This window comes from Homo sapiens, chromosome 10 (genome assembly GCF_000001405.40).
Source record: "Homo sapiens chromosome 10, GRCh38.p14 Primary Assembly".
Taxonomy (NCBI): domain Eukaryota; kingdom Metazoa; phylum Chordata; class Mammalia; order Primates; family Hominidae; genus Homo; species Homo sapiens.
The window spans coordinates 42,210,062-42,328,272 of NC_000010.11; the positions used below are offsets into that span (position 1 = coordinate 42,210,062).

Sequence of the window (118,211 nt, forward strand, 5' to 3'; positions counted from 1 at the left end):
ATCACTATAGGCTGTGGGCACAGTTTCTGTAGGCCCTGCCTCTGCCTTTGCTGGGAAGAAGCACACACTCCTGCCCTGCATGCAGGGAGCTGTCACAGCAGGAAGATTTCAACCAATATTCTTCTGAAGAATCTAGTGTCCATTGTCAGAAAAGCCAGTCTCTGGCAATTCCTGAGCTCTAATGAACAAATGTGCGGGATCCACAGGGAGACAAAGATGTTCTGTGATGTGGGCAAGAGCCTGCTCTGTTTTTTGTGTTCTAACTCTCAGGAACACTGGGGCACAGAAACACTGGCCCACTGAAGGGGCAGCTAAGGAACACTGTGTAAGTGATGACTCAGAGCACTTTGAAAGCTGGAGGGCATCACAGGTAAAGAGATTAGGAGGAAGATGAAGAGCATGAGGATTAATCTATTCTTTACCGAGTGTCATGTACTGCCTAGGCATCAGTGATATAACTGTTATCCTGCTATCAAATCTACTGATAAGTGGCTCATTTAACTTATATGCACTCATCACAATGCAAGAAATCCTCTGACTGCTCCTACCATCATGGCCTCTAGCCATGATATGACTTGTCTCCACAGTAGCAGAAACTAATCGAGTCCCTATATTAGGGATAAGTGGCATTTATATATATATACAATTTTTATATATAATTTTTATATGATATATAAAATACAAATAAATTGTTATACAATATTTATTATATACATATATATATACATATATATATATCACAATGCCAAAAATGTTTTGTCTTCGAAATAATCACAGTGCATTTGGATAGACAAATGCATCTACAACCAGGTGACAACACTGAAAATAAAATTGTAGCAGTTTGAATAGGGGATTAAATGAGTTATTTTTTTCCTGGGGTTCAAAAAAAGAAACAGCAACAAAAAGTGGTACTTAAGACTGAAAGTTGGCCAGGTGCAGCTGCTTATGCCTGTAATCTCAACACTTTGGGAGGCCAAGGTGGGCAGACAACCTGAGGTCAGGATTTTGAGACCAGCCTGGCCAACATGGCAAAACAAAGTTATTACTAAAAATACAAAAATTAGCTGGGCATGGTGGCAGGTGCCTGTAATCCCAGCTACTCAGGAGGCTGAGGCAGGAGAATCACTTGAACCCAGGAGGCAGAGGCTGCAGTGAGCCAAGATCATGCCATTGTACTGCAGCCTGGGTGACAAAAGCAAAACTCCATCTCAAAAAAAAAAAAAAGTTCTGGGTTATGACACAGAACATATGCAACATGAATATGTCATGGTTATGAACATGTAGACTACTCAAGATTGTGTATTTTTAAAATAATAGAATACGAGGTTAAAAAATTAGCATCACAGAATGAAAAATAAGCCACAAACTAGCAGAAGATAATTGTAACACATAAAAACAAAGACTTAAATACAATGGTAATATAATGATAGCTATTCTTACAAAGTTGTTTCTATGTCGCAGGTACTATTCTGAACAACATACGTGCATCTTGAATTCGTGAAGAATTCCTATATAAGAAAAGCACAAACAACAACATTTAAAATGAGCAAAAAACCCGAATAGGAATTTCACAGAAGAGAAAACATAAATGGCCCATAAACATAATAAAAGATGCTCAACTACAATTCTAATCAGGGAAATAAACATTAAAACCCCAAAGAGATACCACTTCATACTCTAGGAAAAACCTAAAAGGCTGTGAATATCTAGTTTCATTGAGGAAGAACAATGGGAAGACTATTCACTGCTGGTGAGGGTGTAGATTGGTACAACTGCTTTGGAGAACAGTTTGATGCCACTCAATAGAGCTGAACACACACATGCCCAAAGACCAAGCAATTCCACTCCAGGTACATACTGTAAAAATACTCCTGCACATGTAGAATAGGAGACACTGCATAACAAAGTTAACTAGAACATGAGGCTGAGGTGGGAAGATGGCTTGAGACCAGGAGTTCGAGGCTGCACCAGTAGCTGGGACTATAGGCATGTGCCACCGTGCCTGGCTAATTTTTTGCTGTTGTGGTTGTTGTTAAAGATGAGGTCTTCCTTTATTGAACAAGCTGGTCTCCAACTCCTGGCTTCAAGTGATCTTCCCACTTCTGCCTCCCAAAGTGCTGGGATTACAGGTGTGAGCCACCATGCCCGGCCAAGTTCTGCTTCTTAACTTGAGGTAGATACTTTGATGTTTCATTTTCCTTTATTGTACAGATATACTTTATATTCTCATATGTGACACAAGTCAAAATTTAAAAAAACAATTTAACGTTTATTCCCTTTAGATGAATGATGGGCAAATTTACATAATGAATTCATTACTGAAACAATGTATAGATTTCAGACTAGGAAAGTAACTATTTATAAAAGAAAAGCTTAAAACCTGAAACAGAAACAAAATCCTGAAACTGTAAAATTGAGTCAAACTAAAATTTAAAAAACAAAGCAATGATATAAAGTATCATTTGTCCAAATGTGTTCTACAAAACGCTTTTTTCTTAAATATGTCTGAGGAAAAACAGGTTCTAGGAGTAAAATATGTTTGAAAAATGCTGGGTTAAACAACTGAACCTATGAAGGAAGGAATAGAACTTCTCAAGCTCTTGACTCTGGAATCTTTTTTACACGGCAATTAACACCATGCTTCTTCTTGGATTTGTATTTCAGATAAACACAATCTGGGAAACATTTTATAATACAGAGGGCCACACCAGATTGAATATTGCCCCCAGGAATGAAATGAAAACAGGAATGGATTCTCCAGTAAGAGGTACCCAGATATCCTAATCTTCAGTAGCTGACCTAAACCCTGGACAAGTGGGATCAAACCCCATTACCAAATACAACTTTTTAGGAACTAAGTGGATAATCACTCTGTGTTGTATGAACATGTGGGCAGTGTGTTTCCTACACAGCTTAAAAGTGCAACAAAAAAAGATCTAGGTGTCATGTAAAGAATTTCTACCACTGTTAGGGTAATGGTGGACTGACAGGCAGAGGGTCTTAGATGTCACTTAAGTAAAGTTCAATAGAAGCTTCCAGCACAGATATTCATGTTTCGAATTGGACCGCTCAGTTAAAAAGTTTTTCCATTAGACTTCCCCTAATCAAATTAGAAATTATCTAATTTTCTAATAAAGTTTTCCCCAGGCTCAAGAAATCTGTGAACTGGACCTAAGAAATTCTTCATAATGTGCTTTTATTACCATAAAAGATGCACATTTATTTTAAAAACTTCTCTACACCACTATCATAAACCTTTGAACACACTTATTTCTTTTGGAAGCTAACTTCTGAGTGGTAACGAAATGTATTCTTAAGAAAAAAGTCTGACACAATGCCTTTGTGTCTTAAAATATGTTAAAATATTATTTGAAAAGAGTCAAACATCTGTCTGTTCAGGGTATCACAGGGCGTCAAACTGGAAAATGTGGCACTGCCAGGAGTTTCTACCTGGTGAAGGTTGGCAGACTTTTCTCTTCAGAGGGCTCTTGACAGGGTAGCATCCATTATCTTGCCAATTTACCAAAACCTAGGCCCAATCCTCAGTCTTATAGGTTCAGAATTTTATTTTTATCATCATCAATAGCGTAGCTACATTGCTTAGAAGAAAACAAAAATAACCATGTTTCAATAGAAATCAGGATATAGATGTATTAATACAGAATGACAAATATAACTGTGACAGAAATAGGAATGCCTGTTTATGGTCATATACGGCCAATACTTTCATTACAGCCAAACTCATACATGCAGCCAAATAAGAGGCCCCTGGATACACAGGGAATCAGAATAAAAAAAGAAGAACTGAACATTTAATAGTCTTCTTTCATTCAATCAATAATTTTTTTAATTAAGCAACTACTATGTCCAGGTAACCTTCTAGGTCCTGGGGATACAGAGGTCTCTGCTTACAGAAGTCATATGTAAGTAGCAGGTGAAGAGTATGTGTTTCACAGAAGTTTATTACAATATATTAACAAGAGCAAAAAATTTTGGAAGCAATCTAAATGTTCAATAATAGAGTTCCAATTAAATAACAATAAATCCAAATAATGAAAAATAATGCAGCCCTTTAAGAATAAGCACTTGCAAGCCGTAATTCATGACATGGGAAAATTATCATGATGGAAAAAGAAGCAAGCTATGTATAGTGCACGATCCTATACACACACATACATACATAAATATTTCCTATCCCTTTATATGCATAAGAAAACAAGCGGGAGGAAAGTCATATCTTTAGTCAAATGTTGTTTACTAACGTACTATTAATGATTATCTTTTCTTTTTCTTTATACCTTTTTGCATTTTTCAATTTCCTAAAATAGCCTTACATACCTTTTATCACCAGGAGAAAAATTACTTCTAAAGTAATTTCAGTCAACATGCATACTAAGAACTCTTCAGATTTATCTGTTAGAAGCTGTGCATGAATGCCAGTCCTTGCACCTGTCTTGGAACTCACAGAGAGCTCTTTTCCCATGGCTTTAAGCAATACTCAAAAAGACTAGCATACCTGAATTTCCTAGTCCTATGTTTTTTTCATCCAACAGCCAGTCTTGTATTTCTAGCTGTTTTCTAAACATTTCAACCAAAACATTTTACAGATAACTCATACAGTCATCCTTTGATATGCATGGGGAATTGGTTCCAGGATCCCCCTTGTATACCAAAATCCATGGATGCTCAAGTTACTGGTATAAAGTAGTGTAGTATTTGCATATAACCTACACACATCCTCCTATATACTTTACATTATCTCTAGATTACTTAATAACACTTATTACGATGTAAATGCTATGTAAATAGTTGGTACACCACGTTGTTTTTTATTTGTATCATTTTTTATCATTGTATTGTTTTTTCTGACAATTTTGTTCCACAGTTGTTTGCATCAGTGGATGCAGAACCCATGAATATGGAGAGTCAATTGCATTTCATTATGCCCAAAGGTAAATGCATAACTTTTTCCGCACAGCTAATCTTCTAGCAACCCCATTGTTGTCCATGGCAAGCAGGCGTAGTTAATCTCGCCCTTTCCCGTTTCAGGTTCATTAAAAAACTCTTGTCAAAGTCTCTTTCATCCCACCTTATTCTTCATTCTCACTTCCATCAGCATATCAGTCCAGGCCCTAGTAACATTAATGTTACTAATGGCATTGTTAGTAACATTACTTACCAGCATTCAAGTGGGTCTTCCTGATGCCATTCTCTCTCAGCCTGAAATCACTGCTGTTTATATAGAACTTGTATGATGTCATTCATTGGCTCAAAAACTTTTAAAGCCTTCCTTTTTCTACCACCCCAATCTAAATTTCTATGCCTGGCTTTTATTAAAACCCGTAATTTGGCACCACCCTAGCTATTTAACTTTATTTTCCACTATTCGCCAGTCTCCTCCCTCATCAATGAGAAGACATACCATAATCAACCTCACCACTAACCCTTGGAATATCTAAAGTTAAAAATGGTCCTTCCTTTCCCCTTTACTTGTATTTAAAGAACCTGACGAATTATTCCTCCTCTGCTAAACTTTTCACAATTTCTTCAACCTCATTTATGTTTCACATTTTCAGAACATATCTTGCCATTTATTAGGAATCTCACAATTAGGCACTCTCATGTAGATAGATTTACAATCATGTATGTTGTCATCTTCTATTAAATTCCATACTCCTTGAAGGCAGGAGCCATGCCTTATTCTGTCCTCCAGAGTACTCAGAATGATGCAGAGCACACAGAAAGTACTCAAATCTTGTTGACTGATCCAGTGAGAAATGACCAACTTCAGTTCCAGCCTCTCTTTAACATGTACATAGCAATTTGGGCAAGTCAAGCTCCATCCTGAAGGACATAATAGGGGACTCTTTAAGCACATTATTATGAAGGCCCTTCAGGGATAACACCGGAGTGATGAGGTGCCCTATACCAGGGATAATGGAGACAGAGTTCTTGGGATTCATCACTGGGGTCCTCAAAGCATCTTCCAAGGGCATAATAAGGAAGGACTCAAACACCTTTGAATCTTCGTGAGACCAGGCATGAGGTCTTTTGAAAGAGTTCTTTAACTGGAGTGAATGTCAAAGAGAAGTATAATAAAATAAAAGACCTGAGTAGGGTCCCCCTTGTTCATAAAATGACACTACCTAACTCACCAAATCTCACTGAGCCTTGGTTTAACTCAAGAGGTTCCATGCCACTATAAGAGGTGGTAACTGCCAACTGATAGGAAATATTTTCATATGCATAGTCATAGTGCCCCATATTTATGAACTTCTTAAGAGTCTTCAAAAAGCTTTCTATATACATTATCCTTTACTTTCTAACTTTTCTAAATACAAGGTGAGAGAGACACAAGTGTTCTATCAAAACAGAATCTTTGCCGGGCACAGTGACTCACACCTGTAATTCCAGCACTTTGGGAGGCAGAAGCGGGTGGCTCACTTGAGGTCAGGAGTTCGAGACCAACATGGCCAACATGGCAAAACTCCATCTCTACTAAAAATACAAAAAATTAGCCAGGTATGGTGGCAGGTGCCTGTAATTCCAGCTACTCGGGAGGCTGAGGTAGGAGAATTGCTTGAACCCAGGAGGCAGAGGTTGCAGTGAACAGAGATCACACCACTGCACTCCAGTCTGGGCAACAAGAGCAAAACTTCACCTCAAAATAAAAAAATAAAAATAAAGACTTTGGCAAGGACCATGTCCCACCCAGAATGGTGCCTGCCTTTTTACAGTTTTTCAGGAAGAGGAAACATTTTCTGCTTCTCTTGCTGAGGTTTTTTTTAACCACCCATTAGGAACGTATAGATTTCAGGATCGAACACTGGGATTCCCTCAGCACTAAAGGAGTAAAATTGCAAACAGAGCTGAAAGTGCAATGTGGAAAGGTCAGGCTGAGGAAGGTTCTTAGCCAGTAGACCAAGGGCAGAAAGGACACTGCCTCCTCAGTCTCCCACTAGGGAACTTGTGATTCTCGTCCCCTGACCTCAGAATTCCTTGTCATGTTTGTTTTGTCTCCAAGGGAAGGTTTTGAATTACAGAATTTAAGGCTAGAGTGGGCCTCCTGCAGTTAACATTAACCCTCTCTCTCCTTCACTGGCCGAGGTGAAGTCCGGGACCATGTAGTTCTGACGTCCACTCTCTCGGGGGATCACCAGTTCACCCACCTCACCTGGCAAGCTGGGCCCTAGTTTGGCAACAGGCATCTTCCACCCACCTGGGAGGCAGGGTTCAACACTCTGCCTCTGACCTTTTTTCCTTCCTCTGCCACCTGCTTAGGCAGCCAGAAGGGGTTGTCCAGCCAGCACCTGGGCTTTGGTGCTCCTCAAGCAGGTGGAGGAAGTTTCAGGCACCTGGCTCCTCAGGTGTCTGCCATCCAGCTGCTCTTCAGGCCTGCCCAGCAGAGCTCTCTTGATCCAGCTAGAACTGGCCAGAACTGACTCACTCAGGAATGTGTAGACTTTGGCATCAGGGGCAGCTTTAATTTGCACAATTTCCAAATACCACTTTTTTCTTCTTTTTCTGATGAGTCATCTCCCTAGACTTGCATTTTAAAGAGATAGATAGTTATCAGGTTCCAGAGAAGACATGGTAGAACATTTATATCTCAAAGACACAGAGCTGAGACTTCAGGTTTAGATACAATAATTTACCTAAACCAAAAAGGAAGGTGTAGGTAAAGTTCTAGTCGAGACAGGATGGCCAGGAAAAACACCTTAAACCAAGGGATGGCTTGCTTTGCTGATTTAAGCCAATGGCTTCTTTATCATAAGACTTCCCAGTGATTTAGTCCTCCCTCTCTTCCAGTGCACAGACGCATGACCCTCCTTACAAATAAAAATGTTCTTTATAGATGTAAATTTATTTTACAAAAATGTTTCAAAATAACTAGATGAAAATCATCCTTATGCCAGAAAGACTTGTTTTTTTTTTTTCATTACTAGAAATGAAACAGTAAGTATTTGTTGTATTGACATACTAAGGCTAAGACCTATGTTTAACAAGAAAGCCTAATAATAGCACTGTGGTTAGACTGTAGCCTATTTTTCCAAACCATCATTTTATTATTAAGGAAAGAAAGGATCAAATACCTTTCATTCATCTGATATGATCCTTTAAAACACATTCCACTAATAAGTCCCATTTGGAACAGCTGAAAATCTTTTAATAAAACTTTTTAAAGATGAGCTCATGGCTTAGTGTAAATTTCACAAGCTTAATTAGGTCAAATGGAAGGAACTCAGATGAGTAGTTGCCCAATCAGAGCCCATTATTTGTAAATCATCAGCCCCCTTCATGACCTTAAAAACTCCACTCTGACCTAATTATTGCAAACCTATATACAACAAAGTGAAAGGATTAATTTTCATTCATCAACCTCTCAATCCCAGATTTTCAAAGAAAAAACCTATGTAAGGAATACTTACCAAAACCAGACAGGAAAATTAGAGCCTTCATACTTAAGAGTCAAATTTGTTTCACTACAGCCAGGTCACATACAATTACATCATTTGGTTCTTCATACACTCTGGAACTGACCAGGACAGAGTTTAGCATAGAAAAACTGTAAGAAATAGGTTCCAAGACATAGAAATTGCAAAGTCCAAAATGCTATGAAAAAAACTAATGTAAATGAGAGACTCCCCTCCCTTTGTTTTAAAGAAATAGACCCATCAGGGAAATGCAAATCAAAACCACAATGAGATACCATCTCACACCAGTTAGAATGGTGATCATTAAAAAGTCAGGAAACAACAGATGCTGGAGAGGATGTGGAGAAATAGGAACACTTTCACACTGCTGGTGGGACTGTAAACTAGTTCAACCATTGTGGAAGTCAGTGTGGCCATTCCTCAGGGATCTAGAACTAGAAATACCATTTGACCCAGCCATCCCACTACTGGGTATATACCCAAAGGATTAAAAATCATGCTGCTATAAAGACACATGCACACGTATGTTTATTGCAGCACTATTCACAATAGCAAAGACTTGGAACCAACCCAAATGTCCAAAAATGATAGACTGGATTAAGAAAATGTGGCACATATACACCATGGAATACTATGCATCCATAAAAAATGATGAGTTCATGTCCTTTGTAGGGACATGGATGAAGCTGGAAACCATCATTCTCAGCAAACTATCGCAAGGACAAAAAACCAAACACCACATGTTCTCACTCATAGGTGGGAATTGAACAATGAGAACACTTGGACACAGGAAGGGGAACATCACACACCAGGGCCTGTTGTGGGGTGGGGGGAGGGATAGCATTAGGAGATATGCCTAATATAAATGATGAGTTAATGGGTGCAGCACACCAACATGGCACATGTATACATATGCAACAAACCTGCACATTGTGCATGTGTACCCTAGAATTTAAAGTATAAAAAAAATAGAAAAATAAAAAAAGAAAGAAATAGATGTTCTGAAAAAATATACACAATTTTTACAGACAAATACATTTATAAGTTGTTTTTATCTTAAAAATTGGGGATATTTCATATTTATAACTAATTATTGAGCCTTAAGTTTTCTTGGCCATTTCTAGGCTAATAAACTAAGAATCATGTAAACTAAGCCAAAATAGAATAGACATAAAAGTCCTGAACACTTCAACTTCCTATCCTTCACGAAGTATACCTCGCAAAGCTCATTTGAGAGAGGAAAAGCTTTCCTCCACCCTCTGTTTTACAGCGCTGAGGCTTCTCATCACATTTCTATGACTTGTAGCTTAAATCCATGTTACATGGTCACTGGCATTGTTAGGACTTCTCTTTTAACACTGTAGGAATTAATCAATTTGGTGGCATATTTAATTAATTCTATCACTAGAGGATTGTAAAATTACATATATGAATACCTCACTTTAGAGGCCACTTAATTTTTTTCCAAGGGGATATTTGACTATATTTCACTTGTGTCTTATTTAATGATTTTATAATTTAAACCCTAAATTATAAGTCTAGAATTTAGAAAGTATATTTCCCCACTGGATTACATTTTTGGAAATATTATTTTATATGTGCACAAATATTACAAAATCACTGTAGACACCTGCAAACTATATTATCTTTCAAAGGCAATATTTATATTAAACTGGTATAACAAAATTGTTTGGTGCATTTTTTCCAGTACATTTTGTGTATATTACATGTTTAACCTTTTTTTATCCAGCAAATAATTTTTGAGTATCTACTAAGTGCTAGGTTCTGCATTACTAACTGAATTTAAAGAGTGAAATAACAGACATGGTCTCAGACAATAAAATTAACATTAGGTCACCTATTTATATATTTTAAAATGGTAATTATGAAAACTTTCTGAGATTTTTAACTAGATAACATTATAATAACACACTTGACGTTGTTAATATTTGCCAGTGAGCAAAAAAGAAAATAAAAAGATGGTTTTATTCAATATACACTTTAAAATTGCAGAAAATAGTCAAGTTTCTCTGCTTTGCAGTTGAATGTCTATGTGTTTTTCTCTGCAACTTGGCTTTTGTGGAGTGAAACAATTATTCTTCCAGCCCAATGAAGGCAGAAGAGTAACAATAAATCTAATATTTTAAATGCTTATCAAAAGAAAGTAAACACATTATTTCAGAATACTGAGTTCAATAAGTTGACCTACAAAAAAAGTCAAACTGACAGTATTACTGAATAAGGAAAGGCCCAAAGAGACAAAATACTTTTTAATTTGTAACCTCAGTATGACACAACTTACCCTAACTATAAAGACCCTAAATTACCAAGATGGGTGCTTATAATATGGAGAGTAAAAAAAGTCATTTCACTTTTAGCTTTTTTATTTCTCTCAGAATAAAAAGTGTATAAGGAGTTGATAAAGAAGTTGATACTATAAGTTGGTACTACAATGACAGCACTTTCCAAGAAAAGACTTTTTTCTCTCTTACAAATATCATGTTAGCAGTATTTGTTTTCTCCAGAAATAATGAGGAAATAAAAACATAAGTATGTGGGTAATTACTGTAGTTTCTTAAAGAAATGAGTTAGGCAACAGGCTAATAATGTATACTTCGCTGGCTTTTGAATGCCAACAATCATATTCTTTATAAGGCACAGAGAAGATTTTTCTGAAGAATAAGTATGTGAACCTGAAAAGTAATCACCACTTGGTAGTGACAATATGGATAGGGTGAAGGGCGTCACCAAGAAGCAATGAAAAGATACATTTGCAGTTAAATTTGAAAACCATGATGTTTAATACATATAGTAATAAAGAATACTTTCTCCTATTTCAAAATTATTTTAGAATTTAAGATAGAAGCTAAAATACCTAGGGATAATGATATGACTATCAAAAATTAAAAATTAAAGGACATTTTGAGTATTATAAGTTAAGAATGAGAACTTATTACCCAATGAACAGGGGATAAATCATTATGCTCCCTATCCATTGAATTAAAAGACAGGCCCATTACCTGGATAATTTGAAAGTTTAATTTTATTTAAAAGTCTTGTTTCATTCATCAAGCTAAAGGATTAGCTCCCAGAAATATTCTAGGATTGCATATCCCCAACTCTGTAGGAAGTATAGAAAGAATATTATAAGGGCCACCATCTAAATATTATTATGTAAATAATTTAGTACCATTCCATTTGCTTTTGTAGATTTAAAAATGTAAATGGCTTTCTCATATTAGGAAACATCATTTTTCAAAACCCAGATAAACATAGTATATTGCAAGAGAGTAATTATTTTCTTTATTAAAAAAGAAATACTGGATGCTAAGTCCAAAAGACATAAATTATTTTATACTAATAACTACTAAAATTTTATTCATTAAAATAAAAAATCAAAGATTTTAAAATGATCTTCAAATGATTAATAACATGTTGAACTTTTTCTTCTTTCTGTAAACCTTTTTGAGTCTTAAAAATACTAAACTATACAAGCAATATTAAATAGTATATAAACTTGGATTAAAATATTCAAATTTACTAGAATGTGGACATTGGAAAGAATGAAAATAAACAGAAGCATAAAGCAGCAGATATAAAATTAAGAAAGCAACTAAGAGTGCTTAAAGTACATATTCATCTGTAGTCTAATTTCTACCATAAACAATGACTCTTCTCAGTAAAACACAAATTGTTCATGAAGGGAAAAAGCATGTTGTATTAGAGAATATTCAACATAACTTTTTTAGTACTAACTTGTGCCTGAAGTATTATTGGTTTTTCTATTATGAACTTATGCACTTGATAATTTTTTTCATAAAGACTGTATGTACAACTCCATTCAAAAGCAGTTGTTGGTGGGTTTTTTTTTTTTTTTGAGACAGAGTTTTGCTCTTTTCACCCAGGCTGGAGTGCAATGGTGCGAACTTGGCTCATAGCAACCTAGCAACATTTGCCTCCCAGGTTCAGGTGATTCTCTTGCCTCAGCCTCCCGAGTGGTTAGGACTACAAGCATGTACCACCATGCCTGGCTAATTTTGTGTTTTTAGTAGAGACATGGTTTTTCCATGTTGACTAGACTGGTCTTGAACTACTGACCTGAGGTAACCCGCCCACCTTGGCCTCCCAAAGTGCTGGGTATGTGCAAGAGCCACCATACCCGGCCTCAAAAGCAGTTTTTAAAAGCAAACACAATATAACACCAAAGTTGAAAAATTCATGCTCACCCAAGGATGCCAGGTTTAATAAATTATTTATAGAATACTGCATCAAAAATAAGACAATAACCCAAAATATACCATTAAAGATGTATCCACTCCTACAACTAGAGATAATTAATCTATCTGGTAGCAAATGATACTTCAGTCAGTTTCAGCATGTCTGAAATCTTTAAGGACAAAAGTGATAAAACATGACTTCATTCTTCATTAGACTCTTAGAACACTTGAAGGAAAATGATTTCTGAAGCACAAAGAGGTAAAGAAGTGTAATCTTTCAAAAAGATATTCAGTGTTCAAAATCCAAGAGTGCAATATCAGGCAGGGTGCGGTGGCTTATGCCTGTAATCACAGCACTTTGGGAGGCCATGGTGGGTGGATCACCTGAGGTCAGGAGTTCAATACCAGCCTGGACAACAGGGTGAAACTCTGACTGTACTAAAAATACAAAAGTTAGCCAAGCATGGTGGTGTGCACCCGTAGTCCTAGCTACCTGGGGGGCTGAGACAGGAGAATCGCTTGAACCTGGGAGCTGGAGGTTGCAGTGAACCCAGATCATGCCACCCCACTCCAGCATCAGTAACAGAATGAGATTCCATCTCAAAAAAATAAAATAAAGAGTGTAATATCATATCGGTATACATAGATAATATACTGAATGAAACAAATAGAATAATTTGAAGAGGTATCTTGACGAACAAGGAGTCATTAGAAAGGTTGTATTCATGTCTCTGAAGGAAATTGCAGTGTGAGAAATTAATACTTTGACTACTATACTAAAAGTTTATTGCTAACATGTATTGAGTTATTAACATGTGTTAGGCAGAGTACCATATAATTTACAAGTGTTATCTTATTTATTGTAGGTAAAATGTAATTTTGAACTCTGGGAGTATAAATGAATTAGATAGAATAAAATTCTATTTAAATGGCCATCAGTAAATCGGTATCTAGGAACAGGGTGATACAGTGCCCAAGTTTTCTATTCTTACTAAATGTTGTGTTTCATTTTCAATGTTTTCTTGGATATTGCTCTTTTTTGGTGACTGATTTTTTTTTATTTTAGAAAACTAATAAACTGACTCTTCTTGGTACTGACTCTTGGGTTTTATAGAAGAAAAAGTAATCAAATTCTGTACATTTACCTTTACCTCATTTTTTCTCTTTTAAATTTAATTGACATATAATAAATGTACATGTTATGGGATACAGAGTGATATTTTGATATATTTATGCAATGCGTAAAGTTCAAGTCAGAGTCATTATCATATCCATTACCTAAATCATGTATTATTTATTTGCAGTGAGAATATTCAAAATCTTTTATTTATTTGAAAACACACAATAAATTCCCGTTAACTACAGTCACCCAACAGTGCTGTAGAGAACTAGAACTTCTTCCTTCTCTCCAGCTGTAATTTCGTATGTATTAACCACATTTTTCTTATACTCTTCTTTCTCCTACTCTTTCCAGGATATGGTAACCAAAACTCTACTATCTACTTCTACGAGATTAAAAATTTTAGCTTCCATACATAAGTGAGAACACGTAGTTATGTGGTGTTTATGTTTCTATGCAAGGCTTATTTCACCTAACATAATGCCCTCCACTTGCATTCTTGTTGCCACAAATAACAGGATTTTGTTCTTTATTATGACTAAATAATATTCCATTATATATGTATGTCATATTTCTTTATCCATTCATCTGTTGATGGACACTTTTGTTGATTCCATATCTTGGCTATTGTGAATAGTGTTGTAATAAACATGCGGGTGCAGGTAACTCTTTGATATACTGATTTTCTTTCCTTTGAATATATACTGAAAACCATATGATTAAATTAATAAACACAATAAAAGCGTTTGGCAAAATTAAATATTCTTACATGACACAAAACCTCTCGACAATTTAGTATAGAAAATATATGCCTTAACACAGAAGGACATAAAGGACAAATCTACAGCTAAGATCATACTGAGTGTGGAAAAGGTGAAAGATTTTACTGTGAACAAGAAAAAGATTTTACTGGAGCAAGAAAAAGATGCCTATTTTCACCAATCATATTTCACATAGTGAAAGTCTTAGCCAGGACAATTAGGTGAGAGAAAGAAATAAAGGACATCTGAATTGGAAACGAGACAGTCAAATTGTCCCTGTTTAAAGACAATGTGATCTTATACACGAAAAAAAAAAAAAATAAGACGCTACCAAAAGCTTCCTAGGGTGATACATAAAATTAATAAAGTTGCAGGATATAAATCAACATACAAAAATCAGTAGCATTTCTATATATTGATAGTAAACTAGCTGAAACAAGAAATTAAGAAAGCAATTCCTTTTACAATAGCTACAAAAATGTACTTAGAGATAAGTTTAACCAAGGAAGTAAAAGATTTCTACAACAAAAATGACAAATATTAATGAAAGGAATGAAGGAAAACACAAAAAAGGAAAGACATCCACGTTTATAGATTGAAATAACTAATATTCTTAAAATGACCCACTATCCCATGTGATTTACAAATTTAGTACAATCACTAGCTTGTATTTTTAAAAGCACCTTTGCTGCATATTCTTAAGATATTCAGTGACAATGCCTGGATTAAGTTTGAGGTATTATTATATCTATTTTATATTGGGCACAATATAATATTATCAGAGGTAATGGTTTTGATTGGTCCTAGGTCATACAGTAATATATACATTGTGATTTATAGACATGCTATCTTTTAATACTCAGGCATTTAGAAAGTTCATTTAGACAAAGTTATAAAAACTTGCCTTCCTTTCTGCCTATATCACCTAAAAATCCTAATTTAAGAGGTAATAACATTTTTTATTTGATATACAATTTATCAACAAAATAAAAATCTAACAATTATCATGTGCAGAGTGTGAAAATCTCATCAGATTAAGGAACACAAAGACATCTTTTTCATATTTCGAATGTAAAACTCTTTTGGAAACTGTTATTTTTAGAAACAGTTAAAAACATTTTTTCATTAGTTTTTCATGTAAAATTGTGACAACCAGCATGAAATAACTGTCATCACAGAAGCATGGTATATTCAATTCCAAAACATATTCTTAGTAAGTTTTAATATATTTATGTATTATTTATGCTTAGATTGTAACCCATAATGTAGATATTATTTTTCCTTCAACTCTTAAGAATATTCTTAAATAATAAAATTAAAATGAATTATAATTTTTGTTGGTTGGGAAAAAGAATAGACACACACGTGACAGTGCATCACTTCACCTCATCATTTCATCTCATTTCATCATTTCATCTCATTTCATCTCATTTTATCTCATCTCATCATATCATCTCATCATTTCATCTCATCATTTCATCAAATCTCATCTCATTTCCATTATTTCATTTCATCATTTCATTTCACTATTTCATTTCATTTCATCTAATTTCATTTATTTCATTATGTCACTTCATATCATCTCATTTCATTTCATCTCATCATTTTTCATACCATTATTCATCTCATCATTTCATCTCCTCATCTCATTTCCTCCTTTCAACATTTCATCTCATCATTTCTTCTCATCTCATTTCAATTTCATTTCATTATTTCATTTCATCTCATTTCATTATTTCACCTAATTTCATTATTTCATCTCATCTCATCTCAATTCATCTCATCTCATCTCATCGTTTCATATCATCATTTTTCATCTCATCATTTTTCATCTCATCATTTAATCTCATTTCATTTTGTCTCATCATTTCAGCTCATCATTTCATCTCACCACATCTCTTCATTTCATCATTTCATTTCAACATTTCATCATTTCATCTCATCATTTCATCTCATCTCATCTTCCAATTTCATTTCAATATCATTTCATTTCATCATTTCATCTCATTTCATTATTTCATTATTTCATCTCACTTCATCTCATCATTTCATCTCATCATTTTTCATCTCGTCATTTCATCTCATCATCTCATGTTATCATTTCATCTCATTTCTTCTCATCATTTCATCTCATCATTTTATTTCATCTCACCTCATTTCAGTTTCATTATTTCATTTCCTTTCACTTTATTTCATTTCATCTCATCTCATCATTTCATCTCATCTTACCTCATTTCATCTCATCATTTCTTCTTATCTCATCTCATCATTTCATCATTTCATCTCATTTCATCTCATCTCACCTCATCGCATCATTTCATCTCATCCTTTCATTTCATCTCATCATTTCATCTCCTTTCATCTCATCTCACCTCAGCATTTCATCATTTCATCTCATCATTTCTTATTTCATCTCATTTTATCTCATCATTTCATCTCATCTCATCTCAATTCAATTTCCTTTCATTATTTCATTTCATCTCATTCATTTCATCTCATTTCATTACATCTCATTTCCTCTCATCATTACATCTCATCTCATCTCATCATTTCATCTCATCATTGCATCTCATCATTTCATCTCATTTCATCTCATCATTCATCTCATTTCATCTCATTTCCATTTCATTTCCATTTCATCATTTCATCATTTAATTTCATCATCTCATTTAATTTCACCTCATTTCATTTTTTCTTTTCATTATGTCATTTCATTTCATCTCATTACATGGCATCTAATTTCATTTCATCTCATTTCATCTCATCTTTTCATCTCATCATTTCATATCATCTCATCAACTCATTTCATCTTATCTCATCATTTCATCATTTCATCTCATCATTTCATCTCGTATCTTCTCATCTCATTTCAATTTCATTTCATTACTTCATTTCATTATTTCATGTCATGTCATCTCATCATTTCATCTCATCACATCTCATCATTTCATCATTTTATTTCATCATTTCATCTCATCTCAATTTTATTTCAATTTCATTTCATTTCATTATTTCATTTCATTTCATCTCATGAGTTCATTATTTCATTGCATTTCATTTCATCTCATCATTTCATCTCATCATTCATCTCATCATTTCATATCATCATTTATTCTCACCATTTCATTTCATCTCATCTCATCATTTCATCTCATTTCATCTCATCTCATTTCATCATTACATCTTATTTCATCTCATTTTATGTCATTTCATGTCATCATTTCATCACATCTCGTCTCATCTCATCTTTTCATCTCATCATTTCATCTCATCATTTCAACTCATTGCATCTCATCTCATCATTTCCATTTCATTATTCCATTTCATCATTTCATTTCATTATGTCATTTCATCTCATCACATTTCATCTCATCTCATTTCATCTCATCTCATCATTTCATCTCATTTCATCTCATTATTTCATCTGATTTCATGTCATCATATCATGTCATCAATTCATCTCATTTCATCACATCTCATCATTTCATCTCATCATTTAATCTCATTTCATCTCATCTCATCATTTCATCTCATCATTTCATCTCATCTCATCATTGCCATTTCATTATTTCATCATTTCATTATTTCATTTCATCTCATTTCATTATTGCATTTCATTATGTCATTTCATTTCATCTCATTTCATTACATCTCATTTCATCTCATTTCATTTCATCTCATCATTTCATCTCATTTCATCTCATCTCATCTCATTTCATCTCATCATTTCATCTCATTTCATCTCATCTCATTTCATCATTTCATCTCATCATTCCATCTCATCTCATTTCAATTTCATCATTACATTTCATAATTTCCTTTCATTATTTCATTTCATTTCATCTCATTTCATTATTTCATCTCATTTTTCATCTCATCATTTTTCATCTCATTTCATCTCATCATTTCATCTTATCATCTCATCTCATTTCATCATTTCATCGTATTGTTCATCTCATTTCATCTCATCATTTTATCTCATTATATCATCTCATCTCATCTCAATTTCATTATTTCATATCATTTCATTTCATTATTTCATTTCATCTCATCATTTCTTCTCATCATTTCATCTCATCATTTTATCCATCATCTCATCTCATCTCATCTCCTTTCAATTTCTTTTCAATTTTGTCATTTTGTCTCATCATTTCATCTCATCATTTCTACTCACCATTTCATCTCATCATTTCATCCCATCATTTCATCATTTCATCTCATCTCAAGTCATCTTATCATTTCATCTAAGTGAAATGATGTAATGGAATCATGAAATGAAATGGATAGGATGCCCTCAGTGATGTTAAATTTAAAAATTGTTTTCATGTATTCATTTTTATATTTATATGTATTTATATTTCTATTTACTTATATTTCTTTTTACTTATTTTAAATTATATTTTTACTTATTTATTTATAGACAAGGTCCTGTTCTGTGGCCTAGGCAGGAATGCAGTGGTGCATTCAAAGTTCACTGCAACCTCGAGCAAACCTCCCACCTTAGCCTCCCAGGTAGCTGGGACCCCAGGTGCGTACCACCACACCTGGTTAATATTTTATTATTTGTAGAGATGGAGTCTTGCTATGCTGCCCAGGCTGGTCTCAAACTCCTGGGCTCAAGCAATCCTCCTGCCTTGGCAACCCAAAATGCTGGGATTACAGATATGAGCCACAGTGCCAAACCTATTTATTTGTTTATTTATTTAATAAAGAAAAGGTCTCACTATGTTGCCCAGGCTGGTCAACTCCTGCACTCAAATGATTCTTCAAACTTGGCCTCTCAAAATGTTGGGATTACAGGTATAAGCCACCATGCCTGGCCTAAAAATAGTATTATATTTTTGCATTATATAATTTTCAATTAGGTAATATGAATATTCTGTACAGGAAATATGCCCTTAATTACATAGGAATAAACATTTGTTATACTGAGAATAATCTAATAGAGCTAAAAATAAAAATTAATTTGGAGAGGTCATTAGATACACATACATTCTTATGTTTATACATTCTTTCATATATTCATATATTCTTTTAACAGTATCAATGGTTTGGAGTTACGTGTACAAAACCATGACCTATATGTAATACAACTAATAACAAGCACTTACAATTCAAGGCATATTATATACAAAGTTTTAACTTCTCATCATCAGATTTCGTTTTTTTTCTTTCTGTTTTGGCAGATACTATGAACACAACATTCAACTCACAGACACTATGGAGCCCTTACTAAGCATAAAGTACTGTGAAAGGCTAGGGCTAGGACAGAACTGAGACAGGGCCAGGGATAGGACAGAACTGGGGCAGGGTCATGGCCAGAGAAAAACCAGGGGCAGGGTCACAGCCAGGGACATGAGAGGACCAAGGCCAGGGCCAGATGTAGGGCAGAACCAGGGCCAGGGCAGGGACATGGCAGGGCCAGGGCCATGGCAGGATCAGGGCCATCAGAAGGCCAGGGCAGGGCTAGGGTAGCACAGGGCCAAGGCAGGGCAGGGTCAGTGTAGAGCAAGGAACGGGCCAGGGTATGGCAGGGCAGGGACAGGGAGGTCCAGGGCCAGAGTCAGGTCCAGGACATGGACAGGGCAGGGCCAGAAATATGGCAGGACCAGAAAGGGGACAGGGAAGGGGCAAGGCCAAGGCCAGAGAAGGACCACGGTAAAAACATGGCCAGGGAGGGTCCAGGACAAGGGCAAGGCCAGGGCAGAACCAGAGCCAGGGCAGGCAAAGGCAGGGCCAGGGCAGGGCAGGGCCAGGGCAGGTCAACGCCAGGGTAGGGTAGGGCCAGTGTAGGGTGAGGGTAGGGCCAGGGCAAGTTCAGGGCCAGGGCAGGACTAAGATAGCACAGGGCCAAGGCCAAGGCCCTGTACTAAGATAGCACAGGGCCAGGGCAGGGCCAAAGGAGGGGCCAGGGCCAAGCATGGCCAGTGTGGGGCCTGGGGATTGTCAGGGCCAGGGCCAGGGTGAAGGCTGAGCCAGAGACAGGGCCAGAGCAATGGCAGGGCCAGGGAGAAGGCAGAACCAGAGAGGATCCAGAGAAACAGCAGGGCCAGGGCAGAACAAGGACCAGGATAAGGCAAAGCCAAGGCCAGGGCAGGGCAACGACAGGGCAGGGCAAGACCAGGGAAGGGCAAGGCCAGGGTAGAAAAGGCCAGTGTACAGCCAGGCCAGGGTAGGAAAAGGCCATGGTAGGGCCAAGGCCAAGGTGGGGCAGGGCTAGGGTAGCACAGGGCATGGCCAAAAACAGGGCAGGGCCATAGCAGTGGCAGGACTAGCAACAGGGCCAGGGTAAGTGCTGGACCAGAGCATGGTGGGGACAATACAGGGCCAGGACAGATGATGGCAAGGCAGGTCCAAGGTCATTTCATGGACTCGGTAGGCCTGGGGTCAGGCCAGGGCAGGGAAAGGGCAAGGCCAGGGAGAAGGCTGGGCCGGGGCCAAGGCACTGCCAGGACAGGGCAGGACCAGTGCAGGGTGAGGGCAAGGCCAGGGCATGGATGGGCAGGGCAGGACCAACGAAGGGCCAGGAGAGGGCCACGGCAGGGTCAAGGCCAGAACAAGGGTATGGCTGGGGTCAGGAATATGGTAGGGCAAGGGCTGGGCCCAGACTGGGACACACAGGGCAGAGCATGGCCTGTACAAGGCAGGGCCAGAGCCAGGCCATAGAGATGGGAGGGCAACACCAAGGCAGAGTCAGGGTAGATCCAGGGCTGAGCAGAGTCAGGGCGGGTCCATAGTCGAGGCAGAGCTAGGGCCCAAGCAGGGCCATGGCAGCACCAGGGCAGAGGAGGGCAGGGCAATGCAGGACTGGGCCATGGCAGTGCCTGGTCAACTTCGGGGCAGGGCCAGAAGCAGGACAGGGCCAGGGCCAATGCTCAGGCCAGGGACAGGGCATGACAGCAAGTGCCAGAGCAGGGCTGGGCCAAAGTTGGGGCAGGGCAAATCAGACCAGGACACCTCCAAGTCCAGCTCTGGCCCTGCCTTGGCCCTGGCCCCTTCCTGACCTGACCTTGTCCCTGGCCCTGTCCTATCCATGCCCTGTGTGTTTGACCAGTGTTTTATAACCAGAATCCTACAAGAAACTTAAATCAGCTCTTTTTGTGCATTTTTAGTAGAGATGGGGTTTCACAATGTTGCCCAGGCTGGTTCCAAACTCCTGAGCTCAAGCCATCTGCCTGCCTTGGCCTCCCAAAGTGCTGGGATTACAGGAGTAATCTGGCCAAGTATTTAACTTCTTTATGCCTGTTTCCTACATTTGGAAAATGGGGATGCTTTAAGTACCTAGCACATAGAATTATTGTGAGAATCAATGCCTCACATATTTACATATTGATAAAATTATACTCATAGAACAGTACTGGAAGCAGAGATAGTATTAGTTAAAATTTAGTGATTATTTACTGTAAATATTATTACTATTACAAACAACATAGTATAGACATTATTACCACTACTATAGTTATCTTAAAAATCTAAAATAAAAATTTTACATAATAGCCTAATGTAATCTCCCCTGCTCTGCCCCGGCTCAGCCCTAGTGCCGGCTCTGCCCCTAGTCCTACCACATCCCTGGCCCTGACCCTTCCCTGGTCCTGCCGCTGCCCTGGCCCTTCCCATCTTCAGGCCTTACCATGGCCCTACCCTGGTCCTGACCCTGGCCCTACCCCAGAGAAGGGGTATGGCAGAGCCAGGGAAGGGCTGGGGCAAATAAGGGACAGGACACATCCAAATCCAGGAAAGGGCCAGGGCCATGACAGAGCCAGGGCGAGTCCTTGGCAGGGCCAGGTTCCAGGCCAGGGCCAGGAAAGGGTCATGGCAGGGTCACTGTATGGCCAAGGTCCAGGCCAAAGCCAAGGCAGGGGCAGGGTCAGGCCTGCATAAGGGCAGGACCAGAGCCAGTGATACGGCAGGGCCAGGGCCAGGGAGGGCCAGGGCTGTGTCAGGACAGAACAAGAGCAGAGCAGGGCAGGACCAGAGCCAGGCCATAGAGAGAGTAGGGCAAATGCCAAGGCAAGGCCAGGGTAGTGCCAGGGCTGAGGCAAGGTCAGGGAAGGTCCAGGGCTGAGTCAAGGCTGGAACAAAGACAGGGGCAAAGGCCGGGGCAGATCTAGGGCACAAGCAGGGCAGGCTAGGGCAGGGCAATGGCAAGACCAGGCCATGGCAGGGCCAGCCCAGGATAGAACAGGGCACAGGCAGGACAGGGCCAGGGCCATGGCTGGGGCAGGACAAGGACCAGGACCAGGGTCCAGGCCAGGGCAAGGGTATCACCAGGGCAGAAGTAGGGCCAGAACCAGGGTCTGGGCAGGACCAAGGAGAGTCCATTGCAGGGCCAGGGTTCAGACCAGGGCCAGAGCAGGGCTGGGACAGGGCCAGGGCCAGGACCAGGAAAGGGCAATGTCAGGATAAGAGCCATGGCAGGACCAGCAACCAGGCTAGGGCCAGGACAGGGACAGGGACAGGGTCAGGGCTAGGGCCAGAATAGCATGCCAGGGTAGAGCCAGGCCAAATTAGGGCCAGGACAGGGTCAGGACCAGGGCTGGGCCAGGGTATGGCCTTAAGTAGTGAAGGGCCAGGGCCAGGGTCCATGCCAGTGCCAGCGCTGGTCCAGGGCAGAGGCAGGGCCATGGCCAGGTCAAGGACAAGGCTGGCAGGGCCAAGGTCTGGGTCAGGGTCAGCACAAGACCAGGACAGAGCCAGGGGAGGGACAGGGCCATGGTAGGGCCAGGTTAAATCAGGGACAAGACACCTGCAAATCCACTTCAGGGCCAGGGTCAGGGCAGGGCCAGTTCAGGGCCAGGGCCAAGACAGGGCCAGGGCCAGGGCTGTCAGGGTCATTGGCAGGCCCAGGGCCATGGCAGGACCAGGGTCAGGAGCAAGGGTCAATGCCAGGCCAACGCCACAGATACGACCAGGTCTGTGCTAGGGCCAGTGTGAGGGCCAAGGTGGGGTCAGGGCAGGGCCAAAGGGAGGGCAAGGCAAGGGCAGGGTGGAACAGGCCCAGAGTAGCACATGGTTAAGATAGGGCACGACCAACCAGGGCAGGTCTATGGCTGGGGCCGGGGCATGGAAAGGGCCGGGGCAGGGCCAGAGCCAGGGCAGGGCAAAGACAGTGGCAGCTCCAGGGCAGGCCCAGGGTTAGGACCACGGACATGTCCAAGGCCAGTGCCAGGGCAAGGACAAGGGCAGGGGCAGGGCCAGGGTCATCTAAGAACCAGGGACAAAGCCAGGCCCAGAGCAGGGCCAGGACAGGTACCTGGAAGGGCTAGGGTCTGGGACAGGGCCATGGCAGGGCCAGGGCCACAACCAGGTCTGTGCTATGGCCAGGTCCAACACAGTGCCCAGGTAAGGCTAGGGTGAAGGCCAAGGTAGGGCCAGGGCGGGGTCAAAGCCAGGCGAGGGCCAAGGCAGGACCAGGGCTGGAAAGGCAGGGACAGGAAAGCATAGGGCCAAGGCAGGGCAGGGCCAGGCCAGTGCCAAGACCTGGGCAGGGCCAGGGAACAGCCAGGGCAGGGCCAGGGCCAGGGCCAGGGCCAGGGCCAGGGCCTGGGCAGGACCAGGTTTGGGGCAGGAGCAAAACAAGGGCAAGGACAGTGCAGGATCTTGGCACAGCCAGGGCCCAGGACAGTGTCAGGGCAGGGCCAAGGCAGGGTCAGGGCCATGGTAAGACCAGCAACAGGGCTGGGGCTAGGCCAGTGACAGGACCAGAGTCAGGGCAAGGGCCAGAGCAGTGCAAGGCCAGGGTAGGGCCAGGCATTTCAGGGTCAGGGCCAGGGGAGAACCAGGGCAAGGTCTCAAGCAGGGAAGGGCCAGGGCCAGAACAGGTCCAGGGCAGGGCCATGACAGGGCCAGGGGCTGTGTTAGGGCAAAGGCAGGGCCAGAGCAAGGTAAGGGTCAGGGCCAAGGCCAGGGTAGGGACAGGGCAAGAAATATGGCATGACCAGGGGCAATTCCAAGGCCAAGGCTGGGCCAGGGCTGAGTCAGGGCAGGGCAGGGCAGGGCATGGCATGGCCAGTGCAGGACAGGACAAGAGCCGGTCCACAGAGAGAGCAGGGCTGATGCCAAGAAAGAGCCAGGCTAGTGCCAAGGCTGAGGCAGTGTCAGAGCATGTCTGGGGCAGGGCCGGGGCCAGGGCCAGAACTGAGCCAGGGCACAGCCAAGGCAGGGTAGGGCAGGGAAACAGCATGGCCGGGTCAGTACTGGGACAGGGCAGAGCAGGGCAAGGCAATGGTAGGGGCAGGGCAGGGACAGGCCAATGCAGAGCCACGTTATGCCGGGGCCAGGACACCTCCAAGTCCACTTCAGGGCCAGGGCTATGGCAGGACCAAGACCAGGGCCAGGGTCAGGGCCAGGTCTGTGCTAGGGCCAGCTCCAGAGCAGGGCCTAGCAAAGACTAGGGTGAGGGTCAAGGTAAGGCCAGGGCAGGGTCAAAGGCAGAGTAGGGCCAGGGCAGGGTGATGACACATCCAGAGCACAGCAGGGCAGGGTGATGGCAAGACCAGGGGCAGACCACTGCCAGCTCAGGGCCAGGGAAAGGCCAGTGCAGAGCCAGGAAAGGGTCAGGGCCAGGAACAAGGCAGAGCAGGGCCAGGGCCATGGCAGAGTCAGGGCAAGTCCTTGACAGGACCAGGTTCCAGGCCAGGGCCAGGGCAGCAGCAGGGGCAGGGCCTGGATAAGGGCAGGGCCAGGGATATGGCAGGACCAGGGCTAGGGCCAGGGCCAGGCCATAGTGAGGGCAGGGCAAAAGTCGAGGCAGGGTCTGGGCAGGTCCAGGGAGCGGCCAGCACCAAGCAGGGCCAAGGCACAACCAGCACAGCGTAAGGCAGGGCAATGGCACCACTGGGCCATGACAGGGAAGGTCAGTGCCAGGAGAGGGCAGAACAGGCAGGCCCATGGTGGGGCCAGGGCAGGGATGGGCCAAAGCAGGACCAGGACATGTCCAAGGCCAGGTCAGGGCCAGAACAGGATTAGGACCATGACCACTGGCAGGGCCAGTGCCATGACATGACCAGGGTCAGGACAAGGGGCAGGGCCAGAGCCAGGGCCAGAGCCAAGGTCAGGCCAGTGCAGGTTCAGGGCAGGGCCAGTGCCAGGGCAAGACCAGGGCAGGGACAGGGTAGCACAGGGCCAAGACAGGGTCAGGATGGGACCAGAGCTGGACAGGGCCGAGACAGTCCAGGTAACAGTAGGGCAGGTACAGGGCAAGGCAGGGCAAAACCAGGCCCATTGCCAATGCACCAGCCCTCCCTACAAGGCTCCTACAACCTGGCCACTGCTGCAGCCCGTCCATCGCTGTAAGCCTGACCCCAACCCTGGCTGCAGCCGCCTGCCCTCCTAGCGCGGCCGCTCTCCTACCGCTCTGGCGCACTGCAGTCTCCATTGCTGCCACCCACCCGCAGCGAGGCAAGTCATGGTGTCACAGGCTCTAGGTGTCTCCTTCTCCTCCTGGCACGGAGCAGCTGGGCGGGCAAAGCCAGAAAAGCCTAGAGGAAGATGTAAGGGGTGGAAGGGTTAGAGCCTCAACTTGTCGTGCTGGCCACTGGGTGGCAGGGGCCAGTTTCAGCAAAGGCCCTCACACCCACCCTCCAAAGTCCAGCCTCTCCTTTTGGCCCAAGCTGGCTGGGAACTGGGGTCTGGGGTGGGTGCTGGAGACACCACAGCACCCAGCTCCCCACTCCACAGGAACCATTGGGCCCACCAGGGCTGCACTCCTTGGGGAACAGGAGAAGCAGAAAAATTCAGACCCAGCCAGCCCTCTGCACCCAGGTGCCAATTCCTGTTCCGGACGCCTCCACACACAGGGCCCTGTCCCCCGTGGTGTCCCCAGGGGTGCCTGGCAGCCTCTGAGGCACAGACCCAGAGTGCACAGGCCTAGGAACCACGGTAGGTGTGGGGGCTCTGCCATGCTCAGGATTCCCACACAAACGCTGCGTGCCTGCCGCACTCCAGTAGGACCAAGAGTGGGTCGCCCTCTGGAGTGTGGAGTCAGGGAGAGGAGAACCACTCCTTCCTTGGATGCCAACTCTGCTGACCGCCGCCAGCAGTGCAGCCCCTGATAGCACCGAACTTGCCCGCCCTCCACAGCTAGTCCTGCCCTCAATAGCGCCCCCCACCTCCATCCCCCAATGCCTCCAGTAGCGTATACCCGATAGTGCCCTAACCTGTCCTCCTCCATGGGCATTGCAGCCCCAGAAAGTGCCCATAACCCACCCTCCCTGCCATGGGCAGTGCAGCCCTGTACAGTGCTACCAACCAGTAGCCCTAATGCAGGCAATGACAACCTGGATAGCGCCCCCAACCCACCCCACACTGTGAAAGGTGCAGCCCTGGATACCCCCTGTCATACCACTCTGGTCGTGCTGCAGTCTCTGTCACCACCACCACCAATCACAGTGAGGCAAGCCAGTGGGCCACAGGCTCTAGCACCCAGCAGCCAGGCACGGAGCAGCTCTCGCCGATGGCTGGCTCCTACCACTCTGACCACGCTGCTGTCTCTGTGGCCATCTTCTTTGACTACAAAAGAATAAAACTAGGTATCAATAAGAAGAGTAATTTTGGAAACAATACAATCACATGGAAGTTAAACACTACCCTCCTGAATAAATGACTAGCGGGTAAATGAAGATACTAAGACAGAAATTCAAAAATTTCATGAAACAAAGGGTAACGAAAACACAGTATACCAAAACTTGTTACGCAGAAAGCAGTACAGAGGCAGAGATTTACAGCTATAAGTGCCTACCATCCAAACAAAAGAAAAACTTCAAATAAACAATACATCTTAAAGAACTAGTAAAGTAAGAACAAACTAAACCGAAAATAAGAAAATAAACAAGATCGTAGCAGAAATAAAATTGAAAGAAAAAACACACAAGATTAAATGAAAAGTTGGTTTTCTGGAAAGCAAAACAAAATTGACAAACTTTTAACCAGGCTAACTAAGAAAAAAGAGACAAGATTCAAATAAATAAAATCAACAGATTAAAAAAAGGAGACATTACAACTAATACTTCAGAAATTCAAAGGATCATAACTGGCTATTATATGCCAATAAATTGGAAAGCCTAGTAGAAATTGGCAAATTCCTAGATGCATACAACCTACTTAGGTTGAACAATGAAAACATCCAAGACCAGAACAGATCGGTAAAAAGTAATGAGATTGAAGCCATCAGAAAAAGTCTCCCAGTAAAGAAAAGCCCAGGAACTGATGTCTTCACTGCTGATGGCTTCACACCAAACAATTTAAAGACCTAGTACAAATCCTACTCAAACTATTTTGAAAAACAGGAGGGGATACTTCCAAACTTATTCTATGAGACCATTATTACTGTGATACCAAAATCAGACAAAGGCATCAAAGAAGGAAACTACAGGCCAGTATCTCTAATATTGATGCAAAAATCCTCAACAAAATACAAGTGAATCAAATTCAGTAATACATTAAAAAGATAATTCATCATGATCAAGTGGGATGTATCCCTGGGATGCAAGGGTCACTCAACATACAATGTGATACATCATATAAACCGAATAAATGTCAACTGAAACTGAAAAAGCATTTGATGAAATTCAACATCCCTTCATGCTATTAATCCTCAAAGAAACGGGTACAGAAGAAACATACTGCAACATAGTAAAAACTACAGGAAAGACACCCACAGCTAGAATCATATGGAGAGAGGTCCAGGCTGCAGTGAGCTGTGATCCCACCACTGCACTCCAGCCTGGGCAACAGAATGAAACCCTGTCTCAAAAAAAAAAAAAAAAACAAAAAACGTAAAAAGAGGTATGAGCCTCTTTTATAGGTACAGTGACTCACATCTGTAATCCCAACACTTTCTGGGAGGCTGAGGTGAGAGGATCTCTTGAGGCCAGGAGTTCAAGATCAGCCTGGGCAATATAACAAGACCCTTTATCTACAAAAAATTTTTAAATATTTGCCAGGTGTGGCGGCACGTGCCTGTAGTCTTAAACAATTATATGACCCAGATAGTGTATTCCTTAGGGATATACCCAAGGGAAATGAAAATATACATCCACACTAAAATTTGTACACAAATGTTCACAGCAGCATTGTGCATAATAGCCAAAAATTGGAAAAAAAACTCAAGTGCCTATCAACAGAGGAACTGATAAAATATGGTATATCCATTCAAAAGATTACTCAGCATTAAAAAAGAATGAAGTGCTGATATATGCTACAGCATGGATAAACCTTGAAAACACTGTGCCAAGTGAAGTAAGTCAATCACAAAAGACCACATGTAGTAAGATTTCATTCTGTGAAGCCTCCAGAAGAGCTAAACTCAGAGACAGAAAGTAGGCTAGTTATTGCCAGGGACTAGGGGAAAAGGGAATAAGGATGACTGCTAATGGGTATGGGATTTCTTGTGGACTGATGAAAATGGTCTGAAAGTATCTAGATACCTGTCTTGTTTGTGCGATTCTGTGAACATATTATAAACCACAAAATTCTGCACTCAAGGGGTTGATTTCATGGTAGGTGAATTTATCTCATTTATCTTTATCTCAATAAAGCTTTTTAAAGACACTTAAAAAAGACATCTGTATAAGCTACAAATATAACACACTGAGAGACTAAAATGCTTAATTTTTCCATTTTTCTTCTTCAGCGCAATCTCAAGTCCAAAAGTCTTTCCTTCCTATATATGCATATTTTGTCCAGTGAAACAAGAAACTCTATTAACTTTTTTATTAGAAATTTAAAAAAGCCAGGTGTGCTGGCTCACAGCTGTGCTTCCAGCTACTCAGAAGGCTGAGACAGAAGGATCACTTGAGGCCAAGACTGGGAGTTCAAGACCAGCTGAGGCAACATAGCTAGATCCTGTCTTTAAAAATATTTTTCAGGCCAGGCATGGTGGCTCATGCCTGTAATCCCAGCACTTTGGGAGGCCAAGGAGGGCAGATCATTTGAGATCAGGAGTTCAAAACCAGCCTGGACAACATGGTGAAACCCCATCTCTACTAAAAATATAAAAATTAGCCAGGTGTGGTGGTGGGCACCTGTAGTCCCAGCTACTTGGGAGGCTAAGGCAGGAGAATTGCTTGAGCCGGGAGGGTGGAGGCTGCAGTGAGGCCAAGATCATGCCATTGCACTCCAGCCTGGGTGACAGAGCAAGACTCCGTCTCAGGAAAAAAAAAAAAAAAAAAAAAAAAAAAATATATATATATATATATATATATATATATATATGTAAATATTTTTAAGTTAAAACCCTACTGAAATGAAACTAATAAAATAAAATTCAAGTTAATTAAAAAATAGTTCCTGAAATATTAATTTTCAAACAATTCTATTTTAGCTTTGACTCTGAACAAAATATAAACCTCAATTTCAAAATATCACAAAGATTGGCTGGGGGCAGTGGCTCATGCCTGTAAGTCCAGCACTTTGGGAGGATGAGGCAGGTGGATCACTAGAGGCCAGGAGTTCCAGAGCAGCCTGGCCAACATAGGGAAACCCAGTCTCTACTAAAAAAATACAACAAAAATTAGCTGGGTCTATTAACCCCAGCTACTCAGGAGGCTGAGGCATTAGAATCGCTGGAATCTGGGAGGTGGAGGTTGCAGTGAGCGGAGATCATGCCACAGCACTCCAACCTGGGCGACAGACTGAGACTCTGTCTCAAAAAAATAAAAATAAGGCCAGGTGCCGTGGCTCACACCTGTAATCCCAGCACTTTGGGAGGCCAAGGTGGGCAGATCGCTTGAGGTCAAGGAGTTTGGGACCAGCCTGGGCAACACAGTGAAACCTCCTCTCTACTAAAAATACATAAATTAGCTGCGCATGGTGGCACACACTTGTAATGCCAGCTACACCAGAGGCTGAGGCAGGGGAATCGCTTGAATTCGGGAGGTGGAGGTTGTAGTGACCTGAGATTGTGCTACTGCACTCCAGCCTGGACGACAGAGTGAGACTCCATCTCAAAAAAAAAACAAAAAAAAAGAAAATTTAAATTTAAAATTTAAAAAAATCACAAAGACTACAAATACTCAGGTTTAAGCAAATTCCCACCTTTCTTGAATTAACAGTAATTCATATTTGCTTTGTCAAAAATGTAGATATTTACCTGCCCCAACGGAATGAAATCCTAAAAGCCTAGTGTTCTCAAATGATGAAGAGAAAGAAACATGAATATTTTAATTAATAATTTTGATTCAGAATTAATTTTAACCTAGCTGGAGTATACATAATCATTTATGTATTTACTTATTTAAGAGACTGGGTTTCTCTGTGTTATCCAGGCTGGAATGCAGTGGCACAACCTTGGCTCACTGCAACTTGTACTTCCTGAGCTCAAGTGATCCTCCCACCTCAGCCTCCAGAGTAGCTGAGACTGCAAGTGCATGCTACCACACCCAGCTAATTTTTGCGGAGACGAGCCTCACTATGTTTCCCACACTGGCCTTTAATTCCTTGGCTCACTACAGCCTCAAGCCCCTGGGATCAAGCAATCTGCCTCCCAAAGTGCTGAGATTACAGGAGTGAGCCACCGCACCCCGCCTATTGGATAGTATATACTAAGCAACATGTACCCTGCTTTTGCCTAGAACATACTGAAAACATGGCATTAAAAACAATCACAAAAGTTGGGAGCTGAGAAAAATCATATACTGTAAAACAAATCTGACAGATATTAATCTCAAGAAGCTCCTGAAAATGTCTCAAGAACTCCTATGCTGCACTCTCCCTAATAATTTAGACTTTCTACAGATATTTTCTGATCATCTACCGTGTGCCAGGCACCATGCCACGTACCAAGATGCCATGGTGAGGTATACACAAAACCGGCTCCTGCTTGTAGGAAGCCTACTCTCTAAAACAGTGCTTGCCAAGCTCGACTGATCCAACTTGGGAGCTTGTTTAAGTTCCAAATCGGCTTCCCTGCTTTGGTGAGCCACAATCCGTGGCATTTTTATCAGGTGCTCCCAGTGATTCCTACGCTCTAACGGGTTTGGGAGGCAAGGGTGGGGGTAAGCTGGAGAGCCCAGAGCCATCCCGTCCAGCGGGAGCCCCACCTCTAAAGTCCATGTCGCTCAGCATCCTTCCCCCTGACTAGTGGCCCAAACACAGCACGAAGCTGAGGTGGGTGGAACGCTTTCCAAAACAGCGCTCTATGATGAGCCACTGACAGACTTGCTCGCCTCCGGGAACGAAGAGCTCACTCCTCACAAACCCCCCCCCCCCCCCCCCCCCCCCGGGAAAGGTAGCACCTGAGCCTCCCGGGCTGCGCCGACACCTGGACACCTGTCTCCCCGCGGGTGCCACCTACTGCTCCAGGGGACTCCAGTCCCCAGGTTCCGCCCCACGGGGACTGGGGGGAGGGGGGAGGCGCCCCGCGCATTAGGCGCCAACTGTATACCGACCCCCCCCTCCGGAGTGCGCAGGCCAGCACCCATACACACCCTCACACACCCACACACACTCCCGTGGAAACTGAGGCAGGCAGGCGGCGGACCAGGTCCCGCCGCCTGACGGCTCGCGGCTGGGATTGAAGCCGGACCTTCCGCCTCACAGGCGCTCCTCAGCCGCTGAGGCCCGGCCCAGCTCCCACCGCCGGAGTCTCACAAACAAAGTCTCCTGGCCCGAGCCCCTCACGCACTCACCTGCGCCGACGCCGGCGGCGATTCGGGCTCCAGCCGCCTTCAGCTCCTTGCGGGGGCCCTTGGGTCGGCTCGGGCGCCGGCGGCGGCGACTGCTCCATATCCACGGGGTCCGGGCGGCGTCCGCCTCGAGTTAAAGGTCCCGCCAGCTAGGCGCGCGCGCCAGTTCCGCTCGCCATGTTCCAGCCGTGCTGCGCGCCGCCGCGGCGACCCTCACTGCCCCCCAACCGCGCGCGCACCCGCTCCCCGCGCGCCCCCCCTCCCCGCGCGCCCCGCCTCGCGCCCTCTGGAGCTGACCGCTGTTCCCAGTGTCTCGCCCACCCCCGCGGGGCCCGTCCGACTCGACGGGTGAGCCCGTGGTTCCCGGCTCCGCACCGTCGCCTGCCTCTCTGCAGACCACCCCGGACCCGACCCCTCAGCCACTTCCCCACGCTGCCCCTTTCGCTTCCCCCATGACGCGGGGCCTAGGACGAGGGTCTGGGCCAAGAGGAACTTCCCCGCAAGAAGTGCCGAGCTAAGGACGCTACTAAGGGGGCGGGATCGCCACGTGGAGGTGTGCAAGCACGTGCCTGCGTCCGGGAGACAGCCAGACTCAACGGAGAAGCTGAGTTCAAGTCCCACATCTCCACTAACCCTTGCGTGTTAGGGTCAGGGCTTCAGGACTTGTTTCTCCTAAATCTTTTTTTTTTTTTGAGACAGTCTCTGTCACCCAGGCTGGCGGCTTTTTGCCCGCCCCGGCTTTTGCCCCCCCGCCGCCGCGACTTTTTGCCCGCCGCGGCTTTTTGCCCCCCCCCTCCCCCCCGCCGAGGCTTTTTGACCCCCCGGCCGCCGCGGCTTTTTCCCCACTGCGGTTTTTTGCCCCGCGCCGCCGCGACTTTTTGCCCGCCGCGGCTTTTTGCACCCCCACTGCCGCGGCTTTTTGCCCCCCGACGTTGCGGCTTTTTGCCGGTCGCGGCTTGTTGCCCCCCTGCCACCGCGGCTTTTTGCCCCCCATCGCCGCGGCTTTTTGTCCCCCGCCGCCGCGGCTTTTTGCCGGTCGCGGCTTGTTGCCCCCCTGCCACCGCGGCTTTTTGCCGTGCGCCGCCGCGGCTTTTTGACGCCGCGGCTTTTTGCCCCCACCCCCCGGTGCCGCGGTTATTTGCCTGCCGCGGCTTTTTGCCCCCGACTGCCGCGGCTTTTTGCCCCTCGCTGCCACGGCTTTTTGCCCCCCCGCCCCCGCTGCCGCGACTTTTTGCCCGCCGCGGCTTTTTGCCCCCCCGCCGCCGCGGCTTTTTGCCCCCCCGCCGCCGCGGCTTTTTGCCCCCCCGCCGCCGCGGCTTTTTGCCTCCGCGGCTTTTTACCCGCCGCGGCTTTTCGCCCCTCGCTGTCGCGACTTTTTGCACCACCCCCCCCGCCGCCGCGACTTTTTGCCCACCGCGGCTTTTTGCACCCCCGCCGCCCCGGGTTTTTGCCCCCCCCCCCCCCCGCCGCCGCTGCCATTTCTAGGCTAATAAACTAAGAATCATGTAAACTAAACCAAAATAGAATAGACATAAAAGTCCTGAACACTTCAACTTCCTATCCTTCACGAAGTATACCTCGCAAAGCTCATTTGAGAGAGGAAAAGCTTTCCTCCACCCTCTGTTTTACAGCGCTGAGGCTTCTCATCACATTTCTATGACTTGTAGCTTAAATCCATGTTACATGGTCACTGGCATTGTTAGGACTTCTCTTTTAACACTGTAGGAATTAATCAATTTGGTGGCATATTTAATTAATTCTATCACTAGAGGATTGTAAAATTACATATATGAATACCTCACTTTAGAGGCCACTTAATTTTTTTCCAAGGGGATATTTGACTATATTTCACTTGTGTCTTATTTAATGATTTTATAATTTAAACCCTAAATTATAAATCTAGAATTTAGAAAGTATATTTCCCCACTGGATTACATTTTTGGAAATATTATTTTATATGTACACAAATATTACAAAATCACTGTAGACACCTGCAAACTATATTATCTTTTAAAGGCAATATTTATATTAAACTGGTATAACAAAATTGACTCAATTTCATTCCATTCTGCCCTGATTTTGGTTATTTATTTTCTTCTGCTAGCTTTGGGTTTGTTTACTCTTGTTTTTCTATTTCCTTTAGGTATGATATTAGGTTGTTAATTTAAGATCTTTCTAACTTTTCAATATGGGCCTTTAGCACGATAAATTTTTCACTTAACACTGCTTTGCCTGTGTCTTAGAGAGCCTGGAATGTTGTATCTTTGTTTTAATTAGTTTCAAAGAATTTATTGGTTTCTGCCTTAATTTCATTGTTTACCCAAAAGTCATTCAGGCACAGGTTGCTTAATTTCCATGTAATTGTATGGTTTTGAGAGTTCTTCTTAGTGTTGACTTCTATTTTTGTTACACTGAGCAGTCCAAGAGTGTGGTTGGCATGATTTCTGGGGTTTCTTTTAATTTATTGAAAATAATTTTAGACTGATAGTGTGATCGATTTTACAATATATGCCATGTACAGATGAGAGGAAGATATATTCTGTTGTTGTTGGGTGGAGTGTTCTGTAGATGGCTGTTAGGTCCATTTAGCCAAGTGTTGACTTCAAGTCTTGAATATCTTTGTTCATTTTCTGTCTCTATGATCTGTCTAGTACCATCAGTGAGATGTTGAAGTCTCCCACTATTATTCTGTGGTTATCTAAGTCTCTCTATAGGTCTCTATGAACTTGTTTTATGAATGTGAATGCTCCAGTTTTGAGCACATTTATCTATCAGACAGTTAACTCTTCTTGTTGAATTGAACCCTTTATCATTACTTAGTGCCCTTCTTTGTGTTTTTGATTGTTGTTGGTTTAAAGTCTATTTTGTCTGAATTAGAATAACAATGCTTACCCTTTTGTGTTTTGCATTTGCTTGGTAGATTTTTTTCCATCCTTTTACTTCAAGCCAATGGGTATTGTTGTATATGAGCTGGGTCTCTTGACAACAGATACAGTTGGGCTTTGCTTCTTTATCCAACTTGCCATTCTGTGAGTTTTAAGCGGGGCATTTATACTGTTTACATTCACAGTTAATATTGGCATTTATAGCTTTGGTCCTGCCATTATGTTGTTAGCTGGTTATTATGCAGACTTGATTGTGTAGTTACTTTACACGTCAATGGTCTATGTACTTAAATGTATTTTTGTGGTGGCCATTAACAGTCTTTCACTTCCACGCTTAGCACTCCCTTAAGGACCTCTTGTAAGGCATGTCTGGTGGTAACAGATTCGGTTAGCATTTGTTTGTCTGAAAAGGATCTTACTTCTCCTTCACATATGAAGTTTAGTTTGGCTGGATATTAAGTTCTTGGTTGAATTTTTTTTTTTTTTTTTTTTTTTTTTTTTTTTGTGACAGAGTCTTGCTCTGTCCCCAGGCTGGAGTGCAGTGGTGCTATCTTGGCTCACTGCAACCTCCACCTCCTGGGTTAAGTGATTCTCTTGCCTCAGCCTCCCGAGTAGCTGGGACTACAGACACGCACCACCATGCCCAGCTAATTTTTGTATTTTTATTACAGATGAGGTTTCACCATGTTGGCCAGGATGGTCTTGATCTCTTGACCTTGTGTTCTGCCCCCCTCAGCCTCCCAAAGTGCTGGGATTACAGGCATGAGCCACCACACCTGGCCAAGTATTTTTTTTTTTAAAGAATGCTGAAGGCCGGGCGTGTTGGCTCACACCTGTAATCCCAGCACTTTGAGAGGCCAAGGTGGGCAGATCACGAGGTCAGGAATTTGAGATCACCCTGGCCAATATGGTGAAATCCTGTCTCTATTAAAATTATAAAAAATTGCCGGGTGTTGTGGTGCACACCTGTAGTCCCAGCTACTTGGGAGGCTGAGGGAGAAGAATTGCTTGAACCCGGGAAGTGGAGGTTGCAGTGAGCCAAGATATCACCAGTGCACTCCAGCCTGGGCAACAGAGTGAGACTCCATCTCGAAAAAAAAAAAGAATGTTGAATATAGGCCCCCGGTTTCTTTTGGATTGTAGAGTATCTTATAGTTCCACTGTTAGCCTGATGGGATTCTCTTTGTATGTGACCTGCCCCTTCACTTTAGCTGCCTTTCATATTTTTTTATTTCATGTTGACCTTGGAGAATCTGATGACTGTCTGTCTTGGGGATGGTCATCTTGTATAGTATCTCACAGGATTCTCTGCATTTCCTGGATTTAAATGGTGACTTCTCTAGCAAGATTTGGGAAATTTTTGTGGGCAGTATCCTCAAATATGTTTTCCAACTTGCTTGTTCTTTCTCCCTTTCTTTGAGTGATGCCCTGAGTCATATGTTTGGTCTCTTTACATAATCTCAGATTTCTCAGAGGTTTTGTTCATTCTTTTTTATTCTTTATTTTCATCTGACTGAGTTGATTCAAAGAAGTGGTCTTTGAGATCTGAGATTCTTTCCTCAGCTTGGTCCGTTCTGCTGTTAGTACTTGTTATTGTATTATGAAATTCTTGAGGTGCATTTTTCAGCTCTATCAGTTTCGTTTGGTTCTTTCTTAAAATGCCTATTTCATCTTTCAGCTCTTATGTCATCTTATTGGATTCCTTAAATTATTAGGATTGGATTTTGACTTTCTTCTGAATCTCAATGATCTTTGTTTCTATCCAGATTCTGAATTCTATGTCTGTCATTTAATCTTGCTTAACAACCATTGTTGGAGAGTTAGTATGATTGCTTGAAGACAGGAAGACATTCTGGCTTTTTACATTGCCAGAGTTCTTGCACTAGTTCTTTCACATCTGTGTGGGCTAAGGTTCCTTTAATGTTTTGAATCACTGTCCTTTGGATGGAGTTTTTTCCTTTTTTATATTCTTTAATGCCCTTGAGGGTTTGACTGTGGCACAAGGTAGTTTCAGTCAAATGGCTTCATTTCTGGAAGATTTCAGGGGGCAAAGGCTCAGCTCAGCACTCCTGAACTGCACTTTCTAACTTTGCAAGGCTGGTACCATACCTACAGATTTGTTGTCTGGCCCTTCAATGTTAAGCACTGAGGTGTTCCCAGTTCACTGGCAACAACACTCTGATGGGGTGTGCCAGCCAAAGTGCTTCATTGTAGTGATTGTAACAAGGTCCCCACTCACACATATGTGCCAGCAGCAGCAGCACACAGCAGGTATGCATGTGTTGGCAGGGGTGCAGTGCCAGCAGGAGTGGGATGGGGGTGTTCTGCATACTTGCACGTGCCAGCCGGGGCAATGGTGCTGTGGGGTGCACTCATGTGCTGCTGGAGACAGAGTGGCAGCATCTTCATGAGTTTTATGTTATCATTCTAGATCTTTAAAAATAATATTTTGGACTTCTAACAAATGTATTTGTGAACCCAGAGAAAAAAAGAGTATTATTTTGTGCATTTTTACTTAATCATACCCAAGAAAATTTTACTTTACAATTTGTTCTTTTCACTCAACAATAGTCTTGAGGTTTATCCATCTCAAGATAGATACACATGTAGTTAATTCCTTTTAATTGTATAAGATTACATTGTATGTCAACAGCAGATTTTATTTACAACGTTATAACAAAAATAACATTTTATTTGTCTCATTTTACATAAATATAAGTTTGTCTAGAATAGTTACCTGGGTTACATGCATTTTTAGTTTGATGTATACTGCCAAAATCCTTTCGGTATGGCCACTTTAATTTGCCCTAATACCAACAGCTTATGAGCCTACCTGTTGTTCTTGAAAATCCTTGCAAATCCTTGATATTATTAAATTTTATAATGTTTTCCAGTCTGATAATTGAAAAAATGGCATATTTTTGTTATTTTAATTTGCATTTCTGTGATTATTCACAAGCTTGAATATCTTTTATATATGTGTTGTCCTTCAGCTTTTCCTTATCTGTAACTAGCCTGTTCATATCCTTTGTCCATTTTTTTGTTGAGTTGGTCTTCTTTATTAATTATATCTGTTATATGCATTTGTAAATTATATGTATTGCAAATATCAGTAGATATTTAATTTTGTTTGTGATGATTTTTTTTCACTCTAAGAAGTGTATTTTGTTATTTTCAACAGACAGAATTGCCAATACACAACACTGTTCACTTGACTTTGAAAATGAAAAAGAGAAAAAGAGGAAGAAAGAGCAGAATTGCTTTTGAAGTAGTACTTTATTATAGTACTTTTGAAGTTACTTTTGAAGTGCTACTTTAATATAATTGAATGTATCAAAATCTCTTTTTATGTCTAATGCCTTTGTATGTATCATTCAAAAAGTCCTTTTTACCTCATGATCACAAATATATTATTCTACATCTTTATTTTGTTGTTCAGAGTCTTGCTGTCACCCAGGCTGTAGTGCAGTGGCATGATCTCAGCTCACTGCAACCTCCACCTCCCAGGTTCAAGTGATTCTCCTGCCTCAACCTCCCAAGTAGCTGGGACTACAGGAATGCACCACTGCACCCAGCTATTGGTTTCGCCATGTTGGCCAGGCTGGTCTCAGATTCCTGATCTGTCCACCTCAGCCTCCCAAAGTGCTGGGATTACAGGTGTGAGCCATCATGCCTAGCCCACTACATTTTCTTATTACTACTTTTCCTTTTGAGCTTTTAACATTTATTATGTGTAAGAATCTATCTATATTCCTTTCCACATAAATAGTTATCTCAACACCATTTGTGAAAGATTTCTTTCTTTCTCCCACTGATTTAAAATACCAGTTGTATGATGTAACAAATCCCATAGATTTGTTTCCACACTTTGTATTCTCTTTTCTTCCAATTTATTTTGTCTATTTATATGTCACTATTATTCAGTTTTAACTATTTTACCTTTACAAAAACAGTATCTTGTTTTCTTAAGTTTACTTGATCTTTCATTCTAAGATCTTATTCTTCCAAATGAATTTTATAATCAGCTTGTCAAGCTCAGTAAAAATCCCTGCAAAGATTTTGATTGGCGTATCTCTGATTAATTCATTTGGGGGAGAGATTACATCTTTCTATTATTGAGGCTTTGGCCGGGCGTGGTGGCTCACACCTATAATCCCAGCACTTTGGGAGGCCAAGGCAGGCATATCACTTGAGGTCAGGAGTTCAAGACCAGCCTGGCCAAAATGGTGAAACACCGTATCTACTAAAAACACGAAAACTAGCCAGGCGTGGTGTTGGGTGATGGTAAAATTGGGGCTTTTTAGTTCACACTTGTGAAATGTCTCTCTAAGTATTCAGGTATTATCTTAATTACTATATTATTAGATTCACAATTTTTATAAAAGTATAGACTGTCTTCACAGTTTTGTTCTTAGATACTTTGTTTTTTTAATTGATGTTGTGGATTAAATTCTCTTTGATCACTTATTCCTGGGGAAGCCAGCTGCCATGTCCTGAGGCAGCCCTGTGGAGAAAACCCCGTTGGAAAAAAACTGAAGCCTGCAATGGCTACATGAGTAAACTTGGAAGCAGATCTTCTCCACCCCACCCTACCTCATGGGAAATCTTAAGTCGAGGCATACAGCTAAGCCATGCCCAGATTCCTGACCCACAGAAGTCATAAGACAATAAATATTTGTTGTTTTAAGCTGCTATGTTTGGGGATGACTTGTTAAGCAAAATGAGAAAAATAATACAACAGGTGATTACAATGTGCAGCAGAGTTCAGGAACCACTAAACTAGACCAGTATGTGGTCTTAGAGAAGTCTAGTCTCTTCTTGAGCCCACAGGGAAATCTGTAGCATAAACTGCACCATAGAGTTGTACAGCCAGAAGCAAATCTCACATCAGTCCGTCATTGGCAGATCTGTCTGGAGGGAAAGTAGAGGGGTGCACAACCTCCCTAGTATTCCCAGGTAGGTGCTTGTCAGCAGGACAAGGGTTCTAGAAACCTGCAGATATTAGCAGCCAACAAGCAGCACTGGGAGATGTGTTCATTGACCTGGTAAATGGATTCTGGCAGGAGCACCAAAAGCATTTCTACACAGGATATACTTCACGCTTTATAAAGTAAATGTAGAAGAGATGAGGTGAAATTCTGGATAAGATATGCCAATAGAAGGTATTCTGAGCAGGAGCCTCCCCATTCCTCATGGGTGTCATCAACCACTCCAGAAATGTTCTCATTTGCCTTTGTAACTTAGGTGGCCACACTTGTTTTTTTTGGGCAGACAACTCTGTTCCTTCCTTCCTTACTTACTTATTTACTCAAGAGGTAGGAAATGTGTGGAAGGTAGATTTGTCTGATCATTCTTACAGTGGTAATCCAAATAATCAACTATTTGGTTTCCCCAGAGGTCTCTCCTGCTCCCAGCGTCTGTCATTTCAGGGCTTGGACCACTTTTAGAAGCACATGTATCTTTTGAGGCAATCTTATTTACACACATTTTTGTTTATGGTTTCCTTTTTTCAATCCTAAATTGTCTGTCTCTTATCTTTCTGGCATATGCTTAGTTTCTTGTCCATTGATGATTCACCTTTTGCTTTCTTGTTAGGTTATGAATTTTTCTATTAACTTTACATCTTCATTTCAAAGGATTTAGGAATAGAGGGAGAGGCTGCAACCTGTGCTCAGCCCAACATTTTAAACCACGTCTGTATAAAATTTTAGCTAGCAGTAAACAATGCATGAAAAGTTTTATCACCATTAAATTGCATTCACTCAAATTTGAAATTCTTCTAAACAATGTTTGTTACAAATTTATTATAAACTACTTGTACTTATAAAACACTACTTGATTAAAAAGATGCTTTTAAATTAATTTTCATTCTTTCTTTCAGTTTTGTTTTAGGTGCTGTCTCTCCTGTTGTTGTTGTCCTTTACACGATGGTGTTGCAAGAAAATGGATATGGTGTTGAGGAAGACATTCCAACATTACTAATGGCTGCTAGCAGTATGGATGACATTCTGGCTATCACTGGATTCAATACATGCTTGAGCATAGTCTTCTCCTCGGGTAAACAAGAAAATATAACAACCACCAGATCATTCATGACCTTTTTTGTGAGTTCTTTAAACAGGGTTTCTGGCTTTGCTTCTTCATGTATTAACCAAGACTGTTCAATTTAACATCTTTTTAATCTCCATAGAAAGCTCATTCCAGACCAAGGAAGATATTTCAGTGGCTTAAGATACAACTACTTAACACACATGATCTCACTTTAATAATCATGTGACAATTAATTTGATAAACCATATTATTACTATTTAACTGCTTCTGTTGCTTTTGAATTTTATCAGTTCTCATTGGAAAAAATTAAACAGCAATATTATTTGTACTACTAATATTTTAATAGGCATTTTTGAAATGTGCCTTTTTGGCCATCCTAATAAACAACTGGTTGCTCTATTATAAGACAACATAAACATACAGAGCTGGGACAGCCATATGCCTTTTTGGTAGTGTTAGGACAAGATCCTGCACCAGTTCTGATTCCCAAGGTGATATCTGGTCTTGAATATCACTACAGAAATTGTGAAACTAAACATTTCCACATTTAATAATGCTTTAATTATCTGCAATGTTTGAGTCTTCTGTATTATTGAAATGCTAAACTATTTTTAAGTTGAAAAGTAATATATATACTTTTATAGTTTCTCTTAAAATAAGAAAATATAAATAAATCAGAAAAAGAGGAAAAGTTAAAAATAAAATCTGCAATAGTCACATCCAGAAGAAAAGAATCATTTCCTTCTGAACCTTTTGATATAAATCCACCCATATTCCCTTCCCTTCCCTTTTTCCCTTCTTCCCTTCCCTTCCCTTCCCCTCTCCTCCCCCTTCCCTTCCCTTACCCCTCTCTCTCTGTCAAATATTCTTATAAAAATCAGTGAATATTGACCAATATGTTCTTTTATTTTTTTTTTTTTTTGAGGCGGAGTCTTGCTCTGTCACCCAGGTTGGAGTGCAGTGGCACAATCTCGGCTCACTGCATGCTCTGCCTCCCGGGTTCATGCCATTCTCCTGCCTCAACCTCCCAAGTAGTTGGGACTACAGGCGCCCGCCACCGCGCCTGGCTAATTTTTTTTTGTATTTTTAGTAGAGCCAGCGTTTCACCGTGTTAGCCAGGAAGGTCTTGATCTCCTGACCTCGTGATCCGCCTGCCTCGGCCTCCCAAAGTGCTGGGATTACAGGCGTGAGCCATCGCACCCGGCCTAATATGTTCTTATAACCTGAATTGTTTTACACTTAACTGTATATCACAAACATGTTTCTTTTCAGTAAATGTATTTGTATATCATTTTTAATAGTTGTTTAGCTTAATGAAAGAGTATTCAATGCGCTGCATCATGATTACTTATCCTGTTCAAAATTAAAGTTAACTCCAATATTTACTATTAAAATAATACTTAGTTGTGCTGCTATAAAAATATATTTTTAAATTAAAAAATTGGCCGGGCATGGTGGCTCACACCTATAATCCCAGCACTTTGGGAGGCCAAGAAGGGTGGATCACTTGAGGTCAGGAGTTCAAGACCAGCCTGGCCAACGAACATGGTGAAACCCCGTCTCCACTAAAAATACAAAACTTAGCCGGGCATGGTGGTGGGCATCTGTAATCCCAGCTACTCAGGAGGCTGAAGCAGAAGAATAACTTGAACCCAGGAGGCGGAGGCTGTAGTGAGCTATCCAGCCTGGGCAACAGAGCGAGACTCTGTCTCAAAAAAATTTTTTTAATTAAAAAAATAATACTTAGTAGAACATATAGGGAAATATTTGTACCTAATCTTCATATTTTCTTAAGCTTAAAAGTGTAATTGTTGATCTAAAAGGTATATACATTTATGAGTGTTCTGAAACATATTGCCACAATATCATGTCCTACCAGGGTACATAAACTTGTCATTTCCTCTCACCTCTCTTCAAAACTTGGTATTACTAGCCTTTTTCATCTTTGCTAATTTGATAGGTGAAGGAGGGATCTCTATAAATGAAGTACTTTGAATACTAGTGTTGTTAAATATCCATGTTTATTAGTCATTGGCATTTTGTAAATTGCTTTTCTTGAAAGTTTTTTGCCTATTTCTTTTAGGTGGGTTCACCTTTTGTTCTTTTTGATTTGTCAAGATTCTGCATTAAATTGAGAATGAAAACCTTTGTTTTATATACTTTAGTTTTTTCAATTTGTAATTTGGCTTTTAATTTTCTCACTCTTTTTACCATTCAGAAGTTAAAGTTTTTTATTGTCAATTGTGAAAATCTTTTCCTTCATGATTGGTATCTGTCATTCTTTCAAAAAATATTCTTATCAGTCATGTTTCAAAAAAATATTTCCAGGCTGGGCCCAATGGCTCACGCCTATAATCCCAACACTTTGGGAGGCCAAAGCGGGGGGATCACTTGAGGACATGAGTTCAAGACCAGCCTGGCCAACATAGCAAAGCTCCATCTCTACTAAAAATACAAAACGTTAGCTGGGTGTGGTGGCACAGGCCTGTAATCCCAGCTACTCAGGGGGCTGAGGCACAAGAATCACTTGAACCCAAGAAGCAGAGGTTGCAGTGAGCCAAGATCACACCACTGCACTCCAGCCTGGGTGACAGAGGGAGACTGTCTGAAAAAAAGAAAAAAAAAAATTCCTCTTCCTTTTGCCGGCTACTATGCCAAACACTGAGAATAAACAGTAGGCAACAACATTAGCTTTTATTGAATACTTACTTGGCTCTTGTTCTAAGTTCCATATATGTCACCACTCATTTACAGGTAAGGAAACTGAGAAAGATGTTAAGTAATTTTCTCCAGGACAGAGATCCAATAAGTAGGGGAGCCGAGATGCAAATCTGACAGTCTTTCACTCCATACCCACACATTTAACTCTTCTCTTCTCCACTGCCTCCCAACACAACAGAGAGACAAGATCAAATGGTGCATGTTCTCAAGGAGCTTGTATATTAAAGAAAAATTACAAATGGGATGAATATTACATTGTGAAGGTTAATATTCAGTAAGGTGTCAACTTGATTGGATTGAAGGATCCAAAGTATTGTTCCCGGTTGTTTCTGTGAGGGTGTTGTCAAAGGAGATTAACATTTATTTAGTGGACTGGGAAAGGCAGATCCACCCTCAATGTGGGTGGGCACCATACAATCAGCTGCCAGCATGGCTAGAATAAAGCAGGCAGAAGGAGGTTAGTAGAAGCTGACTTGCTGAGCCTTCTGCCCTCATCTTTCTCCCATGCTGGATGCTTCCTGCACTCAAATGTCAGACTCCAGGTTCTTTGGCTTTTGGACTCTTGGACTTACTCCAGTTGTTTTCCAGGGGCTCTCAGGCCTTCATCCAGAGACTCAAAGCTGGCCTGTCGGTTTCCCTACTTTTGAGGTGTTGGGACTCGGACTGAGCCAATATTAGATTCCTTGCTCCTCAACTTGCAGACGGCCTGTTGTAGGACTTCAATTGTGATGGTGTGAATCAATTCTCCTTAATAAACTCCCTTTCATATATATATATATATATATATATATATATATATATATATATATATATATATATATATATATCCTATTAGTTCTATCCCTCTAGAGAACCATGACTAATACAGATTCTGATACTGAGGTAATGGAATATTGCTATAAGATACCTGAGAATGTGGAAGTGACTTTGGAACTGTGTAATGTGCAGAGTTTGGAACAGTTGGGAGGACTCAGAAGAAGACCAGAAGATGTGGGAAAGTTTGGAACTGCCTAGAGACTTGTTGAATGGCTTTGACCAAACTGCTGATAGTGACTTGGACAGTGAAGTCCAGGCTGAGGAGGTCCGAGATGGAGATGAACAACTTGTTGGGAACTGAAATAAAGGTCACTCTTGCTATGCTTTAGCAAAGAGACTGGTGGCATTTTGCCCCTGCCCTACAGATTTATGGAACTTTGAAATTGAGAGAGATGACTGAGGACATCTGGTAGAAGAAACGTTTGTTGTTGTTGTTGTTGTTATACCTTAAGTTCTAGGGTACATATGCACAACGTGCAGGTTTGATACATAGGTATACATGTGCCATGTTGGTTTGCTGCACCCATCAACTCATCATTTACATTAGGTATTTCTCCTAATGCTCTCCCTCCCCCAGCCCTCCACCCCCCAACAAGCCCCAGTGTGTGATGTTCCCAGCCCTGTGTCCAAGTGATCTCATTGTTCAATTCCCATCTATAAGTGAGAACATGTGGTGTTTGGTTTTCTGTCCTTGTGATAGTTTTGCTGAGAATGATGGTTTCCAGCTTCATTTATCTCCCTGCAAAGGACATGAACTCATCCTTTTTTATGGCTGCATAGTATTCCATGGTGTATATGTGCCACATTTTCTTAATCCAGTCTATCATTGTTGGACATTTGGGTTGGTTCCAAGTGTTTGCTATTGTTAATAGTGCCGCAATAAACATACATGTGCATGTGTCTTTATAGTAGCATGATTTATAATCCTTTGGGTATATACCCAGTAATGGGATTGCTGGGTCAAATGGTAATTCTAGTTCTAGATCCTCGAGGAATCACCACAATGTCTTTCACAATGGTTGAACTAGTTTACACTCCCACCAACAGTGTAAAAGCGTTCCTATTTCTCCATATCCTCTCCAGCACCTGTTGTTTCCTGACTTTTTAATGAATGCCATTCTAACTGGGGTGAGATGGTATCTCATTGTGGTTTTGATTTGCATTTCTCTGATGACCAGTGATGGTGAGCTTTTTTTCTTGTGTCTGTTAGCTGCATAGATGTCTTCTTTGGAGAAGTGTCTATTCATATCTTTGCCCACTTTTTGATGGGGTTGTTTTTTTCTTGTAAATTTGTTTGAATTCTTTCTTTGTCAAATGGGTAGATTGCAATTTATCTCCCATTCTGTATGTTGCCTGGTTCACTCTGATGGCAGTTTCTTTTGCCGTGCAGAAGCTCTTTAGTTTAATTAGATCCCATTTGTCAATTTTGGCTTTCGTTGCCATTGCTTTTGGTGTTTTAGTCATGAAGTCCTTGCTCATGCCTATGGCCTGAATGGTATTGCCTAGGTTTTCTTCTAGGGTTTTTATGGTTTTAGGTCTAACATTTAAGTCTTTAATCCACCTTGAATTAATTTTTGTATAAGATGTAAGGAAGGGATCCAGTTTCAGCTTTCTACATATAGCTAGCCAGTTTTCCCAGCGTCATTTATTAAATAGGCAGTCCTTTCCCCATTTCTTGTTTTTGTCAGGTTTGTCAAAGATCAGATGGCTGTAGATGTGTGGTCTTATTTCTGAGGCCTCTGTTCTGTTCCATTGGTCTATATATCTGTTTTGGCACCAGTACCATGCTGTTTTGGTTACTGTAGCCTTGTAGTATAGTTTGAAGTCAGGTAGTGTGATGCCTCCAGATTTGTTCTTTTTGCTTAGGATTGTCTTGGCAATGCAGGCTCTTTTTTGGTTCCATATGAACTTTAAAGTAGTTTTTTCCAATTCTGTGAAGAAATTTATTAGTAGCTTGATGGGGATGGTATTGAATCTATAAATTACTTTGTGCCGTATGTCCATTTTCATGATATTGATTCTTCCTATCCATGAGCGTGGAATATTCTTCCATTTGTTTGTGTCCTCTTTTAATTCGTTGAGCAGTGGTTTGTAGTTCTCCTTGAAGAGGTCCTTCACAACCCTTGTAAGTCAGATTCCTAGGTATTTTATTCTCTTTGTAGCAATTGTGAATGGGAGTTCACTCATGATTTGGCTCTCTGTCTATTAATGGTGTATAGGAATGCTTGTGATTTTTGCACATTAATTTTGTATCCTGAGAGTTTGCTGAAGTTGCTTATCAGCTTAAGGAGATTTTGGGCTGAGATGATGGGGTTTTCTAAATATACAATCATGTCATCTGCAAACAGGGACAATTTGACTTCATCTTTTCCTAACTGAATACCATTTATTTCTTTCTCCTGCCTGATTCCACTGGTCAGAACTTCCAACACCATGTTGAATAAGAGTGGTGAGAGAGGGCATCCTTGTCTTGTGCCGGTTTTCAAAAGGAATGCTTCCAGTTTTTGCCCATTCAGTATGATATTGGCTGTGGGTTTGTCATAAATAGCTCTTATTATTTTGAGATACGTCCCATCAGTATCTAGTTTATTGAGAGTTGTTAGCATGAAGGAGTGTTGAATTTTGTCAAAGGTCTTTTCTGCATCTCTTGAGATAATCATGTGGTTTTTGTCTTTGGTTCTGTTTATGTAATGGATTACGTTTATTGATTTGCATATGTTGAACCAGCCTTGCATCCCAGGGATGAAGCCCACTTGATCGTGGTGGATAAGCTTTTTGATGTGCTGCTGGATTTGGTTTGCCAATATTTTATTGAGGATTTTTGCATCGATGTTCATCAAGGATATTGGTCTAAAATTCTCTTTTTTTGTTGTGTCTCTGCCAGGCTTTGGTACCAGGATGATGTTGGCCTCATAAAATGAGTTAGGGAGGATTCCCTATTGTTCTTTTTTTTTGGATGAAAAAAGAACTGTTTAATTTTTTTGATGTTTTCAATGTTGATATGTTTTCCAAGAATTAGAGAAATATCTCTGGATGGTTATCTAAAATTTATAATTTTTCTACAGATATGGTATGTAGGAGAGTGTCATAGTTTTTCTATTATTATACTTTAAGTTCTAGGGTACATGTGCACAATGTGCTGGTTTGTTACATATGTATACATGTGTCATGTTGGTGTGCTGCACCCATTAACTAGTCATTTACATTAGATATATCTCCTAATGCTATCCCCCCTCCCCCCACTCCATGACAGGCCCCAGTGTGTGATGTTCCCCACCCTGTGTCCAAGTGTTCTCATTGTTCAATTCCCACCTATGAGTGAGAACATGTGGTGTTTAGTTTTCTGTCCTTGTGATAGTTTTCTCAGAATGATGGTTTCTAGCTTCATCCATGTCCTTACAAAGGACATGAACTCATCCTTTTTATGGCTGCATAGTATTCCATGGTGTATATGTGCCGCATTTTCTTAATCCAGTCTATCATTGATGGACATTTAGGTTGGTTCCAAGTCTTTGCTATTGTGAATAGTGCCGCAATAAACATACGTGTGCATGTGTCTTTATAGCAGCACGATTCACAATCCTTTGGGTATATGCCCAGTAATGGGATGGCTGGGTGAAATGGTATTTCTAGTTCTAGATCTTTGAGGAATTGCCACACTGTCTTCTACAATGATTGAACTAGTTTACACTCCCACCAACAGTGTAAAAGCCTTCCTATTTCTCCATATCCTCTCCAGCACATGTTGTTTCCTGACTTTTTAATGATCGCCATTCTAATTGGTGTGAGATGGTATCTCATTGTGGTTTTGATTTGCATTTCTCTGATGGCCAGTGATGATGAGCATTTTTCCAGTGTCTGTTGGCTTCATAGATGTCTTCTTTTGAGAAGTGTCTGTTCATACCCTTTGCCCACTTTTTGATGGGGTAGTTTGATTTTTTCATATAAATTTGTTTAAGTTCTTTGTAGATTCTGGATATTAGCCCTTTGTCAGATGGGTAGATTGTAAAAATTTTCTCCCATTCTGTAGGTTGTCTGTTCACTCTGATGGTAGTTTCTTTTGCTATGCAGAAGCTCTTGAATTTAATTGGATCTCATTTGTCAATTTTGGCTTTTGTTGCCATTGCTATTGGTGTTTTAGTCATGAATTCCTTGCCCATGCCTATGTCCTGAATGGTATTGTCTAGGTATTCTTCTAGGATTTTTATGGTTTTAGGTCTAACATTTAAGTCTTTAATCCATCTTGAATTAATTTTTATATAAGTTGTAAGGAAGGGATCTAGTTTCAGCTTTCCACATATGGCTAGCCAGTTCTCCCAGCACCATTTATTAAATAGGGAATCCTTTCCCCATTTCTTGTTTATGTCAGGTTTGTCAAAGATCAGATGGTTGTAGATGTGTGGTATTATTTCTGAGGGCTCTATTCTGTTCCATTGGTCTGTATCTCTGTTTTGGCACCAGTACCATGCTGTTTTGGTTACTGTAGCCTTGTAGTGTAGTTTGAAGTCAGGTAGTGTGATGCCTCCAGATTTGTTCTTTTTGCTTAGGATTGACTTGGCAATGCAGGTTCTTTTTTGGTTCCATATGAACTTTAAAGTTGTTTTTTCCAATTCTGTGAAGAAAGTCATTTGTAGCTTGATGGGGATGGCATTGAATCTATAAATTATCTTTGGCTGTATGGCCATTTTCACGATATTGATTCTTCCTATCCATGAGCATGGAATGTTCTTCCATTTGTTTGTGTCCTCTTTTATTTTGTTGAGCAGCGATTTGTAGTTCTCCTTGAAGAGGCCCTTCACGTCCCTTGTAAGTTGGATTCCTAGGTATTTTATTCTCTTTGAAGCAATTGTGAATGGAAGTTCACTCATGATTTGGCTCTCTGTTTGTCTGTTATTGGTGTATAGGAATGCTTGTGATTTTTGCACATTGATTTTGTATCCAGAGACTTTGCTGAAGTTGCTTATCAGCTTAAGGAGATTTTGAGCTGAGATGATGGGGTTTTGTGAATATACAGTCATGTCATCTTCAGACAGGGACAATTTGACTTCCTCTTTTCCTAACTGAATACCCTTTATTTCATTCTCTTGCCTGATTTCCCTGGCCAGAACTTCCAAGACTATTTTGAATAGGAGTGGTGAGAGAGAGAATCGTTGTCTTGTGCCAGGTTTCAAAGGGAATGCTTCCAGTTATTGTCCATTCAGTATGATATTGGCTGTGTGTTTGTCATAAATAGCTCTCATTATTTTGAGATACGTCCCATCAGTACCTCGTTTATTGAGAGTTCTTAGCATGAAGGGCTGTTGAATTTTGTCAAAGGTCTTTTCTGCATCTATTAAGATAATCATGTGGTTTTTGTCTTTGGTTCTGTTTATAGGATGTATTACGTTTATTGATTTGCGTATGTTGAACCAGTCTTGCATCCTAGGGATGCCAACTTGATCATGGTGGATAAGCTTTTTGATGTGCTGCTGGATTCAGTTTGTTAGTATCTTATTGAGGATATTTGCATCAATGTTCATCAGGGATATTGGTCTAAAATTCTCTTTTTTGTTGTTGGTGTGTCTCTGTCAGGCTTTGGTATCAGGATGATGTTGGCCTCATTAAATGAATTAGGGAGGATTCTATCTTTTTCTATTGATTGGAAAAGTTTCAGAAAGACTGGTACCAGCTCCTCTTTGTACCTCTGGTAGAACTCAGCTGTGAATCCATCTGGTCCTGGACTTTTTTTTGGTTGGTAGGCTATTAATTATTGCCTCAAGTTCAGAGCCTGTTATTGGTCTATTCAGATATTCAACTTCTTCCTGGTTTAGTCTTGCAAGGGTGTATGTGTCCCAGAATTTATCCATTTCTTCTAGATGTTCAAGTTTATTTGTGTATAGGTGTTTATAGTATTCTCTGATGGTAGTTTTTACTTCCCTGGGCTCAGTGGTGATATCCCCTTTATCATTTTTATTGCATCTATTTGATTCCTCTCTCTTTCCTTCTTTATTAGTCTTGCTAGCAGTCTATCAATTTTGTTGATCTTTTCAAAAAACCAGCTCCTGGATTCATTGCTTTTTTGAAGGGATTTTGTGTCTCTGTCTCCTTCAGCTCTGCTCTGATCTTATTTTTTCCTTCTGCCAGCTTTTGAATGTGTTTGCTCTTGCTTCTCTAGTTCTTTTAATTGTCATGTTAGGGGGTCAATTTTAGATCTTTCCTGCTTTCTCTTCTGGGCATTTAGTGCTATCAATTTCCCCCTACACACTGCTTTAAATGTGTCCCAGAGATTCTGGTACATTGTGTCTTTGTTTTCATTGGTTTCAAAGAACATCTTTATTTCTGCCTTCATTTTGTTATTTACCCAGTAGTCATTCAGGAGCAAATTGTTCAGTTTCCATGTAGTTGTTCAGTTTTGAGTGAGCTTCTTAATCCTAAGTTCGAATTTGATTGCACTGTGGTCTGAGAGACAGTTTGTTGTGATTTCTGTTCTTTTACATTTGGTGAGGAGTGCTTTACTTCCAATTATGTGGTCAAATTTAGAATAAGTGATATGTGGTGCTGAGAATAATGTATACTCTGTTGATTTGAGGTGGAGATTTCTGTGGATGTCTATTGGGTCTGTTTGTTGCAGAGCTGAGTTCAGGTCCTGGATATCTTTGTTAACCTTCTGCCTTGTTGATCTTTCTAATATTGACAGTTCGGTGTTAAAGTCTCCCATTATTATTGTGTGGGAGTCTAAGTCTCTTTGTAGGTCTCTAAGGACTTGCTTTATGAATCTGGGTGCTCTTGTATTGGGTGCATATATATTTAGGATAGTTAGCTCTTCTTGTTGCATTGATCCCTTTACCATTATGTAATGGCCTTTGTCTCCATTGATCTTTGTTGGTTTAAAGTCTGTTTTATCAGAGACAAGGATTGCAACCCCTGCCTTTTTTTGTTTTCCATTTTCTTGGTAGATCTTCCTCCATCCCTTTATGTTGAACCTATGTGTGAATTTGCGCATGAGATGGGTCTCCTGAATACAGCACACTGATGGGTCTTGACTCTTTATCCAATTTGCCAGTCTGTGTCCTTTAATTGGGGCATTTAGCCCATTTATGTTTACAGTTAATATTGTAATGTGTGAATTTGATCCTGTCATTATGATATTCGCTGTTATTTGCCCGTTAATTGATGCAGTTTCTTCCTAGCATTGATGTTCTCTATAACTTGGCATGTTTTTGCACTGGCTGGTACCGGGTGTTTCTTTCCATGTTTAGTGCTTCCTTCAGGAGCTCTTGTAAGGCAGGCCTGGTGGTGACAAAATCTCTCAGCATTTGCTTGTCAGTAAAGAATTTTATTTTCTCCTTCACTTATGAAGCTTAGTTTGGCTGGATATGAAACTCTGGATTGAAAATTATTTTCTTTAAGAATGTTGAATATTGGCCCCCACTCTCTTCTGGATTGTAGGGTTTCTGCCAAGAGATCAGCTGTTAGTCTGATGGGCTTCCCTTTGTGGCTAACCTGACCTTTCTCTCTGGCTGCCCTTAACACTTTTTCCTACACTTCAACCTTGGTGAATCTGACAATTATGTGTCTTGGAATCGCTCTTCTCAGAGAGTATCTTTGTGTTGTTCTCTGTATTTCCTGAAGTTGAATGTTGGCCTGCCTTGCTAGGTTGGGGAAGTTCTCCTGGATAATATCCTGCAGACTGTTTTCCAACTTGGTTCCATTCTCCTTATCACTTTCCGGTACACCAATCAAATATAGATTTGGTCTTTTCACATGGTCCCATATTTCTTGGAGGCTTTCTTCATTTCTTTTTACTCTTGTTTCTCTAACCTTGTCTTCTCACTTTATTTCATTTATTTGATCTTCAATCACTGATACCCTTTCTTCCACTTGATTGAATCGGCTATTGAAGCTTGTGCATGTGTCACAAAGTTCTCGTGCCATGGTTTTCAGCTCCATTGGGTCACTTAAGGTCTTCTCTACACTGTTTATTCTTGTAAGCCATTCGTCTAATCTTTTTTCAAGGTTTTTAGCTTCCTTGCAATGGGTTCCAACATCCTCCTTTAGCTCGGAGAAGTTTGTTATTACCAACCTTCTGAAGCCTACTTCTGTCAACTCGTCAAAGTCATTCTACGTCCAGCTTTGTTCCATTGCTGACAAGGAGCTGTGATCCTTTGGAGGAGAAGGGGTGCTCTGATTTTTAGAATTTTCAGCTTTTCTGCTCTGGTTTATCCCCATCCTTTTGGTTTTATCTACCTTTGGTCTTTGATATTGTTGATCTACAGATGGGGTTTTGGTTAGATGATCTTTTGTTAATGTTGACACTATTCCTTTCTGTTTTTTAGTTTTCCTTCTAACAGTCAGGACCCTCAGCTGCAGATCTGTTGGAGTTTGCTGGAGTTCCACTCCAGACACTGTTTGCCTGGGTATCACCAGTGGAGGCTGCAGAACAGCAAATATTGCAGAACAGCAAATATTGCTGCCTGATCCTTCCTCTGGAAGCTTTGTCCAAGAGGGGCAGCCGCCTATATGAGGTGTCTGTCAGCCCCTACTGGGAGGTGTGTCCCAGTTAGGCTACACAGGGGTCAGGGACCCACTTGAGGAGGCAGTCTGTCCATTCTCAGAACTCAAACGCCATGCTGGGAAAACCACTGCTCTCTTCAGAGCTGTCAGACAGGGACGTTTAAGTCTGCAGAAGTTGCTGCCTTTTGTTCAGCTATCCCTGCCCACAGACGTGGAGTCTAGAGGCAATGGGCCTTGTTGAGCTGCGGTGGGCTCCACCGAGTTCAAGCTTCCCTGGCCACTTTGTTTACCTACTTAAGCCTCAGCAATGATGGACGCCCCTCCCCCAGCCAGGCTGCCACCTCACAGATGGATTTCAGACTGTTGTGCTAGCAGTGAGCAAGGCTCCATGGGTGTGGGACCCACTGAGCCAGGCACAGGAGAGAATCACCTTGTCTGCTAGTTGCTAAGACCTTGGGAAAAGTGCAGTATTTGGGCGGGAGTGCCCTGTTTTTCCAGGTAGTCTGTCACAGCTTCCCTTGGCTAGGAAAGGGAAATCCCCCAACCCCTTGTGCTTCCCGGGTGAGGCGACACCCCACCCTGCTTCAGCTCACCCTCTGTGGGCCTGCACCCACTCTCCAACCAGTCCCAATGAGATGAACCAGGTACCTCAGTTGGAAGTGCAGAAATCACCTGTCTTCTGTGTCGATCATGCTGGGAGCTGCAGACCGGAACTGTTCCTATTTTGCCATCTTGGAATCCATCCAGGACATCTGGTAGAAGAAATTTGTAAGCAGCAAAGTGTTCAATTTATGACCTGAGTGCTCTTAAAAGTGTTCAGTTTTATGTGTTCACAAAAATATGGTTTGGAATTAGAACTTATGTTTAAAAGGGAGCAGAGCATGAAAGTTTGGAAGATTTGCAGCCTGATGATGTGATAGAAAAGAAAACCCATTTTCTGGGGAGAAATTCAAGCTGACTGCAGAAATTTGCAGAAGTAACAAGGAGCCAAATGTTAATTGACAAGATAATGGGGAAATTGTCTCCAGGGCATGTCAGAGTTCTTCACGACAGCCCCTCCCATCACAGGGTTGGAGGCCTAGGAGGGAAAAAATGGTTTTGTGGGCCAGGCCCAGAACTTTGCTGCTCTGTGCAGTCTTGGGACTTGGTGCCCTGTGTCCCAGCCATGGCTAAAAGGAGCCAATGTGCAGCTCAGGCTATTGCTTCAGAGTTCAATCCCCAAGCCTTGGCAGTTTCCATGTAGTGTTGGGTTGATATGCTAGTTGGCCATTTGTATTTCTTTTTGGAAAAAATGTCTATTCAAGTCTATCTTAGTCCATTCCTGCTGCTATAACAAAATACCTTAGGCTGGTAATTTATAAACAACAGAAATTTATTTCTTGCATTCTGGAGTGTGAGAAGTCCAAGATTTAGGCTACGACAGACTCAGTGACTGGTGAGGTCACTATATTCACTATATATAGCACCTTCTCTGTGTCCTCAAATGTTCAAAAGGGAAAACAAACTCCCTTAAGCCTCTTTTATAAAGGCCCTAGTCCCATTTCTGAGAGCTATGACTTCATGAACTAATCATCTCCAAAATGCCCCACCTCTTAATATTATCACATTGAATATTAGGCTCCAGCATATGAATATTGGGAGAACATTTGGACCATAGCAAAGTCAACTGACCATTTCTCATTTAGGTTGTTTTGTTATTGAGTTGTTGTTCTGTATATATTTTAGATATTAACCCCTTATCAGGTATTTGGTTTGCTGGGAGGTTTTTGATTCCTGATTCAGTTACTAGTTATAGGTTTATTAAGATTTTTTATTTTGTGACTTAGTCTTGGTAACTTGCATGTTACAAGGAATCTGTTCATTTCTCCTAGGTTATCCAACTTGTCAGTATATAATCATTCATAGTAGACTCTTAGAATCCTTTTTATTTCTGTAATATCTGTTGCAGTGTCTTCTCTTTTGTTCCTAAAAGAAGTTGAGTCTTCTTTTTTTTTCTTAAATATTCTAGCTAATGATTTGTCAATTTTGTTGAACTTTGAAACAACTACTAGTTTCATTGGATTTTTTCTATTCTCTAGCCTTTTTTTTTTTTTTTTTTTTTTGAGATGGAGTTTTGCTCTTATTGCCCAGGCTGTAGTGCAATGGCGTGATCTCCGCTCGCTGCAACCTCCACCTCCCAGTTCAAGTGACTCTCCTGCCTCAGCCTCCAGAGTAGCTGGGATTACAGGCATGAACCACCATGCCCGGCTAATTTTGTATTTTTTAGTAGAGACACGTTTCTCCATGTTGCTGAGGCTGGTCTCGAACTCCCGACTTCAGGTGATCCACCTGCCTCGGCCTCCCAAAGTGCTGGGATTACAGTCGTGAGCCACTGCTCCCGGCCTTCTGCTCTAGACTTTATTATTTCCTTCCTGTTGCTAACATTGGGTTGAGTTCTTCTTTTTCCAGTTTCTTGAGGTGTAAAGCTAAGTTGCTGATTTTAGATCTTTCTTCTTTTTTAAGGTAGGTAGTTAGATATATAAACTGTCCTCTTCATATTCATTTTGCTGCATCCCACAAGCTTTGGAATGTTGTGTTTCCATTTTTATTTGTCTCAAGACATTTTCTAATTTTCCTTGTGACTTATTCTTTGACTATGTATTAATCAGAGTTCTCAAGAGGGTCAGATCCAATAGGAAATATAGATATAGATACAGATATGGATGATATAGATATATATATAGATAATAGATATAGATATAAATATATACACATGCATCTAAAAGAGAATATATTTACATATATATGAAATATAATTTATTAAGGAGATTTGGCTCACATAATTACAAAGGCAAAGTCCCACAATAGGCCATCTATAAGCTGGAAAATGAGAGAAGCCTACAGCATGGCTCCCAAGGAAGCCAGTGACATGGCTCAGTCCCAGTCTGAAAGTCTCAAAACCAGGGAGGCTGACAGTGCAGCCACTAGTCTGAGGACCAAGGCCTGAGAGCTCCCAAAAGGCTGCTGATGCAAGTCCCAGGGTCCAAAGGCCAAAGAACCTAGAGTTTGATGTGCAAGGGCAAGAGGAAAAAAAGGCATACTGCTCTGGAAGAGAGAGAAAGTGCATAAAAAAGAAATCCAAGCAAGCTGAATGTTCCCATTCTTCTGCCTTTTTGTTCTAGTCACACTTGCAACCAATTGCATGATGCCTACCCACAGTGAGGATGGGTTTTTCTCTCTCAGTCCACTAACTCATCCATCATTCTCCTGTGGCAGCACCCTCACAGATATACACACACACAGTGCTTCATCAGGCATCTAAGCATCCCTCAATCAAATTGTCAATTAATATTAACCACACAGGTCAATTGGTTAAGAGAGTATATTTTTGTAATTTCCACATATTTATTACTTTTCCTTTTTCCTTCTGCTATGAATTTGTAATTTCATTTAATGTGGTCAGAAAAGATATTTGGTATGAGTTCAGTTTTCTTAAATTTTTAAAAACTTGTTTGTGGACTAGCATGTCATCTATCCTGGAATCGTCTTGGTATGTACTTGAGAAGAAAGTGTATTTTGCTATTATTGGGTGAAGTGTTCTGTATATGTCAGACAGGTCCAATTGGTCTATAATGTTGTTCAAGTTCTGTGTTTTCCAGTTGATCTTCTGTCTGGTTATTGTATCCATAATTGAAAGTGGAATATTGAAGTTTTCTGTTATTATGATGTTGCTATCTATGTTACCCCTCAATTCTGTCTATGTTAGCTTCATATATTTAGATGCTGTACTGTTAGTTACATATACATTTATAATTGCTATATCTTCTTGGTCAATTGGCCCTTTTATTATTATGTAATATCCTTGTCTGTTGTGCTATTATTTGAATTAAACTCTATTTTGTCTAAGTATGGCCATCCTTGTTCTCTTTTGGTTACCAAATGCATTGAATATCTTTTTCCATCCTTTCACTTTCAACCTTTGTGTGTGTTTAGATCTAACATAAGTCTCTTGCATATAGTATATATTTACATTTTTTTAATCCATTCAGCCAATTCTCTGTCTTTTGATTGGAAAATTAGCCTATTTGCATTTAAAGTAGTTACTGATAGGGAGGGGCTTACTATTGTCATTTTGTTCATTGTTTTATACATGTCTTGCAGGTATTTTTTTCCACTTTTCCTCTCTTTCTGCCTCCCTTTATGTTTCACTGATTCCTTTTTTTGGTAGGGACGTGCTTTGGTTCCTTTCTCATTTTTATTTGTGTAACTTCTGTAGGTCTTTTCTTTGTGGTTACTGTAGAATTACATGAAAACATCTTATAGTTATAATAATCTATTTTAAATTGACAACAACTTAACTTTAATCACATACAAAAACTCTACTTCTTTACACCTCCTTCTCACTTTGTTATCAATGTCACACTATATATTTTATATTGTTTATTCACATAATTTAATACAGTAATATTATGCTTTCAACTTTTAAATTCTATGCATCAATTAAAAGTGAATTACAGGCTGGGTGTGGTGTCTCCCACCTGTAGACCCAGCACTTTGACAGGCCAAAATGGGAGGATCGCTTGAGCCTAGGAGTTTGAGACCAGCAAGGCCTTATGTCTGCTAAAAATTTAAAAATATTATCTGAGTGTGGTGGTGCATGTCTGTAGTCCCAGCCACTCGGGAGGCTGAGGTGGGAGGATTGCTTTAGCCCAGGACTACAAGGCTGCAGTGAGCCATGATCAAACCACTGCACTCCAGCCTGGGCAACAGAGCAAGACTTCGTCTCAAAAAAAAAAAAAAGTAAAGGAAAAAAAGTGTTTTGCTTACCACCATTAGAGTATTAAAAGATTCTATGTTCACTCATATATTTACCTTTACCAAAGAAGTTTATATTTTGTATGCTTTTGTATTTCTATCCAATGCCTTTTCATTTCCACTTGGAGGACTCCCTTTAACATTTTTTGTAAGGTAGGTCTAGTGGTGATCAACTCCCTCACCTTTTACTTCTCTGGGGAACTCTTCGTTTGTCCTTCATTTTTGAAGTAGAGTTTTACTGGCTATACAGTTCTTGTTGACAGTTTTTTTTTTCTTTCAGCCCTTTTAATATATCATCCCATTCTCTTCTGGTCTGTAGAGTTTTTGCTGATAATTCCATTGATAACCATATGGCATCTCCCTTGTATGTGACAAGTTGCTTTGGTCCTGTTCCTTTCAAAATTCTCTCTTTGTCTTTGACTTTTGACAGTTTGATTGTAATGTGTCTCATTGTAGGTCTTTTGCAAATTATCCAACTTGGAGTTCTTTGAGCCTCTTGGATTTGTATGTCCATTTCCTTCTTTAAGTTTGAGAAGTTTTTGGTCATTATTTTTTTAACTGGCTCTCTGCCCCTTTATTTTTCTCTCCTCCGGGCACTTTCATAATGCATACATTGGTCTGCTTGATGGCATCCTGTAAGTCTCTTAGGCTGTCTTCACTCTTCACTCCTTTTCCCTTTTGCTCTTCTGACTCCATAATTTCAAATGACTAGTCTTCCGTTTCACTGATTCTTTCTTCTGCTTGATGTTATTGAAACTGCCTTTGCAAAAATTATAACTGAAGAAATTATGACAGCAAAAGACATCAGACTTAATCAACTCCATCTTGCTTCTAGCATTTAAACTGTCCTTGTTCATTCCTGGCAGTAGGATGAACTAATTTTGGGAAGGTATTCAGTTCATGGTTTGACTCTGAAACAAAGTTGATAATAGCCATTTCCCAAAAAGATCCCCTTCTTGCCTGGAACCAGTCTGCCTTTGCAGGATAAACAAATTAGCTATAACATCAGAAATTACAGTTGAGGGGTTATGCAGCCTCTGGCTCCAAGAGTCTGAACCTCTCCAAATTGCTCCTGGGGATAACATCACTATTGTAAAACCTAAAATCAGTGCTTGAGATATTTTGCGGACCCTGCACTGGATGAATCAGCTGACACCACCCAGACTGGTAATATGGCTCAACTAGTTCTGCCACCCCACCCACAAACAGAAGACAGCAAGAAAACATCATTTCAACCCTGTATGATTTCATCTCCAACCTGATGAATAGGCAGTCCCCACTTTCCAAGCCCCTACCTGCCAAATTATCTTTAAAAGTTCTGATCCCCGAATGCTCAGGGAGACTGATTTGAGTAATAATAAAACTCTGATCTCCCGCACAGCTGGCTCTGCCTGAATTACTCTTTCTCCATTGCAGTTCCCCTGTCTTGATAAATCAGCTCTGTCTAAGCAGGGCACGAGGTGAAACCACTGGGCAGTTACACAGTCTATTGGTGATTTCCAATAGTGAATTTTTCAATTGAGCTATTGTATTCCTTAGCTCCAGAGTTTCTGTATGGTTCCTTTTTTTTTTTTTTAGTTTCTATCTCCATTAATATTTTCATTTTCTTCATGAATTATTTCCTGCTTTCACTTAGTTGTCTATTTCTGTTGTCACTGGGCTTCATTAAGAGAGTTAATTTGGATTCTTTGTCAGGTAACTCATTTATCTATTTCTTTAGGGTTGGTTTCTGTAGATTTATTTTGCTCCTTTAATTTAGTCATCAGGTTTCTCTGTTTCTTCTTATGTCTTGTTATTTTTTATTTTTTTATTTATTTTTGCCAAGATTTGGGCGTTTGAAAAAACTGCCACTTCTCCCAGTTTTTATCAGCTGGCTTCATACGGAAGACCTTCATACCTGAATCAGCATGGCTATAGGTTCCAGCAGCCTCTCAAACTTTTTCTGGGAATGCATCTTGTTTGGGTTTATACATTGCAACATCCCAAGTAGAGGTTTGCCAGTTTCTTTTTCTGGAGCTGTTGCTCCCTCTGGTATCTGTCTGTGGTACTGCAGGTTCCCTGGTGCTGCATCATCTCTGACCTCTCCTTTATTCCCAGTGGCTCCCATGAATCCAAAGTATGCCAGTTGGGCGTCAAGTTAGAGAGAGAGGGAGAGCTTCAGGTAACCTCATAAAACTATTCCGTTCCAGTCTTCTCTTTCTCTGCTAACGGAGAAGCTGCAAGTTGAGTGCTTCCCAGCCAAACCAACCTGTTCGAGCTTGGGGAAGGGGTATCATGAGTATAATGCAACAGCTTTTCTTATTTGTTCAATGCCACTATTCTTGGTTTTGCACTTGTCTGTGCTACTACAATTTCTTAATGGTTTATGGAACTCCATAAAGGCTTTTAGACCATATATTGTTTTTCAGTTGCTATCTTTATGGAGAATCAAGGTTTGGAGCCATTCCACCATCTGGCTGGCATCACTCTGTTTATATAATTTTTTATTTTTATTATATTTTATTTTCTTGAGACAGGATCTTGCTCTGTCAGCCAGGCTAGAGTGCAGCCTCGAACTCCTGAGCTCAAGGGACCTCCTCCCTCAGGCTACTGAGTACTTGGACTATAGGTACACACCACATACCGGGCTAATTTCCTATTTTCTTGTGAAGATGGGGTTTCACTCTGTTGCCCAAATTGGTCTCAAATCTTGGGCTCAAGCAATCTTTCTGCCTTGGCCTCCCAAAGTGCTAGGATTAAAGGTGTGAGCCCACCATGCGCTGCCTGTTATATTTAGTAGAAAATATATCTAAAAATATACTTACGTACTATATTGAATCCACTACCCAGAGCTTAACTGAACTATTTTTGTGACTCATTCTGGTTTTTTTTATTTTTTGCTTTTTACTTATTACAATGAACTACAAGTATGGATATATTAATATTAATTAATATAAAATATACTGGAATCTTTTGTATTTTTTTTCCTTTTTTCTTCACCAAAAGCAGAAACTTAAATATACTGAAATCTTAAATGACCCTTGAATGTTTCTAGGACTGACCCTGGAACAAAATTTTTTATGTTGTTATTACATTGTTCTTTTCATGTTAAAATCATTTGTTTCTTTTTCATATAGTACATCAAAGAAGAATTGTTAATATAGCCCTTACCAGCCATATGCTAAGTGCCACAAGTGTTTCGGTCTCTCTCCATTCTTGTACCTCACTTGGTCTTTTTTTTCTTTTCGAGGTGTAGCCTCCATCTTTCACCCAGGCTGGAGTGTGGTGGCACGATCTCAGCTCACTGCAACCTCTGCCTCCCAGGTTCAAGTGATTCTCCTCCCTCAGCCTCCTGAGTACCTGGGACCACAGTTGTGTGCCACCATGCCCACAAAATTTTTGTATTTTTAGTAGAGATGGGGCTTCATTATGTTGGCCAGGCTGGTCTTGAACTCCTGACCTCAAGTAATTCACCCTCCTCGGCCTCCCAAAGCGCTAGGATTACAGACATGAACCACTGTGCCCGGACTACCTCACTCTGTCTTTTAAATTGGCTATGTAAGGGGAGCATCTTGTGCTTAAGTCTTTGTTTTCTGGCCTATTTATATAATGGACATTTCTGAGTTGTGTGTATATATTAAATTATTTGAGAGTATATATTTAATGTACTAAATAGATCTACGTGTTTTCATACATGTCACTATAAAAAGACCATTTGCATATATTTGTTCTATAAAATGCTTACTTTTCTTCATGAACCACCTAGATTTGCTTTTCTGATGTGTAGTGTATGTGAAAATATTTCTTTGTGAATTTTTTTTTATTGTGTGCCCCTACAGGTGGTATGCTTAATAACGCCATAGCCTCTATAAGGAACATATGTATTAGTCGGCTGGCAGGAATTGTTTTGGGATTTTTTGTTCGATATTTTCCAAGTGAAGACCAGTTAAATACAAAATCTATCTTATAGAAGTATAGTATTAGACTTTTTTTTCAAAATATTAAACTTTGGTAAGATCCATGAAATTTAATACTTAACTCTATTTTTCTAAAACTAGCCTCCAATGCCTACTCTGTATTTAAAACTGAGCACAGTGGTGATTGATACAGGTCAATGGCTTTGATTAAAGTCTCTGCTTCCTGATTTGGCAAATAAGGAATGTCAAAAAATATACTTAATTCAGAGTATCCCTCTCAATTATACTTTCCCTTTCTCTACTAAATTGCCTATTGAGGTTTGATAATTTCCCCCAAATTTTCCCTTAAACATTTTAGGGGGAGATAGGTTCCCATTTATTTCTGCATATTTTCTGACTGAAATTCACTCCTGCTATCCTTTGACAAAGGCAACACTCAAACTTAGCCATTTCCTGCCTTAAAGGAAAACATGCCATTACTTTTGTATTTCTGTAATTTCCATCCAAATTTAGCTGTAACATATTGACCAAAGAGATATTCAAATATTTTTTAAGAATTCATTGGATATGTTATATGAAACTGGAGATTTTATGGGTCTCTTTTCTTCTTCACTTAAAGTAATATTTTAACTATTTTACTGATACTAGTATCAGAGATGTGGCAGAAGATGAAACGTTACTAATTGGAAATTTTGTTACTTGGTAGTAAGTCTGCTAAAATGTATGGTGAGAAAGAAAATCAAAATTTTAGACATGTAATATAACATTTAAAGACATAATATCAAAGGGTCAAACATATATAATAGATAATGTCTGTCTGGGCGACAGAGCAACACTCAATCTCAAAAAAAAAATAAATAAATAAACAAAAACAAACAAAGAAACTCAATGTAACCTTTTTCTATTTTTATTTTTATTTTCATTTTGAGACCAGGTCTCACTCTGTCACCCAAACTGGAGTGCAGTGGCATGATCACGGCTCACTGCAGCCTCAACCACCTGGGCTCAAACAATCCTCTCACATCAACCTCCTGAGTAGCTAGGATCACAGTCACCTGCCACCACACCCAACTGCTTTTTTTCAGTTTTTTTTTTTTTTTTTTGAGACAGTCTTACTCTGTTGCCCAGGCTGGAGTGCAGTGGCATGATCTCAGCTCAATGCAACCTCCACCTCCCAGGTTCAAGCGATTCTCCTGCCTCAGCCTCCTCAGTAGCTGGGATTACAGGTGCACACCACCACACCCAGCTAATTTTTGTATTTTTGGTAGATATGGGGTCTCACCATGTTGGCCAGGCTAGTCTCAAACTCCTGACCTCAAGTGATCTGCCCGCCTCAGCCTCCCAAAGTGCTGGGATTACAGGCATGAGCCACTGTGCCTGGCCTTTTCTTTCTGATTTTTTTGTAAAGAGGAGGTCTTGCTATGTTGCCCAGGCTGATCTTGAACTCCTAGGTTCAAGTGATCTTCCTGCCTCAGCCTCCTAAAGTTCTGGGATTACAGGCATAACCCACTGGGCACAGCCAACGTAACCTTTTGAAATCTCAGTTTTAAAAGCAATTATTTTGAAATCAAAAAGTATTCTTTCAATAAGTACTTTCTAAGTTTATGAAAATATGTTTTTTATTTTCCTAAAATATATAATAAGAATATATCTGAAAATTGGAGTTTTTATATTTTGCTGAATATAACAAAGCTAAATGTTATGATTTTAAAAAGTAGAGACACAGGCCAGGCATGGTGGCTCATGCCTGTAATCCTCGCACTTCGGGAGGCTGAGGCAGGCAGATCACTTGACCTCAGGAGTTCAAGACCAGCCTGGGCAACATGGTAAAACCCCTGTCTCTACAAAAAAAATACAAAAAAATTAGTCAGGTGTGGTGGCACGCACCTGTAGTCACAGCTACTTGGGGACTGAGGCAGGAGAATAGCTTGAACTCGGGAGGTTGAGGCTGCAGTGAGCTGAGGTCACGCCACTTCACTCCAGCTTGGGTGACAAAGTGAGACCCTGTCGCAAAAAAAAGTAAAGTAAAATAGAGACACATTGATTTTTTAAAAAATACTTTTCCTACCTTGCCACTCACTCCATCACACAAATGTGCATATATTTTTTTAATTACACATTTATTTGTATACTATTTGGTTAATGGCTAAATCCCTGCCCCCGCCCCCTTGATAGACTACGTAAGGACAGGGACAGTGTCTAGTCGTTGCAGTTGTTTTTCATTATTTCTCCCTGGCACTTAACACAGTGCCTGACATGCAGGAGGCAAATACGTATTGCATGCCTGCAAGGATGAATGAACGGAAAGGGAAACCTTGTAATTTTGCCCTGTTATTCAAGGAGATTCTCCTCCTACTAAAATATATTGCTACTTCTTGTTAGACTGTTTAACTTGGCAGCATAATATACCTTAATTTCCTGTGGCTCTTTTCTTAGTTGTTATTCCAAAACAGAAGCTCCTAAATTTTCATGCAAAAAACCTCTATTATCATGTTAGAAAAGCAGGCTCATAGGGCCAGACTACCTGTTTTGAATACCATGTTACTTGCCTATAACCTCAGGAAAATTATTTTCTAGTCTCTCAGTCCTTCAGTGTTCTCGTCTTGCAATGAAGTCTATGACTGTATCTGTTTCTTAGCAGTATTGTCAGGATTCAAGGAGATAATCCACGTAAAGTGCCTTAGCACTCTCTCTGGCATATGGTGGTGCTCAGTTAACAAACAATGTTGTTATTTTATCTTACCTTCAAGTAATATAAATAATAACTTTTTATTTTTAATGTCTACTGTAGGGAATAATAAATCTACAAAAGGAGTATCTGTTCTCTCTCCTTCCAACAATACTCTTGCAATTTTGTTTCATTATTTCATAATTTTCATAAAGCAGGGAAAAAAGAAAAGCAGGTATGAGGAAAGAGACCACTCACTCGAGCCCTGCAGTATTATTCTGCTTCTGCCTATTCCTGTCGGCTGGCTCCAGGCTGGCTTCTACACAAAGAATATCAAGCTGGTCCCAGGAACTGGCAAGACATAAAAAATTAATTATTTATACAAGTAGAGTCACAACAGCAATAATAGATAACAATAATGTCACAAGTAAATACGATCAACAAATATTTAAATTTCAATTTTAAATTATTTTCACCTTTATCCTCTTCCGCCATTCTCTGCTGCTAAAATAAAATTGGCTAAGGTTCAGCTTTCTCTTGTTCCTTAGTTTCGAGTTACTGATAAAAGTTAGACAGGAAAAATAGAAGCTATTAGGAGAGTAAATAAATAATTTAGTTTACAAATGTAAGATCAGCTTGGCAACTGGATTTTTTTAAAGAAATAGTATTAAATCTCAGTCACTAGGAGGAAATCATTTATCATCTAATAAAAGTCCTCACATAATAAGGTTGTCATAAGAATTAAATGAATTGATAAATGGAAAGCTTTAAGAATGATACCTGACATATGATGAATGCCATATAACTATAAAAATATTATTTCTAGTTTCACCATTATCGTCATCATCTCTTAAAAGTCAGTGGGTTTGGCTTTTGTTTTTGTTTTTTCTGTTGGCAGTTCTTTTATGTTCAAATCCTCTTCTAAACTGTGAGATTCTTTCAACGTGGTTTTCTGCATGATTATTTTTTTTCTCCCTAGCATCCTCCAGCACACTGGATCATGTTCAGTACATTAAAAGTTATGATATAAAAATAATACCATTTTAAATTATTGATTTAGGATATAGAAATTGATCTTAAATTGAGGGGTTCTCTTGCCATAATGTTCCATATCAGAGGTAATGTTTCTACTATTATGTTGTTACTTCACAACTCCATAGAAAATATGTTATATGTTGGTATTTAATTCCCCCAAATTTTAAGGCAATTTCAGGCCTAGTTATTAAACACAAGGAAAGATAGTTACAAGAAATTTGCTTTATGTTATTAAAAATAATATGGTAGAAGGTAACTAGGGAAAAATCTTGTGACCCAGTAGTCATTCTAAAAAAAAACTTCAAAGGAACTCATTCTCTGACCTGGCAGGGGATGAGGAGTGAAGGAGAAAGAAACTTACTACTATCTGAATACCTACTGTGTGCCAGGTATTCTTCACATTCTCATATTTAATTTTCACAACCGTCCAGTAAGATAAGTATTTTGTTCTTCGTTTTACACGTAAGTAAGTAGAAGTTTAGAGAGTGTGAGTCATTTGTACAAGGTCACTAGCCTGGTTGCAGCAAAAATAGAATTCAAACCCAGTTTGCTAGATTCCAAACCTGCTGTCAGTTCTGCTATAACCCAGTGCCCCCTGAATAAGGAGAACAATGAGAAGAAGGGCAACACATCCTAGAGAACCATAAGAAAACTTAATATTTTATTTGGTCTTCTTGTAGTCAAAAACTACTGGTACACGATAAAGGCAACTAAGCAAAACTGGTTTTGTTAGAACTCCTGGTGTTATGAGGGCAACACTCAAAAGAGATATTTGAATAGAGGAACACTGAGAGGACAAGAGTGCAAAATCAGCCCAAAAATGTTTGCATGCTGATTTGTCACTATTGTACTCTTCCTCCACATATATTTGCTAGGAAGAACATGGAACTGATGAGTAACTTATGATAATTACTGAGTACTTTTTTTTTTCTAATAGTCTAGTACTAGATTTTGTTTATTTTAACAGGGCCATTTACATTATATATTAACTCAGTAATATTTTTCTTTATGCCCCATTTTTATCCCTAAATGTAGGCTGTGCTAGGTCCTCTGGCTCTAGAAACAGCAAGAGTCTCCGCACCCCACTTGGAACCATATGCGAAGGATGTGATGACAGTAGCATTTTTAGCCATCTCGATCACAGCTCCAAATGGAGCTCTACTTATGGGCATTCTGGGGCCTAAAATGCTTACACACCATTATGATCCAAGCAAAATAAAACTGCAATTGTCAACATTAGAACATCATTAAAAAGTTTACCTGTCATCATCTGCCTGCTTCTTTTAATGAATTATTTCACATGACTGAAGAATTTTAAAGTAGAAATATGTAGGAACTGCACAGAAAATCCAGGATTTAGTAAACATGTGATTTCAGTACAGGGCTTTTCTTGGACTTTTTACTCCAAAGTTAATTTAATAAAAATAATATTAAATGGAATGCTCTCTTGGTATTTACATACTGTAAGAACAAATTAAATCTGTAAATACCCTAGGAAAGTTTAAGTAATCCCTCAGGCTGAATTTGATATCATAATACAAACTGAGCTTAATATAAAATTAAACAAACTTAATGGCAGAAAGAAAAACTTTGAATATTGAACTTGGTAAGATAGCCTAAGTTTCCAAATAGGAGGAGTAGAACTCCCCATGATATCCAGTAATTCCGTTAAAAAGATCACTACAAAAAAAAAAGGAGTAAAACACATCAACTTTAAATGGGTTAACTGAATAGATTTTAAATTCTGGTTTTGGTGACTACCTGAATAAATAATATGTTAAGTAATAGAACCAAGTTAGTCTTTCCTTATTTCTGCCATGCCCTTAAAATGAAAGTCTGGTTTAGCAGTTTTTAGATGAAACACTATCTATATATTTATTTATAGAAATAAAATTAAATCACAAATGGAAGTAAACTATATTTTTTTCAATTAGTGTTTTAAAATCTAGGCATAAAAGGCAGCCTCCAAAAATGAAAGATTTGGAGACTACTGTCATGTGGCAGTTTCTTCTCCTTAGTAATATAGAATTATCTTTTAATTCTGGCTGATTAAATCTGCCATGTTAATGTAGAACCCATCACAAGCAAAGTGAGTTTTAATTAACTTCAAGACTCTTTATTTTAAAGTTATAAGAGTTATATAAGCACTTCTAAAATGGCCTTATTGAAAGGCATTTTAGAAATTGTTTAGACTTCTTTGGCAAAAGCTCAATGCAAGGACTGAATATTACTTTCATTCCTCTTTTTCCTCTTCTCCACAAGCAAGATATTAAAATGCCACAGAATATGAAATTCACACACAAATTTGCCAAGTGAAGCAATTAAAATTTAAGGCAATCAAAACTATGTGTTATTCCTATTAAGACTAAGGGCTTTTATAGAATATATCACCGAAACTGCCAAAAGTTCTAAAACCATCTGGGAAATAACTCTTAGAAAATACACTCTGGGAGAATAACTCTGGGAAAAGATAAAATAGCTACTGTTTTAGTGATATTTTCTCTTTATAGTTTTACAACAAAGTACAGACTCCATTTTCAAATATTGTAATTCTAGTACTCAAATTCTAAAAATTTAAACTGTGCCAGTGTTTTGACTACTATTTAAATCATGAGGATATCTCATTGTCACTTATAAAAAAATAAAAATATAGGCAGGCTGTTGTGGCTCATGCCTGTAATCCCAGCACTTTGGGAGGCCAATGCGGGCAGAACACGAGGTCAGGAGTTCGAGACCAACCTGACTAACATAGTGAAACCCCGTCTCTACTAAAAATACAAAAATTTGTCAGGTGTGGTGGCACGCACCTGTAATCCCAGCTACTCAGAAGGCTGAGGCAGGAGAATCGCTTGAACCCAGGAGGCAGAGGTTGCAGTGAGCTGAGATCGCACCACTGCACTCCAGCCTGGGAGACAGAGCAAGACTCTGTCTCAAAAGAAAATAATAATAAAATATATATATTTACAAGATAGTAATTTACATTCACAAGAGGATTAGATTTCAAAGTAGAAAGTTTATTTTAATAAAAGAGAGATAAGAAATGATTTTCAAAATGAGGAATTGTGTTTTTGATTAGGAGGAAAATTGTTCTACCTATTCTTTTTATTCTTTATTTATAGAACTTTCTCTAAGTGTCTGTGATATATGTTTATTATACTGAAATAGTCGCCGTTTTAAGGTAGTGTGGCAGATGTTGTTATTTATTTGAAATTTTAAGTTTTTTATTTATAAAATGTTTTTATAAAAATTTATTAATATAATTTAAAAATTACAACCAGTTAACCATGTGTATGATATTAGTGTTTATAGTATTTAAACAAATAAGGCTGGGCACAGTGGCTCACACCATCCCAGCACTTTGGGAGGCCAAGGCGGGTGGATCAGGAGGTCAGGAGAAGGAGACCATCCTGGCTAACATGGTGAAACCCTGTCTCTACTAAAAATACAAAAAACTAGCCAGACATGGTGGCAGGTGCCTGTAGTCCCGGCTACTCGGGAGGCTGAGGCAGGAGAATCACTTGAACCTGGGAGGCAGAGGTTGCAGTGAGCCAAGATCATGCCACTGCACTCCAGCCTGGGTGACAGAGCGAGACTCCATCTTAAAAAAATAAAATAAAATAAAATAAAATAAAATAAAATAAAATAAAATAAAATAAAATAAAATAAATACAAGATTGTTGTTTCTTATAAACTTTTTTTGTATCTTTGCCTATTTTTTTCACTGTTTAAGGAATTTTTATTAAAGCAAAATTTTATAATCCAAATTACCTTTCCTTGCTCAGTTATCAATTCTGTTACTTAAAACAGAAGTGACATTATTAGCTATTCCACACTAATGAATTACAAAATTAAAGGAATGCTTTAAATTTTTATACTTTGCTGAAAATTATTTATCACAGAGTCTGAAAAGCATTACAGTGTTTTTATATTTTATTATTTTGGGAGGATTTTTTCTTTTCAAATCAATAAGTAATCTAGGACTATCATTGCATTTGTTAGATCTGACATTTTCTTGGTATGTAAAGTTCAAAGTTTCCTTTTTAAATTTATTTTATAGTTTACAAATTTTTTCCATAGTATTTAAGGTTTTTGATATTGAGATATTTTTCTTCAGTGATGCTCAAGTTTCTTTCTGTGGTCCCTGATCAGTTTTAAACAATTGGAACACCAGTGGCACCATTAACTGCTTTCTGGGCAGCCTCTTTAGCTTGGTGCTCTTGTAGTACAGCTATACCTTTGTCAACCTTAGTATAGAGAGGCTCTGGAGATTCAAGCATATGAAGGAGTTCTAAATTACCAATCTCCAACAACATGCCAATGATTTTACCAGCACGACTAGGGCATGGCTTGAAGAAGAGGAAACAGCCATTCACTCGTTTCCTTTTGCTTTTGAGGAGGAGCAGATGCCATCATGGAAGTCAAAGGTTCTTGACCTTCTACATGAACAGCAGGCTGCTGCATGGTAACCTGGGGCTGTGCATGAAAATATCATTGAGGATTGTGAGCTTCCATAGCATATTTATACTGTGAAATGGTACAAACAGCAGGAGTATCTGTAGTAGCAGTAGCGGCAACTGCAGGATGTGCTCCTATTGTCTGTGTCGATGTGTTACAACAGCTGTGTTGACATGACTCGTGGAAGCTGTGAAGAAGCTGGTCTCTTACTACTAAATGTAGTGAGCTAGGAGTGGCTTGGGCATATTTTTCAATGGATGAGGTCTGGCACCCTGAGCAATTTAGGGAGGATTTGATCTTAGTTGAGCAGTTTGGCTAGGAGAATACTTTGCAGCATGGCTCTCAGTCTGTGGGATAACTGCCATGAAGTCAATTGAAGAAGGTGCTGGCTGATAGGGACTGATTCCCAGGTTGAGCATAGTTTTTACACTTGCCATTCTTTGCACATAGTGTACTGGTTAATGAGCTGAGCCTGGTGCTCTTCATTGCTTTTCTTCCCATGGAGTTAACACTATATACAATGGCTCAGTGCCCACAATTCTACCATTCATTTCTGAAAGTGCTTTAGTTGCTTCCTCTGGAGAGGAGAAACATACACAAATCAAACCCTTTGTTGTGACAACCATCCTTCATAACCTTTGCATTGGTGATTGTACCAAGTGGAGAAAGTTCTTTCCAGAGACATTCATCAATACCATCATGATTTTTTGCATAAATGTTAACACTTTGTTATCTGGTGATCCTATACTGCTTGATCTTTTCAAATTTGCACACAAGTTCCATCTGCCATTCTACTTCTTTCTGAGCTTGACCAACATCAATTTGTTTTCCATTGAGCTTCTTTCTGTTCATCTCATCTGCGCATCTTTATGCCTTTCAAAGCTGACAAATCCAAAACCTTTGGGTTTTCCACTTTCATTAACCACTACTATCACACTTAAGACAGATCCCAACTTGCCAAAGAGATCTTTAAGGCACCTACCATCCATGTCTTCTCCAAAAATCTTCCTGTAAACATTGGTGAACTCTTTAACTCTGAGTTCTGCTTCTCATTGTTTACAAGACTTAATCCAACAAAGACTTTGCTATCATTTAGAAGCATCCATTTCATTTTTGAATAGATCTTTCAGCTGCTTCTGTGTCTCAAAATGTACAGTGCCATCACCCTTGAAACCGTTTTCACCACAAAGCACCTAATGTGAAAGTGATGGAGACAGGAGGCAGCCAAGGGTCCCCTGGTAAAACCCCACCTTCAAGACTAAAACAGCCTGAAGGCTGATAAACTGGACTGCAGGTCCGGGTTGAAGCCGCCCTTTCCTCACTGATTCTGAATAATGCCCACCTGCGCACTGGGATTACGGGGTGGAGCCTCGGGAAGTTTGTGCAGTGTGCAGTGGAGAGGAGTCTGGCCTGTTCCCATGTAGTGACCTAGGATTTAATCTATGAGGCGGGAAACCCGCTAGCAGGACTCTTTCTCTCTTTGCTAAGAGTTATTTTTCCTTTTTCCTTTCCATCCAATAAACTCCGTTCCCCCTCACCCTTCAAGTGTTTGCGTGCCTTTTCCTGGTGGTATGACAAGAACCTGGTTTTTTCTGCAACAAAAAGATGTTACCAAAAGCAGATGTATCATGGAATGCTTTATAATCAATAGATTTGTCCAATTTTTTTATGAACATGTTGCCCACTCCATTTTTGCGGAGTGATGGATCACACCGAGACTACTTAGTGTGTATTGGCTAGTCTTTTATAACATCAAAATTCATGGGGTCTTAAGGACATTCCACATCCTGCGTTTCCCAAGGAGCGCCGGTGATCTGGTTCCTGTAGCCCGGGATAGAGAGGACCAGCCAGCAGGCCTGGTCACGTGGGGTGCGAGGACAGGGGATGGCTGGGACGCTGGGCTCACCTCTTCACCTGTCTGCCGGTAGGGCCACAGGCTGCGACCTTTCCGTGAAAGGAGAGTAAGGGCTGGGGCGGAAGCCTGGGCCAGGGCAGAGAGACAAAATCACCTGGAATCTAAAACTACTCCACGGCCGAGGAACTGCGGCCTGCAGCGGGCTGGGACGAGGGTGGCGGTGTAGGGTCCAGCGTCCAGGCCTCGGGATCCTGTTCCTTCTTGAAGCTGCTTCGGAGCTGCGAGTGGGCGGGTGGGTCGCTCTCGGCTGCCTCACGGGTAATCTTATACAAGAAGAAAAGGAAAATGTCTCTGGCAGTGAAGACAAGGATTTTTTTGTACAGTGTTTTGCAGGGGTGATGGGTGTTAAAATAGAAACCTTTTTTTTTTTAAGTTTTTTCATGGGTTTTTTTCAGGGGAATGGGTTTTCCAAGATAATAAATATGTGCTGATCCTGGAGAACACACTCCACACTCTCGGCACTAACCGCTTGGGAGAAGGGACCCATTAATGTTTAATTGTACCTTCTCTTGTGGCCCCGTTATTTCCCTTTTAATTATGAAACATTGGAGCCTACAGAAAGGTAGAAAAAATGGGCACCCACATAACCACCACCTAAATCCAATTAATTGTTAATATTTTGTCAAGTTTTCTTTATGTAATTTTTCAATTTGAATTAAAAGTAAATTATAGGCATCATGCTAATTTGCCTGTGTATACTTGAGCCTGCATATTCAAAAACTAAAGCCATTTTCTTGCATAACCACAATTCCCTTATCCTTTCACACCAAGTTATCAGTAATTCCTTACAATTATTCAACTCCCAAATATTTTCAAATATAAACAGTCATGCCCCATGTAACACATTTCAGTCAACTAGTCGACCATCTACACTGTGGTGGTCTCATAAGATTAAACTGGAACATATATAGAAACTTGATAAACAGTTTATGGCCCTTGATATTGGCATTGCAGCTCAAGTAGAGGAAATGACTAATGCTCAGTAGTGGTGCTGGAACATTTGATTTTCCTTATAAAAAATAAATAAGTGAAAATATATAGGGCCGGATGTAGTGGTTCATGCCTGTAATCCCAGTGCTTTGGGAGGCCAAGGTGGGCAGATCATCTGAGGTCAGGAGTTTGAGACCAGCCTGGCCAACATGGTGAAACCCCGTCTCTACTGAAAATATAATTAGCCGGGCGCAGTGGCAGGTGCCTGTAATCCCAGCTACTCAGGAGGCCGAGGCATGAGAATTGCTTGAACCTGGGAGGCTGAGGTTGCAGTGAGCTGAGATCGCACCAGCACTCCAGCCTGGGTGACACAGTGAGACTCTGTCTCAAAAATATACGTATATATACCATCTAGGTTTGCATAATTACACCCTATGATTCACATTTTCTTAATTGTTTTCCAATTATAGCAATTTTTAAAAGCCATGATCCAATCGAGAACTGGACACTACATTTTGTTTTTGTCTCTTATTTTGTAATCCAGTACATTTCTCCATACTTAATCCCTTGCTAAATGGCATAGACTTTTTTTTTTTTGAGACGGAGTCTTGCTTTGTCACCGGGCTGGAGTGCAGTGGAATGATCTTGGCTCACTGCAACCTCTGCCTCCTGGGTTCAAGAGATACTCTTGCCTCACCCTCCTGAGTAGCTGGGATTACAGGCCCCTGCCACCACGGCCAGATAATTTTTTGTATTTTTACTAGAGACAGGGTTTCACCATGTTAGCCAGGATGGTCTTGATCTCCTGACCTCATGATCCACCCTCCTCAGCCTCCCAAAGTGCTGGGATTACAGGTGCGAGCCACCGTGCCCAGCCGGTATTGACATTTTAAAGGAACCATGCTAGTTGTCACGTAGAATATCTCACATTCTGGAATTGTGGGACTGTTCATGGTTTCATTTAGTTTGTTTGTCTATCCCCTCAATTTTCTGAAATTTGAAGTTAAATTTAAAGACTTGGTTACATTCAGGTTAAACTTTTTTGGCCAGAATCATTCAAAGGTGATGTTGTATACTTCCAATAGTGGCACATTACGAAGTTTATGTCTGGTTGTCCCACTGCCAGTGATGTTAATTTTCATTCCTAAATTAAGGTGGTGATTGCCAGATGTCTATATCGTTAATGGTATATTTTCCTCTTTAATTAGCCAGTGATGTCTGAGATTATACCTTGGTACTACATGAATATTTATTCTTCATCAAATTTCTCAAAATTAGTAGACTTTGTTTTTTAGAGCAATTTTAGGTTTACAGAAACCAATGAGCAGAAAGTACACAGAGTTCCCATGTAACACTACCTTCCTATCCCACTCTCCACCCAATCCCTACCTCTGTACACAATTTCCCCTATTATTAACACCATGTATTAATGTGGTATATTGGTTACAATTGATACATATTGATACATTACTATAACTGAAGTCCATAGTTTACATTAGCGTTCACTCTTTGTGTTGTAAAGTTCTGTGAATTTTGACAACTGTATAATGACAGATATCCACCAGTATCATATAGAATAGTTTCATCACCATAAAAATCCTCTGTGTTCCACCTATGTATCCCTCTCTTACTTTCTGCAAATTGCTGAAAACCACTGATGTTTCTACATTATAGTATTGCCTTTTCCAGATTGTCATACACTTAGAACCATACAATATATAGCCTTCTTATGCTGGCTTCTTTTACTTAGCAATATACATTTAAGTCTTCTCCATGTCTTTTCTTAGCTTAATATCTGATTTCTTTTTAGTGCTGTATAATATTCCCTTGTCTGGATGTACCACAGTTTGCATAGCCATTAACCTACTGAAGGATATCTTGGTTGCTTCCAAGTTTTGGCAGTTATGAATACAACTGTTATAAACAGCCGTGCACAGGTTTTTAAGGTTTTAACAAACTCTCCCTGGCAGTTTCTGTTTTTCCTCACTTTTCAAGCCCATGGACTATCTCCCAGTGCTGTTCATTTTAATATTCTGCAGAGTACTTAAGCATTACAGAATATAGAAGCTGGAAGATACTTGGCAGTCATTTAGTCCCTCATGTTCTAGATGAGAAAACTGAAGCCCAGATACCTTATTATTTGTGCAGTCCCCTAATCTGAGTGTCAAATCCACCTCTCCCAGATGTTTTCTGTTCAAATAACCCTGTGAACTTCAGTGACCCTCACTGACCACATCATCATTATTCACCAATAGTTCTCCAACAGATCCGCTCTACATTAGCTCATTTCAAATGTTCTTTTCCTTTCACGCACATACCATACAGTACTTAAAATTTTGTTGACAACAATCAATATGAATTCAAACTAATTTCTTGCCCCAAGGATGTGACTTCTACTACACAGTTCCTTTTGGCCTGAGGGCAATTCCTAGGGCATGAACTTAGTCATGTGCCCTCAACAGACAGCACTCTAAGGAAGCTGGGGAATGAGGGTCTCCATTCTGCAGGGAGGCCTGGACTACACACCACAGAAGACACTACTCTGTCCATCCCTCGTGTCATTTGGATCCATGACTTCATATAACTTCTCTCCATCTAGGAATAGCTCCTCCAGGATTTTGGTTGGTTTCTTTTGCTGGGGAAATGTGAAAGTAACATTCATGGAGGGAACAATAGCTCCTTGGCTCTTCAACTTGTCTTTTATCAGTGATAAAAGTGATCATCTGCCTTTCCTACGATACAGGTACTATCAGGTTTACATTCTTACCCTCAGCTAGCACCTCCACTGGTCTAGGTCACTTACCTGGAGATAGGAGAGGAGGGTGTAGTAGCCATGGCTACTAGACTTGTCCTTTTAAATTGAGCAATCAAAATTTAGTAAGGGACTACTTAAACATCCCTTGGCTGCCAAACACATTCCTGTCTGCTTCCGTTGTGTAACAGCATTGAATTGCAGAGATAAGAAGCAGAAATTTCCTAAGTGAATCCCTGGGGGTGACGGTAAATAGTGCTACTCTTTCTTCAATCCATGGTCCTCTTTCTATTAGCGACATGGGACCATATAATGGTTACTGATCTAGGATATATGCTTGTATCCCATCCCTGCAGCTTCAAAGGGCTACTGGAGACTGTTCCATCACTCCATCAGTTTGACAGCTTCTAGTTGTTGTGATTTCGTGATTTGTAATAGGATCACTGAATTGCATTTTCATGTGTCCACCACTGCAACTACAGTGCTACAAAGTGCATTCCCTTTATACAGTGCTATAAAGTACAATGCAAGGATGTGTAGGATTCCATACTGGAGGATTAAACATTCTGTCAACCCTTGGATAGTGGTGCTGGTTGAGGCCATGTAAGTAGGAAAGATAAATCCATACTCAGAATAAGTATCAGTTCCAGCCAAGATGAATCATTACCCTTCCTGTGATGGAAAGAATCCAGTGCATTCAGCTTGCCACCAGGTGGCAACTTGGTGTCCTTGAGGGATGATGCTATCTTGAGGCCTCAGTGTTGCTCTGTCTTGATGACAACTTTGACATTCAGAAGCAGCAGTAGCTAGATAAGACTTAGACAGTGGAGACTTCTGCTGTTTGGGCCTCTGCATAGCCTCCATCCTTGTCACTATATTTATTCACCAGTACTGAGCTGGCCAATGGAAGAGGATGGCTAACATCATCTGGCTGAGTCGCTTTTCTCCTTGGTTGTTGATAGATACCTCTTGTAGGTGTTAACATGTGAAACAAAGATCTTCATACTTTTTGTACATCCCCATAAGTCCACCCATATGCCCTTTTCTCAGATGTCTTTTTCTCCAGTCATCCAAATTTTCTCCTTCCATCCCCCTGACCTGTAGCCAAGCCATTTGACCATGAGTCAGTACATTCTTACTATGAGTCTCTTCTCTTTCCATGCAAAGTGAATGACAAGGTGCGTAGTGCAAAGTTCTGCCAACTGAAATTTTTTAATTTTTTTATTTTTTGAGACAGAGTCTTGCTCTGTCACCAGGCTGGAGTACAGTGGCGTGATCTCGGCTCACTATAAGCTCTGCCTCCTGGGTTCATGCCATTCTCCTGCCTCAGCCTCCCGAGTAGCTGGGACTACAGGTGCCCGCCACCACGCCCGGCTAATTTTTTTTGTATTTTTTTAGTAGAGACGGGGTTTCACCATGTTAGCCAGAATGGTCTCGATCTCCTGACCTCATGATCCACTGCCTTGGCCTCCCAAAGTGCTGAGATTACAGGTGTGAGCCACTGTGCCTGGCCAAGAATTTATTTTTGAGTTGAATTTTTAAATATTAAAACTTTTTAAATATACAAACAAAAATTGTATATATTTGGAGTGTACAACCTGATGTTTTGAAATATGGATACAGTGTGAAATGGCTAACTCAAGCTAATTAATACATGTGTTACCTCACATACTTATCATTTCTTTTGTGGTGAGAACACTTAAAATCTACTGTCCTAGCAATTTTCAAGTATGCAATACATTGTTATTAACTGTAGTCACCATGTTGTACAATAGGTCTCTTGAACTTGTTCTTCCTGCTTAATTTTTGTATCCTTTGACCAAAATCTCCCCAGTTCTACCCTCCTCCCCCCGCCCCTAATAACCATTATTCTATTTTCTGCTTCTATGTGTTTGACTTTTTTAGATTCCACATATAAGTGAGATTACATGGCATTTATCTCTCTCTGCCTGGCTTATTTCACTTAATATAATGTCCTCCAGTTTCATCCATGTTATTATAAAGGACAGGATTTCCTTCTTTAAGGCTGAACAATATTTCATTATGTATATATACACCACATTTTCTTTAATCATTCATCTGTTAAAGGATACTTAGGTTGATTTCATATCTTGTCTATTGTGAATAATGTTGCAATGAACATGAGGTACAGATTTTTCTTTGACATACTGAATCATTTTCTTTGGGTATATAAATAGTACTAGGATTGCTGGATCATATGGTAGTTTTATTTTTAACTTTCTGAGAAACCTCTATATTACTTTTCATAATGGCTGTACTAATTTACATTCCCACCAACAGTATACAAAGGCTCCCTTTTCTCCACATCCTCGCCAACACATGCTATCTTTTGTTTTTTTCATAGTAGCCATTCTAAAAGGGACGTCTCATTGTGGTTTTGATGTGCGTTTCCATGATGACTGGTGATGTTGGTTATTTTTTCATATTCCTGTTGGCCATTTGTATGTCTTCTTTGGAAAAATGTTTATTCAGGTACTTTGCCTCCCTTTCATTAATCAGGTTATATGTTTTCATGCTGTTGAGTTGTATGAATACTTTATATATTCTGGATATTAATCCTTTATCAGATGTATGGTTTGCAAATATTTTCTCCCTTTTTGTAGGCTATCTCTTTACTCTATTGATTGCTCCCTTTGCTTGCACAGCTTATTAGTTTGATATAATCCCTTTTGTCTATTTTTGCTTTTGTTGCCTGTGCTTTGGGGGTCATATCCAGAAAATCATTGCCCAGACCAGTCTCATGGAGCTTTTCCTGTATGTTCTCTTCTAGTAGTTTTATGGTTTCAGGTTTTATATTTAAGTCTTTAGTCCATTTGTGTTATTTTTTTGTATATGGTGTGAGATAAGGGTCTAATTTCATTTCTCTGCATGTGGAGTTCTCCCAACACCATTTATTGAAGATTGTCCTTTCCCCATTGTGTATTCTTGGCATATTTACTGAAAATCAATTGGCCATAAACGTGAATGTATTTTGAGGCTCTCTATTCTATTCCATTGGTCTACCAGTCTGTTTGTATGCCAGTATCATGTTATATTTTTGATTACTATATCATCATAGTATATTTTGAAACTGGATAATGTGATGCCTCCTACTTTGTTCTTTTGGCTCACAATTTGCTATTTGGGGTTTTTTGTGGTTTCACATGAATTTGGGGATTTTTTTCTGTTTATGTAAAAAATATCATTGGAATTTTGATAGAGATTACATTGAATCTGTAGATCACTTTTGGTACTAAGAACATTTTAACAGTATGAATTCTTCTAATCCATGAAGATGGGATATGTTTCCATTTATTTGTGTCTTCTTCAATTTCTTTCACCAATGTTTTATAGTTTTCAGTGTACAGGTCTTTCACCTCCTTGGTTAAATTAATTCCTAAGTATTTGTGTAGCCATTATAAATGAAATTGTTTTCTTGATTTCTTTTTCAGATAGTTCATTGTTAGTGTATACAGATGCTAGTCGTTTTTTTATGTTGATTTTGCATCCTGCAACTTTACTGAATTAATTTACTAGTTCCAACAGTTTTTTTTTGGTGGACTCTTTAGGGTTTTCTACATTTAAGATCATGGTGTCTGCAGAGACAATTTCACTTCTTCCTTTCTGACTTTAATGCCTTTATTTCTTCTTCTTGACTAATTGCTAGAACTTGAATAGAAGTGGTGAAAATGGGCATCCATCTTGTTTCTGATCTTAGAGAAAAAGCTTTCAACTTTTTACCATTGAGTATGATGTTAGCTGTGGGCCTATCACATATGCCTTTATTGTGTTATGTGGACATTGATACCTAATTTGTTGAAAGTTTTTATTACAGAAAGATGTTGAATTTTGTCAAATGCTTTCTCTGCATCCATGGAGATATTCATATAGTTGTCGTCCTTCATTCTGTTAATGTGTATATCACATTTATTGATTCGTATATGCTGAACCGTCCTTGGGAGGATTTAATCTACTGCTATCTTTCCATAGCTGAAGTAGGCTGCTATCATTTTTTACTTACATCCGCATGCTGAGTTGATCTTCCAATGAACAAGCTTAGCTTTTTTCCTCCTTTATCAATATTGGAACTCCCACATAGGCAGAGTTGCCAGCTGAGGGAGAGAATCTAGTGTCACAATTTGGATAATGTGGGGACCTGGATCACCTTATCATACTGCTTACTTGTGTCCTCTAGTCTTTCTCATGCCCAATCCTTGATGTGATATGGTTTGGCTCTGTGTCCCCACAAAATCTCATCTCAAATTATAATCCCCACATGTAGAGAGAGGGACCTGGTGGGAGGTGACTGGATCATGGGGGCAGTTTCCCTCATGCTGTTCTCATGATATTGAGTGAGTTCTCATGAGAGCGGATGGTTTAAAAGTGTTTGGCACATCCCCCCTTGCTCTCTGTCTCTCCTGCTGCCTTGTGAAGAAGGTGCCTGCTTCACCTTTGCCTTTAGTCATAAGTGTAAGTTTCCTGAGACCTCTCCAGCCATACGGAACTGTGAGTCAATAAACCTCTTTTGTTTATTAATTACCCAGTCTTGGGTAGTTCTTTATAGCAATGTGAAAATGGACTAATTCAATGTGCTACTTCTATTTTATTATGATTTGTTGCTGGGCCAGCCTGTCCTTATGATCTGGTAGATCTAACAAAACCAAACTCACAGTGGGAACTTTTAGCTACATGGTCACTTAATATTTGTTGTCAGATAGTCCATCTCTACCTAGGTGCAGTAGCATGCTAGGAGCTATTAAAGTACACAATTATGCTATATATTTATACAATATACAATTATTTGCAGATAGCATGACCATGCTAGTGAACCCCACAAGACTATGTGTGAATCATCTATTAGGGTTTGCTATAAACTCTACGTGGTGCTTTTTCCAACTGCATATATTTCTAATACCATAGAGCCTACTAGATTGTATGGCTCAAACAGTAGGGCTGCTTGCCCTGGATCCTGGACCTGCTGCAGAGGCCTTTTCTGCCGTAAGCTTTTGTCAAAAGTGGAAGCCTTCTGTGTCACTCAGCAAATGTGTCAGAACAGTATTCCTTAGTATGGGGGGGGAACAATGGGCCCCCTAAAATCTTCTGTGACTGATGTCACAGGTCCTTAAATCTTCAGATGATTTTCTCTCTCAGGGATGCTTGTGTCTCTCTAGGCCATCCAACATGTTATTTCTTACCCAGTCTATTTTAACTGGTAAATAAAATGGAAAAATGTAACATGCTACAGAATGTCCAGACAGCTCAGGTCTCTGGACTACATTAGGACAGAGAGTCAAAGAACTAATATACATCTTGGACAAGTCTCTAAATGCATGCTGTTGTCCTTCCCATGAATGTGAATTGCTTCTGGTAAATTTCACTGTAAGTACTGCTTCAGTTATTTTACATATATATTGATCGGTAATCTTTTCATTTTAATTCAATTTTAAGCATGTTCTAATTTTTATTATAATTTCTTCTTGCTTCCATGAATCATTTGGAAGCTATTTGTAGTTTCTAAAATTCATGGATTACTTTTGGATAAGTTTTTGTTATTGATTTCTAATAGTGCTATTACACATTTGTTATACCAATGTAAACATTTGATACTATCTTTAGGCCTAATATCTGGTCAATTTTTGTAAATACTCCAAGTGTGCTTGAAAAGAATCAAAATTCTTTAACTGTTGATTAGCCTTACTAATTTTATGTTTATTTATTCAATTACTAAAAATGAAATGTTAAAATATCTCACTGTGTAGATTTTTTTATTGCTCTTTCCAATTCTAATTTTGGCTTTATTTATTTTGAGACTACATTATTAGGTATCCACAATTTTATAAAAATTAAGAAAAAATTAGAAAAGTTTAGAAAAAAAATAGAAAAATATAGAAAAAGATGTGAAAGAAGCACACATGGGCTTTATCTGGATGATCTCTTGTCAGGTTTGTATCCTGGGGAAGGCCTTCACAGCAAGAGATGGACCAGAGGATTGAGACAAGGGGGCCACCACTCAGAAAGGGAGGAGGGCAAAGGAACTCCTGAGGGAGGAAAGGATCAGAGAGGAGGCTTTCATGTCTCAGTGATATCACTCAGCAGCATGGCATGGAGTCTGTAGTTCACAGAGTTCCAAAGAGCAGAAGCAGTTTGGGGTCTTTACAGCCTAGAGTTTATCTGTGGCAAGCAGATTTTGGATGTAGTTTCCCAGGGCATGTAAATCAGGCAGGCTCTAAATGCCTACAAATATGCATGTCTGGGCTATGTTTAACACAATTGGATGTTTAAAAATTTGAGTTTGGTGCCAGTTGGTTTTTGAGCTAATGGGTTTCAGCTTGCTGTGAAGAAATAACCTAGGCGCCAATACACAGAGGCCATCCTTGTCTCATTTACATTATATGCAGTGACTCTATCCTTTTTTGCTCATAATTGTTTTATTCATTTCTTTTAGATTTGTTTACTTTACTGAGATTATTTGGTAGGTAAGATTTCAGTTTATTGTAGTTTGCTAATTCATTATTCAAAGTGTTCTAATAAAAATTTTGCTCCATCCTTAATCCCCATTTAAACAAAGCTGCTGTGGGTAAGGTCATCAATGGCCTTCGTGTCATCAAATCCATTTTGTTAACAAAATTTTAATGTTTAAAATTTTCTTATGTGTACACGTTTAATTTATGTAATTTCAAAACGGGGTATCACACATGGAATTTGGTAGTTTTCTTTCCTTTTTTTATTCACTTACTCTGTTTCTTAATGCTTTACTGTAACCCACAGCGCAATGTCCCCAATATTTATTATGTATAACTGATATTCACATACAACATATTTCGTCATTAAGTGTTATCTTTTTCCACATAGGTGTTCCTGTCTTTAGTCTTCTATTTTCTCTCTCTCCCGCTTCTCTCCCACCCTTCCTCTCTCCATTTACGTACGTATTTAAATCATTTTAAAAATCATTTTATGTATCACTTCAAAGCCTTCAGTGTAAATTGAGGGTCCAATTTTGTTTTCTTTGAATTGTTTATTTTCATATATTAATTTTTCATCTACATGTAGATTCTCAATTTTTTACCACTCTTGCTTATTCTTAATTAATACAATTGTTTTTCTTAATTGATCAATTCCAATAGTTCTATAGTAGGTGCTGATATCTGGTGAGAAAAGTTCCTCTCAATAGTCTTTTTTTTGGTACAATTTTCTGACTATTCTTCTACATGAACTTTAAGATAATTTAATCCAATTTTAAAATGCTTTTGTGATTCTAATGTTAATTTAATTGAATTTATATATAATTTTAGGAGATTTATGCTTTTACAAGAGTTTTGTTGTTTGTTTTTTTGAGACAGGGTCTCACTGTGTCAACCAGGCAGGAGTGCAGTTGTGGGATCTCAGCTCACTGAAGCCCCAACCTCCCACCTCAGCCTCCCAAGTACCTGGTTCTATAAGCATGCGCCAAGCCCAAATAGTTTTTTGTTTTGTTTTGTTTTGTTTAGAGATAGGGTTTCACAATTTGCCAAAGCTGGTCTTGAACTCCTGGGCTCAAGCAGTCCTCCTGCCTCAGCCTCCCAAAGTGCTGGGATTACAGGTATGAGCCACTGCGCCTAGCCTCATGTGTTTCTTTTTTTTTTTTTTTTTTTTTTTTGAGACGGAGTTTCGCTCTGTCGCCCAGGCTGGAGTGCAGTGGCGCGATCTCGACTCACTGCAAGCTCCGCCTCCCGGGTTCACGCCATTCTCCTGCCTCAGCCTCCCGTGTAGCTGGGACTACAGGCGCGCGCCACCATGCCCGGCTAATTTTTGTATTTTTAGTAGAGACGGGGTTTCACCGTGTTAGCCAGGATAGTCTCGATCTCCTGACCTCGTGATCCGCCCGTCTCGGCCTCCCACAGTGCTGGGATTACAGGCGTGAGCCACCGTGCCCGGCCATGTGTTTCTTATTCAACAGCTTTTGGTAACATTTTTATAGTTTTTTTCTTATAGATCTTCTTTCTTGGTAAATTTATTTTACCTTTATTATTTTTGTTATTGTGAATATTTTTACCATTAGCATTTCAAGGTGCTTATTGCTAATATATTTTGTATTATGATCTTATTTCCAAATGCCTTACCAATATTCCTCTTTAAAATATTTGAAAGTTCTGTTTTTCCTAATCTCTATGATTTCCTAGGCATATAATCATATCCACAAAAAGCTTTCTATATATTTATACTGATTATTTCATTTAAAAATCTTGTTACATTCATGGATCCTCCAAGATAATCTTTAATAACAAATACTGACAGCAGCTATTCCTGCTGGTTCCTTGTTTTATTTGAAATGTTCCTTTATGATTTAAAATACTTGTTTTGTAGGCATTTCATAAATAGCGGTTATGTTTAGACACTTTCCTTCAATTTCTATTTTACTCAAGAATCTTCATTAGGAGTGGATGTTTAATCTTAACAATAGCCCTCTCAGCATCTACTGATATAATCACATTTTCCTCTTCTTTGATGTCAATTATGTAATTGTGTTAATATACTTAACTGATATTGAAATACCCGTGAATTCCTGAAATACAATGCTCTTTGCATACTGTATTACTCTTTTTTGTTGTTGCAATTATTGATAAAAGTGCTGGGTTTTTATTTAGAATATTCATTCATATGTATAAGTCAGATTGGTCTATAGTTTTGGTTTTTTTGTTTTTTTTTTTTTTGTTTTGAGATGGAGACTTGCTCTGTCACCCAGGCTGGAGTGCAGTGGCGTGATCTTGGCTCACTGCAACCTCTGCCTCCTGGGTTCAAGCTGGGATTACAGACATGCACCACCAAGCCGGGCTAATTTTTGTATTTTTAGTAGAGACGGGGTTTCGCCATATTGTCCAGGCTGGTCTTGAACTCCTGACCTTAAGTGATCCACGTGCCTTGGCTTCCCGAAGTGCTGGGATTACAGGTGTAAGCCATGGCATCTGGCCTATAGTTTTGTCTTATGTTTATCAGGTTTTCATATTAATGCTGCACTGCCTATGTGAAATGAATTGGTTTTTCTTTTTTAAAAATATTTGGGATACTTTAAATAACATTGGAATTATCCTTCTTGCAACCCTAGTACTTTTTTAAATTATGGATTTAAAAAATCACTTTACATTCTTTCTTTGTAACTGGTCTATTAACATTTTAAATTTCTTCTTGGATTAGTTTTGGTCATTTATATTTTTCCAGAAAATTACCCATTTTCTCTAGATTTTCCAATGTGTGGCCATATAGTTGCATGCAGCATTTCAAAGTGAATCTTTCTTTTTTCTTTTCTTTTTTTTTTTTTTTTTTTTTTGAGATGGAGTCTTGCTCTGTGGCCCGGGCTGGAATGCAATGGCATGACCTTGGCACACTGCAACCTCTGCCTCCTGGATTCAAGCAATTCTTCCACCTCAGCCTCCCGAGTAGCTGGGATTACAGACATCCGCCATCATGCCCAGTTAATTTTTGTATTTTTGTAGAGACGAGTTTTCACAATGTTGGCCAGTCCATTCCATTCCATTCCATTCATTCCATTCCATTCCAGTCCATTTCATTCCATTCCATTCCATTCCATTCCATGACAGTCCATTCCATTAGAGTCCAGTCCAATCAATTCCATTCTATTCCATTCGAGTCCATTCCATTCCATTTTATTCGATTCCATTCTATTCCATTACTTTCGAATCCATTCCATTCCATTCCATTCGAGTCCATTCCATTTCATTCCATTCCATTTCATTCCATTCGAGTCCATTCCATTTCATTCCATTCCATTCCATTCCATTTCATTCCATTCGTGTCCATTACATTACATTACATTACATTACATTACATTACATTACATTACATTCGGGTCCAATCGATTCTGTGCCATTCTTGTCCCTTCCATTCGATTAGAGTCCCCTCCATTCCTTTGCATTCCATTCGAGTCCATTTCATTGCATTCCATTTCATTCGAGTCCATTCCTTTTCACTCAATTCCACTCGAGTCAATTCCAATCCACTCCATTCCATTCGAGTACATTCCATTCCATTCGAGTCCATTCCATTCTATTCCATTCAAATCCATTCCATTCCATTCCATTCCTTTTGATTCGAGTCCATTCCATTTCATTCAAGTCCATTCTGTTCCATTCCACTCCATTCGAGTGCATTCCATTCATTTCCATTCCATTCCATTCCTTTTGGGTCCGTTAAATTCAACTGCATTCCATTCCATTCCGTTCCATTCCATTCCATTCCATTCGGGTCCATTTCATTCCATTCCATTCCATTCGTGTGCATTCCATTCCATTAGAGTCCATTCCATTCCATTAATTTTGATTCCATTCCATTAATTTTGATTCCATTCCATTCCATTCCATTCTATTCCATTAGTTTCCATTCCATTCTATTCCATTAGAGTTCATTCCATTCCATACCATTCCATTCCATTCCACTCCTTTCCATTCCATCCAATTCCATGCCTTGCCATTCCTTTCGATTCCATTCCATTTGGGTCCATTCAATTCCATTCCATTTGGGTCCATTCCATTCCATTCCACTCCATTCGGGTCCTTTCCATTCCTTTCCATTCCATTCAAGTCCCTTTCTTTCCATTCCATTCCATTCCATTCTGGTTTTTTCCATTCCATGCCATTCAAGTCCATTCCATTCCATTCCATTCAAATCCATTCCATTCTACTAGAGTCAATTCCTTTCGAGTGAATTCCATTCCATTCCATTCGAGTCCATTCCATTCCATTACATTAAATTAGTGTTTATTCCATCCCATCCCATTCGAGTTCATTCAAATCCATTCCAATCCATTCGAGTCCATTCCATTGCTTTCCAATCCATTCGAATCCATTGCATTCTATTAAATTCAAGCCCATTCCATTCTGTTCAATTCCATTCGAGTCCAGTCCATTCCATTCTGTTCCATTGCATTCCATTCTATTCGAGTCTGTTCCATTCCATTCCATTCCATTCCATTCTATTCCATTCGAGTCCATTCCACTGCATTCCATTCAGGTCCATTCCATTCCCTTCCTCTAGAGTCCATTCCATTAAATCCCATTCTATTCCATTCAAGACTCTTCCATTCCATTCCATTCCATTCGTTTCCATTCTATTCCATTTGAGTCCATTCCATTCCATTCCTTTTGAGTCCATTCCATTCAATTCCATTCTCTTTCAATCCAATCAAGTCCAGTCCATTCCATTCCATTCCTTTCCATTCCATTCGATTCCATTCCATTCGGGTCAGTTCCATTCCTTTCCCCTCCTTTCGGGACATTCCATTCCATTCTATTCCATTCGAGTCCGTTCCTTTTCATTGCATTCAATTCCCTTCAAGTCCATTCCAATGCATTCCAATCCATTCAAGTCCATTCCATTGCATTCCATTCCGTTCGAGTCCACTCCATTGCACTCAAGTCATTTCCATTCCATTACATGCCATTCGAATCTATTCCATTCCATTCCATTCCATTCGAGTCCATTCCATTGCATTCCATTCCAATCGAGTCCAATCTACTCCATTCTATTCCATTCGAGTCCATTCCATTCCATTCCATGAGATTCCATTCCATTAGAGTCCAATCCATTAAATTCCATTCTATTCCATTCGAGTAAATTCCATTCCATTCCATTCCTTTCGAGTCCATTCCATTCCATTCCATTCAAGTCCATTCCATTCCATTCCATTGCATTTGAGCCCATTCCATTCCATTCCATTCCATTCCATTCCATTTCATTCATGTCCATTCCATTCCATTTCATTCCATTCCATTCCATTCCATTCGGGTCCATTTCATTCCATGCCATTTGTGTCCCTTCCATTCCATTTGAGTCCATCCCATTCCATTCTATTCCATTTAATTTGAGGCCATTTAATTGTATTCCATTTCATTCGAGTATGTTCCATTCCACTCCATTCCACACGAGTTGATTCCATTCCACTCCATACCATTCAAGTCCATCCCAATCCATTCCAGTCCATTCCATTCGAGTCCATTCCATTTCATTGCATTCCATTCCATTCCATTGCATTCCTTTTGAATCATTTCAATTCAACTGCGTTCCATGCGATTCCATTCCATTCCATTCAATTACATTCTTTTCGGGTCTATTCCATTCGAGTCCATTCCATTCGAGTCCATTCCATTCCTTTCCATTCGACTCCATTCCATTTCATTCTTTACCATTTCAGTCCTTTGCATTCCATTCCATTTGAGTCCATTCCATTGCTTTCCATTCCTTTTGAGTCCATTTCTTTCCATTGCATTCCATTCCAGTCGTGATAATTCCATCCCATTCCATTCGAGTCTATTCCATTCCATTCCATTCAAGTCCATTCCATTCCACTCGAGTCAATTCCATTCGAGTCAATTCCATTCCATTACATTCGAGTTCATTCCATTCCATTCCATTCCATTAGAGTTTATTCCATCCCATTCCTTTCGAGTCCATTCAAATCAATTCCATTCCATTCGAGTCCATTCCATTGCATTCCATTCCATTCGAGTCCATTTCATTCTATTTCATTAGTGTCCATTCCATCCATAATATTCCATTCGTGTCCAGTCCATTCCATTGGAGTCCATTCCATTCCATTCCACTCTCGTCATTTCCATTCCATTCCATTATATTCAAGTCCATTGCATTCCTTTCCATTCCATGCCATTCCACTCAAGTGGAGTCCATTCCATTCCATTCGAGTCCATTCCATTTCATTCGTATCCATTCCGTTCTATTCCATTCCATTCGAGTCCATTTCATTTCATTGCATTCCATTCCATTCCATTCCTTTCGAATCAATTCAACTGCATTCCATGCGAGTCCATTCCATTCCATTCCATTCCATTCCATTCAGTTAGATTCCTTTCGAGTCCATTCCATTCGAGTCCATTCCATTCATTTCCATTCGACTCCATTCCATTCCATTATTTACCATTTCAGTCCTTTGCATTCCATTCCATTTGAGTCCATTCCATTGCTTTCCATTCCATTTGAGTCCATTTCTTTCCATTCTATTGCATTCCAGTCGTGATAATTCCAACCCTTTTCATTCATTTGTATTCCATTCCATTCCATTCAAGTCCATTCCATTCCACTCGAGTCAATTCCATTCAAGTCAATTCCATTCCATTACATTCGAGTTCATTCCATTCCATTCCATTAGAGTTTATTCCATCCCATTCCTTTCGAGTCCATTCCATTCCATTCCATTCCAATCCATTCGAGTCCATTCCATTGCATTCCATTCCATTCGAGTCCATTCCATTCTAATTCATTCGTGTCTATTCCATCCATTATATTCCATTCGTGTCCCGTCCATTCCATTCGAGTCCATTCCATTCCATTCCACTCGAGTCATTTCCATTCCATTCAAGTCCATTCCATTCCATTCCACTCAAGTGGATTCCATTCCATTCCATTCCATTTGAGTCCATTCCATTTCATTCGAGTCCATTCCGTTCCATTCCATTGGTGTCCATTCCATTCCATTCCATTCTAATCCATTCCATTCCTTTCGGGTACATTCAATTCGACTGCATTCCATTCAAGTCCATTCCATTCCATTTCATTCCATTCCATTCCATTCGGGTCCATTCCATTACATTCATGTCCATTCCATTCCATTCGAGTCCATTCCATTCCATTAATTTTGATTCCATTCTATTCCATTCCATTCTATTCCATTAGAGTCCATTCCATTCCATACCATTCCATTCCACTCCATACCATTCCATTGCATTCCATTCCACTCCATTCCATTCCATTCCATTCCATTCCATTCCATTCCATTAAACGCCTTGCCATTCCATTCAATTCCTTTCCTTTCGGGTCCTTTCAATTCCATTCAATTCGTGACCATTCCATTCCATTCCACTCCATTCTGGTCGATTCCTTTCCTTTCCATTTCTTTCGAGTCTATTTCTTTCCATTCCATTCCATTTCATTCGTCTTAATTCCATTCCATTCCATTCAGCTTAATTCCATTCCATTCCATTCGAGTCCATTCCATTCCATTCCATTAGAATTTATTCTATCCCATCCCATTCGAGTCCATTCAAATCCATTCCATTGCATTTGAGTCCATTCCATTTCAATCCATTCGAGTCCATTCCATTGCTTTCCATTCCATTCGAATCCATTCCATTCTATTACATTCAATCATTCCATTCCGTTCCATTCCATTCGTGTCCAGTCCATTCCATACCATTCCATTCGAGTTCATTCCTTTCCATTCCATTCCATTTGCGTATATTCGAATCCATTCCATTCGAGTCCATTCCATTCCATTCCATTCGAGTACATTCCGTTCCATTCCAGTCCATTCAAATCCATTCCATTCCATTCCATTCCATTCTTTTAGAGTCCATTCCATTAAATCCCATTCTATTCCATTCAAGTCTGTTCCGTTCCATTCCATTCGAGTCCATTCCATTCCATTCCATTCGAGTACATTCCGTTCCATTCCAGTCCATTCAAATCCATTCCATTCCATTCTTTTAGAGTCCATTCCATTAAATCCCATTCTATTCCATTCAAGTCTGTTCCGTTCCATTCCATTCGAGTCCATTCCATTCCATTCCATTCGAGTACATTCCGTTCCATTCCAGTCCATTCAAATCCATTCCATTCCATTCTTTTAGAGTCCATTCCATTAAATCCCATTCTATTCCATTCAAGTCTGTTCCATTCCATTCCATTCCATTGCATTCATGTCCATTCTTTTCCATCCCCTTACATTCTAGTCAATTCCATTCCACCTCATTACATTTCAGTCCATTCCATTCCATGCCATTCCATTTGAGTCCATTCCATTCGATTCCATTCCGTTCCATTCCATTTGTATCCATTCCATTCCATTCTTTCCCATTTCAGTCCTTTGCATTCCATTCCAGTTGAGTACATTCCATTCCTTTCCATTCCATTCGAGTCCATTTCTTTCCATTACATTCATGATAATTCCATTCCAATCCATTAGAGTCCATTCCATTCCATTCCAATCCATTAGAGTCCATTCCATTCCGCTCAAGTCAATTCCGTTCGAGTCGATTCTATTCCTTTACATTCGAGTTCATTCCATTCCATTCCATTCCATTAGAGTTTATTCCATCCCATTCCATTCAAGTCCATTCAAATCCATTCCATTCCATTCTAGTCCATTCCATTCCAAATCATTCGAGTCCATTCCATTGCATTCCATTCCATTCCAGTCCATTCCATTCTATTTCATTCGAGTCCTTTCAATTCCATTCCATTCCATTCGTGTCCAGTATATTCCATTCGATTCCATTCCATTACATTCCATTCCAGTCAATTCCATTCCATTCCATTCTAATTGAGTACATTCCATTCCACTCGAGTCCATTCCATTCAATTCCATTCGAGTCCATTCCATTCCATTCCATTCTATTCCATTCGAGTCCATTTCATTCCATTTGACTCCATTACATTCCATTTCATTTGAATCCATTCCATTCCATTCCATTCTATTCCATTAAAGTCCTTTCCATTCCACTCCATTCCATTATATTTGTGTCCATTCCATTCCATTCAAGTCCATTCCATTCCATTCTTTCCATTCGCGTCCATTCCTTTCCATTCCATTAGAGTCCATTCCATTAATGCCCAAACCAATGAATTCCATTCTATTCCATTCGAGTCCATTCAATTCCATTCCATTCCCCTCGAGTCGTTTCCATTCCATTCCATTCCACCTGAGTCGGTTCCTTTCCTTTCCATTCCATTTGAGTCCGTGCCATTTCATTCGAGTCCATTCCATTCCATTCCATTCCATTCCATTCGAGTCCCTTCCATTGCATTCCATTTTAGTTCATTCCATTCCTTTCAGGTCCATTCAATTCAACTGCATTCCATTCAGGTCCATTCAATTCCATTCCATTCCATTCCATTCCATTCCATTACGTTCCATTCCATTCCATTCATGTCGATTCCATTCCATTCGTGTTCGTTCCATTCCATTAATTTTGATTGCATTCCATTCCATTCCATTCTATTCCATTAGAGTCCATTCCATTTCATACCATTCCATTCCATGCCTTTCCATTCCATTCGATTCCATTCCATTGGGTTCCATTCAATTCCATTCCATTCGGGTCCATTCCATTCCATTTCACTCCATCCTGGTCCATTCCATTCCTTTCCATTCCATTCAAGTCCATTTCTTTTCATTCAATTCCATTCGGGTTAATTCAATTCCATTCCATTCGCGTCCATTCCATTCCATTTCACTCCATTCTGGTCCATTCCATTCCTTTACATTCCATTCAAGTCCATTTCTTTGCATTCTATTCCATTTGGGTTAATTCAATTCCATTCCATTCGAGTCCAATCCTTACCATTAAACTCCATTCCATTCCACTTGAGTCAGTTTCATTCGAGTGAATTCCATTTCATTCCATTTGAGTCCATTCCATTCCAATCCATTCCATTAGAGTTTTTCATCCCATCCCTTTCGAGTCCATTGAAATCCGTTCCATTCCATTCGAGTCCATTCCATTCCAATCCATTCGAGTCCATTCCATTACATTACATTACATTACAATCCATTCCACTCTATTACATTCAAGTCCATTCCATTACGCTCCATTCCATTCACATCCAGTCCATTCCGTTCGAGTCAATTCCACTCCATTCCATTCCATTTGAGTACATTCAATTCGATTCCATTCCTCTCAAGTCCATTCCATTCCATTCTATTCTATTCCATTCCATTCCATTCCATTCGAGTCCATTCCATTCCATTCCATTTGAGTCCATTCCACTTCATTCCATTCCATTCCATTCCATTCGAGTCTATTCCATTCCAATCCATTTCTTTTGGTTCCATTCCTTTCAATTCCATTCGAGTCAATTCCATTCCATTCCATTCGATTCCATTCCACTGCATTCCATTTTAGTCCATTCCATTGCATTCCATTACATTCGAGTCCATTCTATTCTATTCAATTCGTGTCCATTCTTTGCTTTCCATTAGATTCCATTCGATTACAGTCCATTCTGTTAAATTCCATTCCATTCTATCCGAGTCCATTCCATTCCATTCAAGTCCATTCCATTCCATTGCCGTCAAGTCCGTTCCATTCCATTCAATTTTATTCCATTCAAGTCCACTCCATTTCATTCCATTCCATTCAAGTCCATTCCATGCCATTCCATTCCATGCGCGTCCACTCCGTTCCACTGCATTCAAGTCCATTCCATTCCATTCCATTTTAATCAAGTCCACTAAATTCCATTCTATTCCATTCGAGTCCCTTCCATTGCATTCCATTCGAGTCCATTCCCTTCCATTCCATTACATTAGAGTCCTTTCCATTAAATCCCACTCTATTCCATTCAAGTCTATTCCATTCCATTCGTATCCATTCTATTCCATTGGAGTCCATTCCATACCATTCCATTCCATTCCATTCCTTTCCATTCCATTCGATTCCATTCAATTTGAGTCCATTCCATTCCAATGCTTTCGAGTCCATTTCTTTCCATTCCACTCCATTCAGGTCCATTCAATTCCATTCTATTCCATTCGAGTCCATTCCTTTCCATTGCATTCCTTTCCAATCGGGTCCATTCCATTCCATTCCTTTCAACTCCATTCCATTCCATTCCAATCCATTCGAGCCCATTCCATTCCATTCCATTCCATTCCATTCTCATTCAATCCATTCCATTCCATTCCATTTGGGCCCATTTTATTCCATTCCATTCGAGGACATACCATTTCATTCCATTCTGTTCCATTCAAGTCCATTTCATTCCATACTATTCCATTCCATTCCAGTCCATTTCATTCCATTCCATTCCTTTCCATTCCATTCAGTCCATTCCATTCGAATGCAGTGGTGTCCATTCCTTTCCATTCTATTGCATTCGAGTCCATTCCATTCCTTCCCATTAAATTCGAGTCCATTCCTTTCTATGCCTTTCCTTTTGGGTACGTTCCATTCCATTCTAATGCATTCCATTCCATTCCATTTGGGTACATTCCATTCAATTCCATTGGAGTCTGTTCCATTCAATTCCATTCCATTCGGGTCCATACCATTCCATTCCATTCCATTCGAGTCCATTCCACTTCCTTCGAGTCCATTCCATTCCATTCAATGCCATTCGAGTCCATTCCTTTCCATTCCATTCCATTCGAGACCATTTCATACCAATCCATTCCTTTCCATTACATTCGGTTTCATTCCATTCCATTCTATTCGAGTACATTCCATTGCATTCCATTTCAATCAGGTCCATTCCATTCCATTCCATTGCACTCGAGTCGATTCTGTTCTATTCCATTCCATTCCATTCCATTCCAATCCTTTCCATTCCATTCCTATCGAGTCCATTGCATTTAACTGCATTCCATTCGAGTCCATTCCTTTCCATTCCATTCCATTCGAGTCCATTCCGTTCCATTCGGGTGCATTCCATTCCATTCCATTCCATTCAGTCCATTCCATTCCTTTCCATTCCATTCCACTCGAGTTCATTGCATTCCATTCCATTACATTCGAGTCCATTCCATTCCATTCCATTCCATTCTAGTTCAATCCATTCGATTCCATTCCATTCGGGTCCATTTGATTCCATTCCATTCAAGTACATTCCATTTCATTCCATTCTTTTCCATTCCATTCCATTCCATTCATTTCAATTCCATTGTATTCCTTTCCATTCCATTCCATTCCATTCCATTCCACTCCATTCGGCTCCATTCCATTCAATTCCATTGCATTCCATTCGGGTCCATTCCATTCCATTCCATTCCATACCATTCCATTACTTTTGGGTCCATTCCATTCGAGTCCATTTGATTGCATTCCATTTCATTCGAGTCCACTTCATTCGAATCCATTCCTTTCGAGTCCATTTGATTGCATTCCATTTCATTCGAGTCCACTTCATTCCATTTGAATCCATTCCATTGCATTCCATTCCATTCGAGTCCATTCCACTTTATTCCATTCGAGTCCATTCCATTCCATTCCATTCCTTTCCATTCTAGTTCAATACATTCGATTCCATTCCATTCTGGTCCATTTTAATCCTTTCCATTCCAGTACATTCTATTTCATTCCATTCTTTTCCATTCCATTCCATTCCGTTCCATTCTATTCCATTCCATTCCATTGCATTCCATTTGGGTCCATTCCATTCCATTCCACTCCATTCCTTTCCACTCCATCTGGCTCCATTCCATTCCATTCCACTGCATTCCATTCGGGTCCATTCCATTCCATTCAAGTCCATACCATTCCATTTCTTTTGGGTCCATTCCATTCCATTCCATTCCAGTCCATTCGATTGCATTCCATTTCATTCAAGTCCACTTCATTCGATTCCATTCCATTCGAGTGCATTCTATTCCATTCGAGTCCATTCCATTCCATGTGAGTCCATTCCATTGCATTCCATTCCATTCGAGTCCATTCCACTTTATTCCATTTGAGTCCATTCCATTCCATTCCATTCCAATCCAATCCATTCCATTCTGCTCCATTCCATTCCATACCATTCCATTGCTTTCGGTTCCATTCCATTCCATTCCATACCATTCCATTTCTTTCGGGTCCATTCCATTCCATTCTATTGTCATCCATTCCTTTCCGTTCCATTCCATTTGAGGCCATTCCATTCCATCCCATTACATCCAAGTCCATTCCATTCCATGCCATTACTTTCAAGTCCATTCCATACCATTCAATTCAGGTACATACCGTTCCATTCCATGAGAGTCCATTCCATTCCCTTCCACTCCATTCCATACCATTCCATTCCATTCCATTCCATTTGGGTCCATTCAATTCCATTCCTTTCGAGTCCATTTTATTCCATTCCATTCCGTTCCATTCCATTGGAATCCATTCCATTCCATTCCATTCCATACCATTCCATTCCATATGAGTCCATTCAATTCCATTCCTTTCGAGTCCATTGCATTCCATTCGAGTACATTCCTTTCCATTCCATTCCATTCGAGGCCATTCCATTCTATTCCCTTCCATTACATTCGAGTCCATTCCACTGGAGTCCATTCCATTCCATTCGAGTCCATTCCATTCTATTCCCTTCCATTACATTCGGGTCCATTCCACTGGAGTCCATTCCATTCCATTCGAGTCCATTCCATTCTATTCCCTTCCATTACATTCGGGTCCATTCCACTGGAGTTCATTCCATTCCATTAGAGTCTATTCCTTTCCATTCCATTCAATTCCATTCCATTCAGGTCCATTCCTTTCCATTCCATTCGAGTACATTCCACTTCATTCCATGCTATTCCATTCAAGTCCATTCCATTCCACACTATTCCATTCCATTCCATTCCATTCCATTCGGGTCCATTCCATTCCGGTCCCTTCCATTCCATTCCATTCCATTCTGGTCCATTCCATTCGGGTCCATTCCATTCCATTCCATTGGAGTCCATTCCATTCCATTCGGGTCCATTCCATTCCATCCCATTCGAGTCCATTCCATTCCATCCCATTACTTTTGAGTCCATTCCATTCCATCCCATTACATTAGAGTCCATTCCATTCCATCCCATTACATTAGAGTCCATTCCATTCCACTCTATTCCATTCCATTCGTATACATTCCATTCCATTCCATTCCATTGGATTCCATTCCATTCAATTCCATTCCATTCGAGACCATAACATTCCATTCGATTCCATTCGAGTCCATTTCATTCCATTCCATACGACTCCATTCCATTCCATTCCATACGACTCCATTCCATTCCATTCCGTTCCATTCGAGTCCATTCCTTTCCCTTCCATTCCATTCGAGTCCATTCCATTCCTTTCCATTACTTTTGGGTCCATTCCATTCCCTTCCTTTAGAGCCCGTTCGTTTGCATTCCATTTCATTCGAGTCCAGTCCATTCCATTCCTTTCGAGTCCATTCCATTCCATTTGAGTCCATTCCATTCCATTCCATTCGAGTCCATTCCATTTCATTCCATTCCATTTCAGTCCATTCCACTTTATTCTATTCGCGTCCATTCCATTCCATGCCATTTCATTCCATTCCATTTCAGTCCATTCCACTTTATTCTATTCGCGTCCATTCCATTCCATGCCATTTCATTCATGTCCATTCCATTACATTCGACTCCGTTTCATTCTATTCCATTCAAGTGAATTCCAGTCCATTGCATTGCATTTGAGTCCATTCCAATCCGTACCATTCGAGTAAATTCCATTCCTTTCAATTCCACTCGAGTCCATTCCATTCCATTCTATTCCACTCGAGTCCATTCCATTCCATTCTATTCCACTGGAGTCCATTCCTTTCCATTCTTGTCCATTCCATTCCATTTCATTTGAGTCCAATAAATTTCATTCCATTCGAATCCATTGAAGTCCATTCCATTCCATTCATTCCATTCCATTCCATTCATTCCATTCCATTCCATTCATTCCATTCCATTCCATTCCACTCCATTTCACACCATTCCATTCCAGTCCATTCTTGTCCATTCCATTCCATTAGTTTCGAGTCCATTTCATTCCTTTCTATTCCATTCGAGTCCATTCCATTCCTTTCCATTAGAGTCCATTCCATTATAGTATAATCCTCTAAATTCCATTCTATTGTTTTCAACTCTGTTCCGTTCCACTCCATTCCATTTCTGTCCATTCCATTCCATTCCATTTGAGTCCATTCCATTTAATTCCCTTTGATTCCAATCCATTCCATTCCATTCTATTCCACACAATTCCTTTCTATTCCATTCCATTCCATTGCATTCCTACCCATTCCTTTCCATTCCATTCCATTCGGTTCCATTCTATTCCATTCCATTGCATTCGAGTCCATTCCTTTCTTTTCCATTCCATTACTTTAAATTCCATTCGAGTCCATTCCATTCCATTCCAATCCATTCGAATCCATTCCATTCCATTCCATTTGAGTTTAATCCATTCCATTCCATTCCATTTGGGTCCTTTCCAATCCATTCCATTCGAGTATATTCCATTTAATTACATTGTGTCCCATTCAAATCTATTCCATTTCATATCATTCCATTCCATTCCAGTCCATTTCATTGATTTCCATTCCATTCCATCCCATTCCATTCCATTCCATTGGAGTCCATTCGTTTCCATTCCATTGCATTCAAATCCATTCCATTCCATCACATTAAATTCGAGTCCATTCCATTCCATGCCATTATATTCAAGTACGTTCCATACCATTCCATTGCATTCCATTCCATTCCATTCCAATTGGGCACATTCCATTAAATTTCATTAGAGTCCATTCCATTCAACTCCATTCCATTCAAATCCTTACCATTCCATTCCATTCGAGTCAATTCCATTCAATTTCCTTCGAGATCATTCCATTGTATTCAATGCCATTTGAGTCCATTCCTTTCCATTTCATTCCTTTCAAGTCCATTCCATGCCAATCCATTACATTCCATTACATTTGGGTTCATTCCATTCCATTCTATTCGAGTCCATTCCATTGCATTCTATTTCTTTCGAGTAAACTCCATTCCATTCAATTGCACTCCAGTCGATTCCATTCTATTCCATTCTTTTCCTTTCCATTCCATTCCTTTCCATTCCATTCCTTTCGAGTCCATTCCATTTAACTGCATTCCATTCGATTCCATTCCTTTCCATTCCATTCTATTCAATTCCATTTCATTTGAGTCCATTCTATTCTATTCCATTCCATTAGAGTCCATTCGAGTTCAATCCATTCGATTCCATTCCATTCGTGTCCATTTTATTCAATTCCATTCGAGTATATTCCATTTCATTCCATTCTATTCCATTCAAGTCCATTCTATTCCAGTCCATTCCATTCCATTCCATTCCATTCCATTCTATTCCATTCTATACCATTCCATTCCATTCGGGTCCGTTCCATAACATTCCATTGTAGTCCATTCCTTTCCATTCCATTCCATTCGAGTCCATTCTGTTCCATCCCATTACATCCGAGTCCATTCCATTCCATGCCATTACATTCATTTACATTCCATAACATTGTATTCCATTTCATTCGGGTACATATCATTCCATTCCATTGGAGTCCATTCCATCCCATTCCATTCGAGTCCATTCCTTTCCATTCCATTCCATTCGAGTCCATTCCATTCTATTCCCCTCCATTACATTTGGGTCCTTTCCATTCCATTCCATTCGAGTCCATTCCATTCCATTCAAGTCCATTCCTTTCCATTCCTTTCCATTCCATTCGGGTCCATTTCATTCAAATCCATTCCTTTTGAGTCCATTCTATTCCATTCCATTCCATTCGAGTTCAATCCATTCTTTTCCATTCCATTCGGATCCATTCCAGTCCATTCCAATCGAGTACATTCCATTTCATTCCATTCTATTCCATTCAATTGCATTTTGTTCCACACCATTCCATTCCATTTCGGTCCATTCCATTCCATTCCATTCCATTCCTTTCGGGTCCATTCCATTTCATTCAATTCCATTCCATTCCATTGCATTCGGGTCCATTCCATTCCATTCCATTGGAGTCCATTCCATTCCATCTCATTCCATTCTATTCGAATCCATTCCATTCCATCCCATTACATTCGAGTCCATTCCATTTGATGTCATTCCATTCGAGTCCATTCGATTCCATTCCATTCCATTCCATTCCATTCCATTCCATTGATGTACATTCCCTTCCATTGATGTACATTCCCTTCCATTGAATTGGAGCCCATTCCATTCAATTCCATTCCATTCGAATACATAACATTCCATTCCATTCCATTTGAGTCCATTCCATTGCATTCCATTTCATTCGAGTCCACTCCATTAAATTCCATTCCCTTCAAGTCCATTCCATGCCATTCCATGCTATTCGACTCCATTCCTTTCCATTCCATTCCATTCGAGTTCATTCCATTCCAATCCATTACATTCCACTACATTCGGTTCCATTCCATTCTATTCGAGTCCATTCCATTGCATTCCATTACATTCAAGTCCACTCCATTTCAATTCATTCCACTCACATCGATTGAATTCCTTTCCATTCCATTCCATTCCATGCCTTTCCATTACATCCCATTCCATGCCTTTCCATTCCATTCTATTCCATTCCTTTCCAATCCATTCCTTTGTTTCCATTCCATTCAACTGCATTCAATTCGAGTCCATTCCTTTCCATCCCACTCCATTCAATTCCATTCGAATGCATTCCATTCCATTCGAGTCCATTCCATTCCATTCCATTGAAGTTCAGTCCATTCGATTCCATTGCATTTGGGTCCATTCCATTCCATTCCATTCGAGTACATTCCATTTCATTCCATTCTATTCCATTCAAGTCCATTCCATTCCATAACATTCCATTCCATTCCTTTCGATTCAATTCGGTTCCATTCCATTCCGTTTCATTCCATTCCATTCCATTCGGGTCAATTCCATTCCGTTCCATTGTAGTCCAGTCCTTTCCATTCCATTCCACTCGAGTCTATTCCATTCTATCCCGTTACTTCCGAGTACATTCCATCCCATGCCGTTAAATTCGAGTCAATTGCATTCCATTGTTTTCCATTCCAATCCATTCCATTCCATTCCATTTGGGTATATCCCATTCCATTCCATTGGAGTCCAATCCATTCCATTGCATTCCATTCTATTCCATAAAACTCCCTTCCATTCCATTCCAGTCCATTCAATTCCACTGCCTTTGAGTCCATTCCATTCCACTCCATTCCATTCGAATCCATTCCTTTCCATTCCATCCCATTCAAGTCCATTCCATTCCATTCCCTTCTATAACATTCCGGTCCTTTCCATTCCACTCCACTCGAGTATATTCCATTGCATTTCCTTTCATTCGAGTCCATGCCATTCCATTCCATTCCAGTCGAGTCGATTCCATTCCATTCCATTCGATTCCATTCCATTCCATTCGAGTCCATTCCATTCCATTAGATTCCATTCCACTCCATTCATTTCAATTCCATTGCTTTCGAGTCCATAGCATTCAACTGCATTCCATTCGAGTCTATTCCTTTCCATTACGTTCCATTCCATTTTATTCCATTCGAGTCCATTCCATTCCATTCCATTCGAGTCCAATTCATTCCATTACATTCGAGTACATTCTATTGTGTTACATTCCATTCCTTTGCAGTCCTTTGAATTCCATTCCATTCCATTTGAATCCATTGCATTCCATTCCATTCGAGTCCATTCCATTCTCTTCCAGTCGAGTCCATTCCATTTCAATCCATTAGATTCCATTCCATTAAATTTCGTTCCATTCCATTCGAGTCTATTCCATTACATTTCATTCAATTCGAGTCCATTCCATTTGAGTCCATTCCATTCCATTCCTTTTGAGTCCATTCCATTCCTTTCCATTCGAATCCATTCCATTCCATTCCCTTCGAGTCCATTCCATTCCTTTCCATTCGAGTCCATTCCATTGCATTCCATTCCATTCGAGTCTATTCCACTTTATTCCATTCGAGTCCATTCCATTCCATTCGCGTCCATTCCATTACATTCGACTCCATTCCATTCTATTCCATTCAAGTGAATTCCAATCCATTCCATTGTATTCGAGTCCATTCCATTCAATTCCACTGAGTGAATTCCATTCCATTCCATTCCACTCGAATCCATTCCTTTCCATTGCATTCATCTCAAGTCCATTTCACTTCATTCCATTTGAGTCCATTCCATTCCATTCCATTCCATTCGAGTCCATTCCATTCCATTCCATTTGTGTCCATTCCATTCCGTTTCTTTCGAGTCCATTCCATTCCATTCCATTCATTCCATTCCATTCCAGTCCATTTCATTCCATTCTATTCCATTCCATTCCATTCCATTCCATTATATTCCATTCGAATCCATTGCATTCCTTTCCATTAGAATCCATTCCCTTAGAGTCCAATCTGGTAAATTCCATTCTATTGCATTCAACTCCGTTCCATTCCACTGCATTCCATTTGAGTCCATTATATTCTATTCGAGTCCATTCCATTCAATTCCATTCAATACCAATCCATTCCATTCCATTCTATTGCATTAAACTCCTTTCCATAACATTCCATTCCATTGCATTCTAGTCCATTCCATTGAAATCCATTCCATTCCATTCGTGTCCAGTCCATTCCATTTGAGTCCATTCCATTCAATTCGAGTCCAATCCTTTCCATTCCACTCCATTCAATTCCATTCAATTCCATTCCAATCCATTCCAATGCATTCGAGTCCATGCCATTCCATTCCATTCCATTCGACTTCAATCCATTCCATTCACTTCCATTACATTCCATTCCATTCGAGTACATTCCCTTTCATTCCATTCTATTCCATTCAAGTCCATTCCATTCCATACAATTCCATTCCATTCTTGTCCATTTCATTCCATTATATTCCATTCCATCCATTCGACTCCATTCCATTCGGTCCATTCCATTCTATTCCATTGGAGTCCATTCCTTTCCATTCCATTCCATTCCAGTCCATTCCATTCCATCCCATTACATTCGAGTCCATTCCATTCCATGCCGTTACAATCTATTCCATTCCATTCCATTCCAATCCATTCCATTTGGGTACTTCCATTCCATTCCATTGGAGTCCATTCCATTCAATTCTATTCCATTTGATTCCTTACCAGTCCATTCCATTCCATTCAAGTCCATTCCATTCCATTCCCTTCGAGTACATTCCATTCCATTCCATTCCATGCCATTCGAGTCCATTCCTTTCCATTTCATTTCATTTGAGTCCATTCCATTCCTTTCCATTCCATTACATTCGGGTTCATTCCATTCCTTTCAAGTCCATTCCTTTGCATTTCATTTCATTCAAGTCCAATCCATTCCATTCCATTTCACTAGGGTCGATTCCATTCCATTGCATTCCATTCGAGTCCATTCCATTCTATTCCATTCCGTTCCACTCCATTACATTCCATAACATTCCATTCCTTTCCTTTCGAGTCCATTCCAATCAATTGCATTCCATTCGAGTCCATTCTTTTCATTCCATTCCATTCAATTCCATTCGAGTCCATTCTTTTCCATTCCGTTCCATTCAATTCCATTCGAGTCCATTCCATTTCATTCCATTCCATTTGAGTCCATTCCATTCCATTCCATTCGTGTTCATTCCATTCCATTCCATTCCATTCCATTCGAATACATTCCATTTCATTCTATTCTATTCCATTCAAGTCCATTCCATTCCATTCAAGTCCATTTCATTCAATACCATTCCATTCCATTCGAGTCCATACCATTCCATTCCATTCAATTCCGTTCCATTGCTTTCTGGTCCATTCCATTCCTTTCCATTGGAGTAAATTCCTTTGCATTCCATTCCATTTGAATACATTCCATTCCATCCCATTACATTTGAGTCCGTTCCATTCCATGCCATTCCATTCCATGCCTTTCCATTGGAGTCCATACCATTCCAATCCATTCCATTCGGTTACATTCCATTCCATTCCGTTGGAGTCCATTCCATTCCATTCGAGTCCATTCCATTCCATTCCCTTCTAGTCCATTCCATTCCATTCCAGTCCATTCCTTTCCATTCCATTTCATTCGAGTCCATTCTATTCCATTCCCTTCCATTACATTTGGGTCCATTCCTTTTCATTCCATTCGATTCCATTTCTTTGCGTTCCCTTTCATTCGAGTCCACTCTTTTCCATTCCATTCCACCTTAGTCGATTCCACTCCATTCCCTTCCAGTCCATTCCATTCAAGTCCATTCCATTCCATTCCCTTCGAGTCCATTCCATTCCACTCCACTCTAGGCCAGTCCGTTCCTTTCCATTCAATCCATTCAAGTCTAATCCATTCCATTCCATTCGAGTACATTCCATTGCATTCTCTTTAATTCGAGTCCACTCCATTTCATTCCATTCCACTTGAGTCAATTCTATTCCATTCCATTTGAGTCCCTTCCATTCCATTCGAATCCATTCCATTCCATTCCATTCCTTTCCATTCCATTCCTTTTGAGTCCATTCCATTCAACTGCCTTCTATTCAACTCTATTCTGTTCCATTCCATTCCATTACATTCCATTGCATTCGAGTCCATTTGTTCCATTTCATTCGAGTCCATTTCATTCCATTACCTTCCATTTCATTCGTGTCAATTCCTTTCCGTTACCTTCCATTCCATTCGAGTCTATTCCATTCCGTTACATTCCATTCCTTTCGAGTCCACTGAATTCCACTCCATTCCATTCTAATCCATTGCATTCCATTCCATTAGAGTCCATTCCATTCTATTGCATTAGTGTCCATTGCATTCAATTCCACTGGAGTTCATTCCTTTCCATTCCATTCCATTCGAATCCATTCCATTCCAGCCCATTACATTCGAGTCCATTCCATTCCATGCCATTACATTCGATTCCGTTCCATTCCATTCCATTCCAATCTATTCCATTCGGGTACTTCCATTCTATTCCATTGGAATCCAAGTCACTTAATTCCATTCCATTCGAGTCCTTACCATTCCATTCCATTCCATTCGAGACCATTCCATTCCATGCCCTTCGAGTCCTTTCCATTCCATTCCATGTCATTCGAGTCCATTCCTTTCCATTCTATTTCATTCCAGTTCATTCCATTACTTTCCATTCCATTACATTCTGGTCCACTCCATTCCATACCATTCGAATCCATTCCATTGTATTCCATTTCATTCGAGTCCACTCCATTCCATTCCATTCCACTAGAGTGCATTCCATTCCATTGCATTCCATTTGACTCCATTCCATTCCATTCGAGTCCATTCCATTCCATTCCATACCATTCCATTCCTTTCCATTCCATTCCTTTCGAGTCCATTCCAGTCAACTGCATTCCATTCAAGTTCATTCCTTTCCATTCCATTACATTGCATTCCATTCGGCTCCATTCCATTCCAATCTATTCCATTCGAGTCCATTCCACTCCATTCCATTCCATTCCATTCGATTTGATTCCATTCCATTCGGGTCCATTCCATTAAATTCCATTCCATTAAATTCCATTCCATTCGAGTCCACTCCATTCCATTCCGTTCGAATCCATTCCATTCCATTCGAGTCCATTCCACCCCATTCCATTGCATTCGATTCCATTGCATTCCACACTATTCCATTCGGGTCCTTCCCATTCAATTCCATTCGAGTCAATTCCATTCCATTCCATTCCAGTCCATTCCATCTCATTCCAATCCATTCTTTTTGAGTCTGTTCAATTCCATTCCATTCCCTTCGAGTCCATTCCATTCCATTCCATTAGAGTCCATTGCATTGCATTCCATTCCATTCGGGTCCATTCCACTCTACTCAGTTGGAGTGTATTCCATTCCATTCCATTCGAGTCCATTCCAATCCAATCCATTCCTTTCAAGTCCATTCCATTCCATTCTATTTGAGTCCATTCCATTCCATTCCATTGCATTCCATTCCATTCGAATAAATGCCATTCCCTTCTGTTCCATTCTATACCATTCCATTCCATTTGAGTCAATTCCATGCCATTCCATTCCATTCCATTCCATTCTTTTCCATTCCATTCCATTCCACTCCATTCAATGTGAGTCCATTCCATTGCTCTCCATTCCATTCAAGTCTGCTCCATTCTATTCCATTCGTGTGCATTCTATTCCATTCCATTCGAGTCCATTCCATTCTATTCCATTCGAGTATATTCCATTCCATTCCTTTCCACTCGAGTCTATTCCATGTAATTCTGTTCGAGTCCGCTCCATTCCATTGGAGTCCTTTCCCTTCCATTGCATTCATTCTAGTCCATTCCATTCCATGCTACTCCTTTTGACTCCATTCCTTTCCATTCCATTTGAGAGCATTCCTTTCCAACCCATTCCTTTCAGGTCTGTTCCATTCCATTCCATTCGAATACACTCCATACCTTTCCTTTCCATTCGAGTCTATTCCATTTCTTGCCATTCCATTCCTTTCCATTCCATTCCATTCGAGTCCATTCTATTCAATTCCATTTGAGTCAATTCCATTCAATTCCATTCGAGTCCATTCCATTACATTCCTTTCCATTCAATTCCAGTCCACTTTATTTCATTCGAGTGCACTCCATTCCATTCCATTAGAGTAAATTCCATTAAATTCCCTAGTATACCATTTGAGTCCATTCCATTCCATTCGAGTCCATTCCATTCCATTCAGGTCCATTCCATTCCATTCGTGTCCATTCCATTCCATTCAATTCGAGTCCATTCTATTCCATTCCATTCGGGTCCATTCCACTCCATTCCATTCGAGTCCTTTCCATTCCATTCCATTTCATTCCTTTCAGTTCCATTCCATTCCATTCCATTCGAGTCCATTCCATTCCATTACATTACATTCCTTTCAGTTCCATTCCATTCCATTCCATTCGAGTCCATTCCATTCCATTACATTACATTACATTACGTTCGTCTCCATTCCATTCCATTCCATTCTACTCACTTTGTTTCAATTCCATTCCATTAGTTTCTAGTCCATTCCAGTCCATCCGAGTCCATTCCATTCCATTCGAGACCATACCATTCCATTCCATTAAATTCCTTTCTAGTCCATTCGATTCCATTCCATTCCATTTTAGTCTATTCCATTCCATTCTATTCCATTCCATGCCATTCCATTCCATTCATGTGCATTCCATTCCATTCAATTCAATTCGACTCCATTTCATTCCGTTACATTCCAATCCATTCTATTCTATTCCATAACATTACATTCCGTTCAATTCAAGTCCATTCAATTCCATTTCATTCCATTCGAGTCCACTCCATTCCATTCACTTCGAATCCATTTCATTCCATTTGATTATATTCCATTCATGTCCATTCCACTGCATTTCATTCTGTTCCATTCCAGTCCATTCCATTCCATTCCATTCCAGTCCAGTCCATTCGAGTCCATTCCTTTCCCTCCGTTCGAGTCCATTCCATTGCTTTCGTGTTCATCTCATTCGATTCCATTCCATTCCACTCCATTCCTTTCAATTCCATTCCCTTCTATTCCTTTCAAATCCATTCCATTCCATTACATTCTAGTCCACTCCATTCCATTCCATTCTATTCCATTTGAGTCCATTCCATTCCATTCGAGTAAATTACATTCCATTCGATTCCATTCCATTTCATTCCATTCCAGTCCATTCCATTCAATTCTGTTCAATTTGATTCCATTACATTCCATTCCATTCGATTCCATTACATTCCTTTCCATTCGAGTCCATTCCATTCTATTCTCTTCCATTTGAGTCCATTCCATTCCATTCCATTCCATTCCAACCCATGTCATTTGAGTCCACTCCATTCTATTCCGTTTGAATCCAATCCATCCAATTCCATTCCATTCTTGCAAATGCCACTGCATTCCATTCCATTCGAGTCCATTCCATTCCATTGCATTCCATTTGGGTCCATTCCATTCAATTCCATTTGAGTCAACTCCATTCCATTGCATTCGAGTCCATTGCATTGCATTCCCAACCATTCGAATCCATTCCATTCCATTGCATTCGAGTCCATTGCATTGCATTCCCAACCATTCGAATCCATTCCATTCCCTTCCATTCGAGTCCAGTCCATTGCATTCCATTCCATTCTTTTTGAGTCCATTCAATTTCAATCCATTCCCTTCGAGTCCATTCCATTCCACCCAATTCGAGTCCATTCCATAACATTCCATTCGAGTCCATTCCACAATATTACATTTGAGTCCATTCCATTCCATTCCATTAGAGTGAATTCCATTAAAATCCATTGTATTCCATTCGAGTGCATTTTACATTCCATTCTATTAGAGTCCATTCTGTTAAATTCCATTCCATTCCTTTCGAGTCCATTCCATTCCATTCCATTCCATTCCATTGCATTCCATTCCATTCCTGTCCATTCCATTAAATTCCATTCTAGTCCCTTCCATTCAAATCCATTCCATTCCAGTTCGTTACATTCTGTTGCCTTCGAGTCCTTTCCATTCCATTCCATTCCATTCCGTTCCTTTTGGGTACATTCCATTCAATTCCAATCGAGTCCATTCCATGTCATTCCATTCTCTTCGAGTCCATTCCACTCCGTTCCATTCTATTCAATTCAAGTCCATTCCATTCCATTTCCTTCCATTCCATTCAATTCCATTCCATTCCATTAGGGTCCATTCCTTTCCATTCCATTCAATTCCATTCCAATGCATTCGAGTCCATTCCATTCGAGTCCATTCCATTACACATCATTTCATTTGATTCCATTCCATTCCATTCGAGTCCACTCCTTTCCATTCAATTCTAGTACATTCTAGCACATTCCATTCCATTTGAGTCCATTCTATTCCATTTCATTCCATGCGATTCCATTGCATTGCATTCCATTCCAGTCCTTTCCATTCCATTCTATTCCATTTGTGCCCATTCTATTCCATTCCATTCGAGTCCATTCCATTCCAAAACATTTCATTAGAGTGCATTTCATTCCATTCCAGTTCTTTCCATTCCATTCTATTCCATTTGTGTCCATTCTATTCCATTCCACTCGAGTCCATTCCATTCCAAAACATTTCATTCGAGTACATTCCATTCCATTCCGTTCGAAACCATTCCATTTCATTCGATTCCATTCAAGTCCATTCAACTCCATTCCATTCTATTCCACTCCATTCCATTACATTCGAGTCCATTCCATTCCATTCCAATCCATTCGAGTCCCTACCATTCCATTCGATTGCATTCCAATCCATTCAAGTAAATTCTGCTCCATTCCATTCTGATCGAGACCATTCCATTCCATTCGAGTCCATTCCATTCCATTCGAGTCCATTCCATTGCTTTCCATGCCATTCCATTCCATTGAATTCATTTCCATTCCATTCCATTCCATTCAGGTCCATTCCATTGAATTCCATTCGAGTCCTTTCCATTCCATTTGAGTAAATTCCATTCCATTTCATTCGAGTCCATTTCATTCCATTCCTTTCCTTTCGAGTCCATTGCATTCCATTCAATTCCATTCCATTCCATTCCATTCCATTCCATTCTATTCCATTCTGGTAAATTCCATTCCATTCCACTCGATTCCGTTACATTGCATTCCATTCATTCGAGTCCATTCCATTCCATTCCATTCAACTCGAGTCAAATCCATTTCATTCCATTCCATTCGAGTTCATTCCATTCAATTCGAATCCATTCTATTGCATTCCATTCCATTTGATTCTATTCCATTCTATACCTTTCGAGTCCTTTCCCTTCCATTCCATTAGGTCCATTGCATTAAATTCCACTCTATTCCAATCGAGTACGTTCCATTCCATTCCATTTCATTCGTGTCCATTCCATTGCATTCGAGTCCATTCCATTCCATTCCATTCTAGTCGATTTCATTCTACTCATTTCCATTCGAGTCCATCCCTTTCCATTCCATTCGAGTCCATGTACTTTCATTCCATTCCATTCGAATCCATTCCATTGCATTCCATTCCATTCGAGTCCATTAAATTCCATTCCATTCGAGTCCATTCAATTCTATACCAATGGAGATCATTCTTTCCAATCCATTCGTGTCCTTTCCAATCCATTGCATTCCATTTGAGTCCATTCCATTCCATTCCATTGTATTCCATTAAATTCCATTCAATTCGACACCATTCCATTGCATTCCTTTCCATTCGTGTCCACTCCTTTCCATTCCATTCCTTTCCATTCAAGTCCATTGCATTCCATTCCATTCCACTCAAGTCCTTTGCATTCAGTTGCATTCGAGTCCATTCCATTCCATTCCATTCGAGTCCATTCCATTCCATTCGAGTCCATTCCTTTCCATCCAAGTCCATTCCATTCCATTCAAGTACATTCAAATCCATTCCTTTCCATTCAAGTACATACAATTCCATTCCTTTCCATTTGACTCCTTTCCTTTCAAATCCAATTGAGTCCATTCCTTTCCATTCAAGTCCATTCCATTCCATTCAAGTCCATTCTCCTCCATTCCATTCTACTAGAGTCCATTCCATTCCATTCCAATCCATTCCATTCCATCCCATTCGTGTCCATTCCATTCCATTTCATTCCATTCCATTCCATTCCATTCAAATCCATTCCATTCGTGTCCATTCCATTCCATTCTTTTCCATTCCATTCCATTCCTTTCCATTCCATTTGAGTCCATTCCTTTCCATTCCATTCCACTTGAGTCCTTTCTATTCCATTCCATTTCATTCCACTCTAGTCCATGTCATTCCATTCCATTCCACTTGAGTCCTTTCTATTCCATTCCATTTCATTCCACTCTAGTCCATTCCATTCCATTCCATTTCGTTCCATTCCATTCCATTCCATTCCATTCGAGTCCATTGCTTTCCATTCTATTCCATTACTTTCCATTCGAATCCATTCCATTCCATTCCACTCTAGTCCATAGTATTCCAGTCCATTCGAGTCCATTCCATTCCATTCTGGTCCATTCCATTCAATTCCATTCGAGTTAATTCCAATCCTTTGGAGTCCATTCCATTGCATTTCATTGCATTCCTTTCGATACCATTCAATTCCATTCCATTCCATTCGAGTCCATTCCATACCATTACATTCGAGAACATTCCTTTGCATTCCACTCCATTAGAGTCCATTGAATTCTATTCCATTTGAATCCATTCCATTCCATTCCTTTAGATTCCATTCCATTAGTGTCCATTCCATTAAATTCCATTCCATCCTATTCGAGTCCATTCCATTCCATTTCTGTTCATTCCATTCCATTACCTTCAAGTCCATTCCATTAAATTCCATTCTCTACCATTCAAGTCCATTCCAGTCCATTACATTCCATTCAGGTCCATTCCATTCCATTGCAATCTATTCTATTTGATTCCAGTCCATTCCATTTGAGAAAATTCCATTCCATTCCATTCCATTTGAGTCCCTTCCATTCCATTCCATTCGAGTCCATGCCATTCCATTCCATTCCATTCGAGTCCATTCCATTCCATTCCATCCATTCCATTCGTATCCATTCCATTCCATTCCATTCCATCCGGGTCCATTCAGTTCCATTGCATTTTGGTCCATTCCATTCCATTCGAGTCCATTACATTCCATTCAATTCGAGTGGATTCCCTTCCATTCCATTCCATTCGAGTCCCTTCCATTCCATTCAAGTCCATTCCTTTCCATTCAATTCCATTTGACTCCATTCCATTCCAATCCATTCGAGTCCATTCCTTTACATTTGTGTCCATTCCTTTCCATTTGATTCCATTCCACTCCATTCCATTCTAATAGATTCCATTCTATTTCATTCTAATCCATTCCTTTCCATTCAATTCCATTCCATTCCATTCCATTCCATTCGAGTCCATTCCTTTCCATTCCATTCCACTTGAGTCCTTTGTATTCCATTCCATTACATTCCATTCGAATCCATGCCATTCCATTCCATTCCATTCCATTCCATTCTATCCCATTCCATTCCATTCGAGTCCATTCCGTTCCATTCCCTTCCATTACATTCCTTTGGAATCCATTCCATTGCATTCCATTCAAGTCAAATCCGTAGCATTCCATTCCATTCGAGTCCATTCCATTCCAATCCATTCCATTCCGGTCCATTCCATTCAATTCCATTCTAGTCAACACCATGCCAATCCTTTGGAGTCCATTCCGTTGCATTTCATTCCATTCCTTTCGAGACCATTCAATTCCATTCCATTCCATTCGAGTCCATTCAATTCCATTACATTTGAAACCATTCTTTGCATTCCACTCCATTAGGGTTTGTTGAATTCTTTTCCATTTGAATCCATTCCATTCCATTCCATTCCATTCCATTCCATTCCATTATTGTCCGTTCCATTAAATTCCATTCCATTCTATTTGGGTCCATTCCTATCCATTTGTGTTCATTTCATTCCATTCCATTCCATTAAATTCGAGTCCATTCCATTCCATTCAAGTCGTTTCCATTCCTTTCGAGTCCATTCCATTCCATTCCACTCCATTCGAGTCCATTCCATTTCAATCCATTCCACTCATCTCCATTGCATTCCATTGCATTCTCTTTTTGTAGAATTTGTAAGTGGAGATTTGAAGAGCTTTGAGACTTATGGCAGAATAGTGAATATCTTCGTGTAAAAACCAGACAGAATCATTCTCAGAAACTGCTTTGTGCTGTGTGTGTTCAACTCACAGAGTTTAACCTTTCTTTTGATATAGCCACTTTGAGCCACCGTTTGTAAAGTCTGCAAGTGTATATTTGGACCTCTTTGAGGCCTTCGTTGGAAACGGGATTTCTTCATGTAAAACTAGACAGAAGAATTCTGAGAAACTTCTTTGTGATGTGTGCATTGAACTCACAGTGTTGAACATTCCTTTCGATAGAACAGTTTTGACACATTCTTTTTGTAGAATTTCCAGGTGCGTATTTAGAGTGCTTTGAAGCCTATGGTAGAAAACGAAATATCTTCATATAAAAACTAGACAGAATCATTCTCAGAAACCGCTTTGCGATGTGTGCATCCAACTCACAAAGTTTAACCTTTCTTTTGATAGAGCAGTTTAGAAACACTCTTTTTGTAGAATTTGCAAGTGGATATTTAAAGCACTTTGAGGCCTATGGTAGAAAAGGAAATATCTTCATATAAAAACTAGACGGATTCATTCTCAGAAACTACTTTGTGATGTGGACGTTCAACTCACAGAATTTAACCTTTCTTTTGATAGAACAGTTATGAAGCACTCTGTTTCTAAAGTCTGCAAGTGGATATTTGGACCTCTTTGAGGCCTTCGTTGGAAACGGGAATTTTTCATATAAAACAAGACAGAAGTATTCTGAGAAACTTCTTTGGGATGTGTGCATTCAACTCACAGAGTTGAACCTTACTTTCGAAAAAGCAGTTTTGAAACACCCTTTTTGTAGAACTTCCAAGTGTATACTTAGAGTGCTTTGAAGCCTATGGTAGAAAACGAAATATCTTCGTATAAAAACTAGACAGAATCACTCTCAGAAACCACGTTGTGATGTGTGCGTTCAACTCACAGAGTTTAACCTTTCTTTTGATAGAGCAGTTATGAAACACTTTTTTTGTAGAATTTGCAAGGGTGTATATAGAGGGCTTTGTGGCCTATGGTAGAAAAGGAAATATCTTACCATAAAAACTAGACAGAAGCGTTCTCAGAAACGAATTTGTGATGTTTGCATTCAACTCACAGAGTTTAACCTTTCTTTTGACAGAGCAGATATGAAACACTCTTTTTGTAGAATTTGCAAGTGTGTATTTAGAGGGCTTTGGGTCACCCAGGCTGGAGTGCAGGGGCGCAATTTTGGCTCACTGCAAGATCCGCCTCCTGGGTTCACACATTCCCCTGCCTCAGCCTCCCAAGTAGCTGGGACTACAGGCGTCCGCCATGACGCCTGGTTAATTTTTTGTATTTTTTAGTAGAGATGGGCTTTCACCATGTTAGCCAAGATGGTCTCGATCTCCTGACCTTGTGATCCACCCGCCTTGGCCTCCCAAAGTGCTGGCATTACAGGCGTGAGACACCTCGCCTGGCCCAACTTTACTCTTTATTCTCAAACTTACAACCATCAGATACTCATGTACACAGAATAAGAAAAATCAACTTTTTTTCCTTGAAGGCAATGTTTCGTCTTGTATTTTATAATATCTGTTCCACATTGCTGTGACAATGCTGTTGAAGTGCACCTTCCTTCCTTCACCAAAAGATCACCTGTGTGAATTTGAATAGATGGTCACTGGAGGGGACCAGCGTGGCACACTGGGTTGAATTGTCTCTTTGCTTTTCAGGCAAAGTGGCTTTGAAAAGACTGAAAATAAAGTGACTGCTGATTAAGCAGATGGCTTGCCATGTAAATAGGACAATTGTTTGAAAATCACATCGCATGAACTACAACTATTAAAGTGTGAAATGCATGACGCAAATATTGCACAAAAAAATAAAATGAAAATGATGAATACAGTCAAAAAAGACAGCCAAACTCCATTTTAGCAATAAAGTAAAATATAATCTACTGTCAGGGGAAGGTAACTTGAAGTACTTGAGATGTTCTTTAATTTAAAAATCCAAAAATATTTTTAGCTTTAGTTACTATAAAAAATGTTTAAGCATTTTCCATTTGAAATAAAATTTCAATTTCATGCTTTGTCAGTTTAGTTTCCCTAAATAAATAGAAAAGAGTAAAATATCACATACAAAAAAAATCAACTTCTTTGGTAATAAATCAGTTCAACTGTCAGACCAAAACATAATTACATTTTACCCAATGTCGTGCTGACCAATTTGATCAAATGCCACTTCCTTATCACTAAGAGAGATGCAAAGATGTAGACTTTATGTTGAGTGAGACAGGTAAGGATTACTAGGAGCTAGATAGTTGTTTTACTAATCAAGGTCGATTTTCATTACTATTTTGTCTCTATGTTAATTAATGGTCTTGATTCAAGAAAATTTTTTTAAAAACTCATCTTCTCAGTCAGGCAAAATATTAACAAAAAGGCATAGAAATGAAGGCATTTAACACAGTCATAGTTTACATTTTAAAATTAAAATACTTCTAGAAATAACAAAAAAAGAAAAAAGACAGATGTAAAAAAAAATGAACTTAATTTTTGGTGCAAAGCACTCATTACTAAGCCTAACACAAATATTTTGGTAAAGGCTTTCTAACACTGACATTCTTCTCATGACTTAAAAGCGCCACTAATTTTACTTTTGACATATATTTAGTTTTAATATTAAAAGCTAAAAGGAGCCTATTATTTTATTTATAATTTGTGGTCTGCATGTACATCATCATCCACTGAGTCGACTAAAGTTTCTGAAAGTTTCAGAAACAGTAACATAAGAATACTTTTTCCTGCCATGCACGGTGGCTCACGCCTGTAATCCCAGCACTTTGGGAGGCTGAGGTTGGGGGATCACCTTAAGTCAGGCATTCGAGACTAGCCTAATAAACCTGGTGAAACCCCATCTCTACTAAAAATATAAAATTAACGGCATGGTGGCACATGCCTGTAATCCCAGCTACCCCTTTAATGACCACATGTGAAGTTTCTTTTGAACTAATTTTAACTACCTATTTTTATTGCTTTTTTTTGGTCCTATTAGAAAAACATTAAAGTTCCTGTTACTACAAACACAATCTATTCAAATCTAAGCATACTGCTTATCTTAAAAGATCTGTAGGCTTGGAATTATGGAAATCCTATTCTCCATTTAAAATACTGCTTTTCAGTAAGCCAAAGGGGGCAATTGTGGCTCATAATCATGTTATTAAATATTAATACCATCATCTAGATGGAACTTTTAGTTATCTGCATGTTCAAATTGTTTTCACTTATAATAAGTCAGAAACTATAAAATTTTATAAACTATAAAAATAAACTAAAAATATATTTATCAATGCATTTTTTTTCAGTTTTAAAATACTTAGCCTCAGGATTATTTCTAGTTGACATAACACTAGATTTCAGATGATGTGGATGTAGAAACTAGAAACATCCTAGTTGACTCATCTTCACTTTCTGCCTTCATTTAGCACACAAACATAGCAGCACCAACAAAGGCCAGCAATGCTACCCCTTTTGAAAAACACACCAGTGCCCTTCTAGGGAGAATATATGTGTGAAAAGATTCATCTGAAAGTCATGCCATCTTCTTTTTGATTTACAGACTTATATATGACAAATAATACAAATAAAAATTTAACAGTGCCATATAATCAGAAAATTATTCTAAAAATTCCTTCTGACACATTATTCTTTTTCACCAAAATGGCTGTGATGAAATGATTGCCTTTGCAGGACTGTTGTCTTAAATAACCAATACTCCCGTTTCATTGTTCTTGAACTTTAACCATAACGCTTTCATGCTTTTTCTAGAAATTTTATTTCCTAATTATGTCACTTAGGTATAATTACCATAGCTTCATATTTTCAAAAGTGGTTCTAAAAAAACTTAAACCACTGACCATCTTTTTTTCCCAAAGGAGTAGAGTAATAAATAAACACTATCACCTAGTGCACTGTAAATAGATGAAAAATAAAGATGTAGAGCTGGGGTGTCCAATCTTTTGGCTTCCCTGGGACACACTAGAAGAGTTGTCTTGAGCCATACATAAAATACACCAATGATGATTTAAAAAATCACAAAAAACTCATAATGCTTTTAGAAAGTTTCTGATTTGTTTAGGGCTGCACTGAAAGCCATATTGGGCCACATGGAGCGTAGGCCATGAGTTGGACAAGCTTGATGTACAGTCATTTATTTTAGCTGCACACTCAAAACTAAGGCCGAGAGCTTTCAGAGAAAATAGCTTATAGGATGTCAGGAGACCTGTTATAGAAACATTCACCCCTATGTCTAAAGGGGACAAAATTCTATGTCTTCCACCCTTAATTCCAACCATTAACCAAAACTGGAGAAATCTAACATGGCATTATATCACAAAGTATTTTATTATTTGTATTTTGGATTCAAGGATACACGTGCAGATTTGTAACATAGGTATACTGCATGACGTTGAGGTTTAGGCAATTAATAATCCCATTGCCCAAGTAGTGTACATTATACATGACAAGTACTTTTTAACCCTTGTACCCCTTCTCCCTCCATTTTCGAATCCTTAGTGTTTATTTTTCTCATCTTTGCTTCCATGTGTACCCAATGTTTAGCTTCCACTTATAAGTGAGAAAATGTAGTATTTGGTTTTCTGTTCTGTGTTAATTTGCTTAGGATCATGACCTTGAGCTGCATCCATGTTGCTGCAAAGAGTATTACATGATTCTTCTTCAGTGGCTGCATAGTATTGGATGGTGTGTAATTACCTAATTTTTAAAATCCATCTTAAGATTTATGAGCACATGGTTTCATTCCATGTCTTTACTATTGTGACTAGTGCTGCAATAAACATACGAGTGCAGGTGTATTTTTGGTAGAATAATTTATTTGTATTGTATTGAGGTATATGCCCAGTACTGAAGCTGCTGGGTCAAATGGTAACTTTAGTTTTAGTCCTTTGAGAAATCCCCAAAATGCATTCTACAGGAGGTGAACTAACTTGCATTCCCACTAAGAGTATATCAGGGTTCTCTTTTCTACATAATTTTAACTTTTTTTTTTTTACTTTTTAATAATAGCCATTTAGACTGGGGTGAGATGGTATCACATTGTGGTTTGGATTTACATCTCTCTAATCATTAGAAATGTTGATCAATTTTTCATATGTTTGTTGGCTGCTTTTTTTGTCTTTCTTTTAAAAGTATATGTTCACATTTTTGTCAACATTTTTTCTTAAATTCCTTATAAAATGTATATATTAGTTATTTATTGTATGCAGTTTACACGTATTTTAGCCCATACTGTACGTTGTCTGTTTATTTTGTTAATAGTTTCTCTTGCTGTACAGGTCACAATTTTTAATTTTTATTTTTGTTGCTTTCACTTTTGAGGATGTAGTCATTAATTCTTTACAGAGACCAACGCCAAGGAGAGAATTTTCTAGGTGTTCTTCTAGGACTTTTATAGGTTGAACACTTACAGATAAGTCTTTAATGTATCTTGATTTAATTTTCTGTATCATGAGAAGTAGGTGTTGCGATTTCCTCTTCTGCATATGACTAACCAGTTTTTCCAGCACCTTTTTTTGGGTAGGGAGTTCTTTCCATTTGTTTTTGTTGATGCTGTCAAAAATCAATTAATTTTAAGAGTTCAGCTTCATTTCAGTGCTCTCTTCTGTTCCGTAAGGGTGTGTGTGTGTGTGTGTGTGTGTGTGTGTGTGTGTGTGTGTGTGTGTATCTGCATCCATATTATATTGGTTACCGTAGCTTGTGGTAAAGTTTGAAGTTTGGTAACATAATGTCACCAGGTTTATTCTTTTTGTTTAGTATAGCCTTGGCTATTTGAGCTTTTTTGTTTTCATATAAATTTTAGAATAGTTTTTTGACTAATTTTATTTAAAAATGGCATTGGTAGAGTGATAGAAATAGAAATAAACTGTTGATTGTTTTGGGCAGTATGAACTTTTTAATAATTCTAATCCATTAGCATGAAATACTATTCCACTTACTTGCACTGTGTCTGATTTCTTTCAGTAGTGGTTTGTAGTTCTTCTAGTAGAGATATTTAACCTCCTTTGTTTAATGGATCACTATTTTATTTTTTGTTTCTGGCTATTGTAAACTAGATTGTGTTCTTAATTTTGCTCTGTTTAAGTGTTACTGGTGTATAGAAATGTTCCTCATTTTTGAATGTTGTTTTGCTTTTTGTTGTTGTTGCCCTGAGATTTTGCAGAAGTCTTTTATTAGGCTTAAGAGTCTTTTGGAGGAGTCTTTGAAGTAGGTAGACAGTTATATCATCAGTAAAGACAGATAAGTTGACTTCCTCTTTTCTTATTTGAGTGTTTTTCTTTCTTTATCTTGCCTGATTGTTCTGGCTAAAACCTTCAGAACTATGTTGAATAGGAGTGGTGAAAGTGCACATTCTTTTCTTATTTCAATTTTTAGGAAAGATGCATTAATCTTTCACCTGTTCAGTATGATGTTGGCTGAGGATTTGTCTTATATGGCTGTTATTATTTTGAGGTATGTTCCTTCAATGCCTAGTTTTTTGAGAATTTTTTTCATAAATA

General features: G+C 39.8%; 2 long non-coding RNA genes and 2 pseudogenes across 4 annotated transcripts, besides 5 other annotated features; 1 reads left to right on the forward strand and 3 right to left on the reverse strand.

The window, feature by feature from the left end:
• Positions 1–20,293: 20,293 nt before the first annotated feature.
• LOC107984164 (formin-2-like) lies at positions 20,294–21,226 on the reverse strand (annotated as a pseudogene).
• A 2,932-nt stretch (positions 21,227–24,158) lies between these two features.
• LOC105378267 (uncharacterized) lies at positions 24,159–32,230 on the reverse strand. Its single transcript, XR_001747432.1, has 3 exons — positions 32,161–32,230; positions 26,877–27,043; positions 24,159–26,013 (listed from the first exon to the last, which is right to left on the reverse strand). It is a non-coding gene; the product is annotated as an uncharacterized LOC105378267 (long non-coding RNA).
• A 220-nt stretch (positions 32,231–32,450) lies between these two features.
• Positions 32,451–66,781, forward strand: LOC101929373 (uncharacterized). Of its 3 annotated transcripts, none has more exons than XR_001747436.2 (3): positions 32,451–32,710; positions 40,924–41,099; positions 61,736–61,907. It is a non-coding gene; the product is annotated as an uncharacterized LOC101929373 (long non-coding RNA). The 3 variants fall into 3 exon arrangements; XR_001747434.2 differs by lacking the exon at positions 61,736–61,907 and adding an exon at positions 66,552–66,781 and having other exon boundaries at positions 32,452–32,710; XR_001747433.2 differs by lacking the exon at positions 61,736–61,907 and adding an exon at positions 66,552–66,768 and having other exon boundaries at positions 32,455–32,710; positions 40,924–41,146.
• A 2,686-nt stretch (positions 66,782–69,467) lies between these two features.
• PABPC1P8 (poly(A) binding protein cytoplasmic 1 pseudogene 8) lies at positions 69,468–71,181 on the reverse strand (annotated as a pseudogene).
• Positions 88,961–89,788: an enhancer, noted in NCBI's record as "OCT4-NANOG hESC enhancer chr10:42794470-42795297 (GRCh37/hg19 assembly coordinates)". NCBI's record gives its function as "activates a minimal SCP1, AML or CMV promoter by ChIP-STARR-seq in primed H9 embryonic stem cells {active_cell/tissue: H9 hESC(primed)}" and the evidence as "EXISTENCE:reporter gene assay evidence [ECO:0000049][PMID:30033119]".
• Positions 90,676–91,177: an enhancer, noted in NCBI's record as "NANOG hESC enhancer chr10:42796185-42796686 (GRCh37/hg19 assembly coordinates)". NCBI's record gives its function as "activates a minimal SCP1, AML or CMV promoter by ChIP-STARR-seq in primed H9 embryonic stem cells {active_cell/tissue: H9 hESC(primed)}" and the evidence as "EXISTENCE:reporter gene assay evidence [ECO:0000049][PMID:30033119]".
• Positions 91,220–92,046: an enhancer, noted in NCBI's record as "OCT4-NANOG hESC enhancer chr10:42796729-42797555 (GRCh37/hg19 assembly coordinates)". NCBI's record gives its function as "activates a minimal SCP1, AML or CMV promoter by ChIP-STARR-seq in primed H9 embryonic stem cells {active_cell/tissue: H9 hESC(primed)}" and the evidence as "EXISTENCE:reporter gene assay evidence [ECO:0000049][PMID:30033119]".
• Positions 92,738–93,430: an enhancer, noted in NCBI's record as "OCT4-NANOG hESC enhancer chr10:42798247-42798939 (GRCh37/hg19 assembly coordinates)". NCBI's record gives its function as "activates a minimal SCP1, AML or CMV promoter by ChIP-STARR-seq in primed H9 embryonic stem cells {active_cell/tissue: H9 hESC(primed)}" and the evidence as "EXISTENCE:reporter gene assay evidence [ECO:0000049][PMID:30033119]".
• Positions 110,598–111,382: an enhancer, noted in NCBI's record as "OCT4-NANOG hESC enhancer chr10:42816107-42816891 (GRCh37/hg19 assembly coordinates)". NCBI's record gives its function as "activates a minimal SCP1, AML or CMV promoter by ChIP-STARR-seq in primed H9 embryonic stem cells {active_cell/tissue: H9 hESC(primed)}" and the evidence as "EXISTENCE:reporter gene assay evidence [ECO:0000049][PMID:30033119]".